This window comes from Typha angustifolia, chromosome 8, assembly GCF_048772165.1.
Source record: "Typha angustifolia cultivar Huaian chromosome 8, ASM4877216v1, whole genome shotgun sequence".
Lineage (NCBI taxonomy): Eukaryota > Viridiplantae > Streptophyta > Magnoliopsida > Poales > Typhaceae > Typha > Typha angustifolia.
Genome location: NC_133246.1, coordinates 5,491,803 through 5,635,981, shown reverse-complemented (window position 1 = coordinate 5,635,981; position 144,179 = coordinate 5,491,803). Strand labels below are relative to the sequence as shown.

The window sequence follows — 144,179 nt, the reverse complement described above, 5'->3', positions numbered from 1 at the left end:
CATTACATATGTTGAGAGAGAGCCAGAAAGAATACTAATGACAACAATGTGTCCCCCTTGCATTCAGAAAAAATTCCATACAAGTAAAGCTCATTCCATTGATTGATCAAAGTTATGTTTACCATTTCTATCAATAGATGCTCCTACTCCAATTTTAGGTAGATTGATATAATCTAAACATAAAAGAAAATTTGGTAGTCCGACTAATAGAGACATTAAATCTCTAATATAGAATTGCATATTCAACTCCCTTTAACGGCATGTAAAAAATTAACAAAAATAAGTTATCTTGGTAGAAAAGATCAGTATGGTACAATCATATTAAAGTAACCCATAAAAGGATTCAATTGAGATACTTAGGATGAAAATTACCCCACATATACCGATATGCCTTCCATTAGTACTGCCTTTATACTACTTCTAAGTACCCAAATTAGTTCCAAATACCAAGTGTTGATCCTACAGTTGTAGCTCAATCACAATCTGAATGTTCAACCTTAGAACTAAGTCTAAAAGCACAAACCTATTTTCTAATCATATTCAGCAAACAACTTCTACATTCTGATATATGGATTTAGCCTCATGATAAAACAACAAACCATATTCTTTTCTTTTTTCTTTTTTCTTTTGTATTTAATGAATCTTAAGATCCTAAAACAGTGGATTGGAGAAAGGAGGAGCACACCATACCCATACAATTGGGCCACACTAATCCATTCCATCACATAAACATATTTGTCCTCAATTATCTAAACATGCCTCTAGGAGGAATCAAGCCTACAACTCCTACAAGAAATCCAACATCTTTACTAGCCGAGCTACCAAAGTTAGAGGTTAATGTTGGCCTAACATTTACAAAGGAAAAATGCAAACCAATACATAAATTGCAAGGAATAAGGTATTATTGCTGTATTATTCCGTCAAGATACTACTAACTTAGGAAACAGGGATAATTTCATACTCTCACCATATCTATGTCGGTGTTACCATGACAGATACGATACTCGTCGAATACTTAAACTATCCAATTTTTCAGAATTAAAATTAATATTGGATAGTTCTCGGATATCATATGTGTATACATATGAGCCATGTATCATAAATGTGTTGTATCCTTATTTTTCAAATTTGTCATATCGGCATATCCGTATCATATCGTATTCGTATCCCGTATCTATATCCATGCTTCGTAGCCATTAACATTATAAACAGACTAAATGATTCATCATTAAAAATTAACTACTAGCATGTTTTATCATAGATGAATTATTTAGTTCGATGTTTCATTGAAACATTTTGCATTTCGGCCCTATCTGATCTGAAACTGGCCCCCTAAAAGTAGCATCCAACCGAAACAACCATAATAACAATAATAACAATTAGTTTAATATATGTTTTAAATTCAATGCTAGATTTGACTTGAATCTAATTTGTATCTAACCCAATATCAACTTCATTACTTAAATGCTATTAGATTTTGTGTGATGCCTTGAAAAATAAGATAAAGAAGACTATTTATTTAAAGAAATTCAAAACCGATACAATAAAATTAGAACCGAAACTGATCGAAATTTCCATTTCATTTTTAACCAAGTCAAAACCAAAACTGAAACTTCAAACTATCCACCATATTAAAAGCTTCAAACTACTTCAAACTTCAAGCTGATTATAATGCAAAAACAAAATATACTGCATGGAATTAAGCAACAAGCTCTCCTAACAATACAAACTAAGCTTCCACTAGATTCTCACCAAATGTTACCTCCTCTGGTATAAGATGTAAAGTTGAAACTAATTGCAAGTCTAATGTTCCCTATCACTTAGGATTGCAAGAAAGAAAACTAAGAAAAAGCAAAACCTTTCAACTTCTAATTTGCTCCAGCTAATTATCACATAAGCCCACATGTCTTCAAGCAAGCATATCAATCAACATTAACACTACAATCTTACTACACGTAATTAAACAACGAGCTCTCCTAAAACTAGGAACTAAGATGCCACTAAAATCTACAACCTCTGATATCAAATGTAGGGTTGAAAGTATTTGCAAACCCTAATGTTCCCAATCACTTGGAATAGCAAGAAAGAAAACTAAGAGAACACAAAACATTTCAACATATAATTCTCCAACTAATTATCATTTAAGCCCACGTTTCTCCCATCCTATCAACATGACACTAGAATCTTTCTACTCTAAGAGCTATAATTTTGGTGAAGAAAGAGGAAGACATGCCTAAAAGCATAATTAATGGGTGGCAATGGGAAATACCCAGATGCCAATTTCTTCCCAAGCAACACTTGGTAGAGGAGACAAGGAAAAGAAACTTCCTCAACAGGCCTATTAATTCTCTTGGAGTCATTTGCTTCCTCTTTCCGCTTCGACATCACTACCCAGCTAACAATCAACTATATAAAAGAAAGAAGAGATCCTTCTCTTATAAAAGCAGAGAGGGACAGATAGGAACAACTCAGAGCCATCGATCGCCATTGGAGATACTGAGAAGACCCACCAAACCCAATAAGCGAAGAAGCTTTAAGGGAGAGAGGAAGCAGTTTCCCAAGCCAGTCTCATTAAGATGGCTCCAAGAAATCCCTGTTTCTGGGCTCTCTCGCGTTTCTATTGTTGTTGGTCTCCTCTTCCCCTCTTCCACTGATGATGGAGAAAGCCGCCGAGAAAAGCAAGATGTAAAAACCATGAACATTTCATAGTGGAATTCTCTCAAACTAATGCTAGAATTTAAAGTATAATAGAGATGAGTTAATACGGTACGAGGGTCCAAAGTCATGAGTTTAAAATCTATCGTTCAACTGCTCTAATACTCCTCACCTCTGAAGCTGAAACAAGTTAAATGGGCCCAAACAAGTTCAGTTAATAAATTTAATTTATATAGATAAAATTTTATATTTCTAAGCAAAGATGAATAGATATAGCAATTTAAACTCATGACCTCTGACTCTAATATCGTGTTAATTCGTCGACGACTCTAAAAATTTAAGTTATCGGATAATAAAAAAAATTGTATTTTATATTCTAACAACTAGCATAATCTCTACTATAGAGAACTAATGCAGTTAAATTTAATTTATAATTATTATTGTGAAATCACAAGGAATGAGACAAAAATAAGAAAGTTAACAAGAGATTTTTAAGAAGGCCAAAAATTCACTTTCAAATCCATTTTTCTATTTAAACATTATAAGGTGGAAAACGTATCATTTTTCTTTTCCTATTTACTATCAACCAAACATACCAACTATAAATTATTGCTGAAGTGAAAGTAGAAATTCATTGTATCATAGTAAGTCATAAAAACTTAATAAACAGATAATTTTATAAATCACACCCTATCTTTTATCTATTGTGTGATTCACATCTCATATTTAAGAATTTTATAAACTGACTCATCATTTTTTTTATAATTTTTATTTAATATATTAACGTTATTTTGACTAACTGATATTGACCAATTACCAAAATACTCCCACTCTTCCCTCCTCTCTACCCTTCTTTTGAAGAAGATAAAGGTAATTTAGGTATCTATAAATTATTCCATACATTATAATAGAATAATTTTTTGCTCGTACCGTCTAATATTAAATGAGAATTATAAAGAAAACAAAGGGATTGGATTATAAAATCCTCGAAGTGTGAACCATAAAATAGGTAAAACATAGGACATGATTTTAAAAATTCTCTAATAAATATTATGCAAATTTTACTTTATAATTGGTTGTATTTTGCGCTTCAAATCTTGAATTAGAAAGTACATTTAGATATGTAAGTTTATCACTAACATAGTGTTGAAGAAATGAAGCTTGATTCAACTCCTTAAGAATTCAAAGATATTTATCTTGATTTGTATGTAGCTCGATTAGAGAAATCAAGCAGCTCATTAAGGGCTTACTCTGCTATAATGATTTGAAATCATATAGACATCAAGACAAGTATTATTTTAAAATATAGAAAAAAAAATTGAATAAGAATACATACCTTCTAAAGAATGAGAAAAACACAAACCTCCATTCGATATGGCTCGAATAAGAATCTTAAGCTCAAAATCTCTATTTATAAATAGAGATAATGGTTACTGAAATTTGTATCCATGTTTGGCTACAACATCAAATTAGTCTTCTATAATAAATGCATGCAATTTGTATTCATATTTACAAATTTCTTAGTATGTGTAATAAATAATGTACAGAAGTTAAATTTTAGCATGAAACATTGTTAATGAAAAGCTAAAGAAAAAAATAAAATTAGTAAACAATAACACTGATATTGACCATAGTTAATTGCCTGTGTGATCCTAAAATACCTAAATTTGCTAACTAAAAAAATAGTTGATGATAAAGGAGGATTAAAACAATGGGTGGCCATGAGGATATGTCAACCTACTATTTTAAACCATAAAATCCTCCTAAATGTAAGAAGCATCACTAGATAATTTACATGTGAATTCCATGCAAATAAAAGAGAAAATAATGTTAAAATTTTTAATTGTGATTCTAAAAGATAGATTCTCACCTGGTGCAAAGGTCTCTCATCAGATTCTAAGGGCATATATCAGTGGCCATGAAAGTATTAAATATTTTCTAAAACATAACATGAGTTATTCACTTCTTGGAGTGGAGAAGGAAAGGAAGGAGACAGTGGAAATCATTAGGATGGGTGGCATAGGAAAATGACCAACAAGAGATTAAAAAGAAAGTGGCAGCCTAATCTTAGAGAAGATTGTGGCTGGCTACTTTCCTCATGTACCCATCCTCATCACTTCCAATGGCTCTTCTTCCTTTCCCCTCCCTCTTCTCTTGATATCTCTCTATTTTACCATTGATTCCTCTATCTCTATTTTACCATTGATTCCTCTAATTAGAACTCAAGATAACTTGGTGCTATTGCTATGCAAGTGACCATATATATAATAGATCATTGAAGGTAATAATTAATAGTTTACTGTAACGGCTTGTCAAACACATGACTGGAGAGCTTATTGCCTGCACCAATCTCACTCGAGTGTCGATAAAGCTAAAACTTTTGTCATGAGTCACGTTTTCTCTATTCAAATTACGTTTTCTCTGAGAGTGAAGTAAGAAAGGAAGCAGACTGATAATTAATGGTTTAATGTAACTGTTGTAAAACTCACATGATTGGAGAGGTTATTACTTGTCCCAGTCTCATTAGGTGTTGATAATGCTAACATTTTGCCATACGTTATATTTTTCTCTTTCCAAATATTGCTTCATCTAAACTTAAATATTAGGGATCTTAAAATTACTCGGTGGGCATTTATGGGTCCAAAGATTTTTCAAATGCCTAGTCATGATAATACTTTGTGGGTCAGATTAATGTCTACTAAGTATAGAAATTTTTAATTGTGGGGCAAACAAAAAAGGAACATTGTTTAGTGTTTTATAAACATTTATGTAACTCTATTGTTTAGCTAAGGAATATGTTCACTTATTTTATTGGGGATGGTAGATCAACTAGTATCTATCAAGACCCATGGAATTTCAGTTTGCCAATTGCTTAGAAGCTAACTTATTTAAATATGGATATTAAGTTTGGAACTAAGAAGGTGGCTAGTTTAATTCGTCTTGGCGGTTGGAATGCGAATAGAGTCTATTTTTGGTTTGGGCCGGTGTTTGTGAGCTTGATCTTAGATATGGAGTTGCCAAGAATTCCTACACAGGACTCTTGGATCTGGTTGTATGATACTAAAGGTCTTCCTATTGTAAAATATGCTTACAATTTTCTTCTTGAAAAAAATTTGCAGAATTTTCTCAATACTAAGCAAAGGTGGGATCTCATTTGGAAAATAAATATTGCCCTATGAATTAAATATTTTTTTATGAAAACTTATGAGAGGAAGATTGCCGACTAAAGATAGACTCTTTAAAATTGTCATCCAATAGATCTGAAGTGTAACATGTGTGGTTTGGGTGAGAAACTATTGAGCAAATTTTATGGATTGTAAGATTGCTTGGCATTTTTGGGATCTCTCTATGATTGCCTTGGGATTTCGATTATCCTTTAATGAGGATTGGCTTATGAGAGATTGGATTAAGGAAAAAGATAGTCAGGATTACATGAGAAAGGATTTTATTCTTGCTATCATTGCAAATTCCCTATGGCAATGATGGAAAATCCATAATACTTATATGTTTAAGGAATTAAATCTTTCTGTTTACTAGTATTGGAGGAATATGTCATTGATGACCGTTGATTATTTTCAAAACCTGGATAAAGCAAAGTCCATCTCTGCTAATAGTTGTAATGAAAGTAGATGGCACCTCCCAAGCCCTATATTAGTTAAGATTAATACTAATGGTGCTTTTTATACTAGAACCAAGAAGAGTGGTGGGGGTTTGATTATTAGAGATTCTAATACCTATATTTTGGCTACAGAGAGAGAAACTTCCGCTAGCATTGAAGCAATACATTCTTAAACTTGGATGCCGAGGCAAACCATAATAAGAGCCAACGAGATTGGCTTTCAAGATGTTGTGTTTGAAACTGACTCTCGAATGCTGGTTAATCTGTTTAAACAGAAGACCTATTCATGGAGGCTTAAAAATGTTATGGAGGATTGTTACTAACTAACCTCTACTTTCACAAAATTTAAAATCCAGCAAATCTAGGTTATGTTCTGACCACATGGATTAAGTCGAGTCAAGCTAGTTAGTTAGATTTTTTCTTATTGTTTTGAATTTCAAATAAATTGGATAATCCGTATGTGGATCCGATCCGCTAGGCATTTTTACTCCTATAAATAGGACTGGACATATATTGATAATTATTATTAAATGAATATGAGTTTAGCCAAGTTAATATTTTCATCCTTATTTTTTACCGTAACAATCTATCAGGCTGCAAATTATGCAACTCATTGGTTAGCATGCTATAGTTAATATATAGATTTATTTTTTGTTAGGATGGCTCAGGGATGCCTGAGTTCTATACCATTTTGAATAAAGACGCAGTTAGGATGGGTATGCTAGGTGTTATTAGGGTGTATTTTGAGCCTCTAACTTTCTTGATAAAGTCCTTTAATTTTAAAAAAAAATAGCTTCCTCTCAAAATGGAGAAGGAAAGGAAACAAAAAATGATAATTAATGGGCTAATGTACATTTGCACGCCTCACATGATTGGATAGGTTACTGTCAGCTCCAGCGAAAATCTTGCCACATGTCACATTTTATCTTTTTAAATATAACTTTTTCTAAGTGGAGAAGGAAAGAATGAGAGCTGGGTCACTAGCGAGAGGTTGGCCGTTAATGATAATAAATAATTTAATGTAACTGCTTGTGAAACTCACAGGATTAGAGGGTTTATTACCTACATCAATCTCACTAAGTGTTAATAAAACAAAAAATTTGCCATTCAATTTCCTCTGAGAATTGACATAATGCAATGATAATTAATAATTTATTGTAACGGCTTTCAAACTCACATGATTGAGAATATTATCACCAGTACCAATCTCAATTGGGTGTCATAAACCTAGAATTTTATAATATGTTACATTGTCTCTTTCCAAATTCGGTTGTCTCTAAAGCCTAATTTACTTTAGCAATAAGGCCAATTTTAAAATAGGTATAACTCTTTCTCAAAATAAAGTCTTTATTTCAAGAATAGATATTCTTATGTTTACTTATATTCTAAAATAATAGTGTATTAATTATATTTGATGTCATATAAAGTGAAGGAAAAGATAAGAAAAGTGTATTTTATTTTTATAAAATTACCATGAATACTATTTGATTTAATATAAAGTATATTGATGGGATAGATTTTAAGGGTAAATTAGTAATTAGATTAGTGTGTTGTGTAAAATATAATTTTGATAAATAGTTTTTTAATCTAAAATAGGATTATGTGTTAAGTTATTATTCTGAAATAAGGAGTGATATTTCAAACTAAGAAAAAGTTATTCATAAAGTGAACGGGGGCTAAGAGTGAACTAAAGCAGATAATAATAATTAATGATTTAAAATTGCTTGTGAAACTGACATGATTGAATAGGCCATTGCCTACACTAGTTTTACTGGGTATAACACCTAAACTCTAAACACGTGCATGACACGAGCCCACACGGTACATGCAAGGCATCTGGCAACTTGGTTAGTTACTGACGATCAAATAAACATGTATCAACACCATAGTTTATATTCAACATCTAAACTAAAAATAACTCATATCTCGGTATCAACAACATATTGATAATTCTAATAGGGCCCACACAAGCCATAACACATCATCAAGAGCATCTCACTATTACATATATCCAACAGTGGTATATACATAATACATCAAGTACAAAGTCACATGCTTATAGTAACGATAAGGATAAAAATATCACTCTGAAAGTCAACTGATACATTATACAATATAATCAACTAGCGTACAATACTAACCACACTCTTCAATCACCAGCAAGGTCCCTATTGGATTATCATGTTCTACTTGTTCACCTCGATTTTTGGAAAGGAGAAACAAAGAGGTCATGAGCTAAAGGTTCAATGAATAAATCTTACCCTGAATCAATGATGTCAAACAGAGAGTAAATTATATACTGGATAACATAAATCAGAAAGAAGTGTCATACTATGAATGAGCATATAAGCATGTCCTCAATAATATTAGATGTATAGTAGATATCATTTCATGACTGATCCAAAATACAACTTTCAACAATATATAAATAAATGTCTATGTAATACTATTATCATAACACTCAAATATAACATATGATACATGCCGAACTTGACCATACTATAATGTCAAATGCAACCATATCTAAAGCATGATAACTACTCGATAATCATATTTATAAAATAATAATAGAATCATATAAAATTCTCAATATTACAATCATCACCATCTGGGTATAACATTATCATACTAGATCACTATACATAGTCAACAGCTGGTACCCGATCTCATCATCTTATCCGCAGGCTCAAAGCATACACTATCATACGCTAAAGGTATTTTAGTTATGATTATACTCAATCATAAACTAAGGGTATATCAATATATATCCATCCAAATTGGGTACCCCACCATTTAATAGAAATCACATAAAGGTAACTCGTCACACACATGCCCTGGCAAATGGTAGGTGTCTGATTATCTGTGCGCACCAAACTCTCGGACATGGGCTACAAAATATCACATATCAGCGACCATAATTATCACATCAAGCACCCCTAACCTTGGCGCCTAATACGGTACCCTCATGCTTCTTTATATCAACTTTCCTATCAATGAGATTTATGTATTTTTTTCTATATTATAAATCACATGGATATATCTAATAATATAACAAGTTAATGCATATTAGGAATTTAAGTGGTCGTACATTTATCATATATATATTCAGGCTAATTTATCACATGCATACTTCTACTAGTTTATTACATGCATACTCATGTTAGAAATCATCTCAACATAAAGTCATAACAGTATAGTCATCTCCAATCATCTCTATATATCAACAGGATATTCATATCTAAGATTAGTCTAATTAAATAAATAATAAATATGCTCGACTAAAATTACTTCTATATAAGATAATCATGATGGAAAGCAAAGCAGAATGTATATACATATAAGTACGATATATCCTAATATGGGAAAGCACTTTGAGAGGTAAGGCTACTCACCATAATTGTTATTACTAGACAACCACCTTTCACATTTGCTACCTCCTTGTTAGCAAGGCCCACGGGGTTTTGCAAGGGCGGTTGGGATCTAAAATTATTAATGACATATAATGTTAATCTTTACACTAATTATAATTAATTCGACTAAAAGATCGTTTCTCATTATAATTACTTATTATTAATTCATCCTAAATATCCTATTTAATTTATAAACGATATTTCAATATCATCTTATTAGTAATTACTATGTTTGTTTTATTGTTTATCAATTGTATGTATATAATGAAGTTTAGAATCTGTCTATTACTTGATTCACATTAATATTTATTAGACTGATACAACCACCTATATATGTGTACGTACAGACCTATTTGGATTAAAGCATACTATCTCAATTTACAATATATATATATATATATATATAATATCTACTATATTGTTCTTATAATCAACTTGATTAACCTCTATAGTAATTATATATAACTAAACAGAATATAAAAATTATATGATATGTATTTGCTAATCATGGCATCACTAAATTAATTTATGGAATAACTATAATTTGGATTAGCTATAATAATTAAATGACTAATTAATATGTTAAACAGTGCTGGGCTCGGCCAAGCACTATCTCTGCTATAATGCTAGGCTCAGCCCAGCACTATCATAATTATAGTGCTCGACCCCAGCACCATCATTGCTACAGAGAGTTAGGCTGAGCCCAGCACTATTGCAGCCCAGGAGCATTAGCACTGAGAAGAAGAAGAAGAAGAGGAAAAGGGGAGGAGGAATTGGGCCGCTGGGGAGGGGGACCACTACTGGTGGCCACTCAGCAGCCAGCCTCTCGATGGCGACTCAGCCCTTTGACAACTCTAAGAGAGAAAGAGAAGGTTAGAGAATTAGAGAGAGAGAGAGAGAGAGAGAGAGCTAGAGAGAGGGGAAAGCCCAGAGAATGAGAGAAAAGAAAGAAAGACAAATTAGAGAGAGGAGGGGAGCGGGATGGTCACATGGTGGCAGCAGAGTGGTCGGTGGGCTTAGTCTCACCTCCATGCTTCGCAATGATGCCAATCGATGGAAGGTTCAGTAGGGGTGCGTGGCACCTCCATTGAGCCTTTGCATGTAGTGGATGCTGGGCACGAGACCGGTTGCGTGGCCAGTTGCGTCATACTCAGCTATTCTCTTTTTTTTTTGTTCTTTTTTACTTTTTGTTTAGCTAGCTTGGGTTATTATACGGCATTGATAATAAGCTAAACGTCTCATTTTCTCCTTTCAAATTTGATTTTCTTTGAGAATAGAGAAGGAAATGTAGGAGAAAGTGATAATTAATGAATTATTGTAAAAAGAATGGAGAGGTCATTGCCAGCACCAGTCTCATCAAGTGTCTACAAAGCTAAAATCTCAACACATATCACATTTTTCTCTTTTCAAATTCAGTTGCCTCTGAGAATATAGAAGGAAAAAGATAGCGATAATTAATGGGTTGATATATTTACTTGTAAAACTTACGTGATTAGAGAGGTTATTACTCGCACCAGCCTTACCAAATGTCAATATAGCTAAAATTTAATCATATGTCAAAATTTTATCTTTTCAAATTCCGTTTCTCTCCGAGCGGAGAAGGAAAGAAATTAGGCATTGATATAATATCTTAATATAATTGCTCGTATAACTGATACGATTATAACTCATAAGTTTTCTTCTCTATGGTTTAGGCCCAACATGCGTTGACTTGGCACATCATTGTGCTGAGTTGTGAGATTTAATTAATTTTGTATGCTTATAAGAATATTATATCCATTATTTGAATTCGACGTCCTCCATTTTATTCAACATAGAGAGCTTATTAGTCGTTGCTATGATTTTAATGTTTAAAATTAGATAGCATCATTTTATATTTCAAATTTTTGTAATTAATATTTGATAAATATATTTTTGCTGATTTAATATATTTCTGTATTCTTCTTCCTATTATTATTATTATTAATATTATAGTTCATCAGAAGTTAAAAATTATTTAATATGAGATAAATTAAAAATAAATAAAATAATTTTTTGACCCTAAAATATTTCCTAGCTCCGCCACAGGATTTAAGTGAGGGCTAAGATTGATGTTAAGATTTGATAACATCTTTTATATTTCAAATTATTATTATTAGTAGTAGTAGTAGTATATAATTTTAATAATTTTTTAGTTATTAGAAGTCAAATATTATTAATATGATATAAATTAAAAACAAATATAATAAATATTTTGATCCCGTTAAATAAAAATTATAGTACGGCCGTTGGTTAAGTTAACATTGTTAGTCTATTACTTAACAGCTCAAGTTTTAGCTAAACTGCTACCGAATTTCCCATATAAAACCTATTACTCTCAAAATTAGTCTTTCTTTAGTAAATCATTAGGGCAAGGATACTTCTTACTCCATAAATTATAAGTATAATGTAATCCATCAATGAGTAACAACGCAATAATAACCTTCATTAGCCACAAATTTATCAAGAATGGCCTCAAATTCCAAAGTCTATTCAGGCCCAAGAAAATCTCCTCCAATTGCAGGCCCATGAATGTTAGAGATGGATACTTGCTTTCCCTTGTTGCTTAGAAACTCCATAGAAACTAGAAACAAATAGTAAACTGGAATCATTTCAATCCTGACTACATACATGGACATATATATATTGCTATAATTAATGTAAGTACTAATTTAACATCACTCAAAATATCCACATAATAATTTGCTACTCAAATCTCTTTCTCTAGTACCATAATATAATTTTAATGTCTCATTAGGAAAGTAAAAAAGGAATTAAATCAAAAAACTGGAACATTAGACTTCCAAGCATGTTTGTTTATTAGAGAAAGAGCGCAATAGATGTATCAAAATATGAAATGCTAAGAAGATCCTAAAACTTACAGTTGATTAACCAAAATTATTTTTATGTGTACATAAGTATATATATCCTTCAATAATCACTTATTTATATGTATACATTTGTAACGTAAATATTTACATGTAAACCTCTCAAAACACACTAACTTTCCATGCATATCCTATTATTTTTATGCCAATATTTTTTTACAGTTAACTAACCACTAAAATTTGAATATCTTATGTATAAAAGATAAATACATTCTTTAGCATTAAGATATTAAGAATTAACCTTATTTTTATTGAAAAATAACAATAATCTTTTAGATGGTGGTGGGGTCAATAATTAATTATTAGCAAACGTGTCATTTAATATTTGCAACCTTATTGAAACCAATTCAAGATGCTGTCCATATCGCTGACCTTCTTATAATTTGTAGCTCATGGAATGCATCATGTAGCATGATCTTGATGGATCATCTACCCTCATTACATTGTGTATGTGCATGTAGGTTTTACTGTGTGCTATTAATTGGTGGTTGCCTATCATTTGTTAGATTGATGTACTCCACCTAACATAGATGATGAGCATGATTAGTTGATCATGCATTGCCATATATGTATGAAAAATTTTGAGGAGCTTCTTCATATCACCACCTTCGTCATAAACAATTTTAATTGCCACGGAAAAACATTCAAAATATATATTGCAATGCCGATTATATTCGTCTAAATTTATGATAGTTATCGTCGAAATAACTGTTCTCTTTTAAAAATATCATTCGCATAAGTTGAATATAAGTAATCATGATTAAAACTGAATTTGGATTTAGGAAATGCCATATTGTTGTTATATAAATTAATTGTTTTAAATATTTCAAAATTTATATATTATCATCCAATATCATAGTGCTAAGAAAACAGATGTTTTACGGTCTAAACTTTAAGTAAAGAAGGGTAGTTTAGTTATTTATATGTGTCTGTTAGCTTTAACAACAATTGCTAGTAATATTATATGAATATTCTATTAAACATTTAACCCTAATTGCAACTATCAAATAATTAAAATATGATATTTCAAAAACTTATGATGTTTAAAAAATTCAGTGGCAATTATGACATTTTAAAATTTTGAAGTGAAATATAAGTAGAAAAAAAACCTTTTTTTCTCACTTTGAAGTTCCGAACTATCAAATATGTTCCCATGCCCTAGGAGCATCTCCAACGGTAGCTCCATATTTGGAGCCCCAAAAATGGAGCAAAAGCCCGATACACTCCAACGCACCGGGCTCCATATATATTAGAATAATAATATATTATATTAGCTATTTTAAATTACTTAATAGGTTATTTTAGTGTTATTATTTTTTAATAAAAAATATATGGTTAGAAAACTCTTATCGAGATCTTTAAAATAAGACTAATATTCAGTAGTTTCAGAAGTAATTTTAAATTATTAATTTTTTAATTAACTGCATCGAAATTACATTATACGAAATAAACATCGAAATAAGCATTACATATCATTAACTAAAAATATCAATATTACATTACATAAAATAAGCATAAATAGATGTTTAATATTCTGGTAAGTCATCTATGTAGCCACCGGTTCTGATTACATAGCTACCTTGTCTTTCTTGACCAAATTATCTAATGTATTTTAATTTTTAATATTTACATTGGGAATAATTTTGAATAATTATATTTTAGGACACATAATTTATTATACTAATTTTATAAATAATAAAAAATTTAAAATTTAAATTAACTCAAAAATAATTTAATATTAGACTCATTTTTATAAATAATAAAAAATTTAAAATTTATATTAACTCAAAAATAATTTAATATGAGACTCATTTTAAAGGTATTGATGAGAACTTTCCAATGGTATTATTTTTGTTAAAAACTGATTAGTAAAACTAATTATATACTCAAATTAACTAACTAAATTCTTTAATAAAGGATACAAATAGAATTAAAATTATTGAATATAATATTTATTGGGCAATTTTGGTATTTTTAAAATGTTGAAATGACAAATGGAGCCGGGCTTCATTTTCATGGTGGGGCTCCAAATTTGGAGCCCCACTATTCCTAGCTCCAAATTTGGAGTTAGTTTTAGTGCCTCGTTGGAGTTCAACCGGGCTCCAATTTTAAAATTTGGAGCCCGATTGGAGGTACTCTAAGAATGTAATTAAAAAATAATAAATTAATTAACAATAAAAAATAAATAATCTTATCAATGTCTAAATTTGATCATTTGCCAGTCAAATAATATCTTTCAAACAAACAAATAAATAAATAAAATACTAATAAAATAAACATTTCGAAGATTTTAGATAAGTCAATTTTGTATACCAATATGCGAAAAAAGGGGGCAATAGTAGATGGTCTATGTGTAATTAACCCGAATATAAATACGAACAGTAATATTATCTATATAAATTTGAATTTAAAATATTGTTGTCCATGCACTGTAACTATCATGCAATCAGATTCATTTGTACTATAACTTGATGGTAGGGCACCAATAAATAGATTTGGGGCCATTCCATTTAAGTTCTAATAATTCATTTGTTGAACAGTCCTTTGTCAAATGCAATGCTATCTATACCTCTACATCTCTCATATAACTCCTACCTAATATTAAGCATAACAAGTTGGAGTAGATCATCCATGTATAATGACACCATTTGCTTGTCTTTGCCTCTTTGTATGCCACAAAATAAAGGAATGGACAAAAGTAAAAGGTTGTGAGAAATTATCAAGATGTATGTAGTCATATATGCATGCATTTGGAACATGTGGAGCTTGTGAGAGGACTCTCCTTTGTTTGGATTAGGAAAGTACACCAACCATGGGTTTTGCTCAAGAAGAGAAGTACACCAACCATGTAAGCATGCATTTATAGAGTTGGTGACTAAAATAAATCTATTACTCTTTTTAATTTAAATACTAAAATTGATCTATTTTATTATAGCTCTAAGTAAAACGCTTGATCGTTGAGTATTTTACTTAAAACGATAATAAGATCAGTATTTTCTTATGTAAAATACTAATGTTTCTATTAAAATGCCTTACATAATGCTTAATATCCCTTAGCTTAGAAATGTGATTATTTAGAAAAAAATACTTAACGGTTAATTATTTTACTATTAGGGCTATAATATATCAGACCCAGTTTAGTATTTAAAGTTTGAGAGTAATCTATTTTGGTAAATAAATTTTTAACATAGATATAGCTCGGTCAAAAACTCTGCATTTAAACAAGAGATGCAAAATTTTATTTGCGAGCTAACTTAAACATCAGAAAGAGCTCCACAAAGGATTAATCATGAGCCTAATGAATCGAGTGAGATTATGCTTATTGTAATTTGATCTAGTATTAGTTGTGCTTTGTGGTGAAAAACAAAGAGACAAGGAAAAGTTTCTCTTCTTGTATATGTAGGAGTGAAAATGGATCGAATACGGATCGGATAGTGCTCAACCCATATCCGGATCGGATATTGGACGGATATCAAAATTTAAAACAATATCCTAACTAAACGGATACGGATAATTTTCAGATAAAGGATCGGATCTTAAACAGATATTGATTGAATTTAAAATAATTATAATATTTTATTTAAATATAATTAATAAAAAATTATTAAGAGTTTTACAATAAATAATTTTTTGTATGTCAAATATATAAATTTAGAGAAATTAATCTCTATAAATAATATATAACGTATTATTAGTAATAATATTAATATTTACTATTTAAATAAGCAAACTAAAAACTGTAAATCATTTAAAAAAATATCCGGGTAAACGGATATCCGATATCCGTATCTGAATCCGAAAAATATATCCGACCCGTATCCAAATTTTTTTCAAAAATTCTATCCGTATTCGAATCTGAATCCGAATCCGAATCGGATAGAAATTTTTTATCCGAATCCGATCCGAGTCGGGTCGGATAGCGGGTCGAGTCGGAGTTAATCCGACCCATTTTCACCCCTATGTATATGACGACTTACATTTTCTTTTTCTTAAGAAAGAAATTACCAAGAATGTTTCTTTACTAAAGTAATATACCAAGAATATTCTTTATAAAGTAATCAGTGATACTCCTTTTGCTACTATAAAAGTTGAGTCAAATTGTTAGACAGTTTGGAACCAACCATTTCAAATAAAAAGGGCTATCAGCTCTATTATGTATGTCACTGAATGATAGTACATTATGCATTCCATATTAGTGGCATAGTCACATATAACCAAGAGTGTACTAATGACTAAACTTTATAGTATATTCATTGTAATTGAAAATTTGTATTTTTCAAATATAATTTTATTTATTTAATGTATCTAAATTCTATTTATGAGGTCTAGATAGATATAAATAAACTCAAAGAATAAAATTAAATTTCAAGTTAGAGCTCTAATCAACAGAAAAAAATGGTTAGAAGATATATGACAAAAAAATTTCATGTATAAAATATTTAAAAATAGTTCTAACAGATTAAGATTGAATATAAATAATAATAAAAATTTCCAAGAAGTGTTAGAAGATCAATTTGCATTACTATCAAAGACAATGTTTATATATAAATTATATATATATATATATAAGTAAGCCAGAGTCTTTTATTGTTAATTAAAAAATAAAATACAATTAAGTTGATAAATACTAGCTATAAATAAATAAATTTATTTATGCAGACTTGTATCTGTCCCATTCCAGCTGCAAATTGTACATTGGAATCTAAGTACCACCTCAGCTATCAGGACATTGGCCGCTTGCTAATGGGCCCCACTACTCCAGATCCAAGAACTGTGCCGCACGTGTCTCATCCACAGCTGATGTCTAGCGTAAGCAACGTATTTTTATGTGATACGGCCGGGAGACGTAACACCCTCCTTTTTATCGCCTTTCTTTTTCTTTTTCTTTTATCTTCCTCCTCCTTTTCTTTTCTTGTACCTTTCGATTTTTAACATTAAAATTAATAATTAGCATGGGATATGATGGGCATGTGACCGGATAACTGTAAAGGGGATAAAGTAACGGACTCCTTTCGACGCCGTTTACTTGACCACCACGCGAGCTATTAATATTAATATATCCTACTCTTTTCTTTTTTATCTGACCGCCTGAGGAGCCGTCTGCAGCCTGGCTGACGTTACTTGTGCCGTTGACGGCAGGTAAAAGTTTACCGTTATATAAAACGTGGCACTTTGTGACAGAAGAATCTCACGCCCAAATTCACACCGTCCGTCAAACGGCCAATAAGATGTCAGGTTATATTTTATATATACATATATACCCGTTATTCAGTTCTGGAATTCGGGGATATTATAAATAAATCTACTATCCGTGTCTATATTGAATAATAATAATAATATCTGGTCCGCCTTCCAAGCTGAGGTGGCAGAATTTGATGGGCACCAAACAAAACGTGATTGTGTGGAATAGTCTCAGATATTTATTATATTTTTGTCATGCTTTGCATTGCATTGCTGGATAGCCATACGTACAAGAGATTGGGTCTTGGAATCTCTATCTAGGAGATAAAAAGATTAAAGTAATGTACTCTTCTTCCATTAATCGTTTTCTAACTTTATACAGGTCCTCACCTATTATTATTAGAAAAGAGTGATGTATCCAATGTGAAAGATCTCAATTATTCCAATAGGAAAGATGTTTCATTTGAAAGTGTTTAGGCTTTATGAAATTTCCGTGAGCCCTAACAAGCTTTGTCCTCTCTGCTCTCATCATAAGGAATCTCGGCAGCACCTACTGACAGAGTGCACTAGAGCCAAGTGTCTCCGGTGGGATTTAAACGTGATGTTGTCGATTGTTATTTTTAAATATGTTTCATAGTTGTGAGATACAAAAAGTGATATATAAATTCGGTAGAATATCTAATTTGATTATAAAATTAAAAAATTAAAAACTATCACCCTACTGTAGTCTGTAGACCACCTAGGAGAGATGGAAATAAAACTCATCATAAATAACGTCCTTTTCGCACAAAAATATCAAACTCCTATGTCAGCGTCCGATTAGATCGACTCATCAAACAGTAATCAAAGTGGGGGAAAATAAAATTATTTGAAATCCACAGCCGTTCACGTTTTAGATTCTTGTTGGGCGGTCACGTGGTCCACTCAACGACCCCTTAGCCACCGTGGACCACCGAGATGGATGATCTCACCAAATGACACGTGTCTGTGTAGAGAGTTATAGTGTGGGGTCATATGTCAACTGTCTCAAAGCAAAGAAATATTAGGACTCCGGACCACTGCGCGGATGTAGCAGCCGTCCGATGACGATCAGAATCTAAACCAACGGTGGGTATTTGATTTGTGGGGGAGATATCCCAGTCGAGAGCTAGCCGACACGAGCCGTTGGGCTACAAGACAAGCGGCGAGCCGAATACTGATAACTGACGGCGACGTCAGGAAATCGTCGGCGCCGTGAAGTCCTACCGTTATCTCGTATAAAAGAGGCCACCTAAGAGCTCTTCCCTCCCCTGGTTCCCCTCACCGCTCGAGATCGAGATCGAGAGAGAGAGAGAGAGAGAGAGAGAGAGAGAGAGAGAGAGAGAGAGAGGTAGAGGCGATGGAGTCGCCGGAGACGAAGGATTCCGGCGAAAGGGGGATAGTGGAGCGGATCAGGTCGGGGGAGGAGGAGATCAGGATCGAAGCGGCGAGGGAGATCCGGAGGTTGACGAAGACGTCGTCGAGGAATCGGAGGAAGCTGTCGGAAGCGGTGGAGCCACTCGTGCAGATGCTTCACTCCGGAAGCGTGGATGCCAGCGAGGCGGCGATCCTTGCCCTCCTTAATCTTGCCGTTAAGGATGAAAGGTTCGGCCTTTCTAGTTCTTTCTATAAAATTTGTTTTTTTGGGGTATAATTTTATTTAATTTCCATTTAACTTTAGAGTATGGGTTGTGTTCTTCGGCATGATTAATGTTTTAGTTTTTCCCCTTTTCTGATTGTTTGTGCGTGTGTTGGTGTGAAATGGTTGCTAATTGTGTCATCTCAAGGTTGAGAATTATGAAGGATTTTTAGATGATGGTGTTGTATTTCGCCTTCTATGATGGTGATAAATCGTTGCGTTGGAGGATCTATGGGATTAATTTCCTACGTGTGAGATCTTATTGATTTGACTCGTGCTCTTTTACTTCGAAGATCTGATGATCTTGAAGGATAGCACCTGCACCCTAGAATCAAAATTACTCCTACTCTGTGATAAATAACAGTAATTAATTATGGAAGTTTCTTAATTAAATCTAAGTAGATAGGAATAGGGACTACCTAGGCTTTGGAGGTGTGTGGAACATTGGTTGAAGATTAAACAGTCTCACTGCAGGGATGATCATTGATTGTTTTCAGGATCTAACTGCAGACCGGTGACACTTCTGTCGCTCCATTTTTTGCATGAATAGCCAGTGTATTCAAACCAGCGTGCCCATTGCAAGAGAAAGAGAAGAATTGAAAAGTCTAAACGGAAAGTTCCAAAACATAGATCTATTTTGTTGTTCTTACCCTTTAAGGAGAGTTGGTCCTAAAAAAGGGACATCTGTATGCTAGTATGTTCCTATATTTATGTGGGAGAGATGGCAAGTTAGGTTAGTTCACTTTGTAGCTGCTCTCCACTTTTGTAAATCTTCTTCCTTCCTAACCTATGGGAATGAAATTATTTATTCTCTTATAAAATTGCCCTTTTACTCCCTTTTCACTCTCCATTTGTTTATCTGGACAAATCATATGTTTAAGGATTTAAGAAGTATAAAAGTCTCATATTTTGTAACCAAGAGCTCCTGCAGAGATAGCAGAACTCAATCTTTTATGAGTCCACATTAGCGCTACATCTTGTCCTGAGCTATATATGGAGTTACTCCAAATCTGCAAATCCAGGAGTGAATTGCAGCTTTCAGCGACCCTTCCTTTTAGCTTTCAGGACTTGTTAGTTTCAACTTAACCTAGATGTCAATAGTTGTGCAGTACCTTGTTTCTCTCATATGTTTTTATTCTCTGCCGGAATCTATATTTCTGTTTAACATTTGACTGGCAGTCAATATTTGGTTGATGAACTCAAAGATTATGTTCTATCTTGGTTAGATTTCTTTCTCAAATTTTTACATTTTTTGGCAATTCTTTTCAACTCCATAAAATGAGAAGAGGAACAATTCTTTCTCTTGAGATGAGAAGATGCAGGGTTCTTTAATCTTGATTACATTTAGGTTGGTATATTGGCTGTTCAATGATTCTCTGAAGAGGATTTAACCTGTTTATATGGTAACAGTCACTTGGCTTAACTTTTTGGGATAACAAAGAGCAAGTTTATTGTCTTGCAGTTCAATATCCATACTTGGACAGTGGGAACCCAGCTTGTATGTATTAGGAACACAACCAAGTAGAATAGGCCCAATACTTGTAGCTAGGTCTTCACACATGTTGTCAGTTTTCTATGTTCACAGTTGTTATCGTTGTCTCAATATAAGACTTGGAGGGCAATTATTAGAGGATCAATGCCATATTAATATCAGGGCACAAAGTTTGAGCTTTGGCATACTGTTTCTTGATGTAAATAGCTATTTCAGTATGATGTGATCCAGCAAAGCACTGTTACAGACAGAAATCCAAGAGATGGTTTTCCATCCAGAGTTCCTTGCTGTTAAATATGTCTATTGTTTCTGTTGCATTGTATATAAGCCATGTGTAGATAGATGTCTGGGTGGAAGATGCTCATGAAAGATCACTTTTAGCATTGAACATATAGCTACTTCTAAGGAAAAGGGTACTTAGTCAATTGCCCAACTACATGGTGCCTTTCATGCTTCTTTATTTGGTATGTACTGTTGACTATCAAGTGTTTGATGATTGAACTTTCAATATTGTCTTAGCCCTCTTAGTTTTTCTCTGTAACCATTTAATGTTTTAACTGTTGTCTACTATGGCATCGCTACTGTTATTTTTCCTAAACCTGTCATAATTTTTATCTACAGGAACAAGATAAGGATTGTGGATGCTGGTGCACTTGAACCACTTTTTGGTTTCTTACAGTCCATAAATCTGAACATACAGGAGTACGCAACTGCCACTCTTCTAACTCTCTCTGCTTCATCGAGCAACAAAGCAACTATTGGTACCTCTGGTGCAATCCCTCTCCTCATGAAGATCCTTGCAGATGGAAATCCACAAGCTAAAATTGATGCAGTTATGGCTCTCTACAATCTATCCACCATCACAGATAACCTAAAGGTTATCCTCTCACTCCAACCTATTCCCCTTCTAGTTGACATACTGAAGGACTGCAACAAATCATCCAAAACAGCTGAAAAGTGCTGTGCACTTCTGGAATCATTGATGGGTTTTGAAGAAGCTAGGACAGCTCTGACTTCTGAGGACGGCGGAGTTCTCACTGTCGTGGAAGTTCTCGAAGAAGGCTCTCAACAGGGTAGAGAGCATGCTGTCGGTACACTCCTGAGCATGTGTGAGGTTGACAGATGCAGATATAGAGAGGTTATTCTCAATGAAGGAGTGATTCCCGGTCTTCTAGAGCTCACAGTTCATGGGACACCCAAATCCAGATTGAAGGCGCATGCGCTTCTTGAGCTGCTGAGGAATTCCCCATATCCAAGATCACAGTTTCATGCAGACACCCTTGAAAACATTGTGACCAGCATTGTGTCTCATATAGATGGCGAGGACTGTGCAGGAAAAGCAAAGAAGATGTTGGCTGAAATGGTTCAAGTCAGCATGGAGCAGAGCTGGAGGCATTTGCAGCAAAGGGCTTTTGTTTGCACCCCTACCAAGATGCCCGTCGGTAACTGCCCTTCTGAGGTATCCTCGAAGTAGATCCAGTTTGTCTTCCTACACAATGTTCCATCATATGGATGATCAAATTTATGATGGAGAAAATAATATGATAGCAAGATGATGCCAGTCCAGGCCTGTGATGGTTCGCAGTGACTGGTAAAAAATGTTAATAGTTATAGTTAGGTCTTTGTGTTGTCTTTACTTTGTGGATGTTTTATCAGGTTAAGTGCTTATAGAAAAATAAACATTCAGCTGTTTGTGCTGATAGCTTGATACTTTCATTAATTCTAGTGATCTTTGCTTCTGTTTTAGTTTGAGTTTGTACTTGGGAGCATGCCACTTATTCCTTTCATAGTACTGGTAGAAATATCAGATGAACTGAAGTACTTCTTCCATTGTTTGAAAGCAAACCATCAACCAATATTCCTCATATTAGACAGTGTTCTTCCAAATTATGATATTGCCTCATTATCTTCAGTTCTTAATATATCAATACTTGGACATTGCATAGGTACAAGTTTGCTAAATATTTTACCAAGAGATTAAACAGAGTGATATATACCAGGTAGAACATATCTATTGCTGGAGTACCCAGCACACTCTTATTCTGCCCAAAGATAATGGAGAATAGCATATCAACCACAAATAACAAAAGCAAAAGTCAAAGACTAAGTGCCAAAAATTGTTTAGGGTATACAAGCTCTCCCAAGAGAATCTCTCAAAACCTATCATAGTAATTTAAAAACATGAGATAATTATACCTAAATCTCATGAACTATTGCTCCACAATATTTTTTTGTGGCACTTTGATCCCTCAACCCCATATATATCTCTTACCCAATTGACTATGTTTAGACGAAAAGGAACAAATGTTATTTTACTCTCAGTTGCTCTCTCTCTCTCTCTCTCTCTCTCTCTCTCTCTCTCTCTCTCTCTCTCTTTCTTTTATAATAAAAATATCAAAGCAGACAGAGGCATTTAGAAAATTTTATATAGATGAGACAGTCAATATGTCGCAAAAAATAAATTAGGAGATTTATATAAAAGCAAACAATAATTCATGCAATTTTGGTATACTTATCTCTAAAAGAAATAACACATCTACTCTAGACAAAATATAAATTTTCACTGGTTTATGGGCCAACATACTAATTAGAGTTCCTCTCCCTTTCAGCATCTCACAGTAGTTAAAACCTAACTGAAACCAATATAATTAAAACCTTCCCAGTTTCTAGACAGAGTAGTTGGTTGAAGGTAAGAAGATCCAAGGGATTGATAAGTGATAGATAACCAAGCTGTTCACAGTAATTGCCCAGCAACTGCTATCTCTTGAGGTTTTTATTTCACTTGTTATAAAATATAAATAGAACCATACAACACATCTCAGGAACACACAAGATAGAGTCTTTCCATAGATATCTTCTTTAAATTATTTTATGTGTAATATAAATTCGGCAAAACTTTATATATATATATATATATCGAACCAACTAATAGCTAATCCTCTTGAAAATATCTCTCAAGATAGCTAGATTCTAATTGCTAGTTCTAAATATAAACCCCAACATTGGGGTATAATATGGCTTGATGAGATTAATAGATCCCTAACCCAACAAATCTGGGCCCACAACTAAAACAAATTAGCCACACAAATCAATTGACAAATAGAAAATATAAAGAAAAGATAAGATACTATCAATTTTTTCTTTTGAATTAATTTACTTAAAAGTATGTCCTTGTGGATAACAATGGGTAGCTTACGTTATAGATCCTACATTAGAAAAGATAAGATACTATTCTCGACTAAAAGAAAAAAAGAAAGTCAACAATAATAGCGTATAGAGAAATAATATTTTTCTATGATGTAGAATAATATCTAATGGATAACTTATATCAAAGTGGAACTTGTATACTTTTCTATTATTCCCTGCTTCTGGAGTTGTCAGACAAAAGATGAAGTTCTTCCTTGTTAAAATATGTTATATGAAAAATAAAAATGGAATTATATCCTCTCCACATAACTATAGTATTTTGAGTTTGGTGTTAAGCTTTTATATGACATTTTCTTTCAAAGCAAGAATCTTTAGTAATAAATTTTTGATAAATCCTACAAAATTGGGTACTTCTATCTCGGTCATTTTCATATTGTCCACTCTAAATTTATTTGATATTAAATCTGATTTTTAAACAAATTTTATATTAAAAATATTAACTGTATCTATTATGAGTATATAAATGGAGGGATGATCGATGCAAGATCGGTGAATAATTTCGATCTATTTGTGATACATTTTTGCTACAAATTCTTTTCTCTATTTATTTTTGTTTTCCATTTCTTAACTTTCCTGCTTTTGTTACTTCTACTATTATAGATAGAAGAGCATCTGACTAGCAAATACGCTAGGTTTTAGATCTTAATCTTGAATAATTGCAAGAGTGGTTCTATTTGTGATATCATCTAACTAGCAAAATACAACTGTTCTTAGAGAGATACTAAGATTCTGATAGGTGTTATTATTCAATAAGACAAGTAAAACAATAATTGGTGTTATTGTTCACTAAGATTATGAGTTGATCTTAGTGACTATACGTGGAAATTCGGACGTATATAAATGTGATAAGCTTCTTTTGTTTAATGTTTCCTATAACAAAATGTTTATCCTATTAATTTCTTGTGATAATTACACTTCATCTCCCGTAGTTTAGCCCCATTATATGAAACCTCTCGGTACTTTCAACTTAAGCATTTAACCCCGGATCAAAGTATAATCATTTGACCATATTTTTCCACTATAAGACTATATTTATATAACAAAAATATCTCACTATTACTTAACATGTGGGAATAACAATCGCAAGAACATAGCGGAGGCAAGGTGAAATTTCTCTAATTTCTTCTTTTCTTTGTCATATTCTACCATTTCTATCACTTGTGATGCCCAATCCTAAAAATCATATTTATTGGATTAGTGAACTAATAAAACTTGAAATGTAATTAACTCAGTAAAAACTAGTTGACCGGAACTGTGCAACTCGGATGTATTTTTGCAAGTAGACTGATTTGCTCAGATTTTAAAAATTATCTAGTTATATATCTTGCATATTCGCTGTTCTATTATTTATCCTAAGAGTATAATCTAGTCCTAAAATTAAAATAATTATATTTAAAGTTAAAAGTATAATTATTTAACGATAATTAAGATATAATTTTGTAATAATCATGTGATTTGATGTCTTTAAACCTAAATATTTGTTAAAATTGGCTAAATAACAAAAGAAATGCAATTGTATTGCTTTTATAGATTTTCTTTTAGTTTTTAAAATTCTTTTTAGAACTATAAATATATTATTTAAATATTTAAAATGATCCCAAGTGAGATCCACCAAGAATGGAAGATGACATCTAAAAGAAAGGATAACCTCTTAGAATGGATGGTGATGACTTATCAAATTCTTTAATACTTATAGCACTTTTATGATGCTTATGAATATTCTTATTCTTAGATTTTTTATTGGCTAATTTCTTGTGGTCTTCTTTGACGACACTTTGATATATAGAATTAATAATAAATAACATATGAAGTATCTCTTTAAAGTTTTTAAGGTGCTAAAGGAGAAAAAGTCATATGCTAAAAATGTGAATTCTTGCAAGTAGCTTTTATCTTCTTGGGTTACGTTATCTTTGCACAAAAGCATCAAGATAGACCCCTTCAAAGATCCAAGCTTTTATCTACATGGCATGTATATACTATAGTTCATGACATCGAGAGTTTTTATAGTGTCGGTTTAGCTATGATTGCACCTGTTATGGATTGTATGTAGGATGATAAAAAGCTCCACTTCTTCTACTTTTATTGCTATTTCCTCGAAAGCTTTGAGGTAGAATAGTTCTCCAAATATTGGCAAAAGTGCAATTTTTAACTAAGAAAGTAAATCTATTGCATTCTTTAGTCCAAAGTTGCACAATTCTCACAAATACTAACTACTTTGCCTATGACAAAGAAATTTATGCTCTTATTTGAGCTTTCAAACATAACATCGTTATCTCTTTTTGGATCGTAAAGCCTTGAAAGCATCTGCATAGCAAACTCATCAAGTTTTGCTAGTGTTAAAGATCAAAATCGTATCTAAGGAGACTTAACATATTTTAGAGTTCTTAAGAAAATAATTGAATTAAAATGCAACAACAAAGCTAATGAAATATTGTTTAAATGTGCATTCTAAAGATAAAGGAATTAAGAAAGATGAATTTGGTTAGACTTTTGTCAACTTTAATCATTTATTAAGTAGTAGTGCAAATTTACAAGAAGAACCTTTATAATGTCATCACAAGCTAAATAAGTCTTTAATTTTGAAGATAATAATTAACTAGATTGGCATATTATACAAAATCTAGAGATTTGTTGGATATTTCCAAGAATAATAATAATGACAATGATATTGAGATATATTTTTCTAATTTAGCTCATGATAACCTAAATTGATAGCATTGAAACTAAGTGGATATGAATAGATATATACTTGACATAATAATTAATGCACATTTATAATTGAACAATATCAAAGATCAAGATCTAATTAATGATTCAAGTTTTGATGATGTAGATGACAACGAAGTCACGTCTTCTCTAACTAACGTTAGCCGAGGTTCTTTATCCTCTTGTTATCTCTTATGACTTTGATTAAGTCACATATATTTTTAATTCACTTTCTTTATATGCTGTCTATTAATCCAAGTTTTTATGATTTAATTACAAATGGGGTTACATATATAATATATATAGTTTCTAGTGCATTGATCGCATATGTTAAATAAATACATGTTATATGCATGCTCTACAAAAGTAGTGGAGCTATTAGAGAGGAGTAAAATATGGCTCTTAGTTGGAGATAGCTAACTATGTGTTAACCTTTTGAAGTTCATGATAAGTAATGTTGAAATATTCTCACATAGTTGTTGGTCTTATTATAGTCGTGTTATTACCAACTTTTGAGATACTCATAGAACAAATTATTCATATAAGTAGGTTAACAAAAACATTTTCACAATTGTTTACCTCCATCACATAGTGACATGGACTTACTAAAGAGAAAACTCCTTGTTTCTTGAACCTTGGAAGAGGTAGACCTTGAGTACAAACTAATTGATCTAAAACAAACAGACTGATGAGTGCCCGCGATACTTAGGAGTCAAATTTGATCGACTTTCGGAGATATTGGGCTCGATGGATTAAATCTATTTAGTTTTTAATTAATTAATATGTTTCTTATGTAAGCCTTTAAGGCAAGTTTAGTTATATTATGTAAGTCTTTAAGATAAGTCCAATTAAGTCATATAAGCTTTTAAACAAATTATAGTTTGAGTCATGTACGTTTTTAGAGTTAATCCTAGTAGGATTTATTGTACCCGACCTTTATATATATGAGAGATTGGACTTGTTTATTTAATTATTCAAGCATTGAGAAATTATTGAGTTTAGCTAATTTATTATTATCGTATTTATTATTTTATTGTAGTCGTTAGATCGTCTTTATCTTCGTAATAGTAGATCTTACTCGTAGAACCTTTACAATCTTTCAAATCTTAGACACCACCTTCCTCCATAAGCCATCTTATCTTATGAACGTTCACCATCACCGTTGGTTGTCCGTCACCCTCCAATAACCGTCACAACGTTGGAGAATTACTAATCTGTCTAGTTCTAATTTTCCTCCACTATTGTAATTTTATCTTTTCATTTTAACCTTAGAATTAGGTGAAACCAAAATTATTAGATCCACGACTTCGGAAGCTTCTTCTCTTACATCTAGATCATTCTAGATTTGATTCTTAACACATCGATGATAATAGGAGAAACTCCATTCTTGACTTGCCCTTTAAAAAGTATTCAATCCTCAAGCCCTTCCTTACAAATTGGCCACACCAATTTCAATCTAATTAATATAATCCATTTCCCTCGTGCCTCTACAAATCATATTTTTGTTAGTGGATTTTGTCCGGACGATAATTGTTATTTTATACCTACCGGTTGTTGGCTCTGATACCATGTTTATGCTTTAGGTTGGTTAACATATTAAGTCTAATCTTAGTAAATCATATAAATTAATACAAGTGTTGTCTAATTGTTTACAGAAAATTTAAGAGAGTACCAGAGTTGGTAGATATATTTTCTCATAATCATGGAGGTTATGAGATTGACTCTTAGTGACGCACATAGCTTAAAGCCTAGACTAGACAGCTTACTATATTAACTAAAGTTTGATAGAGTCTAAATGCCTCTATATATCTAAGGAGGTTGACTTTTTGGCCGACTAATAATCTATAATAAATAATAATAAAAAACTCATCATTTTTCTGATACAATAACTTGTTATTTACTAAAATGTCCTCTTTTTTCCTTTTCTCTCTCATCAGTTAGATCTTCTCTACGACCCTTAGCAGTAGGCCATGAAGCCAAAGGACTCTTATGTCTTAATAGGGAGTGTAATTATAATTTAACTAAAAGTTAAAACAGTTGACGTCAGCTGTGGACTCTGATGACGAAAGACTTATCCAGATGCCGGACCTTGGGTCCCGAACTTGGTGCCACTTCACCAACAAAGGACCAAGGGTCCACTGAAATCTGGCCATCCAATCATCATCACACGGCTACCGATAAAGACAATACACCATTCCTTCCTACCCAACGAAGTCAAGATGCCGGTTCTCCAACTTTTTTAATACATTTCCCTTCATCGGATCACTACGAAACCCAAAAAGTACTACGTGGCAGTTTGATATTAGTGGAGGCATGTGCTCCTGTTTGTAGCAAATCATGGGCAAGGTCCGGGGGTGACTTTCACGTGCTTCTCCCACCGATTAATCCGTGAGCGACCGTTCCATCACTCACGTCCAAAAGGTGTCTTTATTTAATGGACGATCCGGATTCAGGAATCATACGTAACGAAGTCTTGGTAACCGTCGATAAAAAGAGGCAACGGACCGTGCGGTGTAACGCCAACGGAGGCCACGAAACGGCGTTATTAAAGAGAAGACAAAAAGGACTGCAGAGGACAGAAGCAGCGAACACTCCCTCTCTCTCTATCTCGGACGATCGCGATCCCGTTCTTTGTTGTCGTGCATCGATCAAGTTTGGGATCTAAAGCGGTAGATTCGAAAGTGGTTTCGCAGTGTTGGGAAAGTGGTTTCGCAGTAAAAGATCGGGCGGAGAGCTTTCGATCGACCTCCGTGGCGGCGGACTTGGCTTAGAGGTGAGATTTGGACTCCCCGAGATGCTTCTGCTTCGAAATCGTCGTTCTCTTTGGATATTCAAGTGATTCTTGGGCTTCTATTGTTCGGTGGACTCGTGACTAGATTTGTTCTACGTTTTAGTTTCTTCCATCTCATTTATCCAATGGCTATTTGATGATGCTGAAATCGTATGTTTTGAACTGGTTTTGGTCGGAGAGACGCAGTTATTTGTGCATTTTTTTTGTAACGGGAAACGTTGATCTACTATATTATGTGACTTTTGCTTCACTTTTTGGATAAGATTTGGTTCAGAGTATCTGTATTCCGATGCAGGAGGAAAGAGGATTTCTTCTTTTTTTTTGAATCTACAGGAAGTTGGTGGAATTGATAACAAAGTTGGTTGTCGCGTAACTTTTGCAGGTGCTTCGGTACATGTGAAACTCTTATTGGCTAATCGATGGCAGGGGAAGTCGAAGATTGCCTCACCTATCAGGTTTGTTCCTCTATTTTGCAATTTCTTTCTTATTTAGGTGTGAGATAAAGTAGATCGAGAGATTTGTGCAAATCTATTTCTTTGGTTTACTTGTAAGACCTGCACTGCATTATAGTTACTTGCCGAGGTTTATGATGACATGAAGAGGCTAAATTTACACCCATAAAGATCTAGACGACAAAGATCTTAGAATGCCTGAGCAGGATAATTCAAATGTTGTGTGGACCCAAGAACTAGTGGCATGTGTGATTTATGCAATTTATGTTGAGGCCACCTTGTCATTACTGTAGTATTTTTTATGATGCAACCTATTCATCTAAAACTCCTAGTACCCAAAATTGTTACTACAGTTAGGAGGCAAGGCATTAGGCTAGTTTCTTCCAACTTACTATAGACACAGTTTCTGTGAATCAAAGCTTTTACTTATTTCCACTGACTTATAATTCTTTGGGTCTAAAAGACCTGATTATCTGATTAATATTTTGAACATACTCTAACTTGCTCTTGCTTGAGTTGCTCCTAAATTTCTCTCTTTTAGTTTATAATATGCTGAAATTCACAGGCTGATAATTTGCCCACTGGATCTATATCATTTGGACGCTTTGAAGCTGAATCATTATCTTGGGAAAGGAGATCATCATTTTCTCACAACAAATATCTTGAGGAGGTCGAGAAGTGCTCTACACCTGGTTCCGTTACACAAAAGAAAGCATATTTTGAAGCTCACTTCAAGAAGAAAGCTTTGCTGAATCAGGCTTCATTAGGGAGTCAAAGTGACACTGAATGTCAAACAGCTGAAAATGATAGTCAAGAACATCCATACCACATTGAAGACTTTGTAAATGAATGTAACAGAGAGCAGTGTCATTTTGTTTACTCTGATGAAATGCCAACTATCTCATATGAGCAGGAAAGTGTGGAATATGAACAAGAAGAGGTGATCTCACAATCTGAATTACTGTCAAAACAAAAACAATGTAGCGATGAGGGTGTCACAGACCCTGGTACCGAAGTTCTAAATAATGCTGGTACAATTGAAGGTCAGTCTGAATGTCATATGCTTCCATCAGATAAGGATGACATACATGTAATTACAGATCAGAAGCCTGAAAATGAGGGTGGGGCTGCAGAAGAATCAACAGAAAAGAGAGGCATCTCAGCTAAGAATATTGCAATTACAAAAAAGGAGGCCCCTAGATATAAGAAAATTGAGAGATCATCTAGGGTAAGATCGCAAATGCTATTCCTTACTACTATTTGGATTAGCAGGCCATGTGCACACTGTTTCTTTTTCCGTTTGCTTCGTAGAAATTACTTTCAAAAATTTATCATCATACTTGCTATAGTTGACAAAAGTTGTATTCTTAGTTGAAATGCAAAGCTTTTAACTCGGAAGCCTCTTGGAGTGATGCCTATGTGGATTCAATCTGAAGCATTGGCTACAGGAATAGTTTCAAATTTCTGTAAAGCCCAGTCTTGTCATAGTTATTGTGAGAAAGATTGAAGATAGGAACTGGAGTTCTGGAGGATTGTAATCTCCTGGCTATTTTTTTTAGTTTAACATTCAGCCAAAGCCATGGGGTAAAAATTTGGTGTAAAATATTGTGGACCACGATTCAAGGATCCACGGTCAGTTTTGATGATCCAGGGCAAGTCTGACCCTTCGGTAGGTTTGTTATTGGAATCAGTGTGCTCATTATGATTTTCCTGATATTTCTGCAGTGACAATATCACTGAATGTTTTCCTCACTTGTTCCTTTCCTGTTACATTGTCAACTGTCCTTGCCTGTGATGATTGTCTGCCGATGTGATATTACATTGCCTTTCAAACATTGTTTTCACCTCTGATATTAGCAATACTTGTGTAAACATTTAAAGTTTCACTGCTCTACTTGTTAACCTCTTTTACCGCAATCATTGATACTCAGTCACCTTTGCAGCAGCCTCGTATTATTACACATCTTGATACCCACCCTAGGTATACATTGTTTTTTCTCTGGCATCACCAGCAATGTTAGTTTGTCTTAGACACTTATGACGAATAACCTAAATGAGTAAAAGGGCTGCTCTCAGGCCTTGTTGCATGCCATAAATGCTGTGAGTATTTTGTTATTGGGAGCTAGTGCCAGCAAGGAGGCCAACTGATATAAAATTTACATCATGTGATATGTATTTTGATGCATTTTCAATATGGGATGACATTTATATTTTTATTATTTCTACTGTCTTTTCTGTAAGAACTTATTGTTGTGTATGGAACTTTTAATTTAGGCGAGGGAAGCAGTTGACAAATCTTCGAAGGCAAATTTAAGGAGCCCGCTTCCTGTTAGAAATAGTTCAAGAAGACATTTGATGGATGGGTGTTCTTTCTCTTCTGCCAAGATTACCAAAGCATTGGATAAGGTGGAAAGGGAGAAGAAAGTGAAAATTGAATCAGGAACACAGTCGTCTTCAAGGATAGTGCAATCTTCTGTCTCCAAAAATCCGAAGCCAGTGGTATTGACTTGTGCTGCCAATATTTGATATTATTTCGTTATTGTGGCAGATTATTTTACTGGCTCACCAGTGTCTTTTACAAGAACCATATTTTGGAGCTTTGAATAGGTTATATACTTAAATTATTCAAACCTTGATAGAAATTACATAATGATAAAGAGTCTGGATATCACTGGACATAATAATGCATTCAAATTATGGGGAGACAATATAAATTATTTGGTCTTTAAATATCCAGTGAACATATTCAATCCTTCATTTTGTTTCTAACAGGCAATTTTCACGTATTTGTACACAACTTATCATTTGCTAAGTGAGCTTCATTTTGTTTCATTGTTCTTGGTGCTTCACGAATTCTTTCTAAGTAGTTGATCAATCACAGGATTCTGCAAGCACAAAAATTACAGCGAGACATGGGACTAGAAGGTAATGCTCTGTTACCATTACATACTAACACAAAGTTTTTTTACCATTCTTTTGGACCTCTAGGTTTTTTCTTATCCAGGAATATAAAATGATAGTGACTTGGTAAGTTGATATATATTTACAGGGAGAAGGTCGTTAAAGAAAAGAAAGATGTTACTATCCGTAATCCAATTTCTGGGAAATGTGATGTTGAGAACCCTGCACGCAGGTCATTGAACATCTCAGAGAAGTTATTTTCTTTGTTCCTTCTAATTTCCTGAACAAATGTTTATCAACATAGGTCCACAAAGTATTCTAGTTCAGCTATGTCAGAACTGAAGGAAAGTACGGTAGTCTTCAATTTCAAAAGTGATGAAAGGGCTGAGAAAAGAAAAGAGGTAAAATATAACAGTTTCAAGAGTAGTGCAAAGTTGTTTTGTTTTATATTATATTTGACTCATGTTTTGTTCATCTTATCTAGTTCTACACAAAGTTGGAAGAGAAACTTCATGCTAAAGAGGCTGAGATGAATGAGATACAAGCCAGAACGCAGGTCTGCTTTACAATCAATGTGGATGAATTAGAAACTTCTGTTTTTTGGTTTCTCATCATTGAGATTTCTTATTTGTGGTTTTGTTAGGCTCTATCGTTGTCTCTTTTTTCTATCCCTGCTTCTTGCTTTCTCACCAATCTAGTGTTGATTTTGGGAGTTTCCGGTGCCCTCTTGTTGTTTTTTGTTGGTTATCTCTCCAAACTCATGTTTTTTGACTTTTGAGTTTACTGTTCTTTGGTTTGATTTGCACCATTGTCCTTTAGGAGCACTGTTTGTTAGGTTATCAACTTCTTGCTGTACCAGTTACTTTAGACAGATGTGCAAATATCTGACGTTAATCATGATTGAAGCATGGAAAATGTTTGTTGTTTGAATATTTAAAGAGATGAATATCCTATTCATTCTTATCATTTTTTATATTCAACTGCCTATAACTGATGATTTCCAAGTGTTTTGAGCATTCTACATGAAATGTTTTGACCAATGAAGCTCATCATTCTGTTTTGCAGGAAGAAATAGATGCGGAGATAAAACAGCTTCGGAGGAACCTAAACTTCAAAGCAACTCCTATGCCTTCATTCTATCATGAATCCTTACCAAGATTATCTGATGGAAGAAAGGTCTTAACTATTATCACAAATACGTAATATGCTAATTGCTAATATAATCAGGCAAATCAGTAGCACATGGAACTTTGCTTACTTTTTAGTTTTTACGTGTTCTATTGTGCAACATCCTTAAGAATTAATTGCCTACATTCACACACTGAAACAAACCTCTTTTGCATTTTCTTTTTAGAGGTTTAAATATTTAAACAAAATCTTAGATGATGCATGTTACTACTACTTATTACTTGTTACTGTTGATTGTTTTCTTTTCTGTCAGGGTTCTTGTTGCATTGGAGGCAGATGTAAGTCTGTAAAACATGATTTATGTACTACCACAGAAAATCTTGCTGGTTCTCTGGCTTATATTTACATCCTCTTTCAATGTTCAGCACTAGGTTAACATTATTAGGTTTGTTGTGGACTCTCTAAGTAGATATCCATAGTTGATCTAGGATATTTGAGCAGCAACTGGAAAATGAAAACTTACTGCTTTTCTGAACTTGACATGAAAAGCATGTAATAAAATTAAATAGTCAAACTTTTAATTGTTAAGTTCTGCAGTATCTTATGATAGGTAGAGATAAGCTTGGATAGGTGGATATGTACCTTCTGCCAATAGGTAGTCACCAAAGTCACAATCCATTGTGCAGCCGCAGAAGTGTCAGATGTTTTGAGCCAACTAACTCTAGGCAGTTTCTATTTTGTGCTGACAGCTGATCAAAGATTTCTTTAATATTTTCTTGTTCTTAATTTCTGTATCTACTGACTGCTGTATAATTTTGTTTCACTGGTTATCAAGGAGGAAAAAAAATTTACCCAAATAACTTTATGCCCGCAAGACTCCATACCATAGTAACTATTAACAGCTATTAATGATGACCTACAGACAATGCCCAAGAAATCTTCAAGGCTGCAAGCTAGGTGTACAAGTTCTGGATTTAAGATCTCACCACGAGAGATATCACCTGCATCAGCCAGTCTAGCAAATGAAGGTGGACCACCCAATGTTGAATTCAAGAGCCCCATTCATCTGGATCATTCTATTGCACCCAAAAATGGTAGGGGCCTTTCAGTACCAGAAAATGGAACTGATGAAAGCCATGCATCAGAATCTACGAAGAAGAATGAACCTGGGAAGATTGAGGAGAGGGGGAAGATCAACATACGGCAACAGCAAGGAGTTGGAAATGGGAAGAAAGGGGAGGTTAGTAGGGTGAGGAGAAATATAGTGGGGAAGGCTATGAAGGGCATTGTTGGTGGTAATGTAGCAGTCCATGTTGCTTCGTGAGATGCAGGTTTATGCCATTGTTTCATTCATCAACTACATCCAATAAAATGAAAGCTGCAGAAAAGTTGAATATTCTTCCAGTATGGTCATCAAGGTTTTCTGCTGTAGTTGTGTCATTTCAGGTAAATCTTTCTTTCACGTCTGTTGGAGATTCTAGTCATGTTATCTTTTAGCCAGAATGGATAGTTTCTAGTCATTTAAAATCGTGAGTATCATTGTTAATTCTATCTGTAACATATTCTCCACATCGTATGCATGACTTTACCATTCTGATGCAGTAATTTGCACAATTTATCTTCAATGTAAGAACATGTTCTGGTATGTTCCAAAATGAAATGGCTCTTTTGCATATCATCACCCATATTATAGTTGTATCTTGGATAACCTTCTTACGACATACTTGTACGGTTGACTCTGTTTTTGTGTGGAAGAAAAAGCATCTTCTCATCACTTATTACATATGTTCTATCTATATACTTTCTTTTACTTAATGCCCTTTAGATGGTTTTTTTTTCTGCATAGGTGGGAAAAGGGAGGGTAAAAGAAATGAAGAAATGAAGAATATACTTCACGAACAAGAGTATGTGTTCTTTTTTGTCATTTGAATATAAATAAATAAATGTATATACATTCATGCAAGAGAGGAGTCAAATTGCAAATATGTGAGAAAGAGTAGGTCCTTTGTGGTTCCTAAAACGTAGGTGATGATATGCAACATAACTGAAAGTAAGCTTGATGGTGATCAGTAACACGATGGAGAAATTGCAACAAGTATCATATGCTTTGGTATTGGGACCCTAGTTCTGTGCCATGTACCTCTTCCTACTCTTAAACCCCAGTTTGTAGAGATGGCAATAAGATTAGCTTTTATTATAAAGGTGTTTATTGCTGCTTTCACTTTTGTGGAAGTTTTAAGGAGCCTTCCGGCTGTTTGGCTCATTTATCTTGCAGTAAGTCACTTTTCAGTGTTTATTAAAAAAGACTGGCAAAGTTGAGTATGGAGAGTAATTGTCTCCCCTAAGTATTGGAAATGCTATAATTTGGCTGCTATCTTATCAAGTAAATGAAAATGAAAGTTATGATCTTGTCTTTCTTTCTAAGTTTCAGCAGTGAAGCATTATGGTGTTGTATGATTGTAAGAACGTCGTTTATCAGAATGTATATTTTCCGATATGAACAAAGTTATCTTGGTTGGCGATTCTCTGAAACAAATGTGAGATTTAGCAAGCCCATGGAATATGAATAAAGCTTCTTTTTCCTCAGGACTCATACCATTGCGATTCTATACCTACAGAGGAATGACCTGAACGGATGCAGTCCTCCCATGTGCCCATGTAAGAAATAGTCGAAATGTGCCTAAAAGGATGCAAAGCAATTAAATTATACCACCCAAAAGTATACTTTATTGAAAGATATATGCTTTATTTTCTAATACTGTGCTAAATAAATCACCGACGAGTTTAGAGTGTAAAAAAGAAATCTCTTTTCCTTTCTTTCTTTCTTTTTTTATCATGTTTCCACAAACTCTTCCCAGGTGAGAGGCATGGCAGATCTACTAGTGTGATGGAGGATTCTTGGATACTTAAAACTCCTGTTGCCCTGTCACCTATTTTCGTTTAACATTTCTAATCTGGTCTGGGTTGAAATTTGTTTTGGGGAGGATGTCCTCTCTCGAGTCCTTATCCTGTTGGTTGGCCCAGTGCCTCTGGTTTATAGGTTTGCAGCAGGGGCTGGGACCAGTGATGAGTCTAAATGGATGTTTGGCGAATACTTTGGAGAGAGTGGATTGCTTCTCAAATTGAAATGCTCATGTGGAAAGTCAGCAGCTACTTGCTGACTCCTAATGGCTTGTGCCCTATTTGCTCAGGTGAAGAGGAAACAGTCGATTTACCTCCTTGTCAAGTGGGACTTAGTGGAATGATATTTGGGTCTTACTTTCGGGTCTTGCGGTACCTGGTGCAAAGGAACTTGGGTCATTGAAGGGGCAGGCCTACTATGCCTCACCCTGATGAGATTTGTTTTTCAGGGGAAGACTTTGATGTGCGCATAAGCCTTTGATAGAATTATGAACATGGAGAATGACACTCTCTACGCCGACGCCCTTTGCTTTGCCCTACTCTTGATCAGTATAGTCTACCTAATATCCTAATTTATCGGATTCCTAGTCTCTCATCCATATTCGCTAAAGAGAAGAAAATAAATTATAAATCTAATCAATCTCTTAGATCGGTTGATTTCACTAGCAATCGTATATATAAGATTCACTTATAATCATACATACTATACTCTGGATAGCCGTTGATTGAAGTCATTTTCTTGCTCGACCTTGATGAACTACTTTGAACATATACGCTTGATTAAACTTTCAAAAACTTAGTGTTGGTGTAGATGTTGATGATAGACAACTCAGGCTCAGCTTCTTCGGTGGTCGATGATTAATCTCTAATAAAGCCTAGGAGGTGTACATATGTAGGTGACTGTCATACTTTGTTAGAAAGTATGCTTTCTGAAAGACTAAACTCATAGATGATAACGTGAACTTCATTGAGTTCTCTTCAGTTGGGTGAAGTCTCTACTTTTGCCTCCAATTTAGCTTTCGCCGATGTGTCACAAATTGTAGTCAGTGATGACTAATACTCGGACTTAAAATTTTCTTATAATTGATAGAAAGTTGAAAGCTTTAAGAGATTCTTAGAAGGGATGAATACATTCATTCTACCTTCAAATACCTCTTATAGAATGTGAGAAGCCTCTCTAATTCATACTAGGTCTAAAAAATATTCCAAGCTTAGATTTATTTTTGAACTTTTCTTTGTTGTTCTGTACGATCAATCCGAACCGATTTGAGCTTGGTTCACACTTATTTTCGTTAAGTGTTTCGCACTCAAAACTGTGCCACGATTTGAACCATTAAAAATTGGTTCGAATTTGATACTATAACGAATGTTGATTTTATTGTAGCAAAGGCTAAAATTAACTTTTTTGACTGGAATTGATTCCGTTTTATGTTATTTACACACTCTTTTTCTTAAGCATTATGACTTGTATTTATGGTTTTTTTGGTTTGGGTCAACTTTGTGCCTTCTCCTTTGCTAGATTTATTGTAAGGACGCCTCTAGCATTTGTAGCGATACTAAAGGCATTTTGTGCCTTTTTTGAGATAATAATTATATTTGTTAACAAAATTATATATATATGGCATTCCATTGTTCTCTCTTAGTGAGATCAGGTGAAGAACTTTTGTTGGGTTATTGGGTGCATATTAATGCATCAATTACACGTATTTGATGGATAACTAGAACATAGATATACACGCATTCAGTGTATTGATGTGCATCTAATATTATGCTTAGATTGACCTACACGAATCATTGTGTGATGCTCTAGGAGCGCATAAGATGTTATTAGAATAAATGATCGTGGGTGTTTGAAGAAAAAACTATAAAAATTAGACCCATATATTCTTAGAATAAAATTGTTTCCTAATAAGTTAGAGTCCCAACCTAGGATTACACTCGATTTATACTAAAGAATCTTCTTAAATAACAACACATTCAGTAGTTGATTCCTACTTCCTGTAGTTATTTGTTTTTTTCTTGTCCTACTTGGAGTCAAAAAAAAGTTCTTACCCAAGCCACCAGGATCACACAGAACTAATTTAGTCTTCATCTTTTGGATAAAGATTGAGTTGTAAACCAATGAACTAACCGCATTGGTGATCATTAGTTCATTTAAAATTAATCACGAACTGATACGAATCTACTCTGGCTTGCTTTTCATTCACATTCATATCCTATATATGCAAGAGAATGGATCGAATATAATTAATTTTGGAGGGAGGGAGGAGTGCAATGTGTGAGGAGAAAAGAAAGGGCTACCAAAGGGAGCTTTAGACAAACCTCCATAAGAATATATTCGAAGTTTTAATCTCTATCCATGAAACGTTAGGACCACTCTTTCCCTTATCATTGAGCTCTCTTTTCCTTTTATTCCCATATAGGTTGGTGTTCCTTTTCCTTATTCCTTTTTAACTTACAAACTAGCCTATTCTTCTTCTTCTTCTTCTTCTTCTTTAAAAGGCCTTCTCCATGCCTCTCATGGAAAAATGAGGATGCAAGTGAAGGAGATTTATTGAGAGAGAGGAGAGAGAGAGAGAGAGAGAGAGAGAGAGAGAGAGAGAGAGAGAGAGAGAGAGAGAGAGAGAGAGAGAGAGAGAGAGAGAGAGAGAGAGAGAGAGAGAGAGAGAGATGGGTTGCTACCCTCTTGGCAAGATAATATCCAAGGCACTTGGGAGGTGCAACGGTAAGGCTCTTCTCTTTTGCAGTATATATTTTTGTTCACCATGACACTTACTAAGGATTAAGAACTAGGAAGAACTCTTTTTTTAAATCAAAAGATGATAAATATATCAAAAGAATAGCGTATGCCTTAACCTGATATATTCAATTCAAATACCTTGTAATTCTTTACAAAAAGTTGCATAGGAAAAATAATAAGCAGCATATACATAATTGGTTTAATTCTAATGTCAAGTTATGTTAGGCTTCCAATGATCATTTCAGAAAAGAAAATGTTATTTGTTCATTTTTTCTAACCCTAATTTTGAGTTTGTTATATGTAATTTAGAAATCCTAGTAATATACTGTAGAATCATGTATTCCAAAAGAATGAGAAGAAAAAGAGTATGAAGTAGGGAAATTTCATCAACAATATCCCAATGATGCCAATTAATAATTACCTTTGAAAACATCTAACAATAGAATCAATATTTTCTTTTTCAGGGAGAGAGAATAGGAGAAAAAGAAAAACAGGCCATATGAGGGCCTATTCACCGCCACCTACATATTTCCACACAAATGCAATGGCAAGGTCGGTTACTTTCAGCAATAATAACCCTGTATATATAATTCCACCCGTGGAGACAGCCCAAGACTCAACTACACCGGAACACCAGCCGATCCAAGCCCAACCTGAACCCGTAGTGCCCGGGCCATCCCAAACCGAAACCCTAGAACCCAAGGAGCCGGCTCGTGTCCGGTTCGTCCCTGGATCTTGTCCACACGGGCCGAATCGGACAGAGCCAGTTGGTGCTCCGGTCCACCCTGGGTATAATTATCGTTACGTGCCATCACCGCTACCGAGGTGGGAGGAGCCGCCACGTAGGCGAGAGTACTTTAGTGGGGAGTACAACTACTATCCTACCCCTGTTCGCGAGGGCATTTACAATATCGCCACTGATGCAAACCGGCTCACAGCTATCTTTAGTGAGGAGAATCCGAATGCTTGCACAATCGTCTGAGTTTGGTGAAGAGAGAAAACGACGGTGGATTTGGGTGGGAATATAATAATGTGTATTATTATTTTTTTTTATCCTTTTCTTTTGATATCCTTTTCACCTTTCTTTTGTGTTCGTTTAGTGGAAAGAGAATCTGATACCCATGATCACGGAAAGGGAGATCTTTGTTCGTGTAATGAGTTTGGTCTGGAATTTTGTTTCTAGGAGTACTCTAAAGTGGTGGACGATTACCCAGTGTAAATTAGGTGTCATAGATAGATGCTCTATCTAGTGTTTATACTGTTTTTGCTCTTCTTTTTGTGTTTTCATGTTACAATATCTGTTCAAATTTTTTGGAGTGATTAATTAATCACTAACCTTTTTAGTAGATTTTATTCCAACTTAACTTGTAGCAATTCCATCTAGTAAAATGAGAGAATTATAAATTATCATTTTCTCGGTTAAAACAAGTTTTTAAGTCATTAGCTAATGTGATATTAGAGTCAATTTTTCAAAATACTATGGGTTCAAATCTCGCCAATCTGCTCTGTTGTCTAACGGCTTAAGTTTTTACATTTATTGATAATCTAGTATTCTCTAATAACTAAAAATGTTAGAGTAATTAGAAAATATTTATGATAAATTCAACTTTTTATTAGTAGAAAAAGAAATAGAGAAGTTGGGTCAACATAAGAACAATTCGAATGCATGCTGGCTATGACAGTTCCTAAATTATAGATTTATGGTTGTAGAAATGCAGTTTTTTTCCTCTTTGATAGATTATAATTATGTAGGTAAATTTATATGCTAGACAAAAGACTTAACTCTTTCGAAAAAAACTCTTCTATGCTTCCTGGGATTCAAATAAATGCATCCTGTAAGAGGGTAATACTATTGACAGTAACAATTTGATTCAAACAATAATAAAATCTGATCTAATAATAGTGATAAAATTAATTAAATAAATTTATAGATAGATTATAGAATGTATTATTTAGTATAAGTCGAATATATTATTTAACATAATTTTCTTAAAACTAATTTGTTCTCCATTAGTTGTTTTTAGAACAATGGATGTCAATCTCTCAAGATACAACGATTATCTTACATACGAAAAGAAGTTGTTATTCAGATGTTTTATTTATGGAACAGTATAGTACTCTCTCTCGATGCAGTAGCAGTACTCTTTCTTAATGCAGCAGCAGAAGACTTGAGAATATATGAATGGATTGAATGAATTGAACAACCGTGACAAAGGAATGCAAAATTTTGATTGTTACTAATGAGAGAAAGTATATGTTCACTATTAAGTTTGAATCCCAGCAGATGCATCTATTTACGTGAATAGAAGCGTCAAGTTAACTAAATCGAAATCAAATCAAAGAAAAAATAATTCAGGACTTAAACTCGTACATGAATCGAGCCGAGCGAAGCATATATGAGTTGATTTACATAGATTCCTCTATTCATAACGGTAGGTATCATTTGAGGCCCAAAGCCCAAGTGGAACTTGTTATATACTCTAATAACATTTCACAAATTGCCATGGGTATTGAAGTTACTTCCCTTTATTTTCATTTCATGATAGTCACTTTAAAGCTAGTTTTCATTCTATCTTCTCTTGTTGATTTAAATAAGTGAATATGTGATGTTTAATTGAGATCTTTATATTTCATCATTAATCCATCATTAATAATATATAAATCTCACTTAAATTTGGGCTAAAAGGTTGAACGAAATTCATGTCCAAAATCATAAAATTGCCAACAAATACTTCTGCCACAATCAGGCAATTACGAACATCTAGGATTTTTGAATCAGAAAAATTAGTTTAATGGCACAGTTACTTAGCATAATAGAGTTTAACAGATAACCAAGCCCAAGGCAAAAGCTAAAACAAGCCCATCTATTGAGGGTTTTGAAGTAATGAACTCATTCCATACATTTAAAAGCCATTAAAACGAGCTAATTGTTATCAGTTTGTTCCAAAGTTGTTCCAAATTATTGCATGATTACTAAGACATCATCATCTTCTATCCAAATTAAAAAAATGTTGTAGTTCACTGAACATGTGTGATAACTAAGGAGTTTACATCAACCATAACCATTAACAAATCCAAAATTCCATCCACCAAACTTATCTAAGAGTTTTAAAAATCCTTCCATCCGTTCCTTAATTGAAGGATTTTGGCACAACATATCTATGTCTAATAAGTACCTAACTTTCCTAGACTTAGTGGAGAGGAACCAATCACTGGAAGTCAACTAAGAGTTCATATAGCATAGTGCTAAATGATCAACTCACTTTCAAGGATGGATTTTTATTAACTTCTTCTTCAAATATCAAACTCTAAATCAATCTTTTCTAATTTATTTAAAATTCACTTTTAATCTTGCCCTACAAAAGAGAGGAAAACAGTGAGTGAATTTTTTTATCCATCCAATTAGTTAGTTAGTTAGTTTCAAGGTTTCTTTTTTATGACAGAATTTATGCATTAATTTGAACTGAACACTCTGAACAATATATATATATATATGTATGAACTCATGTAATTCCATTGATCAAATAAGCCTCTCTCTCTGTGTGTTAGTTGGAGAGGACCTTCCTCTAATTAATAATGGCTTAGATGATGAATGATGATAAGAACATTACACTGGTAGTTTGTATCTCTTATGGATTTAGACATTTAAATTTCCAGCAAGATAGCTTAATGCTGTGTTAAACAATGTGATTAGTTTGGCAAACAGCATCCAGAATATTAATCAAACTCTTCCTGTAAATTGAATAACTTGTTACTTAACTACCAACATATATAGCTTTTTAGTGGTGGTAGGCCTCCATTCTTTGATTTATAGTGGATGGTTTGCAAGTGGCATTTTGCCAACCTAATCTTTCTGGACTTCTAATCACCTTCATTATCATGGGTCAACTAGGTTATCATATTCTGATGGCTATCTTCTGGTGGGCAGTTAAAGACTCATACTATATTATCCTTAATAGTTTGCAAGCAAGTGCAATTGGACCAACTTCTAATGGAGGTTTCAAACTAAATATATATATATATATATATATTTTGGGTAACAAGTGGTACTCAAGATATCTTTGTTTGTTGGAGATGAAAACTATGTGCTATTAAATCAAGCAGTAATCTAAACTCTTGTTGGCTTAGTTAACTCATTTTAAAGGTAGAAAATTTTGTGGAGGTATTATAGAAACCTTTGTATTAATATTTTATTCTGAATCTTATTTCATAATCTTTGATCCATGAAATTTGGAACGACCTATGAGGACTGAGCAGTAGAGCCTACTTGGATTTCTTCTAATTTCTATTTGACTAGGAAAATATTGAATGTAAAGTGATGTGTTAATAGAAATCTACCATTTTGATTCTAATCCATTTGCTCTAATCAAGGGGCATAACATTTAACATACCACATGGAATATATACATATAATAAGAATATATATATATAGTTAGGCTAAAATTCAGAGCAGCTCACTCAATTTTTTTTATATCATTTAACCCCCTTGTTATTCTGATATATAATTGCCTAACATACGATTAATTTTTATGTAAACCGACCAAAATTCCCCTTTTGATTTACAACGATTAGTTGGGAAAATAGTTTTTTTTTTTTACCAAATTCTTAAGCCTTATATCTTTTCTCATCTCAAATCTCCTCACTTTATTTTGGACATTGTAAATCTTAAGGTAAAACTTTAAAAACTCCAACAATTTTGATGGAAAATTATCTTCGCCATTATCTTTGGTCTAGAAAACTAACGACTAAATATAGATCAGAACTACAAGACGGTTAAATAACTCAAACCAAAGTTTAGAAAAGATACTCTTAATTGCGACAAAACCATGGATGAGTAAATTGTATGTTACCCTAAAATACAAACCTAATGCCTCAAACTCAAGTGGTCAAACTGGATATATTAAAATGTGTCATGGTTTATTTCAGTGGTTTTTCATGATGACAGAAACAAAAATGATATATAAGATTTGATACTTTTGTGAATCAATTAATTGCACTATATATATATTTTTAACTTAAACATTGAGCAATAGTTTTTCTAACTAACAATGCTTTATTTATAATTAGAAGGCAGGTCACATACAATTCCACCAAGCATTTGACAAGTTTGGAGAAGGTTTAGCTAGCTTAATTACTATGTTGCTAGTATCTAATAAGACATAATGAGAAATTGGTAGGCACATCTTTGTCCTTTCAACCAACTTAGATTTCAAGAACTTTTGACTTTGGTTTTAAAGATTCCATATTAGATAGAGATGAAACATTGATTGATCCTCTACATATATCACTTTAAATGACCAAGCTATGAGTCTTTATTAAATATTATGCTCATCAATGAGGAGATTTCAACAAAAATATGCCAGCAAATTGTGTGAGGGGAAGTTGAGTGTTATTATCACTAATTAGCAATTAGTGAGAAAGCATGAAGCAATTAAGAGGAGGAAATGCTAACTAAACAACTGGCAACACCTCAAAGAATTCCCAATTGTAACACATGTACAGTAGCAAGAGGCAAAAATGTGCCAATAATATGAAGAGGATTATTTAATGAACCATTTTTTTAAAAATAAAAAAATGTAGCATAAACCTAACAAGTAACTCAAGAGATTTATATTTTCTTCTTGAATGCTAATCGTTGAGAAAAATAATGTTAAAAGTAGTATTTAGTTTAGCGGGATTTCTGATTTGATATATAGATAAAAAAAAGGAGAAATTAAATTTTTTACTCTGTGGTTATTCACTTAACTTTTATATATTTACATTCGTGCAAAATTTACCTCTCTTATGATTATATCTAAACTAAAATAGTTATTTTTTCTATTATAAGTTATCAAACATATGTTGAATTTATAAATACTCTTCACAAACAAAGTTATAAATGATTGTATAAGCTTATCAATTCAAGATAATATCTAATCGGATTTTAGATGACAAAAATATGTTACATATATATATATATATCCTATCTTTATTATTTAAAATTTAGTTACAATTATTTTATTATCCATGCCTTTACAATTTTATTTTTAATAAGTATCTTCAAATTCAACCTTTCGTTAAACATGATGAGAAAAGCAACCGTTACATTTTAGTCTAGACCATAAGAGAGTAACGTTATACAAATAAAACTATCGAGAAGGATAAAATAAATTTATGCTAACAACATGAGGTAAAAAAAAATATCTACTTTTTAAATGGAAAAAAAGAACAGAACCCCTGGATATGCATGCTAAAAGTCTGAAGAATTTATACCAAGTTTGAGGCCTCCTACCAGCAACCACTAAAGCTAATAATGGTTGGCAGAAATTTCATTTTTCAACCCAAGAAAAGAAAGGGTAGTTTGATATGTGGGTGTACTGCACTACAATGTGAATTAGACGCCAAGCTTTAAACTACCCTTGAAACTTAGCTCACAATCTTGACAAGAAGAACTATCAAATACACACAAAAACCCCCCCAAAAGATGACCTCCTTTGACCTCCCCCACTATTTATTTTCTCTTTTTCTTTTACCCCCCCCTCTCTCTCTCTACAACTCTATAAATAGAGAGCTGAACAAGGTTCCGAACACCACTCCATAATCTTAAAAACTCCAAGAATACCAACGAAGTTGTCTGTGTGTATATATATATATATATATATATGGCATTTGGGCTACTTAGGAGCGTGGGCTCCCTGGTGAGCGCGTGCTCGAAGCGGGTCTCACGTGCGGCCCGGAGGCTCCGGCGCGGCCCCTCCCTCTCCCGCCGGTCCGTCGTCCATTTCCTCGGCGGGTCGAGCAAGAAGATCGCCGAGGGGGGGAAGGAGCAGAGGGTCGCGGAGGAGCGCGGCGTGGAGTCGGACGGCGGGGATGGGGTGTGGCGGAGGACGATACTGATGGGGGAGAAGTGCCAGCCGTTGGATTTCTCCGGGGTCATTTATTACGATGCCGACGGGAAGAGGCTCCGGGAGGTGCCCCCACCGCGGTCGCCGCTGCGGAGCCCGTTGCCTTCTTTCGCTCTCGTCACCGCCGGTGATAAATAGCAAGGGCGGTAACTGACTACAAAACCTTTCACCAACTCAACTCTTTACGTGTTAATAAGAAGCAATCAGTCAACACACCTTTTCTTCTTAAAATTCCTCTCGAATTTCTTCTTGGTGTTTTAGTTAGTAAATCCACCCTTGATTAAATGTATTTATACCGAGAAAAATAAATAAGATATAACTAGACTATATTAGTCTTATTTACAATAATATGGAAATTGTCTTACAGCAAATTAGGATTGACTGCATTGTTTTGTTTTGTTTTTCTACAATTTTGTGTATGATTGTACAAATTTATAGAGATATTTCCAAAACAATTCAAACATCATAGAGAAGTCTAATTGCTTTTTATCACTGCCTTTTTGGATAAAAATACAGAGCTGCTAGTATCATCAAGAAGTTGGAAATACTCAAAAATATATTTAGATTCCTATTCCCCTAGTGAATATTTTTTCATAGATGAGAGAATATGAGAAAGGAGAGGGTGCTTCTTTCCACCAAATGGATCCAACAACACCTTATTGCCATGACACCTAGAGGAGAATTTTGTTATAAAAGCTGAATGTCTATAAGTCCTACCTTATTGCATTCAGAAAATTTTCATGCCAACACTGAGGTCGAGTCATGTAAATACATGGTTCTAAGTATCGGATGCTTAAAAAAGACAATATATATAGGTCGTATCGGCTGCACCTGTCTTTCATTTCGGATGATTTGAATCGAGGATTGGCCGATCTGTTTCAGCGATACGGATCAGGATTTACCGATACTTCATTCCATGTGTAAATCAATAATACTGATATGTGGAGTGATGAAGGAAAAAGAACACAGATTAAATTCTTACCAACATCATAATGCTTATTCTCTATTATGCATTTCCATGAAAAGGAATACATACAAGAATTGCAGCCAGATATCTTTTCTCCATGCTGACATGCAAATCTTACCGGAGTTTAACCACAAGGTTCCTGTCTGTAAATTTGGCGCCTATAACCTTCCCATGCATATTGGGAGGCAACTTTATGATGCGTCTTTGGTCCCCCGCTTCTACAAGCAACTCTGATCCACCTCGATACTGCATGTATTAGATCATCAAGGGTTGATTAGTGTAATAAAGATGTACAAGTAATTAGATTTTGCCAAGATAGAAAAAAGAGAAGAAAAAAAAACAATCATGACACCTGTTAAACATGGAAATAATAGAGTTCTGATCAAGGCAACAATTTGAGCTTGGTACTACCTCACTCTGTGTACTCTACATTAGCAAAAAATTGCGACACAGAACTCACAACAAGACCAGGCACCTATTATTGCATGTAGTATATATACTTTCTGACGTACTGATGAAAAGGATATGGTGGAAAGAAATAACACTAACTGCCTATAACTACTACAGCAGTGAGCCATTTAACTTTATTAAGGTAAAATTATCTGTTATCTATGGACCATCATTTCCTTCTCTATTTCTTGTACATATTTCCATTCTTTCCTAAACAAGCAATCAATGGTAAAAAATAGTTTTCCCACTTTCTTGCTTAACTAATTTATCACTATGCAAGCATGCTTGCAGGAAGAACAAGCATTTTTGCATTATGAGAAAAAAAAAATTATTGTGCTTGAGAAAACAAATAGAAGGATAAAAGAATTCTGCAAAAAGTTGTCAGGTACTTCACTGACAGAGTAACCAAATCTACAGAGGAAGCATCTAGACTTTCTCCATGATAAATATGAAATGTCAACTAACAAAATTACCTAGAGGATACAATTTCACACTCACTAGCTTCATCAACTCTTCTTTCTGGGAACAACATAAGAGTAGGAAGGCATCACAGGAAAATGGTACTTCTTCATACTCCACTAAATTAACTAATTCAAACTCAAAAGCAGAAACCAACTAAATACAGTGTGATTATATCATCTATGATTTCATGAAGGCTCACAATTTTTAAAATTTAACCAAGATATGCAAGGAGTAGAATAAAGGAAGAAAAATTGAGATGGTTGTGTATTGAGGTATAGAACAAAATAAGTTTAAGCCAAAAGGAAGATATCTGATTCATAGCAAAAGTCAGCAAGGATGATTTCTAGAGGAATTAAGAAAAGATAGTGCAGAAAGCAGAGGGAAGAAGGCACAAAACTCCCATCCACTGTAATGCATCCAATTCAGCTCTATTGAGAAAATGACAACAAATTTGATGTATAAGTTCTCAGAAATGTGATGCCTATGTGCAAATTTGCAGGTGAATTTAGCTAGATGAACCATCAAACATAGATTTGAAATTTTGAATACGGCCTATGGTAATTAGAATCACAGCCCATAATTTTCTACCGAGCAAGTATGCCAAGTAATGCATATGTAGGGCATCTCTGGCAGTATTTGATGGCATGAAGAAGATGTATGGTGTCTATAATTATGTTCAGTATGTTTGGTAGACCTACATGAGTTCTTTATTTGAGCCTCTATTCATATAAAAGAATTCTGATAATAGAAATGAAATATTAGGGATGATGAAGCAATCTTGATCTCTTATTGAGTGGGTCAAGACAATTGTGATGAATAATATAAGACATATAAAGCAACATGGATTAGTGACATACTTGGTATAACTTGACTTCAGATTTATCAAAGCCAGGCATGAAAAGGGTCACTGTTTTCTGCAGAGAATCAAAAGTAACTGAAGGGCGGAAATATATGTTTGCCCCAAGGAGATCTTTTGTACTTTGGTCTAAAGAATCTAGTTTTGTTTCCCACTCAACAAAGGGATCTGTCCCAATATATGGCAGAAGTGCAAAGGATAGTGGGGAAAACTTCTCAGCAACTTCTTGTGTCACTGCATAAGATTGAGGATTAAAACCAAGTGCTCCACATATATGTGTTCCAGCTTGAATTGCACAACCCCAATAACGCAATGCAGAACTTATAGATACTGATCTCATTGGATCCATCACAAGGTAGCATCTGAACTTTGACAAGTCGGTGAATGATGCAGATGCTCTCTGCAGAAGACAGCAGGAGATCCATGACATCATTTAAGATAGGAGAGTTACTATCAACAGGAAATGAAAACAAGATAGAGTTCTTCTAGTCAGAAAGTACCTCCAAAATTTGTTCAACCTCATTCCAAATATCTGTACTGGTTTTCCCTTCACTGCTTCCACTGTTTAGATTTATAGAATCATATGCTAATTTTAAGAGTGAAGGAGAAGTTAATCTTCCAATGTCTGTCTTCTCAGACATGCTCCTCATGTACTTTAAGTACCACCTGGCTTTCACAAAATAAGATTATCATACTTACAAAATATGAGCTAAGGCCAAACTAAGAGGACCTTTACCTTGCTCTCTCAGTGACACCGATCAGGCGTAGTGTCTCCTCAGTGCTGATGCCATCATAAATTACCATATCAAACTCTTTTGGTGCAGCATTCCTTTCATCAGAACGAAAATTTACTAGCTTCTGAAGGGCTAATGCTGAAAAAATTGAATCCATTCCAGGTAAAACTCCAAGCTCTTCTCCAACAACCTATTCTATTGATAACAATAACCCAGTTGAGCATCTTTGTTAGATCTTCAAATGGACGAGGACAAAAGACATATTTCTCCACCTATAACACTTTTAACAATCACATACCCACCCCTTGAAGGACTCCCTGAGTCAGATTCAGACGTGCATCAACTTTCTTCATTCGGTTAAGAGGCTCAAGTAGCATCTGTCAGTTTTACCAAAACAAATACAAAATCAAGACCTACATCTATCTATTTATCTATTTCAATTTTCAAAAGATGAAGAGGGTATACAAAATTACTTTGCTAGTTTCCAGCTTGACAGCTGAAAGGTTATCACTGCACTCAGTTGGAGCGCTTCCAATCTTACAACCCATCAGCTGTTCTGCAGTCGGATCTTGAGAATGTATTACCAGGCATGTGCGCAGTCCTTCACTTGCATAATACTGACAAATGACATAAGGAAGTGTTTAAAATTCAAAGCTGCTACACTAACAATTCTAATCTTTATTACATTCTATACTTATACTTCGTAAATTGAACACCTAAGAAGAAATCCACTTCACAGCAGCGTGCATCGAGTATATTGCATTAGGGAATACAGCAACATTGGGATATTAGCAAGACGAGATATTTTTGTACTTAAGCAAAGAAAAGTGAAAATAATGCGTTGAGACGAATAATGCTACCACAGCTAAATTACACAGAAACAAAATCCAGGTTGCGGATTGCAGCATTAGCAGGAATTTCCGAATTGCACAGCCCAACGAAGATAAGATATTGATATAGGTATAAATCCACGAAATTAATCGAAAATCAACGAAATATAGAAAGGAATGGACAGGAGGACGCGAATGAACCCAAAAAAATCCCACCTTGGCGGCGAGAACCGCTGCGGTGGTCTTCCCGGAACCGCCTTTGCCCAAGAAAGTGACCAGCTTCGTGGGACTTTGGGAAGACTCGCGTGAATTGGCCATAAACCTTGCTCCATTTCGCCCGCGAGGTACTCTGAGGTTTCGGAATAAGGGGGTTAGGTTTTCAGAGAAGAGGGAAGGATAGAGAACGCAGAAAGCCATGGAGGAGGATGGAGGTGGGCGGTGAGAGGTGGACGGTGCTCGGGTTGGGTGGTGGATTGAGGTATAGTCACCTGAGGTGGCGTTACCGAGAATGAGAGCTCTTTAAAATAAATAAAAAACATCTTATATTTTATCTATTTTATTATTATACTCTATCTTTAAGAATTTTATAATCCCATCTTTTATTTTCTCTTATAATTTTTATTTAATATTCTACGTCTAAATTATTTAGACGATACTAGAAAATAAATATTCCGTTATAATACATAAATAATTTATAAATATCTAAATTTTTGATGTTTTTTTTATTATTATTATTTTTCTTTAAAAAAAGAAAAGAAAAAAGAAGAGGGGAAAAAAACTAAGAAAAGGTGATCGAGCCGGATGCAAAATCTTAAAAACAGGTTATTTAATATTTTTTAATTAAAACTATTTTAGATTTTTCTCCCTCTATGTTAGGCATGCAGACTAGGCTGAGGTGGATGGTGCCTTTAGAGGCGAACTTTCAAGTCCTTGGTAAAAATAAAAATAAATAAAAAAATAATAAAAAGGTTTTCTGGTCTGGCTTTTAGAAACATTCCATTAGAAATTATGAAATTTTGGGTGTCTTTGGATGCTTTTCCCTTTCTTTCCTTTTTCCATCTCTCTTATTATCTTCATCAAGATTGAAATTTCTTCTTCTTTTTTTTGTTGACAGTTATGACATTTAATAATAATAATTATTTTATTTATATTTTATGCTTCACTTTGTAATTTAAACTTCCAAATAACTTCATAAATTGAAATATCTGAAATTCTCTTTATTCAGTAGACACCAAAATTATCCTTGTTGTTATGATAAAGAAAAGAAAGAAAGTAGGATTAGCCTATAAATTGTATTCTGTCTGTACAAGTATATCAAAAGAATAAGAATAATGAAAATTCTCCTATTTCGGTTTAGTTAGTCGAATTGGTGAGTTATATACTTCTATTATAGTTATAAATAAAGAGATAATTATTTCTAATTCTCTTGACTTAATACTTGCCCACTTTTTTTTCTATTAATATTATTAAAATATTAAAAAAATTTGGATAGTTGAGAGGGTCAGAGTGTCACACAAATTAAATAAGTCCTATATGAAAATAGGCAATAATTCAGGATCTGTAGTATAATTAACCCTTAAGATATAATCATCTCGGATAGGAGCAAAATGCAAGATGCTATATACAAATCTAACAAATTAATACCAGAACTGCAAAAATAATTGTTCTGTTCCATGAGAAACTATTTAGTGCCCCTAAAAGTGTATCAAAGTTCAAGCAGAAATATAATGGGATAAAAGATAACTGTGAAAGGTAAGTGCGCAATGGAAATGGGGCTATAATTAAGACAGTGACTTATGCTGGACAAGAATTGGAAGGAAATAAAAATTTAGCTAAAAAGCATTAAAATGTAGAGCTTTTCTCTTTTACTGATAATCCTCAGTCATGAATCACCGATCAGAAAATTTAAAGGAAAACATGAACACAGAAGTCATCTCGGTCGCAGCATTGACATACTGGCAGACTGCCAACTTAATTTGCCTAGAAAAATGATCTAACCGCTATCAGATATCTAAAGAACTGAAGGTTATGTTCTCAACTCTCCAGGGAGATGATAAAACATTAAGATGACAAAAGAATTGTCGATAATAAAAATGCTGTACTGCCTTCCATTGATTCTTGCATATCATTGCTGTCAGATCGGGTTTCCGTATATTTATTCGTTGTGGCACTGCCATCTCCTCACAGCCTGTTCTAGGACCTTAGCCCGAGCACGGGCTCGCATTGCTTCCTCCTCTACCCAGGACCTGTCGAGCATCAACCTCAAATAATGAGCATCATATAAAGAGCAACTGGTTAATTTGTAGAAGTGCACAAAAGAAAAATTAGAAGAAACAATGATGCTACTGGCACAAAGCCAAGAAGTGATATCACCACATGGAGTTACTAAAAGGATGTGAAATATAAAATTGTGTCACAAGTAAATAATTGTCAAGCTAAGGTGATTAAATTGAACAATCTCTCATTCAATGCTGCTCATTTTAGAAAAGATATTTTCGTATAAGCTCCAAGTTTCCAACAATCCAACTATAAAACAAGAAAAATGATATTGGATGGTGACAGACGAAATTCTCACTGTTTTATGTTATGCGCAAATAGATCAACTAATTCAAATACATTGGGAAGATTCATAATCTGTCATAAGCTTCATTTTACTGCATGAGAATATCCTCAAACAATGACCATTAGCAGAACTCCCTCTGCTTTCATTTACAGAATATAAGTTTACTCCCTAGATGTCGTGAATCTCTTAAAAACTACCATGTCAAAGGGTCGAAACATAAACATGAAATGATGAAATGGGGATGAAGTAAGGTGACTTCTAGGTGTAAAGAAGAAATAAGTGCACCAAGTATTAAATCGCACAAAAGCATGCGCTTACAAACATGAGCAAATATACATAAACTCCAAAAAAGGATGGATATGAAAACAAGATTGATTCTCTTGACAAGAGCCAAATTGCTAGCTGAAACTCTGGGGCAAAACAATAATTTGCAAGACATGCGATTATCTATTTTTGCAGTCTTCATTCCGGATCAAACTCTTTGGCTTCTAGTCAAAATGAATCCTATTTGAATGTAAAACGCCAGACAGTTTCATTGTAGCAAAGCCTTATTCTTTGTAATAGGTTGAATTCTTTAAAGGTCTGATATTCAGGTTGATTGGACAAAAAAAACTCCACTTGATGACTTTGACTCTAATATTTCAAAAAGTTGATCCTACCAGATCAGACTCAGAGTCCTCTTTCCCCTCTATTATTAGACACAGAATTCTTTTACAGCAAAAGAACAAGGGTTTGAACTTTAAAGATGACCATCATTACCTTTTATTGAAAACTCCACTACTAATACAGCTTCCCATAGCATGTACCGATTTGCAAATATGGTGTGTCCTCATAATTTACATAGTATGTAACTAAAGAAACTTATCTCAAGTTTAATTGATGCAGGTATCAGGTTCAGACGTAAGTTTTTAGATGTGATGTATAACGGATAAAAGAACTACATAACCCTACCTATGGATGCGTTAAGTGGTCTCAAATCACCATGCTGTGATGGTACAACAAAAATATGTGAAACATCAAAGCATAAAAAATCTATCTGTAAACTAGCTGTTGTTCCTACAATACCATTATAGACCTTGTATACTAGCTGTTGTTCCAACAATACCATACTTGACTTTCAACATATGCGTAAATTCTCTTGTGTATGTAACATGTTTATTCATAACTAGCTCCTTGTCTACATGAACGAAATATGTATCATTATTCATTAGACATGCATTTGTGTGACCTCATGATCATCATGTTTAGCCCATGGTAGGTGTGTAAATAGATATATCGGACATAGAAGAGCTGTTATAAATTTATAATGGCATAACGGCTGTTGTAACAGTATAAGGATCACTAGACATAAAATGCATCATGCAATAAGAGCAAAAGCACATGACCGGCAAAATAAGAACTGAAATTGGTTATTTAAACAAAACACAATAATGAAACTCTCTCAAAATATGCTACATAATCTTATCATTAGAAGTAATCTAGAAATAATGGCCAGATTAGGCTCACCTAAGTATATGGAGAGCTTCTTTCTCAGCTTCCAATATCGACTTTGCTTCAATCACAACATCATGCTTGATGCACATGTCAGAAGACATTTTCTCCAAACCCTGTTGCTCAGCCATAAGACTAGCTCTTTCAATGTCAAGTTTATCATACAAGTCATCAACTTCTTCCTTTAAACTCAACAGCAACTGCTGCTGGCAATCAAGAACTGATTTTTCCTTCATATACTCGGCGAGGCTCTCTTCTCGATTTGTTCTCTCTTTCTCCAAATCAAGCAACGCAACCTGAAGGCCTTTCCTGACCTCAATCTCATGGTCCTTTTCTTTCTTTAACTTCTCCTCCCAGTATTTCTGTATTTCTCCTCTGCGAATAAATTCTGCCCTGATTTCATCCATCTCAACAAACCTTGACAAATTTTCAGACTCAACTCTTGATATTTCAGCATGGATTGCTTCTTCCATTCTGCCAGCAATCAATGCAACTGCAGCTTGAGCTTTTGTTACTGGTTTATATGGCTGAAGACGTCTGGTATTTCCTGTTACAGATAGACGTAGAAAAAGAAGAAGAAAAAAATGAATATATAAGAGAGGCAAAATAAAGAATCATACGAATTTATATAGAATATTTAATAAATAAAGGTATGCAGTAATCACTAACCAACAAATGATCCAAAATCCAGCATAAATAATACATGATAACATGCAGCTCAAGTAGCAATATCCATGCCATATCTCACAATCTGTTCCTACTCCCAAGTTCCAATAACAGAACAGAAATCCAGGTCTTCTAATAATCTTGTGACAAGAGAAAGGTAAGTCATCTAACTATTATAAGATATTACAGGCATAGGAATCAGGTGTTTACCTGAAAACCAATTCTTTCTATCTAGTTAAACTAATTAATCTCCAAACTGACAAAATCCAGAGCTGTCAACAATCAATTCATCATTAAGAGTGTACAACCCTCATCGATGAATTATTATATGTTGAATGCCATTAGCAGGAAATCTAAGTCACTGGGAGACTACAAGCTTGAAAGATGGACTACCTCCAATAAAATATGGCCTTAGGATTTGTAATGCAACAGTAGACACTTGCTAGATGATGCTCAAGTATCTTGTCATGCTAAGGAAATGATATGTTTGTCAAGTTTCTAAAAGTAGTGCAGGCACCCACATAGATCATCGCATATGCAGAACCAGTTTTTTCTGCTTTGCATAAACAGGATAAGGCCTAAGCATCGCCAAGCAGGATAAAGCATACATAAGAGACAATATATTTTCATACATTTAATGCATATATAAACAAGTTAAAAATGAAATATATCTGACATTCTGATAAGTTCATCATTTGGAATTTAAATAAAAGCTACTCATATTTGACAAGTCTTCTCTCTTTACTTATAGTTTGGATATTTATTTAAATTATACTTTAATGACTTATAAGTAGACCACCTTACACCCTCATGTAGTACCTACAGCGCATATGTGCTACGCGGTGGACATTATAGTGCCTTTTTAGTTTTCATAACATTGATGCTTATTTCAAGAAGAAATTCTCATGGATAAATGGGGTAATAACTTCATATTAGACTCAACTAAGAAGATTATACAAAAAACCCTGTTTGAAAACCTAATAAAGTAACAATATGGTTTATTCATGGTTCACTGATGACAATAGGAAATTGAATGCTTATATCAGTTCATGATAAATGAAAAGGACTCTAGGATTGTGCATTTTGTTCTATCTTTTCTTCTTTTTCCTTCTGGGTGATTCAACAGATTTTCAGGTTCATGAACATAATGTAAGTCCAAAGAAAATCCTGTGGGAAAATTTGTTCCACCCTTCGTTAATTGTAGATAGTCTTACACGAAACATTGCTGAGCATGGATTCCAGGGTAATCTATTTTGTCCTTCTTTATGGTGTTTCAACAGAATTTCCAAGCTCAAGAGAAAAATGCAATGGCAGAAGTTCTAAGTGGCATATACACTATAAGATCACTTCCAACATGTTCAGCTTATAGGAGTTTTTCTTGCAGAATATAAAGAACTGGGCAATGTCTAGAAGTTGGTACCCTCCAAGAGTGACTCCACATGAAGTTGGAGTTACGAGAAGCATGAATTTCCAAGTTTATGGACCAAAATGCGTATGCAGAACTAAAACTGCTTCTAACTTTCCTAGTTTTGGATGCCAAAAGGGAAAGGGCTATAAAAAAGAAAAGAAACATCAGTTTATTTAATGATTTGAATAGCACAGAACCAGCACATATGTTATAAAAGCAGAAAAGAGGAGGTAAGGAACAAATATATAAATATTAATTCAACATTAATTAAATAAACCAGAGGATTTTGTTAAGAATAAAAATAAGCCAATAGATTTGCCAACATGAGAGGAATAAGCCTTTTAATGAGGTGGGTTTGAGCCACTACTCTAAGTAAAAGTGGACTCAGAGGACAGAGCACCAGTCATACCAAAAGTTTTCCTAGTTATGCTCCTGTCACCAGCCATCAGATCCATCAACAATGATACTGATAAATCCGGACAAGTACTCAGATCTAACAAGCCCACCCTTTTCCTTATCACCTGGACTGTAAACAAGTCAGACTTTATAAAACCATGATCAAAAGACCATCAAGAAAGCAGAAAAAGTGTTGTTGATATTAGAGATAACCAATCCTTAGGCTATCAATACCTTTTCATCTATTTCAGAAGGTAAAGCATATTCTAGCAGGGTTTTCCAGTTCACCAGATCAAATCGAGATAGATAACTGCAACATAAATATGTAACTAGTTAACAATTTAACCAGGAAAAGAGAGAAAAAGTAACAAATATATCAAAGGAAGATTAAAACCTTTCAGGGAAAAAATAAGAACTTCCATTGCAATTAGAACTAGAAATATCTGAAGATGAGAGCTTGCTGAGGACAATACCAGCTTCTCCTAGTGCTTTTCAACGAAGCATAGGATGTCAGAGTTCACATCTCTCAAGATTGATAATGTAATACCTTTAATACATCTGTAAAAGATCTTACACTGAATGCACCAGAAATCTGGATCATCAAGATTCACATCATCAAATGCTGTAACAATTGATCCGGCAATCAAACTACTTGGAACAATCTTGTGTTTCCTTTTTCTGCATGTGCACCTAATGTCATAATACTGGCTTCCTACTACCATTATCATTTAAAACATCCAAGGACAAAATAGAAACTACTGAAATCTAGATTACCTCTCCAATTTTGAGTTTATTTTGACAAACCATCTTGCAAATTCCCTCCTGGTACATAATTCATCGGCACTGACATCATTTTCAATGATCTGAGTACCATGAAATTAAATCAAAAATCCATTTTCAGAAGTGCAAACAGAGATAACTCAAAATACAATGTCTTTAAAATGTCTAACTGGAGATCAAATATTGAACTTAATAGAAACTTTAAGTCCTAGTTAGAAGTTAGTTATTCAAATATTTTATTATTTAACTGAGAAATATGCTACTTAAATTGTACTGAGTCAGAGATAAGGAGACAATTTCCCAATAAGGATATTGAAAGGATATGTAATAAGAAAGAAGTAGAAAAAAGCATGTATAGAAGATAAAAATAGGACTAAATGATAATTGAGCTTGTTTCTTAGCTTGCTCTTTAAGTCACACTGGCACATAGTAATTTAACATATTAAACCAATTTCGAATACAATTTAGTATTTGCACAACTCATAAGCTCTACTTCAATTAGAAAAAGATGCAATGCTAGAACCATTTAATCTGTTTCTGGTGACTATGTTGACAATGTTGATTTAATTACTGCTGTGTTAGCTTCTATATAACTTGTGAGGTTTGTCCCTTGTTCTTGATGATAGCTTTTGGATTGGTCTCCTCTCCTTTCCTTGGGGAGGACTGAGGTAAATACCCTTGTGCTGCCTGTATTTATTGCTGATATCAAGTCTGTTGTGAGGAGCATGCCCTCTGGCAAAGCCCTGGGCATGGATTCCAGGCTGAGGTTTTCAAGGCCCACTAGGCTATTTTAGTGCCTCACCTTTTGCAGGCTATGATTTGATTTTTTGACACCAGCCGACTGTCATTACAGTGAGCTCGGACTTTATTTCTCTGATTCATAAGAAGGATAATTCGAATAAAGATTCTGCTATTGTCCTATAGCTCTTTGTAATGCCTGCTATAAAGCCATTTCTAAAATTTTGGTTAATCAGTTTAAGTCTTTGCTTGGGGTTGATAGGACCTGAGCAGGCAACTTTTGTGGTAGATAGGAATATTGGAGACAATATTCTGGCTGCCCAAGGGCTCAACCACTCTATCGGGATAACTAGGTTTGTTCTCCAATGATGATTAGAAGGCCTATGGTCAGATTAAGCTAGGAGGCAGTTATTCAAATTTGATGTGTATGAGGTTCCTTTCCAAACTGGGTTTGAGTTTCTCCGTGTATCTCCTCTCCAAAGTTGCCTTTTTTTATTAGCAGCAAACCCTCTTCTTGGATATTAATCCCAAATGTGACCTTCGTCAAGGAGCTCCATTGTCTCCTTATTGTTCATCTTGTGTTCTCAGGTGCTCTCTTCTCTATTAAATCAAGCAGCTAGGGTAGGTGATATATCGATCGAACCTTACCCATTTCTTATATGAAGATGATATCCTTGTCTGTGTGAAAGCCTCTAGTAGATCTTCTCATAAGGTTTCTGCCATTTTGCATACCTACTGACATCTCATTGATCAACAACTTACCATGATTCCTAACTCCGTTCTAGACCAGATTGCCAAGATCTCTAGAGCCTTCTTATGGGAGAGGGGTGTCACCAAGACTGGCCTTCACCTAATAAATTGGGATACTGCTCTTGATCTTAAATCTGAGGGGGGCCTTGGCGTAAGCAACTTGCATTGGGCTAAGTCTACCCAAATGGATAAAAATGTTTTCAAATTCCTAAACTCCTCTTATTCTACTTGGGTTATCATGTATAAGAAGTATTGGGCAAGATATTGAAACTCAAGATCAAGATCAAAATCGGGATCAACCATCCAAAAAATACTACGTATCAACTGTCTACATTGAATCAGACTACTTTTTAATTATATAGAAAATACAGAAAATCTTCTAAAAATTCAAAAAAATGATAGAAAAATAAGAAGAAAATAAATTACTCACACCATCTTAAAAACTAAAAAAAATATTCATTCAAAATAATGATGAATTTTGTGTTGGATATGATAAATTTTAATGCTTATAAATTACTAGTATAGAAGTGAGATGATAATAGATATCTCTTTCTTTTCAATGTTGTTTTAAGGTAGTAAGAAAATGAGAGTTAAAGTAAGAGAGAGAAGGAGAGAGAAAAGAGAAATAAGAAAAAATAATAAAAGAAAGAACAAAAAACTCACCTAAGTTTACCAGAGCGTAGAATAGCTAGAGGACCTTGCCAGATTGGTCGCTAAATGAGTTAGGTTATGTATCAAAGACGGGAGGAGAGAGTGTGTGAGAGAAAAAGTATAATCTGCAGACTTAAAAGAAGGAGTTGGAGACATCAATTTCTGATATCCCCCAGGTCGGATCCATTTTAGATTTGACATGAATCTTTAAAAAAATAGTTTCGATTGATACGACAGAGACAGATAGGCCAATATGGCTGAAAGTAGCTGATACCAAAATGAATTCGTGTTGAGATCGATCGAACCTGGGATCCATCGTATCATTCATGGATCCTTGAGCTACTAAGGCCAAGCCCAACACCTTATGGGCCTAGAGGTCTCTCGGTTAGGCAGTTTGCAACTTTTAGTTGGGCTATAAACGACTCATGGGCTCTAGCCACTTGGCCAGGGTTCTTGAGGACCCTTGGTTGGACTCAAGCCCCTTAGTGGGTTAATCCTTTTTTTGTTGACTCCCTTCTATGCTTTCGCACATGGCATCAATTAGACAGAATTCTTGTCGACTTACAAATTCGTCGGTGGTAAGATCTAGTAAACATAGACATCTATGCTTCAAGAAGATTAAAATTGCAAGTCAAACAGCCATCAAAGTTCCAAAGAAAAATCCTGAAGATAATCTACAGTAAGCTTAAAATACACTACAATGTCCAGCTCATGATCCAACAGATTATGCAGCTTCAATCTAACTCAGCATGATACAGAAACTGACAAGTGCAAAGTGAATAAGATTACTATAGCAAACCTGCAACTTCTTTAAAACAGACAGAGCTTCTTGTTGAGTAGAATCAGCAGGAACAGAAACAACAATACGCTTGCTTCCTCCTAATTCTGATATATAGACAAAGAATACAGGAAATCAGAAAAATTATACTAGACAGAATACCAATTGCTATAAAAGAATGGAAGAGCTAAGAAAGACCAATTTAATTACATTGTAAATATTTTGTATAGTTATATAAACATTACATGCATAAGAGATGCCAAATATTTAATTGCAAAGATACAGAATGCAAGACGTGATGGCTAGGCTAAGCAAGCAAAGATTTGTTAGAAAAATCAATCATATAGAAGGAATATATAATAAATGACTATTCAGCTAAAACCCTACTATTAGTCTATTACCACCATTCTTCACTTGTCCAACAATAAATAATGCAGCTTTCCAATATATTGTACTGCTGTAACCAGCTGTGTTTGCATGAACATCTTGCGATCAAGTTGCACACCATGACACTCACCATTGTTGAGGCCCAATTGGCAAACATTCATGCCCTCAATATATATGTCAAGCACTTCTTGGAACATTGAGCTCTCACATAGTGGCATCCTATGTACTTTATGATAAAAATACTTGCTATATAGTCCACTGCATGGCGGGGCGGCACAATGCCTAGGTGAATTTGGCGGGCCGCCTAGTCGCGTGGCGAGTTGCCAAGTCGCGTAGCGGGCCGAGGATTGCCGATTGCCTCATCTCCTCCTCCTTCTTTTTCTCCTCCTCTTCTTTTTCTTTTTCTTTTCTTTCTCTTTGGCATTAAAACCACCCACTTTTTTCTGTCTTTCTTTATCTGTGCTTTAGTGGGAAAAAGAGTGTTGGAAAAAATAGAGAGGCCACGTGAGAAAGAGAGAGTGGTGGGAAAGAAAGAGGCCATGTGGGAAAAAGAGCCTGCCTCATGTTAACATTGGAAAACACCAAAGGCACCAATTATTTATGCACACCAACTAATGCATTTAATTTTAGATCATGATAATTTATTATTAAGATATTAATAAAATATGCATACATATTATTTTTAATCTATTATTTTTATTTTTGTGAATTGCACTATTAAAATTTTATAAATATTATATTAATATATATATATATTATATCATATAGAATTGTTTTTTTTATTTTTATATATTAAATTGTTAGACCACCTTGGCACCCGCCTTTCGCCTAGGCACTAGGCGGTGGGGCCCGCAATCTGCAACCACCTTTTAATATACTGATAAAGTTCATTACAACAAAACAATTGGGTGACCAAATTTTGAACTTTCAACAAATAAAGAATAAAAGAAGATTACATTACAACTTAGAATCATATCCGTCATGTTTCTTTCAAAACTTCAAAAACTAGAGTTAAGAGTGACAACATCACTAAAACTGACCTCCTTATATCTATCTAACTACAAATAGAAACTGAGTAACAAACAAAATTAATCGTTGCATTAGATAGACCAACTATATTAGCTTATCAAAAACATAAGCTTGAGAACATGTATTGAGTGCATTATATATTATGTCTTTTTTCTTTAACAAACATCGAAGTGAAATAAAAATAAAGGTGAAACTCAAATGATGAGAAAGTCAAGTTCTAATCCATATTTTGATCATCTGTAAACAGAAGCAAAATACAAGAATATGTCATTTGCTGTTTCCATCTCTTATTTTCCTGCAGGTGGTGATTATCTATGATGGGCTTTTGTCCATTTTTACTCCGAGCAATAAAAACACAAGAAAAATAACATCTCACACTACCTATATATATTGACAACAATCAAACTTAATCCATAATCCTGATCAAATTATCTGAAAGAAAAATTAAATAAATAAAAAACCAATTCAGCCACCCAGTTCTGTTACAAAAGATTCTTTTAGTTGAAGAACTAAAACCTGATAAAATATTCTCTTTCAGCTCATTATCTTCTGCAGCAACCTCATCGTCTTGATTTGATTTGGAAACTTGATCAACTTCTAGGTCTCCAGGCCTCGTATCTTGATCTAGATCCCTTATGGAATCCACTGATGTCAGCTTCTCACGAAAAGTATGAAATGGTGCATTAAAGGAAAACTTGAAACCTGCAAGTTATAATTGATTCCTATCTATTAGCTGTCAACTTCTTCATAATATAACAATATATTAAGATGTTCAGGTACACTTAATGACAAATACTACAATTTGCAGAAAGTAGATATTTCAGAAATCATCAAATGGAAATATTCTCCCACCTAGAAGTACTAGAATTGGTTCTTCCAATTCAAAATCATCAAATGAAAATATTGTACCAAATATTAATAAAATTTAGAATAAACACTAAGTGAGAAGAATAGAGAGAAAACATAGAATCTAAAGGTTTTAGATGAAGTGCAAATAAGACTGAGTAGATGAGATGTAATTTCAGAAAAATGAGGCAGAGAGATGATGGTTAAAGAATTTATTTTGGTGAACAAGAACCACCTATAGCTGAAACTTGAAAGCAGTGGAAATAAGACAGAGTAAATGAGATGTAATTTCAGAAAAATGAGGCAAAGAGATGGTTAAAGAATTTATTTTGGTGAACAAGAACCACCTAGCTGAAACTTGAAAGCACTTCCATTACCTTGGATATATAATTAAGGACGTTGAACATAGAAGTGGAATATAATGGTTAGAAAGAATAAGTGCTTTTAGTCATATGTGTGACTGTCAATTCATCATTTACACCTTAAAATCAAATATTAAAAAATGATAAAAATAGGATAGCTATAAGATCAGCCATGCTCTATGGATCAAAATGTTAGGCAACGAAGAGACAACGGATGCAGGAGTTTAGCATAGCCTTAATAAGGATGTTCAGATGGATGGGGCAATTAAAAGAATATATAATATAGAAGGTGAGTAGTAGGCACACATTATCAATAGAAATGAGCAATTTTATATAAGTAGAAAGTGCCTCCACAAAAACAGGACTTAAATTACATGGCTGGAAGTAGCAAACAAATAAACTATAGGTCACAATTTAACATAGAACCTTCAATTAAAAAGAGCTAAATAATAAGAAGAATTACTGTAACCTCTCCTACATAGTTGGGACTTGTAAAAATTCATGGATTCAGCAACTAGTAAATGTACTTTGAGACAAACCCTAGTAGGTAGCAAATCAATTCCAAATATATGTTCATTCAGGTGCCCGTTTTATGATGGAGCCATATAAACACAAGCACTAGAACAATAGTATCATATTAGAATTCAATTAAGAAAAAAGGAGACATTGACAATGTTGAGGAAGTGCTAAGCAGCTCTCATATACATTTATGAATTCCTTGAAAGTGTGCTTCATCAAATATTTATGAATTCCTCAAAAGCGTGCTTCACCAAATATTCATTCAATTGTGTAAATTGCATAGTTGTGTGACAAATAAAAGTAGAACGAAAAGGAGAAGTGGTAATAAGGACAACGATTTTCTTAAGATTGCTGACCATAATAAGATTATATTCAATAGCTTTGTTGAAGTGAGAAAAGAAGTTTGGAATCATTGCCTTCTGATCTTCACAATTTCTTTTTATAGTTCCTATTTTCCACTAACCTAACAATAATATGAGTTCTCTTAGTTTTGTCCTTGCAATCCCTAATAATGGCACAAGTATAGTAAGGCATCAGCCTTCTCTGTGTTTGTTGTTCATGCTTCACAGTTCACATTTCCCGGACACATTCATCAGCTTGCATCGACATCAGTCAGCCGGTGCACTGTGGTTCTTTATCAGTATTTGGGGTGATATGCTCAACATGTAGAGGTATACAAGCATATATTTCCTGATTGAAATAATTAAAGTGGAGAAAAGACTCTGACATACTGTAAGAAATGCAAATTCCTTTATTTTGTATAATTTTATTTTTATTTTTCGAGAGCTAGTGGGAACTTATGGTGTCGAACTCTCACTTCTCAGTGAGGAACTGGGTGTCACAAACACTATGATATCAAACAAAAGGGGGAATGCACATTATATGAAAAGATCAGACTTCAGTGAGGGAAAATCCAAATCTTAGAATTTGCGGCATTAGCCATTAGGAAAGGCATCTTCAAAAAACATGAAAACAGTTTGGACAATAAAGCTGATATTGCAGCTCAATGTGTAGCCTTATGGAAACAAGATTGAGGAGAAGTATTTAAAATAACCAGAATACTGCAATTGAGTTAAACTAGAGATAATTAGGGGAAAAAATTTCAGTGCAGGTCAAATGTACTCTGACCCACACATACTAGATAGAAAGAGCAAAAGACATTAGAAGCCCCAGTACTTATGGAGTTACTGGCCCCGATAGAGTTGGAGAACCTTTTATTGAGCTCAATTTCCAGTGACAGCTTACGCTAAGCCTTTGATTACCAAAGCTTAATACTAAAATGATGATCATCAGTAAAATGATTTTCAGAACTTCTCGCTTGACATATTTCTTGCCAACACTTAAACTACAACATTAAGGATGGTAACTCCATGTAATTGGAGTGTCCAAAACACGCGAACCAGTCAAACGGCCTCAGTATTATGGAAGTGGTCCCTTTTAAGAGATTCACTAAAGCAATTGAGGAAATAATAGTAAGACACTGTTGTTTCTCCCTAATACAGTATAAAAAAGCTGTAGCTACTCTTAACTGAAACTATATTGTATTACTGGTTACAGAATTCACTAATTTCCACCAGTTCACATTAGACTTGAAACAAATGAGCAAGCAAGAAAGAACAACAGCCCACCCTCAAAAAGTAAATAACCATTCGGTAGTGGATAGAAAGAAGCAGAACCTTTTCTCGAGAACGAGCAGAAAGTGAGAGCCGCTAACAAGATCGCCACTGAAGCCCCAACGCCAACAGAAAGCTTTCTCAAACCTATACCCCGAAATAATTGTTAAAAAATTAAATCCAATTTTCCCAATACAATTGGCATAATGTATCAAATAAAAGATCAATTCCGACAAGCATTAACCATCTCTATCCGCAGTTTCCTGTTTCCGGATGAACCAACCACCAAAACCATCCTGGGATCCCGCGTCCCCAGGAAGCCAACAAGGTTCGACCTTCTCCTCTGCAAAAGAAACCCTATAACGGAATCGCCTCCTCGAGGTCCTTGACGCCGAGAAGGAGGTCAACTGGAGGGTACCGAAGGAGAAATCGCAGCAAAGATTCCTCGACTGAAACCATGGCGGGGAGAAGGGCAAAGGAGAGGTCATCTCTCAATCAACTCGCGGGGATTAGGGCTCCATCCCTGTGAACTGAATTGATCTCTAGGGTTTAATGGCGACGAGGAGACAAGAGTTTTGTTTGGTTTCTTTCCAGTTGGGTCCAAGAAGCCTGATCCAACGGTCCACAAGCTAGTACGTGGGAAGAGAGTATAAGAAGATGTAAAAATTCCATCTGTTTGTAGGTTAACGGCTAGGGCTTCCCTTTGGTTTTGGCAACACAGCGGCTAACGGCTTCGAATCGAGCAACATAGCTCGATTTGATTACCTCAAATATCTTTATATTGAGCTCCCGGTGGCGACCATACTATACTGTGTTATCTTTCATACTGACAGCAAGGCTAATAAAACTATTCAAATTATAAGTTTTAGATGTTATATGGAACCGTGCTTTTCTCATTACCCTAGTATAATTTTTGTTCGCCGACGTTTATAATTCATTTTGTAACCGTGGTGGTTAGGTAATTTATTCTAATTTTTTTAAAAATATTTATATTAAGAGAGGACTCAGCTTTGTCCAACCTACCTCTAGCTTACGGACTTTTGAATGATAAAAAATAAATAAATAAACACGTTTAATAGGAAAGAGAGAGGTTTTTTACTTAAACTAGACATATTTTATATTATTTATTATTGAAATAGATTATCACTTAAATTTATTACCAAATGGGATCTAATTCAAACTTATTAGTGTTTTTATTGTCAGACTTTTTTTTTCTTTAAGTGCTGAAAGACTAAGTTAAGAGAAATTTATATACATAAGACACTGGTTAATTCATTATTTTTATTAGGGCTATAGTGAATTATACTCCGTTTGATAATAAGTTTGAGAAATAATTTATTTTCAATTAAAAACAAAATAGATTGGAATCAAGTTAGGTCACAAGCCCGGAAAGAGGAGAATACATACGATCTGCATGCATGTGGGTGTGTCATGCGCATATTGAAGTTAGTTAGACTAACACTATATTTTAATTTTAGTATTATTTATAATTTATTATATAGATATTTATCATTCAACTCGTATTTTTATTAATGTCAGAAGAACCTTAAGTTAGGTCCAACCTAACGGCAGCTAATGAAATAAAAAAATAATAATCTATTACTTTCCAATAAAATATTAAAATACCTCTCATTTTACTTTAAACTTTGGTTACCTTTCTATTTTCAACTTAACGTTAAAAAACTAGAATCTGGTTACCCTTTTATTTTCATTTAACATTAAAAGACTTGAGGAGTCTGGTTACCCTTTTATTTTCAATTTAACTTTAAACAACTTGAGTCTGGTTACACTTTTGTTTTCATTTTAACTTTAAAAAACTTAGTCAAGTCAACTTAACTCATATATTTCAACAACTTAACGGTAGTGAGGTCATCTTGCAGCTGTAATTAACTTTAGGCTGTTAAAAAACTAAAGTTAAAATATCTTTGAGACATCTAAAGTAAAATACAAGTATGAAATGATACATATTTGCATGATTGTGTTAATGATAACTAAAGCAAAACGATAGTGTTTTTGATATATCTTCCTAACATCTTTAATTCCAAAGTAATTCAAGATCCCCTTTAATTATTATTATTTTCAAAAGAAAAATGTTGCATATATATAAGTAACATCTCTAATTCTAAAGACAGTTACTTCAATGTCTTGCACAGATTCCTCATTTCATGAACATTTGAGCATCAATACAGTTCTATTTTCGAGCATTACAAAAGAAATACTTATAGATGAATATGCTCACATGCCAATGGGATAATGCTCAGATATTAAAAGAGTTCATATTGTACAACTATTTCTGGCACCGATTTAATTAGGCCATCATGAAGTTTACCAATTTGCTCAAAAACTTCTCAAGACAAGATGAATAAGGTCAGATATTTTCCTGTAATGCTCCTCTAGTCCCTTCAAAAAGATCTGTGAGACAACTAATTGAGTCATTCTACTATGGGAAGTAAGATGCCTACAGTTTCCGACAAACCAAAGGTTGTGTAGTAGCTAACGCAATAGCTTATAATGCCTTATAAACTAGAAAAACCAAATGGTTGATCCATGCACCACTTACGTAAAAGCATTGCACCTCTTCACAAAAACTTGCTTACTAAAACTGAGTTTTTCTTATACATAAGTGGAGATCATATCAGAGAAACAATATTGAGAAGAACAAATCCATTGAAAGAGCAATACAAGATACATAGAGCAAAGAGTTTCGTATTGCCACAAGAAAGAGGGTATCAACTCTTGTACAGAACAAAATTGAACGCATTAAACCGTATCCTTACCGCTACACAGCTGTAGGAGAATCATGTCATAATATGTGAGAAATAAGTACACAGAATGATCTTCTCGTCATTTTTCACCAAAACTTCTTTCCTATTCATCAAGAAAGGCTGTGTTTAGACACCATCATTGTGCAGTTAGCTAGATACTGTAAATCTATTACATATTAGAGAAGCAGCACGACTCTAAATGAAAATTCAAGCAAATCAACGTCTGAATGATACCTCATGATGTTAAAGCGAAGAACAAAAGCAATCATTGCGACAACAGACTCCTATAATTAAAGAAGAACAAAAGCGATATTTACAACAACGGAGTCCTACAATAACTTGAGTAAATTTTACCTGTGTGAGTAATCAGCATATCTTGCATATTTGGTGTCAGATGTAGATTGATATCCACCCAAAGCATAAAAAATCTCCCAAACACCTTGACTATGCCTCCATTTATGTTCAAATCTGGCCCACCCTTCCTTTTTTGCCTTTCTTTACCCAGTTACCTTAGTTTATGGGCTTTCTTCCCAAACCCCATTTGTTCCAAATTTATTTCTACACCCTGAAACACCCACCATATGATAACATTAGCCATAAAGGCCTTAAAAAACTCATTTTCCTCCTTATCATGATGGCTTACTGTAATTCCCTTCCTTTTCCTAATTTTATTACCAAAGCTCTATTTCTTCTCATGGTTCCTTCCCCCAAGATGCCCTTTCATTTCAACCATTTTTCCCATTCCCTGGATGAATTTAAAAAATCTTTACATTCTTGACAAAGTCTAAGGCTCTAAGCATTGATTTTCACTATTATTCTATCAAGATCATCAGATTCAAATCATATGATTTATATCATGATGGCTATCATACAAACTGGATGAGCACTGAGAAAAAAAAAGCAGACGTTACATAACAGAAAGAAGTGAGGGTATAAGTGTATACCATGGAGAGTAAAGGCAAACTAGGTTCCCTACTCCAAGATCCACATTGTCGCATATCTTCGAACTGAATATAATAGTCCTCTCCCAGGTCCCATCAGCAACAGCACATTCTCTAGGACATTTTGCACTTAGGGAAAACTGAAGAAAAGTTAAAGATTACAAAAGCTATATAAGATATGTGCAAATTACTGAATCCAAAACATAATAAGTTGAGCTTCTTTTCAGTTACTACTCTTTAGTGGAAAGCAAGCATCAGTATAATATTCCTAAAATGCCACAATCAACTGATCATGTAGGGGCTAAAGGTGTTTGTGTGTATAACACTTGCTATTGTGATGATTTAACCTACCAGTTTGATCAGGCCACTGCAAAAAAGGGCAGAAAAACACAACTATTGTCAGCCTTTCATGTATAAGTATCCTTAGATGATCCAAATTATACATTAGCTTGATAGTCAATCCAAGCACTTGGAATATTCCTGCAACCATTAGTCGTTTCTACGAGTCCTCGATTAAGAATTCATGCTATTTTAAAAAGTTTCAATTGCATGTAAGAGGTCGATTTTAAGAATGGATTAGGCATCTATATTTTTGTCTTCATTCTTCAATAAGAGAAACTTACTACTGTGATAAGGAGACTTGCTTACGCATGAAATCATCAGGAGCTACTGGTTTAGTATTTGGGAACACCATGATATGCATTAATCAAGGTTCTGAATATCGTTATTAATATTGGTATCAATTGTTGGAAAAAATGATATTTATTAATTGTTTCGGCAACTATATCGGCCATTTCGGTTTCAGACTATTTAATGACTTAAATTCTAAAAAAGATATATCATAATTGTAGGAAAATTCCAAAAGTACATATCAATGGAAAAGATAAGAAAATTTAGATTATTCACATGATATAGTAACAGCATAACGTTAAGGGTGAAAACACTAAGAACAATGTGAATAGAGAATGAATTCAGTAATACACATGCCCATTGTTGTCATTTTCTCCCAATAGAAGTGGATGGCAGATGAGGCTAACAACCAACTTTACAACAAAGGTGATCTTATGAGGTGTTAAATGAGAGGGTAAAAAAGGGTGGAGTGAAGGAAAAAAATAGAAACAAAAAGGAAAAAAAGAGAAAGAAGGAAAGAAAATGGGAAGAAAACATAAGACATGGTGGTGCCCAAGAGTCTAAAGACATTAGGACATCAATAATTGATGTCCCACATTACATTCAGGTCAGATTAAACTTATGATATAATTTACATAAAATCTAGATAAAATCAAAATCAAAATTTTATATTTACCATTGATACAACTGATGTGACCGATATATATCAGCCAATACAACCAATACTAGGCTGATACAACCTATACTAAACTGATACGGCTCATATTAGGCTGAAACCAAGGGAAAACTAGTTTCGGCCCTAGTTTCAAATCAGTAATGGTCGATACCGATACATATCGGTGTCAGCCGATACTTTGAACCATGGCATTCATCATCTGAGCTAACTACAACACACATCTTCTAGGTGACCACAAACCATAATAAAAGAATTCATGTCACATTCTAGAAACATAAATGCAAAAAAAAAAAAAAAAAAAAGGTGGTAAGATATCTATGACTAAAGACGACGATTCAAGATAACAGTAATATTTCTAGATTGTAGCTCCAACTTCTAGGTCTCCATGTTCAAAAAATTACAAGTTTATTCTTTATCATGATAGGAAGATATAAATGGTTGTCTCCACTACAGAGAAATTAACACCTTTTTCTTAAAGGAAAGCATTATACTAATTAATCACCACGATTACAAAAAGGTCCAATATTGAAGATCAAAATATGCAACAATTGGTTGGCGAAGGACCATTCGCAGGTATATCCCAAGTCCAAAATATGACCAAAATCACAAGCAAATCTGATGCAGGAGTATAAAGACTAATGATATATTTTAGATTAGAGAGTTGATTGCAAATCTTTTAAGTGTCTTTATTGAGTCAAGTCTAGTTAAGATTGTGTTTAAATGGGCTAATTTTCTATTTTCATCATTTATTTGACCTAGTTTTATGTATTTGGGTCTCGTTTCGGCACAATTTAAGGCATTTGGGTTAATAACTTTTGCTTAGATTTTATTGGTACTCATACGGACAACGAAGGTCTATTTTGACCTAATCCAACTAGGAAATTGAGCATATCTGTAGTTCCTTATCCAACTCATATAAAATAGAAGGACAGGAGATAGAAGTCTTTTGTGACAACTATGGTTTTATTTCAAAGAAATGAAGAAAAGATATGTTCTCTTTCTTCTTCCCATGCATGAAGCATAGATGGTATGATGCCAAATTCTTTGGTGGGATTCTAATGAGCCATAGTGAGTGATGCAAGACAATGTCTCAATTACAGATTTGAGAAGAAGTATGGAAAATAATCAAACTCAGAAAATCCACCAATCAGGGTGTCGGAATCCACCGATGTTGGAATCCACCGACAAATACTTAATATATGAAAACTCTCAAAATGCTCATTAATCAATAAAAGATTATTACAAGCCTTTATATATGTAAAAGAAAGTAAAAAACAAGGATAAAAATAGCTCTAGAAGATGGCTAGCTACAACTCTCGTTAAGCCAAACGGCCACGGGTGTAACCCTTTTGTGCCTATGAGAGAAAACGTGACGAAAAGTGGTATCCCCACCAACTCTTCTAGGCTGGAAGAAACTCAACTCAGTCAAGTAGCTCTGATAGTACTCCAAAAAGTTAAAGTTAAGCTGCTATAACTCATCACGAGTGATTCACGTACAATCAGACTCTGGTCGCCCGTGCCATCAAATGAGAAAACGGTGAACCCCTCCTTCTGTAGTAGATATTATTTGATCATTCAAAATAACGTCTATCTTTTCTTGTGATGTGTATAGAAAAAGAGAAGTGGTATGTGGCATGATAGGGATATTTGAAAGAGTAGTAGATGTAGCATAGGGTTCAACGCAGATGTGCATAGATAGTTGGTAGACTACTAGATCCTCAATATTAAAAGTACAATTAATGCCGTAATTAGGGAGAATATCAATGACATAATCATTAGCACCTACACGTTTCAGAACTTGGAAAGGTCCTGCACTACGGGCATGCAACTTCTGAACAGTTCTTGAAGGGAATCGTTCGGGTCCGAGACGAATCATAACATGATCTCCAACATCGAACTCCTTGGCACGTTTGTGCAAGTCAGCATGTATTTTATACTGACGATTATTCGTCTCAATTCGCTTACTGATCTCTTGATGCAAAGAATGAACATTTACAAGAGTCCATTGAACCATTATGATTAGATTAGACGACTTCAATACTCGTCTTAAAGCTATTGAGATGGGTTGTGACCAACATGAGAATAGGAGTGACATTGGTGCATCCAACACGAGTGCCATGCATGCTGCTCCTAGTGTCGATACCCAAAGACAGGCCCTTAATGGCGACCAGAGTCTAACTGTACGTGGACCACTTGTGAGGAGTTGCAGTAGCTTGACCCTAACCTTTTGGAGTACTATCAGAGCCACTCGACTGAGTCAAGTTTTTTCCAACTCGAGAGAGTTGACGCGGACACCACTTTTTGTCATATTTAATCTCATAGGCACAAAAGGCAGCACCCGTGGGGCCTTTTGGCTTAACAAGGTTTATGACTAGCTATTTTCTAGAGTTATTTTCATCCTTTTGTCTTTTACTTTATTTTGCGTATATAAAGACTTGTAATCATCTTTTATTGATTAATGAACATTTTGAGAGTTTTCACATATTGAGTATTTGTTGGTGGATTCCAACACTCCGATTGGTGGATTTTTCGGGTTTGATTATTTTTCCTACTTCTTCTCAAATTTGTAGTCGAAACGTTGTCTAGCATCAGCTGGTGAGGACACTAGTTTTCGTCACATTTATTCTCATAGGCACAAAAGAGCTGCACACCCGTGGTCTTTTGGCTTAAGAAGGGCTATGACTAGCCATCTTCTAGGGCTATTTCCTCGTTTTTTGTCTTTTACTTGATTTTGTATATATAAAGGCTTGTAATCATCTTTTATTGATTAATGAATATTTTAAGAATTTTCACATATTGAGTGTTTGTTGGTGGATTCCAACGTCGATGGATTCTGACACCCTGGTTAGTGGATTCCCTGAGTTTGATTATTTTCCCTACTTATCAAATCTATAATTAAGACGTTATACATCAGCTTTGGTATCAGAGTAGATTGTTTTCTAGTTTATAAACACTCCACCGCCTAGATTCTATGCTGCGCCACATCTTTTCTTCGTCAGATCAATCGCACCACGAACATCAGATTGCTACGAGATCCGTCACCCGACAACATCAGGATCCGAATCTGAGTTACTAGAGATCACCTTTAACACGGAAAACAAGAAATCATTACCATCACCAAATCTCCACACAAAATTAGATCATCACAAGAAAGCTTCATTCAATATATTTTCTTTCCCTGTTCTAGATAAAAAAAAGAGCGTCTCTGTTATTTAAAAAAAATCAAATTTCAAAATTCATTTTATTTGTTTCCTCTTTTATCTTTAATTTTGAATTTGAAAATTTGAAAATTTGGAAATTTAGATTTAGATTTTTCCTTATTTATCTCAGTTAGTTTTCATAATTTTAGAAAATTAGTTTCCATAATTTTAAGAATTAGTTCCCATAATTTTAAATTTAATACCTATCTTATCTACCTTCCTTACTTAACCCCAACCAAACCCAAAACCTCAACCAACTAAGCCCACCAACTTAAACTAGCCTATCTTTTAGCATTAGTGGATCGATAAAACCTATCAAAACCCGACCCGTTTACTTATAATCCACACCCATTTAATTAGACCTAATCCTCACTCCACCTAATCAACTCAAGCCTCATTTAACCCAAATTCCACTAAAACCAAACTCAACCTTTCCTTCTTCCAATTTCCTCATCCCATCGTCTTCTTCCGCTCTAACCTAACTATCATCCCATCTTCATTCCGTTCGCCGACGCCACCACCGACCTCTACGGACGACGCCGTCGCCGTTCTCCATGGCCCTTCTGCTCCGACACGCCATCATCTTCACCACCGCCGCCGCCTACCACTACCGCTGCAACCACCTGCTGTAGCCGCATCAGTTATTGCACCCCGCTACAAAGCCGCCCCCTACCGCTGGAGTCCTTGCCGCCAGGGTCGCCTGCCCCTGCCGCTACAACCTATCACAGCTGTCTCTGCCGCTGCACCCAGCCGCAAACGCCCATGCCGTAGCTGTCCATCTGCAGTCGCTTCCACCGCCACCGCCTGTTGCTGCTGTCACTGCAGCCCTTGCAAACACTGTCACCATTGTAGGCGTTGCTGTCACTCCTGTAGCCCTTGCCGCCACCACTATTGCCGCAGCCAAAGCAATCGCCGCTGCTGCTACCACTGCCGCTGCCATCACAGCCACCACTGTCGTTGCCACCACAGTCGTCGCCACTGTCGTTATTGTCGGGCTACGACTACCACCATCTTCAATGGACTTGCGATATTCGGTAACATCTATCCTTTCTTTAGTATTATTTGTTAATCTTTAAATAGCAACTGTCTTTCTGTAGGTGTGGACCATATCCATATTGAGCTTGTTAGTGCCTGCTATTGCCTACCCATTTACATTACTTAGTTAATCTGTTTATTAAGACATTCGCTTAAGCATGCTATTGCCTAGTTACTTATATTGCTTGTTAAAATCAAAACAATTAATATTAATAGTAATACTAGCTAGGTTAGAGGGAAAGTCTTGACGGGATGAAAAAATTAGAAGAAGGAAATGTTGGATTTGGTTTTAGTGGAATTTGGGTTAAATAAGGCTTGGGTTGATTAGGTGGAGTGAGGATTAGGCCTAGTTAAATGGGTGTGGATTATAAGTAAACAGGTCAGGTTTTGGGTAGGTTTTATCGATCCACTAAGGCTAATAGATAGGCTAGTTTAGACCGGTGAGCTTAGTTGGTTAAGGTGTTGGGTTTGGTTGGAATTAAGATAGGAAGGAAAATAAGATAAGTATTAATCCTAAAATTATCAGAATTAATTCCTAAAATTATGGAAACTAATTTCCCAAAAATATGGAAACTAATTGAGATAAATAAGGAAAAATTTATCTTCTAAATCTGAATTTCCAAATTCAAGATTAAAGATAAAAGAGAAAACAAATAAACTGAATTTCGGAATTTGATTTTTTTTTTTTAACAGAGTTGTTTTTTTTTCTTTTTTGATCTAAAACGGAGAAAGAAAATCTATTGAATGAAGCTTACTTGTGATGATCTTCTAACTCCTAATTTTGTGTGGAAATTTGATAATAGTTTCTTGTTTTCCTCGTTGAGGGTTATCTCCTCGTGTAACTCGGATTTGGATCCTGATATTATTGGGCAACGAATCTCGTAGCGATTCGGTGTTCGTAGGGCGATTGATCTAATGAAAAAAAGATGTGACGCAGTATAGAATCCAAACAGTGGAGCGTCCATAAACTGGGAAACGATCTGCTTTGATACCAAAGCTAATGCAAGACAACGTCTCGATTGCAGACTTGAGAAGAAGTAGGAAAAATAATCAAACCTAGGTAATCCACCAACCAGTGTGTTGAAATCTACCGACATTGGAATCCACCGACAAACACTTAATATGTGAAAACTCTCAAAATATTCATTAATCAATAAAAGATGATTATAAGCATTTATATATGCAAAATAAAGTAAAAGATAAAAAGACGAAAAGACAAAAATAGACCTAGAAATTGGTTAGTCACAACCCTCGTTAAACCAAAGAGCCACGAGTGTAGCTCTTTTGTGCTTACGAGAATAAACGTAACGAAAAGTTATGTCCCCACCAATGAGTCTAAAATTTTTAATTTAATATATCATTTTCTTCTTCTTTCCAATCTTTCTTCTTTTCTTTGTAATTTTTCTTTCTTGTCTATACTCTCAAAATAATATATTTTTAGAGAACCAACCATAACATGGGCTAATTCTTTGGGCTAATTCTTTTAGAGAAAAACCAGAGTTATTTGGTGGCATGGATGTAGTCATCAATGGGACAAATTGCAAATAGTTCATAAAACCTACAAGACATTCATCTGAATGACTAATCCATAATAGCAAGGATACTCTAAACAAAACTGCAGAGTTAAGAAGTTGCACAGTCCATTGTCCATTCAGTGAAGAAAGTCAAGCTATTAGAATAAAAGCCAGACGACTTGTAATAGTTCAGTCACTAGATGATGTAAACCAGATGACCAGTGAGCACAATTATAAACTCTAGATGATTTAATGAATCTTACTGCATTAGCTTTCAAATTAGAATAATCATCTTACATGTGCTGATCATTTTTCCTACAAGAAATTAACCTTTCCAAAAGTAAAATACTAAGGAGTAGAGTTCAAAGAGAGATCAAGTGAATAATGCTTCCATGATACTCGATTATTTGATGATGTAAATGCAGTTCAGTTACCAATACAGTGGATACTGGATCAATACAGTCAATATTGAGCCAGGACTAAGAGAAAACTGGTTTCAGCCCCAGTTTCAAATAGGTAATGGCTAATGCCAATATGTATTGGTATTGGCCGATAATTCAAACCATGCCTAAATGTGTTCTCTCCATAATTTACAGCAACGAGTTGATGCGAAATATTAATGAAGAGATGCTGTTGAGATGGCATTCAAAAAACTTTTCCTAACTAGGAGTTGAGCAAGAATGAGGAAGCTAGACCAAATGAAAGTTTGTTAACTTTTGCACTAGTGTGATGGTTATTCTTGATATTATGATGACATTAAAGCTTTAAAGAAGGAATTACCAACCTCAGTGTCTTCAACCAAGCAACGGCAAACCGTCAGTTTTCCTTCCAAACTTCTTGATAAGATTTGCACAATGATGCCCCTTGAATTATCTTGAAATAGAGAAAAATAGTCAAAAGTTCGGTGGATTCCAACGTGCTGGCATATGATTATGTGTGTTTAAGAACATCAATATGAATTATTACAGCACAGCTAGTTTGTGTAGACAGATGTATCAACAATGACCACTATCAAGAGGATAAAGGACTACAAACTGAAAGAGTTTTTCCCTCCATGAAATTGCCTTGAGAACTCCAGATGCTTGTCCTTTTCAATCTGCAAAACTTGTTGCAGCCTCCCCCAATATCCAGTTCTGTCAAACAGGTAATCGATATATATATCTACATCTATGTTTTCCATAATTTGCAGAACAGAGTTCATATATAAAAAAAAAAAGAGGAAAAGATAGAGCTAGAATAATATGGATACTCTGCTAGTTTAATTGTGGGGACTGCAAGGCCTTCCAAATTAGATGCACTAAAAGCTTCTTGAAATAGATCTGTCATGGTTTGTCCTTTCAATTTCTGAGTTCCCAAACTTAAATGGTTTGGATCAATGTCCTGTAAGAGGAAAAAGAAATCATGTGAAACTAGTAACTGGTTCAGTGAAAAGCTAGGATGAAGTTAGTATGCCAAGAAGTACCTCATCCTCACTGGATGATCCACAAGCCATATACTCAAGGGGATCTTCATCATCAAGAACCCTTTGCCCCAACTGAGGCAATGATCTCTGACTAGAAGAGTTTGCTTTCTTTCCTTTGCTTTTACATTTTGTATAAGCTGCCTAACCAGAATCCATATATTATTACTCAAGTAACTCAACAATTTTACCAAGGTAAAAGTAAGTGAAGAATGCACACCAAGTTTGAAGTCCCAATAGAAGTGTCATTTTTCTCGTTTAGATCTTCTAGCAGTTCAGCCATTGAAGGCAGTGCTTTCTTTTCATGGGGTACAAACTCAATAGGCAGCTCTCTCTCTCCATCATAACAGTTCTCATTCCTATCCTTCAATGCACATGGCCAGGATTCTTCATGTGAATGTCCATCATAACATTTCTCATTCCTATCCTTCAATGCACATGGCCAGGATTCTTCATGTGAATGTGAACGGAAAGAAAATTTGAGACTAGTCCTACCTTTATGCCCTGGATGCCCTGGAACCAAAAAAATATATATGTTGACAAAACATGACAAAGAATGGTAAGAACGGAACTATATTTCCAGGAGTAGCAAGATAATATATATTAGACCTAGTTCTTAGGAGATGTGAAACATTAAAGAGATCTCCTCGGTTGGCACTTATCATGTATAATCCTATTGACGAGCCATGGATTATCAGAATCCTCGTAAAATGTAAACATTCATTGATTCAAACGTAACATATCTGCCATACTATAAATGTTTCTGTTTGTACGTGTTTTAGGAGAGCTAGATAAGGATGTGTCTGAGATTGTCCAATTACATAATTTAATGTTTTCCCATAAGCAAAATTTACCACATTGATTCCATTCATGCAGTTCATTTTCCTCTACCTAATTTGATGACATTGTAACTCATTTATGCTTTTTAGTTAATAGATTTTAGCATGTTACTTTGAGGAATTTCATTTATATGTTCCATATTGTATTTTTATCCCAATCCTACCCTAAACAGTATTATCATCTATAATATGGAATGCAACAACATAGATGCAACTGAAAACACAAGTGTCCATAATTCAGATATGGACAGAAAACAAGTGTCATAATGAACTGCATAACTCAGAGGAATGAAAAAAAAAAAAAAAACAGAAGAAGTTCCTCGTGTTATCAGGATTTCAGTTGCAACGTTCTATAATTATATAGGCAGCGCACCGGTCGACAAGTGTCATATAATGCCTAGTTGCTTGGCTGGTTCCTAAGTGGACGCCTATAAATCAAACTGGTCCAAAAGAAAGAAAGAACAGCAAAAATAGAATTCAACAGATATATCAACAAAGAACTAGCAGAAACCATAGAAAAATACTTCTTCTGGATACACCAGAGTTGGACGGCACTTTGGGGGGCAATTTAGGTAAACAAGCTAACTCATTGACTTCCTCTAAAACTTCACTCCATGTTGATGCTTCATCATTTTTATCCGTTTGAACAGTATTATAGTTCGCTTGAAGCCTGGAAGCTCCATAGGCAAATGAAAGCTCTGTTGGTGCAAGAGTATCCTATCCAGATATAATCAACAAAAAAAGAAAACAATCAAACATCACTGTCTGAAAGAGCAGGTAGTAGATTATGAAGTAAAAAGCAATAAGCAATGCCCATTAGAGCTTTAGTCAGCGAAAAAACTGTTCTCACAAATGAGAATAGTCATTTATATTAATCATTAATCAGAACATTAGCCCTGATGATTCTCTGGAGTCTAGAAATGTATTGTATACACCAAGGAACTACTTTATCTGGGAATACATGGCTATGAAATGCACCAAAGTGGTGAGTTTGCATAGCTCAAATCATATGACGAGCATGGATTGAAGTATCAGCCAATCCCAATCAGTATCGCTGAAACAAATCAGCTGGTTGATCCCCGATGCAAATCATCTGAAATGGAAGGCTGATACAACCGATAGTCCAATACGACCGATATTTATCATTTTTTCAAACATCCAATTCCTATCCTGAAACTGATACTTAGATACTTGATGATGAGCATCCATAGTTGCAAGTGGACATGACTTGACTTTTTTTTCTCTACATGTTGACATGTAGGGTGCATATGTATGTGCAAACTTGAAAGATTAATTGCATCACTATACACATCAAATAATTAGAGGGATTACTCATTATAACATTAATTATCAAACAAATGCAGAATCACACAAAAGGCCAAAAAGACTATGAACCTTGTTACCAATCCAAATGATAGCCAATCCCAACTAGTTGCTATTATTGCTAGTTGTTATTCTATTACCATCCAAAACGATCTTGATACAGATATTACAACTTAATTTAGAATCCAGAACTTTGCAATTCATATCAGATAAAAGCAATGAATTAAAAGGATATCCAGGTGATACTCCTTTGATCAAGATAATCCAATATGTAGGCCTCTGTTGGCAGGTATTATGTCAGTGACCGATACAACATAGTCATGCTAAGAGCTAACCAGTAAGGCCCATGCTTGGACTCTCACATTTTGCACTCTTCAAAGTAAGTGTATCTAGAAAGTTTCTACTTGTTGAGATAAGGCTTCGTAGAGTACAATCCTGAATATTATTCTTGGTACAAGTGACATATTTCATCAAAGTAGAAGTTCAGAAATGAAGCTCTTTCAAAAGCTGCCTAATGTTGTTCTTTCAATCTAATTCAATTGTTTCCTACATGTACAAAATGTATAAATCTTCTCTTCCATGATCCAAATGCAAGATTGCTCCTCTAGTACTTCACAAAGATTAAGTCACAAAATTGTTAGTAGGTAGTAAACAAGCAACAAGAAGCCTGAGATCAAGGTTCTAACTTCTAAGTATCAGTTTCAAGATTGGCAGCCCCAAAACACAATACTTATCGGCCAATGTATTGATCATTTTGGTATAAGATTATTTTTTTAATTACATAAAATTGAATAACTAACAACATCACCATGTGCTAGAAAATGGTTTCTGACTACCATCTGTACCATTAAAGTAGAAAATTTCACAAATCAAATATCTGAAAAAGAAAACATAAGCCGCAAGGGATAACCATTACTTTCATACCACAAAGGCCAAAACATAAAAGGAAAACAACCAAGGGACACAGGTTAAGGTTTAAGAACAATTGATGTTGCAAGAAATACTTATTTATGGCCTGAAAGAAATTTTATACCAACTCAGAAAAGAAAGTTATTAATGGAAATCCTTCATTGAAGTAAGTCAAGTCAATAGATTTTGAAAGATCTAGTTCAATCTGATTTTATAACAGAAGAATCTAAATGAACAGAATAATGTAAAAACAATAGCAAGATCTAAGTACCTCATCAGAAATTGATTCGTTAACAGAAACACTACGATGATCTTCTTGTGTTCGAGGCTGAATAGATCTGCTTGGACCACTGCATAATCCTTGCACTTCAATGTCACACTCAGACAAGAAATCATCCATAGTCTGGGCATGTTGAGTTTCTCATTTATTACCACAAAAACAAAAGATGATTGGTAAAAACAAAATGGAAGAGAGAGGGAGAATTGAAAGTCTTAAGAGTTAAGAAACTTTGAAGGTCCTTTATCTCCTTCGAAACAAACAATGAAGAAGATGTATATGATTGCTTAAATCACCTGAAAAGGTCTCAGAAGTAATAAGAAGAAATCATAATTTTCCATCAGACATTGAGGATGCAGTAGAACAATTGGTTGTGAATTTAAGCAATCATCATACTTTCTTACGTAATGCAGTAATTATAATTTTTTTACTAATCCTCCTAGCAATTATTGATAGTAGGAGCAGTGATGTCTGTGACAATTCCATTAAGTCACAAAACAACACTAATATGTTTTCCTTTTCATCTTGTTAGAAGATGCATACATTTTCCCTCTCTATCACTTGCATTGACATTTATTCGATATGGGCATCCTACATACAATTTCCTCACAATTTATACTTCACATCCAAAAGGCCAATTTTTGGAGAGTGAAATGTTCATCATATTCAAGAAAAAAATCTCACATTCATCCATGATTCTCTGAGAATCAAGTGAGTAGCTAATTTCTCCAGAGAATTACTCCTATATGTATTTTGAAGTTCCTCCTCACATCTATGTTCGCAAGAAAGTGACCTGGTTGATTAGGCTTGGCTTGTTAATAGGGTCAAGCTGTGCTTTGGGCCAGTTTGGACGATATTATTTGTTTGATCTCTTTGCCCTATAATCATGATGTTTAGTGTTTTTGCATCATTTAATTTAGGCTAATACAATTGCCTTTATTACCATTAAAAAAAGGACCCACTTCGGTGTGGTTTCGTTCCACACCACCTGATATCTCTGACCTTTTATATAAGGATACTTTGAATATATCCCTAAATATCTAAAGTGCTTTTTCGTCATATTTTTAGGCTAATACAATTGCCTTTATTGACCATTAAGAAAAGGCCATGTGGAGTTCAACACAACCAAGAAAGGAAGAGATTATAGGTAAAATATATAAGCATACCTCGCAGAAGGATCAGCAAATTCAAGAACCTATTTCTAACTATATCAATACATTCAGTTACCTCTAAATCACATGTGTCAACATGTTATTTTCTCCCATGTGATCAAATATTTGTCAACTCTTATGTGCTTTAAATTTTAAATTTCTCTTTGACAAAGTTATGCATCTGTAAACATTGAAATATACTCATCCACTATGAGAATTAATGTTCTAAGTTCTAACATATTGACAGTTATTGAAGAGATAGATTGCCAAAAGTACATGAAGGAAGCTGTTGCACTTAGCAAATTGGTTGCACTGCAAAGTTCTCCTCAACTAATGGAAAAGGAAGCAGAACTCATAGAGGTTCATGATAACAATCCATTCAAGAAGAGGAAGTTGGAAAACAGGAAGTCAGAGATCCAGAACATAAGTCAGTCAGTTTCAGTTCTGGGAAATGAGGAACTATCCATCACATCATTTCCATTAACATCACAAGAAAGTGTCTGATTCCAAACCGCGGAACAATGTTTTAGTTGGAAAAGAGAAGATTCTGAAGAAGTCCACAACCAAAATTGATCGGAGAAATCTAAATGAAAGAACTGGCATACTAAAGTTCTTCAAAGAAATTTGTAATTCTGGATCTTTTGGCTAAATTATTGTTTTAAAATTCTACTTTCTTTTCAGTAGCAAACATCATTGGTATTAAGAAAGCATCATAAATATATATAGTGGTAGCGAAGGTTTCATTAGGATTTAATGAGTTAAATTATTGACTGTATTGGGACATCTATATATATGTCAATTGTGCTTAGAAATTTGTCTTGAATCCTGCTTCAAGGAGGAAGTATACTATGAGAGAAGTAGTATCCGCAACCTACAGATGATGTGAGTCACAAAATGGAGAAGTATCCGACTTCTGGCATAGTGAGGTTGGCTTTAGATTGGTCAATTTAGGAACTAAAGATTTTAATGAAACATGCAAAAAGATTAGAAAAGAATAGGTTAGAGTTAATTAGGTCTCGACAATAGATAATTTTGATGTAAGGAGCTTTGAAAGAAGTGATGTATAGGTCTAGCAAGATAAAAGCTTAACACACCACCTACTATACTACCATGTAAAGTTGTAAACAGCCTATTTCTCTTGATGAGAAAAAAGAAAATAAAGGGAAGAAAGAAAAAGATAATTATATCCCTCTCCTGCAAATTAAAAGTGTACTTTTTTGTAAAAAAGAAAATTGTGCTTGCTTGATCTATAGTTGCAACAAGATACGAGGAAAAATGCTAAGAAGATCTTAGCTGTTCTGAATAATGACCCGATACCTTGGGTCGATCTAGTTTTGACTAAATATAAGCCCATCCATCCTTGGAAGGTTAACAACCCTTGCAAATGTGATTGGAGCTGGCAACTCATCTGGAGTCAGCCAGCCACTTCCAGCATGGGTTGCGGAAGCTTATAAAAAATAGTAAGTCTACTAATTTGTGGTGTGATCCCTGGTTGGCTTCTGTTCCCTTGAGACATTGGCCAATGTACCTCAACATAGGGCTTAGACACTCAGTTTACAAGGTCTCGAACCTTATGGTGGATCAGGCCTCGCATGAGGGCTTGATTCTTAATTTACTCAGGCCGGTTGCTAGTGAGAATATTTTTCTCTATTGCTATCTCGTTTAGGAAGGCTAGGGATATATGGGTTTGGTTGCCCAATCCTTGTGGCTCTTAGCCTTGGACAAGTCTGTCTACACTTTCTTGCAGACTAAAACCATCAATCCCCCCACCATCTGAGATGGGTGGAAGGGATATTCACATTCCGCTTAAAATCAAGGTTTCCTTGAGGAAACTGATCTAGGTAAATTGCCCACATCTGATAACCTATCTCGAATATGCTAGCCTATGTCCGAACTGCAACTTTCTTTCTCCCTGAATCCATATTGCACCTTTTCTACCACTGTAATTTTGCCACCTTTGCATGGACTTTTGCAACGGAATGACTTGACATTCCCTTTACTATGCATGGTTGGGAAAGGAGGGGGATGGATCTGGGAGGATGGTGGCTTTTTGAGTAAGCAAAAAGCTTTTTCGAGGGCCCTGCTGGCTGTGATCCTTTGGCAACTCTAGAAAATAAGGAATGAGACATGTTTTAAAAACACTCTGAAAGACTCCCATAAGGTATGGGACGTTGCTCTTAACCTTACTTTAGAATACCTAGGACAACTTTATGTTGGTGCTACAAATCCTAATCCTGCTAGCCAGCTTATCCGCTAGGATCCTCCTCCGAGTTGGGTCAAACTCAACTTGGATGGCTCCTTTACGGGACAAGTGAACACGGCAGGATTAGTATTCATAGCTCGCCTGCCTAATGGGGAGCCTCTGTTTGCAGGGTCAAGGTGTGCTCCTTACCATTCTACACTTGTGGTGGAGGTGGCTGCTGTTAGGGAATGTCTGCTGGGCTTACAAACCTATCATTTGGAGAATATTTGGGTCGAGACAGATTCTTTGTTGCTGGCAAACATTTTGAACAAGGTTCATAAGCCACCTTGTACGCTGGACTCAGTGGTGGATGACATTAGTTTACTCTTAGAAAAATTTCAAAATTGTAAAATCTCCCATCTGTATAGAGAAGTCAATAAACCAGCTGATTAGCTTGCTAACACAGGAAGGACTCTGGGATACGGGTGTTTGTGGGTTGGGTCGTTGCCCTCCGTGCTGCTGCGGTTTATGTAAGAGTGGTGATTAATCTATAGCATTTAGTTTCTAAAAAAAATTTACTTAATTTTCACCATTCATTCATCAAGCAGGAAAATTTGATTCTTTGATCTACCTTAGCTCTCTTTTCTTTATATCTCCTTTCTCTCCGCTAACCTCTACCTAATAGCAGTTAGGAAATGCAACTATGCATATTAGGGTTCTCGAAGCGAAAAACGAATCCCACTACCTTCTTCCCATGCGAGTAGAGAGATCGGAGGCTTTCGGAGCAGTCGCAATCATAGCCCGGCCGATCCAACCCATCATCATCTATAGCAAGAACCCTAATTTAAGGCCGATAGATAGAAAAAAACTCCTCATAGCGATAGAGAGAGAAAGACACCTGAAATGCTACGATCGGAGTCTTGATCTCCCTGAGAAGGAAAGCCACAAATGTTAGTGTAGAGAGAGAGAGAGAGAGGAGGTTGGATTGGGGTTTCGAGGCTACTTGTTCTCACCGCAGAAGCATTTTGCCGCCACATTTTGGCAACCGGGAAGCAGCGAAGGCACTGGTTTCGGCCTTCCGGGAAGTGGACAGTGAAATTTGCATATAACTCCCTCCTTTAATAAAGTTATCGTTAGAACCCCATCTTTTACACTAAAACTTTTACAAAGACTTCATAATTGCTACCGTAATTACTACTTTATTTTTTAAAATATTATAATTACCATCGAAATCAAATATGATTCCTTAAGTAAATTCAAATAATTATAATTAAAATTAAACTTATATTTAAAAACACAATTTTACCTATGTATAAATTATTTAAATTAGTTCAAAAGCTGTTCAATAATTTACCCAAATATCGCAATACGATAAAAAAAACAATTTTTTTATGTGTAAGACATAAATCGTTTCTTTAATATTTTTACATTCTAAATTAAAAAAAATATTAGTCTCTTATATATTTATTAACTTTAACAAATATTTTTGTTGAAAATATTCAAATTAATATTTTATAAAAATGTAATAATAACAATAATGATATTTTTGAAAGCATACGGGGCAATTATGTAAAAACCCCTTTTATAAAATGCCTTATAGAATATTTGTTACATATGAGTATATGACCGTTAAAATTATCAAATATACGAGTGACCAAATTTAAAATGTCTAAATATATCACTTATATTATGATATTGGTAGCATTAGCTATTTTTCGTTCATTTACACAATTTATATTAAGTTAAAATGATATGTTTAATTTTAAGAGAAATTTTCATATATCACCCTACTTTTTAATGAAATTGCGAAATATGTGCAAAAAAAATATAATACATGTTAAGTAGAGAAATTTTATTACTTAAATAACTAAATTTTTTTATTTATAAAATTACTAAAATACTCCTAATATAACTTAGTACAATATTAAGGTATTTTCTGTATATATTTATCAAATTATAGAGCTTAATTTATAAATAGTAAAAAAATATAGGTATAAATTATAATTTCGTTAAAGAAAGGGTTTTATATATAAATTTCTTTAATTTTAATAACAATTATAATATTTTTTAAAAAATATTTAGAGGGCCTTTCCAATCAGTCTAGTCTTATAATTTAATATTCTAAAACAATTTTCTCCCGCCAAAGCTGCAGACCGTAGTGGAATCAAATTTAATTTAAAATTCTTTATTACTTGCTTTTGTCCAAACCACGCCCCTCCGAATATATAAGCGGCAAGAAAAAGACCCACAGCTCGAGACGATGAAGCCCAAGGCCGCAAAACCCAAAGGTAGGGGGAGAGCAAAAGCCTCGCCTTCTCCGGCGGCGGCGCGGCGGAGCTCTCCTGCCGGCGATCTCTCCCTCCAGCTCGGGAGCGTCTCCTTGTTCTCCTTCTCCTCCGATCCCCCGTCCCGCTTCCAGAAGCTTCTAGAAGCCGATGAGGGGCGGCCCGAACCGCCTCCCTCGTCGGAGATGGAGGAAGCAGGGGAGGATAAGGACTGCATCCTGAGTCAAGATTTCTTCTGGTAGGTCGTTTATCGGTAGTTTCTTTTTTTTTCTCTTGGTTGTCTAAAGTTTGGATTTTTAGGTCGTCCGATTGTGTTTTGCAGCACTCCGGACTATATTACCCCAGATGCGCAGCAGATTTGGAACGATTTTGAGTTCAATAAGGTACAATATGTGATATTTGGCATTGACTCGGTGTCGTTTGGAAGATCCAGTTGTTAATTTCTGGTGTTGTACTGTTAGGAGAATATTCCTTGCCCCAAATCGCCGGAGAAGTCTGTGAATGGACGGAACAAGCGGCATCGACCAGGTATAAATTCAGCTTCTTGTGGTTTTTGTCTTATTTTTCACTTTACGTCTTTTATCTTTGTTGTTTATAGTATTGCAGCAGAAGCTGCTCGATTCATCTCAGAAAATGTAGATTTTGATTTGATGATTGAGTTTTACGTTTCAAATTGATTGATTGATCTCTTTTAGTTATTTACAATGACAAAATACAATGGGTGAAGAGTTTGGGATACTGACGTCTTTTAATGGAAATGAGTTTCTGTATGGACGAATCAATCCTTAACTTTGGATGTTCACTGTTCATCAAGATGGTCTTTATGATTTGTGCACTTTTGTGTGTCTTTCTTTTAATTTCTTTTATTCATTTGGCTGTTATTCATATAAACAGTTCATCTTAAACTTGTTTTATTGTTGAGCAACAATCGGTAATATAATAATTTATTGAGAGTTGGGGAATATGATAGTCAAATGGAGATATTAGTTACTTGGTTGATAACAAGAAGCGGGCAAGCATTAGGCTTCCAAGTAGTGGGAGAAAAGCCCTGGAAAGCATTCGTATCACATTATGAGTATTTATATATGTTTTCTAATCCTTCATTCCCGACCATCATAGGTATTTTAGATGTAACTGGAAAGTCCCAGCAACTTAGATGTTAAGACTAGGGTAAGCATATATGATTCTTTCTTAGCAATAATTCTGTACTATTTTTCTTGTTCTTACTGCTGTTGATTGTTCTTGCTCATAGATGGTATCCCAGGCAATTCTTGCCCGACCAACCTTCCATGCTTTCAACAGATTGCAGATGTCCACTTGGATAATTTTGGGTCAGATGAACTTGAGGAAGAGAAGATGTTGCTAAATGGTTCACAAAAGAAACAAAATTATGTATCTCAATCTGCAGTAGCTTTGCGTTGCCGGGTTATGCCCCCACCATGCATCAAAAATCCATATATGAATGCATCTACATCAGTTGATCTAGAAATCTTTTGTGACAGGAGGTTGAAATCAACAGGTAAAATCCTCTTCATTTCTTCTACGTGATTGTGCCTGTATAGTTTTGACCATAACAGTATTTTTTCTACCTTAGTAGCACAAATTTGACATCCGAGATTTGGATATCATGATCTCTCATGTCATTGCATTATATTTACTCTGCCCCAGTGTCCCAGAATTTATATGGTAATTTCTGGCGCAACAATGACACTGCATCTCAATGTTTATAATAAAGATTTAAGTATTGATGGTTACTTTTTAATCTGCAATGATGCAATCATTTATATGCCAAAGCCTATGCCTTTTTCTTCCCAAGAGGCTAATCTAGATCTCCTGAACCTTATGATTTATCAGTCAAATACATAGAACTTACAGAAAGAAATTCTCACTCCGTCTCTGAGACTTCATTATGGATAACATAACTATGATATATGCAGGTTTCTCTCCATCAGTTGGTAGTGATGGCCTCTCACGTTACCGCACTGATTTCCATGAAATTGAGGTCTGTCTTAAATTCCTATTTTATAGGCCCTTCTCACTGTCTAGTCATAATAGTGGTTTAGTTATTTGTTGTTCGAACATTTGATTTACATATTAACTTGCTCCTTTTTCAGCAAATTGGGTGTGGTAATTTCAGTCGTGTATTCAAGGTTCTGAAGAGAATAGATGGCTGCTTGTATGCAGTGAAACAGAGCATAAAGCAGCTGCATCATGATGTGGAAAGGTAGCTTCATTTATGCAGCCTCTCAATAACTTAGGAATTATTAGATAACATGACATCTCATAATCTTATCTTCCAGGAGGCAGGCATTGATGGAAGTTCAAGCTTTAGCAGCCTTAGGTGTCTTTTGTCATTCTTTTTCCTTTATTCATTCCCACTATAAAACTTAATCAGTACAAGTAATTTGAATTTGCTCTCCATTTTAGGTTCTCATGAGAATATAATTGGATACTACACTTCGTGGTTTGAAAATGAGCAACTTTACATTCAGATGGAACTTTGTGACTGGTGTCTATCCATCAACAGAAGCCATAAATCTAAGGGTGGAGACATCCTTGCAATTCTGTATCAGGTTCTGAATTTCTGTTGCAACATCTTTTTAATGCTTTTGCCTTTTGTTCTTCGTGACTGCCATTTTGCTCAATTGCATCCATGGAAATTACTAGGATGAGTTCTTGATATGCATATATGCACTTTTAAATTTTTATGACAAACGCTATCTAATATAGATTAATGTCAACTTATTCACCGCCACAGGCTAATTTAGTAGTTGTAAAAGTCTGGAAGTAGTGCAGTTAAGATTACAGAAGCATCAGACCAGGAACTTCATTAGAAATTACTGTGGTGCCTGCAAGGCATAGTTAAGATGTCAGAGTACAGGATTCCATTATAGTATCATTCATTTTCAGGAACTTGAATATATACTGCACAAGATATTAAGATGTCAGAAGCTTGAGCTTAAAATCTTTTTGGTGGGAAATATGGACAACCTAATATGTTTTGTTTTGTTATAATCTGTCTTTGCAAATGTCATCAAAACAGTTAAGGGCATCAATTGCTCAAAAAAGTTCTTATGAGTCAAAACACATTTAAAGAAGCAGTTCTATGCTTTCCAAGATTAAAGTTCAGAAAGATATTTCATAATTACACTTAGATCAAGGAAAACAGAAAAAGAAGTTGAAACTAGATAAATCGGAATTACTTAATTCAGCTAAATTGATTGCAGATGTACCTCTATGTTAAAATACGTTGACCTTTTCTTTGCAGAAAATGATGCAACATTGTTTTATAGGAAAATAAATCTCCTCTTTGAGGTCTGAGGAGCTATCTTTAGGAAGCTGTAGTATTGGTGGTTGTGAAGGATATTTCAAGTTTATACAATTTTGTCTCTGAGTCATCTATGGGTTAATGAGCTCTGCAGGACTTCCTTGTTTTTAGCTGTTCTGTTCATTGAGGGAACCAGTTGATCAGATAGACAACACAGAAGCATGTCACAAACTCACAATTCAATAGAGCAATATAAGGACATTATCTTTGCTTTGTTTTAAAGATAATGTTTGGAACTTTGGATTAGGATGTTCATACCTTGCTGCCATTTCCATTTTGTTATGTAATCTCAACTTTGCAAATGCTTTAGTTTAATTGCAGCAATATCTAAAGCTTTCATCTGAGGGTAGTATAATAAATTCACTTTCGGTGCTTTGCAGAATAGATGCTTCATTTTAATTGACAAGACTAAATTTTAAGAAAGTTTAATTTGTTACAGATAGCTAAAGCATTGCGGTTTATGCATGAGCGTGGCATAGCCCACCTGGATGTGAAACCAGAGAATATATATGTCAAAAATGGTATCTACAAACTTGGAGACTTTGGGTGTGCAACACTTGTTGATCGGAGTTTGTGTATTGAAGAAGGTGATGCACGATACATGCCTCAAGAAATGCTGAATGATAAGTATGAGCATCTCGACAAGGTTGACATCTTTTCTCTTGGAGCAACTACCTTTGAGCTTGTGAAAGGAACCCCCCTTCCTGAATCCGGCCCTCAGTTCTTAAGCCTCAGAGAGGGCAAAATCCCACTGCTACCTGGCTATCCTATCCAGTTTCAGTCCTTACTGAAGGTAGAAATAATATTTGAATACCTCTTTTCATTTACTCCATTATATTATTCATGAGCTTAGCTTTAGGAAGCAGGCTTGTTTGTGATCTGAATGAGATATTCCACTGTGTGAGTGGAACTTAGTAATACCTAGTGGTTTTAACTTTTTTTCAAGAAGAAAAGCTGATCATCCATTCCTCTGCAACTGTTTGACATAAAAGACTTCATCACCTTTTGTTGTTGTTTTTTCTCCAATCTCTTTCAGGCCATGATGGACCCTGATCCTTTAAGGCGGCCTTCTGCAAGAGAAATCATGGAGCATCCAATTTTTGAAAAGTTTGCTTTGCATCAATCCAGCAATCTAATATTGCGTTAATCTGCCCGGCTGATTATGGGATATTCTGACCTGTGAGTGGCATGTTCTTCATCCCTTTTTGTAACATATCACGCGATATAATGCCCAAATTTTGTAAAGATACTTGGCCTTTGGGCTTTTGGGACTATATGAAAAGTCATTCCTCAGTTGAGTTCAGAGTAAAACTTTTTCTTATTTAGTTTTAGAATAAGAAAAAAAAACATAATTTAGTATGTCTTTTTATATTAGTCTAATAAATTAGATAGTAGTTTATTAATATCTACTTCTCTTTTTTCTATTTCCATCTAAAATTTTTATATTTGCCGATTACTATTTCACATTAATAATTACACAATTATATTTAGTTTCTAATTAAACATTATAATAGGTTAGACGAGAGTGTAAACTCTTCTATGAAAATATAAAAAAATTAACATGGTTATATTAGCATTGAACCATTTAAGGGTTGAAGGAAGGTATATTCTTTGTTAATATATGGTTAATGTGAACTCTGCCTAAAGTTTGGTTTGCGAAAATGTATTACTTATTAATGATGGGATTGGGGTTTTGCAGTATTTGCGACTGAGAGGCCCTAGCAATAGCATCAATAATAATTTAAATAAATTGATCTTTGGACATCTATATTCCTATACTATTAGATCCATTAGAATTTAGGACCCTGAGATTCAAGATGAGCTGTACAACTGTTATAATGATCTTCAAAGGCTGATGAACAAAAATAATGTCATGATGAGTATGCTTATTGGCGTATTATTCGTAGGGTATACGATATTTTGATGTACTCGTATGTTATTACTTTTAGACAGTACAAATATATATTTTTTCGAATGAGAACAATAAAGTATAATCAAATATAGTGAAAAATCAAAATGATAATGATATGATTCGATTTATATTAGCATGATATTGGAATGAGTCTATTTATCTAGTTGAGTTTGTTAGAAGCAATAAAATTATTTTTGCCGGAGCACGTTCGAATACCTACACATTATTTACAAAAACAAAACGCAAATTGCGCATTCAAACGGAAACAGGCCGTTCGAATGCTTGCACAACGTTCGCAACGACAGAGAACAAAAATTTCGCATTCGAACACGATTAGGCGCGTGGCGAAAGTGTGGATTTTGTTAGGGTTGTTTGGAGTTATTTAACTTAGTTGAGGAGTTCTTAGGGTAAGCCTCTATATATATGTGAAGAAAATCTTAATTGAAGTTTTGTGATAATAATTGGATTAGCTTGGCTTCTATCTTATTCTCTACTTATCTCTAGTCATTGGCGTCTTCTCCCTTCTCTTTTTTTTTACCGCCCAAGTCTTTAATCGGTCTCTTCCAGCTTTTAACCTTCTCTTTTACAACAACTTCTCCCCCTTCACACCAAGAACTAAACCTAGCATCTATTTAGCCATTGGTGGGCTATCAAGCTAGGATCTAATTGATCTTTGACCACTGTTTGGTCTATATTTTGAGATCTAATCCTCTGAATCTTGTGATGTTGGATTCTTTGGAAAACTCTCTCCAAGAGCTACAGCATATCAAAAATTCAGAAGGATCCGTGGTCAGATTGTTTGCAGATCCTTTCGTAAGTTACAAGCTTTATCAAATTCAAAATCATTGCAGATTGAATTAGGCTGATTCGTAATAAAAAATGTAAGGTGCAACATCGACCAAAGTTTCAGAACTACTCACATAGATCATCTACCTTAGCTAAGAAAATTTTCCACATTTGAAAGCTTTCCGTCTGTCTCCTTCTCTTCCAAGCAAAGCAAATTAGGGTCTTCCGAGGACCTTCTTTTTGTGATTTATTCTCTTTTATTAGTTAATAGAAAGTTATTTGATTACTGACCATTATAGCCAAATTTAAATTAGCATCCCCTTTCTCCTACAATCAAGCTTGCCCTGTAATGGTTTTCAACACAGATCAAGCTTAAGCTCATTTTAATTCAGGTTAAGCTTATGATCCCAACTCGACCCGATTCGAGTCTTTATACTATCTCCGGGTGTAATTGAGGTGAGCTTGATCGAGTCATAATTTTAATTATATAATAGTAATTAAATTTGGCTCAAAATTAATTTTAAATTGATACTGTAACTCAAGCTCTAATCAGCTCACTTTTGAACGTTAATCAAGTCTTATCGAGCCGGCGAGATTATTTTAACAGCCATAATCCTATCTCAGAATCTCATCAGATTTTTTAGTGCTAATCAAGCATTAATTTTGTCTAGTGGTCTGTGTCACTAATCAAATCTCTCATCACATCTCCTCGCTTTAACTACACTAATCACCGCCACACCTTCTTAATTGGATAACAGAGGGAGAGAGTTATCTCTCCTCTCCCTCACAATTTGCGTGCCAGAGTAGCAATCTTAGGTATCAATTAAACTATGGGATCCATGCATCATCACCCTAGATTCGAGTAGATTAAGAATCTTTTCAATTAGAGTTCCTTTTTCCAGGTCAATTTTCTTGCTACCTGGAAGGCCTTAGTTGGCTGTGAACTATTCTGAGTTTGTTCAATCTGAGACCTTTTCACTTCCAGCCTAATTTATGGAGCTGCATGCCTAATAATAGCCAACTCTCTTTAGATTCTAGGGAATTCTTAAATCACTCTATATCTTAGTAGTTTTGTGATTAATACCTGGCATTTTGAGCTATGTATAATAGACTCTCTTTTTTTCCATGTCACATCTCACTATTACTTTGACTCACTACTGTTGAATTACAAAAATACACTTGAGACAGTTTCTAATATAATCTCACTAGCCAAATTTACTAAAATATTTGTGAGAAATAAAACTTTGAGATTTATAATGATACTTCAAACTCTAGAGGATATTCCCAAAGAGCCATTTGGTGATGTATGTATCCAGAAAAACTACATCTATACTTGTAAAGTGTAATATAAAAATCAGTTTTTAATTTATATAACTCATAGAAATATTCTTTTTAGTGGCTACCATGGGCTCACATGTATCATCTTGACATCCAATAATATAATTAAGTGGATGTCAGAATACTTTCTCTTAATCTTTCAATTGAAAAAAAAATAAAGAAGATATGAGACTTTTGTTTACATTAATTTCTCATTTAACACTATTAGATAATGTATCTTGAAACACATAAAACCAAATGGCAACTTTCAATTTGGAAAGCGAGACTGACCAAGAAGGGAATGGAGAAAGAAGGCAATCCTCTTTCCTCCAATATTTTAAATATTTTAAAAAATAAACCTAGTATCTGAAGAAAATATTCTTGTATATATTTTAGATATAGTTAGTTTAGGCAAAAAGGAGTTACCCGGTGTGATTGTGAGAAAGAGGATCAGATTAGTTCCTTGGCAAATGGGAAGGTTAAGGAGTTCCTCTTTGTGGAGAGAAGAATTGAAGAGATCACATTCAGAGTAGCAAAAGGAGCCAAAGTTCTATTTCGAGCCATAGCATGTAGAAAGAATTGAAGTCCCTATGAATGCACCAAAGTGTGGCATCATCCAACGAAAAGGATTCAAACCCTACTTGAAGATCCTGACACCAATCGACTATAAACATTAGTGATTAATTACTTATTCATAGAGAAGTGGCCAAGGGAGGAGGACCCAAAGAGATAAACATGCACCTTCTTCTCCTTCCTAACCTAACTATTCTCCCTCCTCCCCTTTATTCTCTCTTCTTCACCTAGACCTCAGTCACGCCTCAACATCGATGTTCAATGTGATAAGGTATACTGGGGTAGGAACTCCCTCTCCTTTGTAAGGTGCCTAGGTGGAGGATAAGAGTTTTGGGTATTTAGGAACATTTTGATGTCTTCCCCATCAAAATCTAATTAGTATAGCTTTTTATGCCAATCCGGACTTATCGTTATTCTCCTTTCCCAGCTAATCTTCGTGCTTGTTCCTCTCTTAGTTTACTCCATTATCTCTTTGCAAGTTGTTTGTCCATGGTGACTATTGGTATCTCTTGATGCTCTACAGCGTTGTGCATATTTGAGCCCACAGTGGTCTGCAACGAAGCCACTGGACGTTGAGCCCTTTAGACCTGCAACGCCATTAGAGTTGTATGTCTTGTAGTATCCTCTTCGTTCTCTTTGAACTTGTTATAATATATTTACTCTTTAAACTCCCCCTCTCTATTGTGTTTCAAGCTTGCATCAGTTTCAGTGTAATTAATTAAATTCTTCATCAAAAGATTTTTTCCTCAAACTACTGCTACTAATAATAAAAAATTCCCTCGATTCTATTGATTTGATTGATCAGACCGTCCTTCATTAATTTCTATAATGACAATTTGATCTCAATTAGTATAAATTATGGCATACTTAGTATAACAAAACCCTGAAAACTAGTTTTAACCATCTGATCAAATTAAAGTGGCTAATCATAAAACTAGCTTACATCTGAAAGAAACTGGTTAGATATGTTTAAGAACATAACATAAATTCATCTGTTAGGTAACAGCTTAAAACTATTGAGTCTTTAACTTATGAGATCAACTATGGTAAGCTCGTTATGATTATGTAACAAAACTAACGTTGGAACCTTCACTCAGGTCCTTCCATATATAATTGAAATCATCGTACAGAAACATACATAGCTTTCAATCACCAGAAACTAATTAATCATAACAACAACAGTATTTATGCAGCTCCAAACTTTCAACTAACCAACTCACCAAGAGAGAGAGAGAGAGAGAGAGAGAGAGAGTCACATTACACAAATTATGAAATTAAAGCACTAAGATAAAGAGTAGCATATAATATGGTGGTAATTGAAAAGGTACGTAAGACAACAAGGCTCAACGGCGGCGATTTCCGGGCTCCTTCTGTGAGTTGAAGTAGACGGCGGCGACCGGGAGCCCGAGCTCGTGCTCCGCCGCGAACCCCCGTGTGCTGAAGTTCGCCCTCGACTCCGGCGGCGGCGCGCCGGTGGGGGCGAGACGAGACCTCTGCTGGAATAGCACCAGCACGTACCTGTGGATGCCCACCGGCGGCTTGGGTCCCATGTAGGGGACCACCTCCTCCCCTGCCAATTAAAAAGAAGGGACACGTGAAATGCGTCAGAGAAGTGACACGTGCCTATTAGATAGACTGCGACACTTGCTAGCCATGCAGGCGAGCTGACACGTGTGATTTGGCGCTCTAGTGGGATTGTGGGGCAGATGCATGCATTCTTAGATATTCTATAATGAGAAACATAAATGACATTTTTGCCCTTATATAGTTACATTCAAACTGTTATAATTATATTCAAACTAAAACTATTTTCATATTTTAATTTTAAAGAAAATTGTTCAACACATAAAAAATAATATCTATTCAATGTTAATTAATGTATTAAACATCTAAAATCTAATCTATTTTAAATATGTTAAAAAAAACTTATATATTTATAACTTCATCTCTAATAAATATTTTTTAAATTTAAATTTAATATAAATAGAAAAAAAATAATATTTTCAGTTTAAATATAACTATAGGAGATAAATAGTATAAACAAACTATATTCTTAGCATGGGGTATAACTTGGTATTAAAAAAAAAAAGAAAAAGAACTGCTTACCTTGCGAAGGGTCTGTTCCACCTGGCATGTTGATCACCAACCTAGTTAAGTCAAAAAAAAATTAATAATAATAATAATAATAATAATAATAATAATAATAATAACAAAAGGAAGGAACAACACATGAATTTTAAACATCATTTACCAGTGAAGCCACTCTCTCATAGTGGGATCACTAGGGCTGGGAGCATCTGGGTCAGTCATCACCTACATAATTAAGACACATACATAGATTATAATAAGCATGCATGCAAGTATAACAAGGAGAAGAAATGAATTAAACGATGATACTGACGAGAGTATAAAGATCGGTTGTTCGGCCGGCGATCTGGAGCGTCGGAGGGGCGCCGGCGATGGAGGGCTTGATATCGCAGCCGTTGTTGACGTGCTTGACTCCGTACTTCACAGAGATGCTTATGGTGGGGACGAAGAGGTCGACGACGTCGCCTATCACTCTTCCGACCACTAAGGGATCCACGTAGCTACAAGCCATGGCTCGCTCTATCACAGAGAGAGAGAGAGAGAGAGAGAGAGAGAGAGAGAGAGAGAGAGAGAGAGAGAGAGAGAGAGAGAAGGTGGTGCTTAAAAAAGAAGTAGAAGTGGTGAAATGGCCAGAGAGAGAGAGAGGGGTTTTTAATTCTATATAAGTTTTCTTTTCGAGCAAAAAGGTGTATAATGACTATAAATTAAAATGAGCTCAAGATGGGGCTGTTTTTGGGCGTGCGGAAAGGAGGAGACACGTGGAGGCTGCCAGAAGAATCGATGTGGATTCTTCCACATGGACGGCGGGATTTCTGAGGGAGGTGGTTGGAGAAGGATTATTATGCAGTACAAATGCTGCAGTGCAGCAGCTACTTTGCCGACTGCTATATATATATACTAAAATGCCCTTAATATAGGTTGGGTTTATTTGGGTTGGGTTAGTTAGTATAGATTGGATAAGCATAATTTGACTAAGAATATTTTTATAATCTTTCTAATACAGTTGACTTAACCTAGAGATTTAGTAAATTTAACTAACAGATTATAAGGGTTGATTTATAAATAGTGAAAATATAAGGTGTAAATCGCACTTTTATTAATCAGTAAGTGTTATTTGTAAATTTCGTTATACGCTTTTTGAAGAGGATATATTCTTTTGAGAGAAGTGAAAAATTAATGTTCTAATTAAATCGCACTTATTGAGTCTATTTATACATGGATATTTTATTAAATACATCCCATATTTTACCTATTTTGTGATTCACACTCTATCTTTGATAATTTTGTTATCCGACCTTTTTTTATAATATTTATTTAACACTCTGACGTTATTTTAACTAACTAACATTAACCAAATTATAAAAATACCCTCACCATCTCCTCTCGTCCTCTCTATTTCTCCACCATCTTCCTTCATCTTCCCCAACCACCTTCTCCGGTCATTACCACCTTCCCCATCCTCCTTCTCTTTCTTCTTCAGAAAGAGAAAACGAAGAAAATGACAATAATTTATTAGGTATTTATAAATTATTTTATATATATTAATAAAATATTTTTTTACTGGTACTATCTAAATTAATCCAGAGTGTTAAATAAGAATTATAAGAAAAAAAACAGTGTATGAATATATATATAATTTAATCAAAAAATAGGTAAACTATACTTGTAATTTGTAAAATTCCAGACATATATATATATGTTTGACAAGTGGAAGAGTGTTTTTTACTCATGCTAAATTTCCGTAATTGTATTACTGTTCTACTATAGTTTTCAAACTTGTTAGAATGGCAGTACTTTGGTGAATAGTTTGAAACTATAACAAAAGGTAATATTATTTTACCAGAGTAGATTGGTTAAAACTTCTTAGAAATTGAAACTTAATAATATTCTAATTATATTGATACTTATTCAAATTTGATAATACTCGTACAACAGGAGCTCTTTTACCTATCTAAGCATAATTCTATTAGTTTTTAATTATTTAATTGATATTAAAATTTCTTAAAATATTATAATTGCCCAATATATTTTAAGATTAATTAAGTATATTTAATTTGTCTTGCAGAGGATGAAAATAGTAGATTAGTTGGATTTTGATTTAGATCCTTTCAACCAATTTTAAAAGAGTAAAATAGTCTCTCTCTTTTTCTTATCTTGGTTAAACTTTAACTGTAGTTAATTGGTTAGATTAAGAAAAATTAATATTTTTTCTAAAGAATGTAGTTATTTTCTTAGTAGCTTTGATATTTTAAAGAATTATATGAATATGCCCAACAACTTTTTTTTCGATTTATTGATGAAGAGTCACTCTATCTGAAGTTTCTTATTTTATGAAAGCCTGTGGACACAGTGAAACACCCACAACCAAACGCATACCTTTTATGTGGGTGGAACCCACCCCGACCTGTTAGTCAATGCTTTCACAAAATATCCAAAGAAAAAGTCTAAATATAATAAGTAATCTATGGATACAATCTAAAATAAATAAATAAAATATCATAATTCACAATAAGTTGGAGATACATGTGAATAAATAGTAACTAAAAGGAAAGCCAATGATTAGGTTACAACCCAAACTAGTCTAAGAACAAAAACTAGAAAATAAATAAAAATAGCTACTCCATGACATCAATGTTGTCCTCTCTCAAATTTGTGAATATTTACCAAAAAGTATAAAAGCACATAGCTCAATAATTATAGTCCAACATAGTCTAAAAATACTGTAAATACATGATTAACTTTATAATGTATGCTCATAAGTATCATAATAATAAAAATAAATAATAATTTCACTCAGACCCCCTAAACTATCACTGCTTTACGCATACACTCTCCGAACCTTTTTATTACCTACATACACTTCCTAAACTAAGAATATATATATATATTGAGAACTATAAAATATATTTTGGATTAGAAAGTGCATGTGGTAAAAAATAAAAAAGTTCAAGGAGTGTATGCAAAACTAACTTTTATTTATTCTAGAATAATAGCTGAACATCATAATAACCTCATTCTAAAATACAACTACTATTCATTAAAATTACATCTCATATCACATACTAATTCGATTACTAATTTATCTTTGATATACATCCCATCAACTTACTTTTTATCAAATCAAAAGATATTCATGGTAATTTTATAAAAATCAAAACTCTTCTTTTATCTTTTCCTTTACTTTATATCACAACAAAAGTAATTATTACACCCTTTTTCCAAAATACAAGTGAACACAAAAACAATTATTTTTAAAATAAAAACCTTAATTTAGGAATAATATAGAGAAATATTTATTCTATAATTGACCTTATTCCTGAAGTATACGGGACCTAAATGAAATTATCCCTAAAATAATTCATCATTGATATAATTTTTGATTAATTCTTACATAGTCACAACTCGTATCTTAAGTTTAGTAAGAAATTCAATCCACATAATATGCATTCACAGATCGAGCGACAAGATCATATATCACATGCTCATGTAGAGTCATAGATCATTGAATATCAAAACATCAATGAGTGATGAACATCTATTAGTACTATCACCTATACATACATAGCAATATTGCATATTATCAGTTGTCTGTAGTCATTAGAGTAAAGGCTCTGGCCAGAATCTCTCCATCATCACCACTTATAGCAAAATCATTGTACACAATATAATTATTGCTTAAAGAAAAATCATCACGCATAGCGAGATCATAAGCACATAGCTCAAATGAACGCTCTAATTCTATGTCATCTAGTATCGCTAATGCTATTACATCTAACACCTACCTCATAATCAACTTTCTATTATCATTGTCTCTAGTCATCGTATCAATCTTTAGTCATCGTATAAGACAATATGATCTCCTAAATGCCACATAGATTGACCTTTAATATGGGTCGCTAATAATATATAATATGCTCTACTCTTAACTCCAAGGCTAAGTGAGTAAAAGGCATGACCCCGATACAAATCGACTATTAAACCATATGTGTCAATAACTTTTATCACACACGAAGTCTGTCATGAAAAAATATATATGCATTTTATATTAAATAATCATTATCAAGCATTTTATGTTATTTATAAACTAATATAGGATTTGAACTCATATGAAATGTATCTGGACTAGACCAACTCTCAAATATCAGGTTTCGGATATGGATCTTCCTCACGAATCTAACAATTTATGAAAATAATTGGTATATAACTAAAATGTCCCACTTAGATCTAATTAATTACATAAGCCACTTGTTACCGTTTTGAGCCCTAGTAGGCTCAATTTAGACTTTTTATTTATTGTCCAAGATTAATATTGATTTAACGAGTTATCAATAGTAATAATAAGACTATAATCTTGTTACCAATTTGTAATACCAATTCTAAATAGCATGATTTATAATTTATAACAATTGTGTTCTTAATTTCCTTAAATTTAACAATTGAAATACTATAGTGACAAATGACAATAACCCAAAATTTTAAAAATAATAGTCACTTTGGGCCCTTGGGCCCAACACTACTAGAGTCAAGCTAAGGCCAGACCGCAGCACAAACCCAACTAATTGCCTCCCTCTTTGAAGGAAAGAGGAGGCCACTGAGAGGGAGGAGAAAATAATGGTCAAATTGGTTGCCGGTAGGTGGTAGTCTCTGCCATCGGAGAAGAGGTTGGGTGTTTTCCTGGAAAAATCGGAGAAGAGGTTTAGGCGGTGCAATCAAGCTCATCGGTGAGGCGAAGATGCAATCGGTTGATTCTAGGTGAAACCGACTAGTGAATTATGCAAAAACGAATGGGAGGTCAAGAGGAGTGTATAGCAGTGAGGGAATTGTCTGCCTAGGTGGCCAACTACAATTGAACGGATCCTCCATGGCTGATGGCCATCAGAGGGAGGCGAAGATGCAAGTTGGAAAACCGACGATGGAATGCAACATGGCGTAGTCTCTCAGGCACTCTTTGAGTACCCAACCATGGTACCCACAATAAGAGAGTGAACACAAAATCATCAACTGACGAATTTCTCTGGCAAAACCCTGAGTATTAAAAGCAGTAAAAATTTGCTATATACATGATCGAATTTAAATTAAATACATAGAGGAAAAGAACACTCGGTGGCGGGTGGCATGGTCTGTGTGCACTAGCAATGGTAGGATGAACACTCCCCATCGAGCACCTACAGTCAAGAAATAGAGGGTGAGAGGAGGCTGAGGATTGTTTCTTTATGACATGATTGAAAAGGTGTATATCAAGCTGAATAATTGGAAACCAATGCTGCATAATGAAGCAGGGACTCTTCTCTCTATCCCGGTTTACACAATGCTTGCTACCCATGTTATGTCTGTAAAGCAATTTTTATGGAACATTTGAGCAACCTCAGATTGCACTTATCCATGATGTAAACTTGAGCCAGACAGAGGCTAAAGAGCACGTCATTTTAGTTTGAGGCTTTGCTAAGACAATATGGAGGCTAGTTGGTATGCAATGTTACCAAAGAAGGCTTTACTCCAACCTGGAAGATGTTTTTGTTGTCTCTCTCCTCCTCTGACAAGGTAGCACAGAGGATGAAGACTAAGATCTGCTGTGATGTTTGGAGGAGAGATATTCTCTTCTATTGTACAATGGTATCTGGTTATGAGCTTGCCAGGTTAATTAAATGGTAAGCTAGGAAATTTAATATTAAAATAGGAACATAAGATTTATGGGGTTGATAATGAGATCAGCAGCCAAAGAACTGATAATGACCAGATTGATATCCAAACTAATGTTGATTTTGCTCAGCAGTATAGCATAGCAATATGTGTCTTCTCTGACTGCAAAATCTGAGCAGATCTACAATTTTGTTAACCGAAATACTTTCACCACTAGTAAATACTTGCTTACTTCTCTCGTTCTAATTTCCTATACCTTTTCCTCTTTATATATTTATGAAGCATTAAGAATAGCCCACCCAAAAGCACCCTCAATTTAAGACTTCCCAACTATAAAGCAAATCTATGTAACTTGAACTTATAACACAGTAGTGTATAACGGGATGAGGGCGAAAAAGACACATCTCTCGTCGATTTGCACTACAGATTCTTGCATCCAAGCACTCCATGCTATTCTTAAAAAGGTTAAAGTCAGTCTCCCAATATGCACAATGGTTGCCGCATGCTAAGCTCCACTTTTATTTTCGGATAACATTCTAGGTCATTGCTTGTCCCCAAAACTTTCTGCATTCCAAAGAAAAGAAGTTAATGGTGTCTGGCAGTGAGAATATACAGCAGAAGAGCACATTCTGTTTGAAAAGCATAATAAGAAAACACTTCACACTAGCATCAACTTAATTCCTGAAGAATATGCATGTTGCTTGTCATGCAAGGTAATAATGAAGAAAGACAATAACAACTAATTCTAAACATACTATATGGAAGTAGATTACAGTAGATGATTTACCAGTGCAGCAAGATGAGCTTCCTGAAGAATATTTCCATCAATCTCCAATCTTGCTATTGGAAACTCTGGAAGGTGACCTGACTGTTTCTTACCAAGCAAGTTGCCAGGTCCACGGAGAAGAAGGTCTGCGTTGGCAAGGTAAAATCCATCAGATGACTTTTCGAGCACCTTCAGCCTGTCCAGCGCCCCAGAAGTGGAAGATAAGAAAACACATTTGGATTTTCTTGTTCCTCGCCCTACTCGTCCTCTCAGTTGGTGCAGCTGAGCAATTCCAAATCTTTCAGCATTCATCACAACCATCATAGATGCATCAGGAACATCAACACCAATTTCAATAACTTGGGTTGCAAGGAGAATATGTGTTTCTCCACATCTAAATTTCTTCAATGCGTCATCCTTTTCATCACTCTTCATGCGCCCATGTAACAACCCACACTGGTAACCTTCAAATTTTTCTGATATGGAAGCAAGCTCAGCAGTAGCGGCATGAAGCTGGGGTAATTGCTCTGACTCCTCAATGATTGGATATACAAGATAAATCTTTCCCCCAGCAATCAACTCATTTCCCATCATCTGCATCCCAAGGCCAATTATTAGCAAGCATGAAAACAAGATGAACTTGTGAGTTGGACGTAAGCAATTACTTCTATTAAAGGTAATGACTAGTAACAATCTATACAGTCTCCTGGTCATGAAAACAGCACAGATTGGCTGTTGAAGGCAACATAATATTTAGAGTTATTGACCAAAATAGACCAAAATTTTAATTTATTTACCAAAATAGATAACACCCAAACTTAAATAGTAAAATGAGTCTCTTTTACTATAGTCTTAAGTAAAACGCTTAATTGTTAAGTTTTTTACTTAAAATAAGATCAACATTTTTTAAAGTAAAACGGTAATCTTATCAACATTTTTTTGAAACACTTAGCCTATTTTGGTAAATAAACTTTAAAATAGAGTTAATTTAGTCAAAAACTCTAATTTTAACACAAAATTCAAAAAGAAGTATTAAAATTACTCAAGGAAATAGATACACACAAACTTTAACAACCATGTGTTTTAAAATTAATCCCTTAATTACTACTAAATTACATGTTACTGAATCAAGGACATTCCTAATAATCTTTCCAGTACAAAGCAAAAACAGCCAAAGCATCAAGAGTGATACCGCTCTTTCATTGCACCAGCTCAAGGAAGTGACATTATATGACATTACCTATTCCTCTCTACCCAGGAGAGGAACATTCATATACAGATAATTTGCATCACTAACTAGGTAAATGAAGAATAGTGGTTGACGATTGTTTGAACCACAGTGTTTATTGGACTTATTCGATTGAATTTCAATAGAAAGCCTAGGCACTAGCTAAGCAAAAAGAAAGGGCAAAAGGAAGGTTGTCATTGTTGCCATATTTCAATTTTTGGGAAATGTGTGCTGTTGCACTTCACGAGCAGTAATCTTTTGATCCATGCGCTATCAGGTATAGATTTCTTTATGGAGAGAAAATAGATGTACATTGGCCCTCTAGTTTCCTACATTTCCCTAGTAAACAGAGCTCTAGGTTTATAGACTAATTTGTTTCAACCATGGTTCTAAGTTTTAGCTGATCCCATGTGGGATTAGACGAAACGTTCTGATCTAGGGCCGAAACCAATCCAATGACTGGTACGGCTGATACCTGATCAACCGTATTGGCCGACACCGACCGAAATTAGGAGAGAGAAAGGGAGAAAGAGATGGAAGAGAGTAAGAAAAAAAGGAGAGAAAGAGAGAAGAAAGAGAAATGTTATGAACCAGATTTGGACTGATCTGAATATAAGAAAATTTAGGAGGCAATAACCACACGAGATAGGGTTCTAATAGCCCTCATTTCACATCAATCGGATATCTAGATAAAAAGATATAATTAAAATAGTGCAGAAAGGTTAGAACAAAGCAGAACGGTAAATATCTGATGTTGTGGCTATCGTTGTAAGGTGATGGTTGATCGTAAGATAAGGTGACTGCTGAAGAAAGATGATGGCTAGTATTTGAAAGTGGAGATAGGATTTCTAACTTAGACCTACTCCTAAGAAAAAATAGATAACTACAATTAAAAATACTGCAAGGTAAATAAATTTAACTTAGCTTAACTCAATGTTTATTCCAGGCATAAACAATTAGGACTGCACTCTACATATTTTTAGAGGCTAACCGTAGACCGACTTTCATTAGAATTAGCTTTCCTAATTCAACTAGAACTCTTGCTTTAAGACAACTAAGTTTTTCTTAACTTAATTGGACTTGCCTAGTGGCTTACTTAAGCATAAATCATTTTAAAAGAATAGACTTGACTCAAACAACTCAACTAACTTAACTCACATGGTCGAATTGTAACAAACAAAGAGAACTCATCGGAGGGAGTGAGAGAAAAAAGGAGAAAATACATCGCCGAAGCTCGGTGGAGAAGAATTGAAGAGGGCGGGAGAGAGAGAGAGAGAGAAGGGAATCATAGAGGGAGCTATCGAGAGATGAGGGAGAGGGAGAGTTTAGTGAGAGAGAAAGGAGAAAGAATCGAAGAGAGAGATCGAGAGAAAGGAGTTGGTGCGTGAGGAGAGAGAAAATTAATAAGGGAGAAAGAGGAGTCGTTGAGGGAGAGGAAGAGGTAGTGGGAGAGTTAATAAAAGAGAGGGTGGGAGAGAATTAATAAGAGAGTTTAATAAGAGAGAGAGAGGAAGAGAGTAAATTTTTTTTTTATTTATATGAAAGGGCGAGAGAGTGTGAGTGGTAGAAAGAAAGAGAGATTGAGAAAATAGCATTTAATTTTTAGGTTTTAGATGTTATATATGACTAATTATATTTATATCTTATTATTATTTTTTAAAATTTTAGAATTGTTCTATATTTAAAAAATTATTTTAAAAATACAAACCGATACGGACGGCCAATACTATTGATACCACTGATATAGTCGATACGTATCGTTTTCTTGGATGGCCGATCCCGATTCTAATACTTGGAACCTTGGTTCCAACATAAATGGAGTTTGTCCATCTTTTTGACCTTATTGCATTTTTCAATAGCATTATTGTTAACAATAGCTTATTATAATTCTAAGGTTCTTTGCAGCTACATAAAACCACTGATATTGTCAGCAATATTATAGAAAAAGATGTCCTAATGTTATCAGAGATTTTCACTAGCAAACAACCACTGACAACAATAAGGCTATAAAGGGTGTCAGCATGCCAACTACCAATGCTAATGCAGCGTATGAGACAAATATATCAGGGTCTCACCTATTCTGAGAGTTGGTTCAAGATACTTAAAAAAAACTACCATATTCATGTCATCTGTGCAATTCACATAGCTCAAAAGATCCAAGCTAATTTGCATTTTAGACTACCATATTATTCATTTAAGAGCCTTGTCCATGTGATGTCTCTACAGATCCAAGGAAATAGAGGGAACACAGGAGGAAAAGCCTATGATCAGAGGAGATTGTGTCTCCATACAAGATATCAATATTCTAGATGAGGTTCATCATGAAACTATAGGTTCAATAGGACCAGGAGCATCCTACCATCTCCAACAGATCTTATCCTAGCCCTCTTTCTCTAGAAGGCTAAAACCACTAGGATATGCAAACTGTGAGGTAGTGAGGATTATCAGTGTATCTGAGGACATGGAGTTAACAAAAGGAATAGTATGTACTTTATAACATATTAGATTTTCCGAAGCGATCTCAGGTGTCTCTATACATATGAACTTTACAACATAAAACATCATGGATCTATCAGGTGTTGCTTGAGGAAAAAGTTCTGAATCACATAAAATTTAGTAATACTTTACAATTCAGCTGCTTCTAAGTGCACATGTTGCTTCTCTGCTTCTAAAGAAGAAAATCCAACAATTTAAACTATTAGTTCATAATCAAATTCATGAGCTAAGAACAATTCATATAATTATGCTCCAATACTAGATTCTCTTCCCACAGATAATGGCTTCTCATTCTGTACTTGACTTTATTCCAAACTGAAATATTAAGAATTGAGAGGGGCAAAATAGAGTAATTGACTTTACCCCAAAAATAATATACTAAACCATGATTTTAGAATGATTATATTGCTCTATTAGAAAGCATAAAGAAACTAGATATGTCATGTCACCTGGAAGACTGTCTCGAAACCAATCTCATTTCCTTCAAGAACAATAGTTTCTATAGGTTTTCTTCCAGGAGGCAAGTCCATGATCTATTAAAGAATTAGATAAAGAAGTTAAATGTATTTCCGGGCATATAAATGTGAACGATACAAAGTTAACAGATCAAAACAACTAAGAGCTACAAAAAATAAGAACTTAAGATAGCCAGAAGCTTTTAACTCACTAAAAGTTAATGGATGCATGCATGATTAAGTATATTAATGCAGATCTAACTACAGAAACAGAAATGAGTAAGTTCTAATGTTCTTGCATGCAGCTTGTTTCAGTCAGGAAAACATTGGTGTCATTTCTCGGGTATTGAAAACAGAAGGTATCTTAATTTTAGTTACATTTTTAAGTAGGAGATAATGGACTAAGTATAGGACATCATCTTGAAGCTGAAAACAATAAGAATATAAAATTCAAGGACAATCTCGTGGAGCTAGACTCCAATAAATATCTTATCTTGCATGAGTTTTCTTGTTTTTGTTAGTGATTCTTTACCAATTCCTCACTTTTTTCACCATTCTTGATCCTCTTTTCTTATCAACCCCCACACCCCATATTACTCTTCGAATTAATGTTACGAGAGCCAAAGGATCTGCACAAGGAAACTTGAAATAAGAATGGCATTATCACTGTCACTGTTGCAGCATCTATTTATGAATCCGATGCCAAGTTCCTCAATAACTGAAATTCCCAGGTGAAAAGATGGACAGAGCACAACTATGAGATATAAATGGATATGCAAATTTTTTTAGGGCACCTTTAGGAAGCAGAGAACTGGGAAGTCACTTTGAACTTCAAAGTTCTAGGAAAACCTGAGTGGAATACCAATTTCAGTCATTTGGCTGGCAGAGAAAATGGATGCAAACTTTCTATCTAGCTCTTCCAATTAAGTGTCTGTGGCTTTAGCTTGAGAAATAATACCTTGATCTTTTCCTTATGCCATTATTATTTGCTAATATGCAACCATCCTCACCTTTTATATCCAACCTGGGGCAGCTCATCTAACTTGATAGACCGAAGCCTGTCCAAGGCCTATCCAAATTTTTGGACCACAAGCCGGCCTAAGCCCTTGGGATTGAGCTTAGCCTCTCCTAGCCAGAAATTTTAAGCTCGACGCTGGGCCCGTAACCCGAACTAGTAGACTGGCCCGAAAGCTTCTACTGTTTTTTCTTTTCTTGCTATGATTAACTTAGCCCGAAGCCCGTCCAAGGCCTATCCAAATTTTTTGGACCACAAGCTGGCCTAAGCCCTTGGGATTGAGCTTAGCCTCTCCTAGCCAGAAATTTTAAGCTCGACGATGGGCCTGTAACCCGAACTAGTAGCCTGGCCTGAAAGCTTCTACTGTTTTTTCTTATTTTGCCATGATTCATTTCCAAGACAAATTGGCATTTCCTATATTTTAATTTACCTTGTTTTACCTTCATCCTCAATAAATTGTTGTCTTTCAATGACTTTTTCAAGATTGACAGCTCTCATGAATCATGATAGCCATTTTTTTTATTTAACCCTTAGAAGCACATCAAGCATTAGACCAACTTTGAGTTTGATATTGGCCCAGCCCATAGATCTAAAATCTCTCAATCTGATGGTTGAGTCTAAGCCTAGGCCTAAAGTTGAGCATGGTCCATACCTAGGCCGAAAGTTGGCCCTAACCAGCCCAGCGGGCCCAAGGCCACCCCTAATTCAACCTAGCCTAAGTCACTATTTCCTTCCACAACTTTTGTTGTTTCTTACATATAGCAGTTCACAAAAAGGAATTTCCTGTGAAATAAATTCTAATGTGATCTCTTTTATTCTGTGAAGTCCCTTCAATGATGCTCCAGATCTTAGTCATGACAGACCAGAAGATGCCTCCAACAAATAATACATAACATGGGTAAGAAAGATGACTGTAATAGTTGGTAAGGAAACTAATGGAAGAACAAGATAAGAGTAATTCAGTATACATGTAAAACTACCCTTCAGTTGCTGACATAGAAGACTATTCCTAACCCATTTTATGGCGGGATAATAAACTAACGAGATACCAGAAAAACAACTGATTAGCAAGGTAAGTTACCGGCCACAAGTTTTCTCATTACACATACTGGAAACACCAAAATCATTCAACTTGCATGTCCCTTATAACACAGTGTTAAAATATTATTAAATAGAATAACGAAGTGAAGATGACTATACACAACTCCAAGAAAATATTTAGTGAGGCTTCTCATACCTGAGTTAGAGACATATCACCATACAAAGCAAGAGCAAGTGTTCTCGGAATAGGCGTAGCCGACATAGCAAGAATGTGAGGGGCCATATAAATTTTATCCTCAAAAGTTTCATCAAGATTTCCACACGCATTTTTCGAGCTTGGTGAAGAAGAGTATAACTGTAAATAGAATGCTTCAATCATTCCATGGGTATAAGCACATCTAAAATCTTGTTAAAATTCACCAAGACATTGAGCAACCATTATATGAACAATTCTCTCATCTTGAATATCAGGCAAATATGTATAGCTAATAAGATGTACTCTTCTAAAGCAACTATTCCAAGTAAATGAGTCTATATTTACCACCAAGAAATGTCATTAAAACAGTCAAAAAACTGTAGGTTAAGGGAAAAATATATTTGCATACAAACTGAGAGATAACCTGAATGGCATGCATTTTTTGTTACAGTGTAACAGATAGATCACTGCCGATAAATTCCAAACCTGAATGGCATGTACATTTTGTTACAGTGTAGCAGACAGATTACTGTGGATAAATTCCTAGTTTGGAAAATTTATTTCTTCTCAAAATGTTAAATCTAATCAAATCTGTCAAGAAAATCCAAGCAAACATAACTGCTGGTGGAAGTTCATAAGAAAAGTTCAAGGTATGACCTAACCACCTTATTGTTAAATCTTCCTCTTTGAATCACACCAAAGCGGTGCTGCTCATCTACGACAGCAATGCGTAAAGCTGAAAAATCAATTTTCTCAGATATCAAACTGTGTGTTCCAATGACCATTGCTATATCTCCATTCTGGAGACCCTGTCAAACAGCAAGAGATGACCAAAGAAATACTCCACAAAAAAAAAAAAATCTAAAAAAAAAAAAGCACAGTTTTGAAAACAGAACATGCCTGAAGAATTATCCTTGACTCCCTAGTTGAGGTGGAGCCAGTAAGTAATGCAATTTTAGGTTTACATATGTCCCCTTTAATATTCTCCAGCAAAGAATCTAAATGTTGGTAATGCTGACTCGCAAGTAGCTCTGTTGGAACCATGAAAGCAGCCTGGATCAAGACTTGATAGTTAGCATCACGTGGAAGTTTAACATGCTTAAGTACGATACTCTGTTTGCATAACTAAACTTTTGATACAACCAAGAGAAATATGCAAAGTGATCCAATGCTAAATTTGAGAGGTTAATAATCAATTGCATTAATTTAAGGTTAACAACCTGAAATCCTGAGCCAATAACCTCCATACATGCAAGGAAAGCAACCACAGTTTTTCCACAGCCAACATCACCCTGTAAAAGAAATTATCCAAGTGGTAAATATTCACAAGCCATCAGAAGATGCATATCCATGTTTAACATCCCATGAAGAGGTGAAACTAAAATAACAAAAATGCAGGTTGATTCAAACAACACAGAAAGTAAGGAATTTACGTGAAGTTAAATTCATAAAGTACAATAACTAATAAGATATAACATGAGACTAGCTCAGAATGTTCAAACTAAATCAATGAATATTGATGTTCTAAAGGAGTTTTGGTGCAAAGACTTACAGGAGTATGCAGAAGCAGGCATATAAATTCTATTTGTGCCACTTGCACTAGAAATAACTAATTTCCATGCATGTAAAACTAAAAAGCATGCCATATCTGCTGGCATGGGAAAACCAACAACTGTATGAAGCTGATGTTTGAAAGATAATCACAATCACACCCTGAAGGATCAACAGTAAGTCAGCTTGACCTTAAATCTGTAACACTTTTAGGACAACTGATCTTTCTGCATATGTACAAATGGCAATGTGGCATCCATTTATTTAGCAGCTAATCCAATTTTGGAAAGCATCAACTTCTGTCTGATGAAACTAGATGTCAAAACCAAAAAATAAAAAATAAAAAAAAAAAGAGAAGAGGGTGCACATGCTCTGCACGTGCAGCCCCTCCCCTCTCCCTCTCCAGCACGCAGCTGATTTGGGGGGATTTCATCTAATCCGAATTGGATTAGATTTAATCCTCTCCTAATCTATAATTAGTCCTAATCTTCTCTCTCTGGAACCCTAAGCCCTCTTTTCTCTCTCTCTCTCTCTCTCTCTCTCTCTTTTCTTCCTCCTTCACCGACGGAGTCGTCACCGTGGAATCAGCCAGCCGGAGCATCGCCGGAGCCAGCAGAGACCACCACACGACTCCCCCGTAAGCCCTCTTCCACCCCTCTAATTTAATTAAAGATTAGATTAGGTAAACCGAAATACCTAATTTGCGGAATTCGGCCTCGTCGGCAAATCTGGCCGGCCGGCGACTTCGAGTCGCAACCGCATCGTCACCGGAGGCTTCGTGCTTCAAGCCTGGTGTCGGAGATGTCTTCTCCGAGGCCCTCGTGGCTCAGATCGGCGTTGGTTTTCGCATCGGCCATCGGTGCTGAGTCTTCCTCCACCTCGTGAGAACGACAGAGGAAGGGTGAGAGGGAGAGGAGAGGTTGAAGGTGATCGTGAGGGGGTCGCCGACGAGAGGTCGCCGGCGGTCACCCTCTCCCTCAGCCATCTTCTCGCGTCGGTCGCGAGGGAGGGGAGAAAAGGGTTGGCTGGGCTCGGGTTTCACCCGAGCCAACCACCTTTTCCTTTTAAGTCGGGTTCGGTTCGGGTTTGGATTTCGGATCCGCAAACCCGAACCGAACCACTTAAGTTGGTGGGCTGCGGGTTAGCCCGAGCCCAATTCAACTATTTCGGCTGGGCCTCGGCCCAATCCAATTTAGTTGATTTCTTTTGGATTGGGTCGGACCAGCAGCCCAGCCCAATTGATTTGGGTTTATTTTTTTTAGCCCAAATTAATTATTCTTAGGTTAAATTGTATAAACATTTTTAATAATTGTTTTGATTGAAAAAAAAAATGATATTGTTATTTATTATTTAAGGTGGTGATTTTTAGTACGTGGGCTAGAGATTTGAGATTTTGGTTGTCTTGCCTAGACTCAGGTGAGTGGGTTCACTCACGTATTTATTTTATTGTATTTCGTATTTTTGTCAGACAATGTAAATTTTCTGTGTGCAAATTATTTATTTCACCCCCATGTGTAAAAATTAAATTGTTGCAATTTCTGTGTGCAAGTCTATTTATTTCATCCGTACATGCGAAAATTTAATTGTTTTAATTTTTGTGTGCATTTAATTATTATATTCAGTGCATCACCATACTTCGTGCTAATATTGAAATTTGTGAAAAGAAAAATGAGACTAATATTGATATGACTTGGAGAACAGTCCCGGTATAAATCGTTGCGATTTTCCGTGATGACTCAAGTCTATCTGGAAGTCCAGGGGAAAGTCCTAAATTAGATCACTGCGGTAACTTCCTTAGGTGACTCTGGCAGGGTTAGGGAACAGTCCTAGAAAAAATTCCTAGGTGACTCTAACTTCTCTCAACGGTTAGAGGAAAAGACAGAGTGTGTTGATCACAGGGTGATACCCTCTAATGACCCTAACCGGATCAGCTATGAAGAAAAGTCCCGAGCGTCATCTCGAGATGACTTCTAGTTGATGTGAATCCACAGGGTTTAGACCCATTGAGACATATGACAGTATAAATATCAAAAAGATGTAATATATTGGGAAACGTGCAAGGTTACAAGTTGTGACATTTCTCTATTGTTACTATTGTTATTATGTAGAGAGCATGCCTATTGCATATTATGATGGATATTGTTGCTTTTAGTTAATTTATTCAGCATTTAATATGTTTTAAAATTTATTTGGTTCGAGTGGATTCCACTCACTGAGCTATATTTGTTGGCTCACGAGTTCTATTGTTTTGTATTTGTTTATTTATTTCAGGTAATAGTCAGCGGGACGACTGAGCGTGATGTACCCGGATTCCACCTCCACTTAGGATTCACCTATTTACCTTTCCGCTCTTTTAGATTTTGTGCTTTAGATTAGAAGATTTTATTTTATTTTATTTAGTTTTAGAGATTCAAAAACATTAACATTGTTTATTTTATTCCAATTGCCTTTAGTAATAAAATTTTAATAAAGCATATTCTCATTTTATTTATTTATCTCGTCATCATATAGATAGAGAGTATTATTAAGGCTTCGTGCATCTCAAGCATATTGAGATGCATGGCCGGTCATGATTCCTATTTTGGGTCGTGACACTAGATTATCAAATTTTAACAGCTTTACATTCTGATCTGTAACACAGTGTGTCCTACTATCTGCAGTGATAGGCCATGTAAAACAGTGATGCTTAACCACTCAAGAGTTGAACTGTTCAATATTTTCCAAAACGTAAGATGCTAAACAGTTTAATGTTTTATAAAACGAACTTTTGACATTTTTATCTAAAAGTAAAACGTTGAACTTATCAATGTTTTACTTAGGGCTATAGTAAAACCGACCCATTTTAGTATTAAGTTTGAGGGATAGTCTATTTGTGTAAATAAAATTTAAAAGATAGCTAGTTTGGTAAAAAAAACTCATCTATTTTAACATATAATACTTCTATCCATAGTTATCAAATTTGGATCGGACTGAAAAGTCGAACCAATGAACTGACCACCAAACTGGTTTGGTTTTGTTATTAGACCGAATAAGCAATTGACCCTATAAAAATAGACTAACCCGGCGGTTGAAATATTGACCCGTGCAACCCACTTGGTTTTTAGTGAACCGATCGGGTCAACTATGTTTACAAAGTTACATAATTATCCTTAATATTTAATTATTCTATTCTATATCTTAATAGTATTTTAGTCCTAAAATTTTGGAGATGTTTAGTTTATAATGTATTTGGTGTTTTGAAATGAGTTCTTTTATAGATATACCCTTAAAAAATCCCTTATTTGCTTGTATGTCTATCTAAAGTTTATATTTACATATATGTATCTGAAAATATAAAAAATTTGCACGTATATCTTTTAAAATCCTTATTTTGTGCATGAAAACCACTTCGAATAAATTACTATTAAACTTTGAATAATTTACATGTAAAAAAATAAAAAAAATACTTATTTTTGTTTTCAAGTATTTCTCTTACTTAATAGTATTTTTATCATTTTATATTAAATACTTAATATGGTGATTTTTCAAAGTCCCTGCGTAGTGAAGCCATTTCAGAATCATCACTATGAAAGGTGAGGAAAAGAGGAAGTGAGAGGGAGTACAACTCCAAGGAGTAGCAGATGAAGCAAGAAAGGCCCCAGAGAACACAAGGCTGTGGATGAGGAATTGAGGACTTGTACAACATTCCACCAGAAGCAAAAGGATGACATTGTCGAGGAATTTGTGGGTGAGATGCCCTGGAATCAACTGCGCTGCTTGAGAAATGGACTAGTGGAATGCAATATTGGAATTCTTGTTACATAGTATAGAGTTCTTGTAGTCAGTAGTAACTACTAATTTTATTCTGCTTCATTCTTTTTAAGTTTATATTGATCATGCAATAGGAAAACAGAGAAGGTTAAAAAAAAAAACAGGACCAGTTGATATCGTCAAGTATCTAAACAATGCAAAGGACATTTACTCAGGACCACAGTCTGACCAAAGGTATACTTACATTCTACCCAAGCCCGGCTTGAGCCCAATATTTGACAGTCTAGTGGGCGGTAATAGGTTGGAATGTTCCAGCCAACTTGAGTGACTCATAGGTGGGACAACAAACAAACGCCAGCTAGTTGGCCTGATGATCACCTCTAACTGCTATACACATACATAGATAATGATCTTAACAGATATCTCACTCATCTAAATAAGATTTTTGTACTAAAGATTGTCATGCCAAAGGCACCATGCACGCTAGTCTTGGCTTGGCACAATAAGAATCATAAAATGCGTTGTCCTAAGAAAGTGTGTTGTTGGCTAGATCGCCTCAAGATGCCTAGAAAATTTTTAAACACTTTTAGTGTCAGAACCAGAAAAAAAAAAAATTAATTGGGGGTTGAGAGTGGAGGGTGCACGTGCTCTGCACGTGCAGCCCCTCCCCTCTCCCTCTCCGGCACACGACGAGACACAGAGATCTCATCTAATCCGAATCGGATTAGATTTGATCTTCTTTTAATCTATAAATTAAAACCCTAATCCCTTCTCTCTCTCTGCTTTACCATCGGAGACCACCACGTGACTCTTTGGTAAACCTTCTCCCACCCCTCAAATTAAATTTCAATTTAATAAAGTAAATTAAAAATACCTAATTTGGGGGTTCTTCGGCTTCATCGGCAAATCTGGCCAGCCGGCGGCTTCGGGTCGCAGCCGCTCCATCTAGAAGCATCTTGTTGTTGGCCTCATGCCGTGGGCGTTCACCGTTGGAGCCCTTGTGGTTCCGGTCGCCGTCGGCCATGAGATCGATCGCCATTCGCGGGTTCTCCTCCACCTCGCGAGAATGGCGACACCGTGTGGGTATTGGGGAGCTAGAGGCGCGGCCGGCGAACCGTCGCCACGATGGCCGCCAGTGTCTCCCTTTCTCTTTCTTTTCCTCTCTCTTTTCCTTTCTCTCTTTTTCTCTCTCTCTCTCTCTCTTTGGCTTGGAGAAGACTGACTGGGGCAACCGAGTCTGGTCTTCTCCCTTTTTTATTTTTGGATTCGGGTCGGGTTGGATCCGAATCCAAGGAACCCGACCCAATTCCATTTGTTAATTGGATTGGGCCTTGGGCCTAATCCATTTAGGTGTTAGTTGGGTGGGCTGCGGGCTAACTGCAGCCCAACCCAACTGATTTGGGCTTATTTTGGCCCAAATTAATAATTATTGAGTTAAATTGTAGAAAATTTTTAATATTTTTTTATTAAAAATGTTATTGTTATTTATTATTAAAGGTGGTGATTTTTAGCACGTGAGCTAAGGATTTAAGATTCAGTTATCTTGCCTAGACTCAAATAAGTGGATTCACTCACATATTTATTTTATTATATTTCGTACCTTTGTCAGACTATGTAAATTTTCTGTGTGCAAATTATTTATTTTACCCTTACGTGCAAAAATTTAATTGTTACAATTTCTGTGTGCAAATCTATTTATTTCATCTATACGTGCGAAAATTTAATTGTTATATTTTCTGTATGCATTTAATCATTATACTCAGTGCATCACCATACTTCGTGCAAATATTAAAAATTATGAAAAAAAATGAGACTAGTATTGGTACGACTTAGAGAACAGTCCCGGTATAAATCGCTTGCAATTTTTCATGGTGACTCAAGTCTATCTGGAAGTCCAGGGGAAAGTCCTAAATCAGATCACTACGGTGACTTTTTTAGGTAACTGGCGGAGTTAGGAAACAATCCTAGGATGAATGAGAAATTTCCTAGGTGACTCTAACTTCTCTCAATGGTTAGTAGAAAAGACAGAGTTTGTTGATCACATAGTGATACCATCTGATAACCCTAACCGGATCAACTATGAAGAAAAGTCCTGAGCGTCATCTCGAGGTGACTTCTAGTTGATGCGGATCCACAGGATTTAGACCCATTGAGACATATGACAGTATAAATATTGAAAAGATGTTAATATGTTGAAACCGTGCAAGGTTATAAGTTGTGACTCTCTATTGTTATCATTGTTATTATTTAAAGAGCATGCCTATTGCATATTGTTACGGATATTATTGCTTTTAGTTTAATTTTATTTAGCATTATTCTGATTAAAAATTTATTTGGTTTTCGAGTGGATTCCACTCACTGAGCTATAGTTGTTGGCTCATAGATTCTTTTTTTTTGTATTTATTTATCTATCTCAGGTAATAGTCAGCGGGGCTACTGAACGAGATGTACCCGGACTCCACCTCCACTTAGGATTCACCTATTTATTTTTCCGCTCTTTTGGATTTTATGCTTTAGATTAAAAGTTTTATTTATTTTGTTTAGAGACTATAAAATATTAACATTGTTTTATGTTTATTGCAATTAGTTCAAATTTAATAAAGCAAATCTTTATTTTATTTATTTATTTTGCCATCGTACACGTAGAAAGTACTAATAAAGCTTCGTATATCTCAAGCATATTAAGATGCATGGCCGATCATGATTTCTATTTCGGGTCGTGACATTTAGGGCTTGAAAATAGATTTCAAAGGCTAAATTGAAGTCCTTAGATCTAGAAATTGGTGTATTGCATGCAATACCTCATAGGAGATAGTAGATCTACTTGAACAATACACCAATCAAATTCTACTTTGAAGATTTTCCCCATTGTTTTCAGATATTTCTAATTTAGGGCGCATAATTTAAGGACAACCAAAATTTACATTTGACTTCTGACATTTGAAATGTAATTTTTATAGATCAAGCACCAAAAGGTCAAGGAATATCAAAAGTGAACCCAAATCAAGTTGCATTGAAATTTGAAGTTGATATACCCCATGTCTTATAGCATGGAATAATATGGGTAGGGACGAAGGAGTATTGAGATACTCCCAAGTCCCATCATATCTCTGTCGTTAATCAACTGACACGATACATTTGAAACCCGCTCCATTGGCATGGCAATCCATTCTCTGAACATGTTTCAACAAAGGCAATCAACAGGTTAAATATCTTGCAAGAGCAAAGGTCAAGTGTCTTTACTTGCTCCCTCAATTCTTCATTATCTTATCTGTTTGATTCTTTCCTCTTTTGCTTTTCTTCTAATTCTAAATTTCACATTTTAACAAAGCTAATTTGTTATATATCAATCTTTGAGGTAAGGAGTTGATCAAAGTGAACCAAGAGTTCAAGACATTTTCTTTGAACTAGGCTGAGATATTCAGATATCACTATTTTCAATCTTTAAAAAAATAACCAAGGTTCTAAGTATTGGTACCAGAACCAGCCACCCAAAAAAAAATGATATTATTTGTTGTATTGGTGGGATCAGTTGAAAGTTTCGATGTCGGACGCATTTAATTATAAAAATTAAATTTTAGAACAAATGGCACACATGTATTTGAACATCAAGAGCAACAAAAAACAATTATCTTTTACTCTCTCTTGGGAATTAGTTCACTCACCTCTTTCTCTCTCTACTAACATCTCTTTTTACAATGGGTCTTTTGTTCTTTTTCTACCTCTCTATCTCTCCTCTTCTCTCCCTCTCTCTACTCTCTCTCTCTCTTGGATCTGACTTGCATCCAACCAATGCCGAGCCAACTCCCATCCCATCTGTCACGATCCGAAATATGAATCATGACCGGCCATGTATCCTAATAGGTTTGAGATATATGAAGCTTTAACTAATTATCCGTATAATATAATGAAACTCAAAATTATTTAATAACTCCAATTCAAAAACCTTCAAAAATAAAAAAATATCTAATTATATAATCATTGCCTTCTAAACATTACTAAGGCAATATTTAGCTTTTCAATTTGAAACTAAGACCCACTATTATATTTAAAAATGTGAGTCAATACCCTAAGTGCAGATATAGTCCTAATATCCATGTTCATTCGCCATGCTGAGAGGCATCAAAAATATTAAAAGAGTTTAATGAGCTAACAACTTTAGCTTAGTGAATGAATCCATCCAAAAGTTAGAAAATCATTCTTTATATAATATGAGATATTAACCAAAGCTCAAGAATTAATAGCAATAGCCAACAAGCTCATAACATGAATAATAAGTATAAGCCATATAAACGCAATTAGCAAGCTAATATCATGTTCTATTTTATCATGCAAACCTCCTCAATTTCAATAGTGCCAATTGCCTCAACTTGGGACTGTCTTAGTGGATCTATATCAACTAAAAATCACCTCAAGATACGCTCGTGTCTATTACTCATAGCTGATCTAGTTAAAATCAACAAGAGGTGTCATTATGAGATAAATGCAACCTATCTTTTTCACTAACCATAAAGAGAAATTAAAGTCATCTCAGAAAAAATTCTAGTCTAGCCTAAAATTGTTCTCTAACTTTATTAGAGTTACTAAAATAGATCATGTACTGATTAGGAATAAGTCTCTCTCATCAACTTCAAGATATACTTGAGTTACCACAGAAAGATACACAAAAAATATCTAACATGTGTTTGTTCTTGAAGTTTTACCAACCCATAGCCAATATTTTACCAACGATGACAGTCTGTAAGAACTGGAAAAAAGAATATTCACGTGCAAGGCACTTGCCTCACTAGTTTCCTCCTTTCCTTCTCTTCTTTTCTTCTCTGATTCACTAGTTTCCTCCTTTCCTTCTCTTCTTTTCTTCTCTGATTGGGATTAGGGATCACTGAAATCTCGTGATGCCCTAATTATTATAGCCTATAAAATCTCGTTGTCGCTCTTGAGTCCTCGTGGCTCAGGAAGTTCTAAAGGCAAGCTCCATGGCCGATGACCATGGAGCTATGCTTATCGGTGTCGACTGCGTACCGCGGACATCCTGTAGGAGTTGCCAAGATCGCGAGGGTCGCATGGATGCCTTCAGCTTGGCCTTCTGGCAGCATTGTCACTAGCTCTCTCTCTCTCTCTCAAAAATGAAAAAGGCAGACTCGGGTTGCCCGAGTCTCATCTTCATCTCTTATGTTAAGGGATATGGGTCGGATTTGGATTTCGAATCCAAGGAACCTGACCCAACTCATTTAACTTCTTGAGATTGGGCATTAAGCCCAATCCATTTAATTAGATTTATGGATGGGTTGTGGGCCAACGGCAACCTAACCCAACCTTTGGGTTTGAATGGCTGCGGACCAACCGCAACCCAACTAAATAATTGGGCTTAATCTAGCCCATTTGAATAATCTAATTAGTTTCAAATTTCAGAAATCATAATGTTGGTTAAATTAAAGTTATGTTATTTATTTATTATAAAAGGTGGTGATTTTTAACATGTGGACTAGAGATTTCAGTTATTTCACCTAAACTCAAGTGTGTGAGTTCACTCATGTTTTTATTCGTTGTGTATTTTATACTTTTTACATGACTACATATTTTTCTGTGTGCAAATTAAATATCATATATCTATGTTCAAATTAATTATTATATTCTATGTGCAAAATATATAACTTAGTATATTGTTATACTTCATGCAAAATAGCAATTTTAATAATTATGAATATAAGTGAAAATATAACTGATATTTGGTATGACTTTGAGAACAAACTCAAGCTAGATATTCTTCGTGAATCTCTTTGTGGTAACTCAAGTCTACCCTAAAGTCCAGAAAGTAGAACTATACCTGATCAACATATAATCTGTTTAAGTGACTCTAGTGTGAGTAAGTCTACCTTGACGTCTAGGGAACAGACATATGCCTGATCAATACATGATTCGTTTAGGTGACTCTAACGCAGTTAGAGAACAGTCTCAAGTTGGACTAGAAATCTCTTTGAGGTAACTTTAATATCTCTTTATAGTTAGTGAAAAAGACAGGTTGCGTTCATTACATAGTGACATCTACTGGTGACCCTTAAAAGAAGACACAGTGTGTGTTTATCACATAGTAATACCTCCTGGTGATCATAACCGAATTAGCTATAAGAAAAGACTCATGCTTATCTAAAGATGATTTTTAGTTGATGTGGATCTCCGGACAAAAGCCCAAGTTGAGACAGCTAACATTATTGAAATTGAGAATGGTTGCATAATGAAGTAGAGTATGTTAATTGCATCCTTGTGGCTTATGCTTATTATTCATATTATGAGTCGCTGAGTATTGTTTTCATTATTGAGCTTCAGTTAATTACTCATATTAGATAAAGAATGATTTTCTAGCTTTTAAATGGATTCACTCACTGACTATATTGGCCCATGGGATCTATCTTCTGAGATTTTAAGTTCTAATCAACAGAGCAACTGAGCGAGATGCACCGGGACCTCACCTCCACTTGGGATACACCAATTTTAGCTTTCAGTTCTATTAGTCTTTACATTTTAAATTTTAGTTAATTCAGTTTGATTAAAGACACATTAGTGATGGCATTGATCAGTTTCATTGTTGTTAGATTACATTTATTAAAGTTAGCTATTTATATTAAATTTTTATCATGATGGACTTAGAAAATTATTTATTAAGGCTTTGTGTATCTTAAGCCTATTAAGATACATAACCAGTCATGATTCCAATTTCGAATCGTGACACCATCTCCTCATCTCGATATTGTAGAACTGCTACAGTACCGTTGCCAAAAACTTTCTTTTAAGATTTTCTTTTCTTTTTCTAAGCCTCCATTTTATAGATCAAAGATATAAGAATCCTAATAGGATAGGGATTATAATCTCCTTTCTCAATTATATACCTTATTATAAATATTAATTTGATTTATCCAAATCCTAAAGTATCAAGGATTAAACTAAATCTCTCATTATCTAAATAATTATCTCTAATTTCTTATTTATATATTTATTTTTGAAATTCTGAGTTGTTACAGCATCTCTTTCTTCTCTCTCTCTCACGAATCTGACTTGCGTCCTACCTAGGCCAAGCCCCATTCCCATCACATCTCTTTCTTCTCTCTGTCTCTTTCTCTCCCAAGAAAATTGGTGGTTCTTCAACATAGATGAAATAGAATATGATAACCAAAGAAAGGAATATAGTTATAGCAAAAGAAACTTTCTTCTAAAATGAATGCTTACAACCTAGGAGGCATGATTTACTGGAAATCTATAGGAGCTAGTGCAATAGAAAGAACAAATACACAACTGCTGGAGAGAAACACCACAAAAAGCTATCTGAAAATAGTTGAAAAGGCAAAAACCTCATGCCAGTACCTGCAGAAGCCTATTCATTGGGACTGGTCTCTTGAGATCCCAAATAATCTCTGATGCCGCGTTCAACTGACCAGGAGTCAGTGAATATGGAAGAGCTTCTAACAATGCCCTAGTAAGAGAAGACCATTCCTTCACACAAGCAGCATTTAGCTCTTGGTTTTTGTATCTATACAACAAATTTTCCTTTTCAACCCGTGTACCAAGTGCTTGAAGCATTTGAAATAGTCTCCCCAACTGGAATAATAACAAATCACAACATAGTATAAGAATCTCTGATTCAAGAATAATTGTGACATGTGCAGCATCCTAGATATATATATATATATATATATATATATATATATGGAACTTCACAACATCACCTTTGACAAAGTATATGATAAGTTTCCCAAAAAGGCAGTAACACAATTGCAAGTATACTGAGGAACGGAAACTCCACTACAGGATGCCAAAAATTTTCTTACACCAAAGTTACCGGAGTATTTAAGTAACGAAGATATTAAAGACAAAAATTCCAATGTAAAATGAAACTCCAGCTAAGAATTCCAAAGTTTTATATATGCATTCCCTTTGTAGCACAACAAACAGGAAAAGAAATAAAGAACAACCTTCTAGAGTTTCATATATATGTTCCCTTTGTAGCACAACAAACAGGAAAAGAAAAATGAATGGCCTTGGGAAAATATTAGGCCAAAAAAAAAACAAAAGAAAACAAAACAAAACAAAAACAAAAACAAACATTGGAAATTGGCAGTAGAAATGTGTACATTTTTCATGTTCGATTAAACAATCATTATACTAGACAAATCAATTTCAGAAATTTCATAACGCAGCTCTAGAAACAGTTGGCACCTGGTACCTTTTCACTGGGTAGCCTGTTCACCGAGGTGTTCCAACCAAAAAAACAACCATACCTCAACTTGCATGGATTACTTGATTTTTCTACTTTATAATATCAGTAGAAGTATGATGCCACAAGCAAGAATCAGATACACAGACACATAAATATTTGCACTTTCCCACCATGCAATGGGAGCCAGATATAACCATTTAAGAGATCAAAATCGCAAGTTTTTAGTTTAAGTATGCATGAGTTAACCCCCATATGAAGCGGCTGCAACTAATTTGATATACATGATATTTACCTGAAGGTAAAAGAAATCATCGAATATAATTCTTCTACGAGCCAAATCAGCTTCATTTAAATGTTTAGGTTGATGAATTCCCATGTAGGCCTGCAATTAGTCAGAAAAGTGGAAACTATTTGATGATAAAATCAACAGACCAGTATAACTGTATAAACAACAACAAAAAAACAAATATACAAATAATAACTCTACCAGACAGGCCTTAGAAGAGGAACTAATCATATCATTATTAGACAGCATTTCCAAATTATAAGAAGGGAACAGATGGGCAAAATACTAGTAAGTCTACATAACAAGTATAATCAGAAAGCAACTTCAGCTCACCACTTGAGCACATTACTAAAAAGGCTGAGTCCTCAACAAAATAATCAAATTTCATCAAATTTAAATCTACAAAGTGATGGCAACTCAACATATTGTAACAGACAACTACAATTTAAAACTGATAATGGTTAATCTTAGCAGTGCTTTCAGAGTTGATCATCTTAGACAAGAATTGTGTCAAGCACATTTCAGAATCAGCCTGCTACTCATGAAAATGAACGTCAATAAACACTAGCTCATTGGGTTACTTCAGCAGATTAGCAAATTAACACTATTAATCTCATTCAGTCAAACATTTTCTCCTCCATATTTATTGTGTAAAACATTAGTTCATTAGTTGTCACCACAAACTTTACTGCCCACAATTGACATCATTAAGCAGCTCTTTTGCTCACTTATACTCATCAGATATGTAACGGAGAAGTACTTTGATTGCAATAAACACTTGATGCGATAAAAATTTTCCGAGGTTTGAGAAAATGAAAAGCTCTGTTGTGCTAATGTAGATGAGCCTGATACGGTTAAATAGTTAAAATTCCAATGTTCTAATGCAAATGAGCCAAGTCGGGCAAGTTGAAATGCATGTGTACCATAAGCCAACCTCAAGCAACTCCAGCTTAATAACTGTAAGTGTTGCCTCAAGATTGACTCGCATTAATACCAAACTCGTCCAAGCTTGGGCCAGTTCCTAAAAGAAACACAAGTTCTAGTGCAGCTATAAAGAAAAAATCTGCTCAGAACATGAGATTTAGTCTGCTCATACCACAGGAAGTAATCTGTTCATGCCACAAAATGTTAGGGAGATCCAGAAGTAGGAAATTTGTACATGCTTCTCAAACAAGGTCATAATTTGAGCTCAAACTCGGCTCATTTAATAAGCACAAACATAGCCGAAAACTAGACTAGTTTGAGCGGTTTTCAAGCTAACAACCATATTTGACACCCCAATGCTGATGTAACAGGTCATATTTGAAAGGGGGTAATCATCATCCAACTGGAGTTTCAAATGGAGTTCGATAGATGTGATGTTCTTGAGAAAGCAAACCATTAAACAATTGCACCAAATGTCACTGACCAAACAGGCAAATGCAGTCCTGAAGACAGACATATTTTAGTCCTTCAAAGTTTTCCTTATTTTTGTAGAGGCCAGCAAAACAGACTAAATCACACAGAACAAAAGACTTTGCATAGAAGAAACTAAATTCTTCCATCAGGTCAACTTGGTGATTGAAGCTAAGAAATTGAATTGAATTACAGACTTACATCAACAAGATTTAATAAGTTGAACTCTGTAAGAATCTCAGGGGGCATAGGATCCATATCAGAAGTCAAAATCTTCAAAGCTCTGCATATACATGTAAGTTAGAACACAACCTTGCAAAGACGATAGAAAAAGACCTTAGTATTCACAAATAAAAACTCCTACTTCATTTTTAAGTACAAATTGAAATTCCAAGAAAGCAGTGAGAAATACAAATTCAATAATTGCATGGGAGCTAAAAGGTTTCATTTCCCATCTCATGGAAAACTCCGTTTGCCCTCTCAGCCCTATCTATATCTAGGGGTATTTTAGATTATACTATTTGGTGACATAACTAATAAAAGTATTTCATTATGGTATTTCTCAAAAAGTTTGGATGACAAGCCTGCAAAGTAGAGCACTTCTAGGAAAGGGGAAAAGGAAGTGTGGTGCATGTTTATCTTTAAGAGTTTCAAATATTTATACTTCTAGTTGCATTCATATTATCATCAAAACAATAGCTGTTAGTTTAGTATGTTTACTTGTTATTACTTGAAAAGCTCAGTAAACATATGGCGAGCAATTCCTTAATCACTTCTTCAAGAACAGTATTACACAAGTAAGAAGGCCACTTGCTGCACTCCTAGTTCATGGCAATAAGTTGCTCTTTGGAGTTAATGTGAAAAGCTTCCATGCTAAGCAAAATATGATAACCTTCCATATATTAAGTTATGTTCATAAATAAGGCAAATATTTACCACAAGAAGAACGAAAAAAAACATCAATCAAGTATCATATCATACTTTAAGAGTACAAAAAGGGAATCTCAGAAAAGGTATTACATTCTTGCAAAATAATGGGAAAATAAAAGAAGTAAAAATCAAGCTGGTAGGTGACAATGGTAACCATAACAAAGGGGGAAAAGTCAAGAGTCTCCATCCAATAGCTTATGAACCTCCAATCAAGGATGGTCGTGCCACACAATGGCCGGCACAATATGGCACTTGTCAGCCATGCCGAAAGAGAGGGAGAGAAAAAGAGGAGATAGGAAGACTATTCGCCTTCACCCTTCGTTGCCCACCATCAAGCAATCCGCAACATAAGTTAAGTGTTTATTTGACCCGACCACCCATCTCCTTCCTCATTGAGCTACGGCACCCTAACGTGAGCGGCGTCTTCTTCTTTGAGCTAGGGCACACAAGCAATGGGCAACGATGAGCGACGAAGAGTTGATCGCTGCAGAGGGCAAAGACGAGCACCAACAACGACAGAGAGTTGATCACTGCTAGAAAGAGTGATGTGTGGCACCCCTCGTGCCACGTGCCGGTATGCTGTGCGACAAGTATTTATCAGCACGGCCATCATTGCTTCCAATTATAAGTGATTATATTAATTTCTAAGACATATAAAAGCCATTATGCTGAATGCAGCATGTTAATAGATAAAATGGAAAATCCTTACCTTGCCCTACTCTACAATTTGCTTCTGCCAAATAACTGGGAACATGAATAAGATGCCAAATCTAGCTTGCAGCTCAAACTTTGCAGTATTAGTCTCGAGAAAGGTAAATCAAGAGGCACATAAAATAAAAGGCTACATTTATCATAGACTAGAATAGTAAGACTGGAAGCAGCTACATAAGGTAGTAGGTAGTTGGTAGTTGATAGTTGGTAGTTGGTAGTTGGTAGTTACTCTAATGCTAAAAGACCATCTTTAGAGATAGTATGTTCTTTGATTAATTTACAAGGTTTTGTTCTGAGAAAAGGTTGAAGGCACAGAAAATGAGAGAAGCTGGTGTGTATTTATACAATTGAGTTAAGCCCTCTTCTGAAAATGAGTCAGTGGACAGTTTGACACCTTCTCAAGTAGTTAGCAGAACGCTGAGACAGAATGAATCTGATGGCCATCAAACACTTCAAGAGCATGAAATATTCATAAGAGCATATGTGTTCAGAATAAATGATGGAGAATCTGAAAATATCTTAAAAAATGCATTGTCTTCAAGTAAAACCCTCCCAGAACATCTTAAAACTTATTTTGATATAACCAGCTATGAGAAACCAACAACTAATACACAACTGCAATTGTGCAAAAGCATAAGAGGAAATAAAAAAGATAAGAAAAAACACAGATTTAGGAAGACTCTAACATGTTGAAACTGACCACTGACCTAGATATGATGTCCCCAAGAAAGTTTGGTTTCAAACCCGCTTTTGATGGGTACAAAGGATATGGCCTCCTCTCAAGTTGTGCATACCGTTCTTCCTCCTCTCCAAGCATGTCAATGTTGTACTCTCTCATCTCATAATGGTCTTCTATACGCATTTTCTTAACCTGCAAAAAACACCATAAACATTTAATCAAAGATAATGAAAGGTCAACGTCAATAAATCATATACACGACAATATGGTCGAACCAGAACAATTAAGCCACGGAAATAGTAGTCAATTGTCACAAGCATGTACAAAAGGCCATGAAATCCTAGGATACAATGTAATTAGATCTTGATTAAGAAATTAGTTGGATCCAAAAGGAAATTTTATGTCCTCACAATCGTGGGACTTTCAGTTGAATCCAAATCAAAATTAGAGTTGGATTTTGTCTATAAATAAAACCCTAAATCCCCTTCTCTTTTACCCTAGCCATTTCTTCCCTCTTATTCTTCCTTTCTTTACCATTAGGGTCATCGTCATGGAATCGGACCGCTGGAACAATCAGAGATCACCATACGACTCATCAGTAAGTCCTCTCCCACCTCTTAAATTTAATTTAAGTTTAATATGGTACATTATAAATACCTAATTTCCTTGGTGTTGTGGCTTCATTGGCTTCAGACCAATGGACGACTTCAGGTCAGTGTCTAGTCTTCACCAGAATCTTGCGTTGCCAGGTTTGTGCCCTGGATACTCCCTTTGGAGCTCTCGTGGCTAAGATTGCCACCGGCCAAGTTTTAAGGTCGTTGGTTGTCGCCAGTGGCTTCTCCTCCATCTCATGTGGTCTACAGACTGCGAGACTAGAGGAGAAGCGCGCAAGCATCGACCTCCTTGAGGAAGAAAGGTTGGTTGGGCTCGGGTTAAACATGAGCCAACCCTTTTTCTTTTAGTTGCAAGTTCAGGTTGGATTTAGAATCCAAGACCCGACCAGAACTAAATTAATAAATGCTGGGCTACAAGTTAACTTGCAGCCCACTCCATTGCCAATTTATTGGTTGGGCCTTGGCCCAACCTGATTAATTGAATTCTGTCGGCTCCAATCCAATTCAATGGGTTTAAATCAACATATATTACCCATTTATTTAGTTTTAAAATTCAGAATATTTTATTAGAGCTTAAATTAAATTTATATTATTTCTTTATTATTTAAAGGTGGTGTTTATTAGTATGTGGACTAGAGATTAGAGATTTTAATTATTTTATCTAAGACTCAAGTGAGTAGGTTCACTCATATCTTTATTCGTACCGTCTTTCATACTTTTTATCAAACTATTTATTTCTCTATGCACGAATTTAATTATTATATTTCTTTGTGCAAAATATATAACTCAATGTATTATTATACTTCGTGCAAATAGCAATTTGTTAATAAACAAGAATATTAGTGAAAAAATATAACTAATATTTAGTATGACTTAGAGAACAGTTTTGGTATAGATGACTCGTGACTTTTCATAGTGACTTAAGTGTACTTGGAAGTCTAGGAGAAAATCCTATTTTAGATCATTGAGGTGACTTTATTATATAACTCTACAGGGTTTAAAAATAATCACAAATTATATCGAAAGACTTTCTAAGGTAACATCTCCTAGTTAGTAGAAGAGACAGGGTGCATTTATCGCATAGTGACACCTCCTAGTAACTCTAATTGGATTAGCTATGAAAAAAAACTCGAGCGCCATCTTGAGATGACTTCTAGTTGATGTAAATTCATAGGGTATAGACTCAATTGAGGCAAATAGCATTATTATTATTAAGAAAAATTTAGTACGTTAGAACTGAGCATGTTATAAAATAGGACTCTCTGTTATTATTATTATCGTTTATTATTGTTACTTAAGAACATGTTAGTGGAATTGTCCTTTTATATTGTTGGATTTCGATTTTATTTGAAGTTATAAATTTTGGATTATTTGGCTTTTGGATGAATTTCACTCACTAAGCTATAGTTATTGGCTCATACAATTTCTCCTTTTAATATTTTAGATACTGGTCAGCGTGGCGACTGAGTGAGATGCACTGGGACCCACCTCTACTTAGGATCTACAATTTTTACCTTTTAGTTCTTTTGGTATTTATGTTTTAGACTCTCTGTTAATTCAATTTGCTTAGAGACATATCGGTCTTTTCTTTATTGTTGAATTATATTTATTAGAGTTAGTTGTTCATAATTAAATTTTTGTCATATTGAGACTTTAGAAAAATATTAATTAAGGTTTCGTGTATCCCAAGTGTATTGAGGTATATGGACGGTCATGATTCTAATTTTGGATCGTGACAATACTTAAAACATTTAAGGTTTCTTTGTTCTATATGAGTAACCTATAATACGAAGGTCGAATTTTAGCTAGCTAAGTGGTCTGGAAAGTTGTACAGCCTTCAAGATTTGTTGGCCTAACCAAATGGTGGCACTACAGCTGAAAAGAGCTTCTCTTACCGAGGAGAATGAATGAGTATTGGCCACAAGAAGAGTTTTTTAAAGAAGTAAAGCAAAGGCCAAACATTTGAGCAAGAGTTGGAAAGTCAATGTCATCAAGATTTGATTTGTGAACGCCTTAAACGTTTTTATCATCCTCATCAAATTCCATATTACATTTTAAGGAAGCTTGAGATTAAAATCAAGATTCTTATGGGCAAGGATAGCCGTGCTACAAGCACGGCCCATGCCAACCATCGGCCGGCACGTACCACCAAAGAGGGAGAGAAAAAAAGGAGAGAGACTATTCACCTTCACTATTCGGCCTCATCGTTCCGGTCGTTGTTGCTTGTCATTCGCATGTCAGAGCCTCGTCGATGAAGTTGGCACTCTCATCCAATGAGAATCCAACATGCAAACGACGAGGGATGACGAGGTTAGTAGCAACGAAAAACTCGATGGCGAGCAGATTGCTCCTATAAGGGGTGTTGTGCAACACCCTCATGCCACATGTTAGTAGTACACTGGCTTGGCCATTGTTGCTTATGGGTCCTTAGGTTAAGTTCGAGTCTCAAAGGGGATGCAAGTGATTAAAATTTGGTTGTGATTTGGATTAAATAAACATAGCAATAGATTAATCTTCTCTTCTTCTAGTTTGTGATCTTTCTTCATCATTCATCCTCATCTTTTAAAACATGTTTATTCATTTAACAGCAGTTATTCATGTTTTACCATAGCAAAATAGTCAAATCTCCCACATATATTTGATGTCTTGAATCTATCTGGACTTGATCTTTCATCTCCCTATAGTTAATCTCACAAAAATGAAATGAAAATCTGCCAATAGGCGTAGGTAATGTTGTCCACATCAAATAATTCAAATTTTATACAATGATGAAAAGATGAAGTTCTATGCTCATCCAAAAAATCAAAAATCATACCAACAATAATCAAAATGTATTATGATGATTCAGCACATATGACTGCATCGTTGTAATATAAGTGAAGCTGCATCCAAGTATCAACTAATAGAGACAAAATTTTCTTCAAATACTATGCCACATCAACCCAATGAATAGAGATAGTACATTTGTACAATGCTGCTAGCAAGAACATACTCAACAAAGGAAAGTTTACAGCACTCGTCTTGAGAAAATTGCCAAATTTAAGTTCACTAAGAGCTATTCTCTTCATTTTATTTATCACTTGTAAGATGATGAATAAATGAGAAAAGGCTTAACCCCTCCAATTTTTTAAGGAATAAAACAGACCGTGTTTCCAGATATTAGTTTTGTATGTAGGACAAATAGAACCTCTTAGGTTGAAGAGATTGAAGTGACTAGGAAAAGAAGAAGATGTAGACAACCAGAGCAAATAGATAGAGCATAAGTAGGCCACACTTCACCAAGGAAAGCTTCTTCTTCTTAATCACTCAATCAATCACACAATTGTTTCACCCTTTTGATATCCTTGTCACAAAGTTTTTTAATCAAAGAAAACCAAGTTGACCCATAATATAACTTTATGCATACTACTAGAGAAAAGCCCAACAGAAAATTGTAGATAGAAGACATCTTGATTACAAAAAAAAGCCTAAGACCTATAAACTTGAAATTAGACTTCAATTCTTCATCAAGTTCCTATAAACAACAAATAGTATGGTACTTGTTCACACTTTCATCATACCTCCCAACCAAGCTCAATCAGGATTCATGGCTGCTGTATAAATATTCTAACTGAAATTAAACTACAGCCTGACTGTGATATAATAGCCGAAATTCCAAATAACATTGCATTAATATCTGAATCATATTACAGTGCAAATACTTGAAGGGCATTATAATAGCAGCATATAACAAGTGAAAGGGAGTCCTAGTGCACAGCACTCCCATCGATGCAAGGTTTTGGAGGGACTATATACAGCATTATCCTCATTTCTGTAAGGTTGTTTTGTGACTTGAACCTATGAATTCTTAGATGCAAAAGACAACCCCTACTATCACATGAACTAATGCCCTTTACAGACAATCAATGTTCTAAAACGCATGTGGCAAGTACATAGTGGCCAAGAGATCACATGGTGCAGGGCAGATGGCAGGCACCATGGCAGGTGATATAGGCCCAAGGGGGGTTTCAGATAAAAATATTACAAAAATATATTACCTCGGCTATCTATTTAATATATAATCAAATAAAAAAGACAAATTTGACAAATTATCAACATTCAACACATGATAAATATGATCGGCATATTATGTAAAACTTTAGAAACATATGCAAATAAATTAAAGTGAAACTATACTAGTTTTCTTCTTTTGTATCTCAGTCAAGAAGAATTAAAAAAACTGCTGAATGTAGTAGACTTTAGCATTTTATCTAGTAAACACAACTAAATTTCTTTAAGTAGGTTTTAGAAAGTTGAAACTGAGAAGATGGAGAAAAAAAGTTAGTTGTTAACTTATAATTAGTTGGTCTTGAAGCGGTACCACTATTTAGCCCACTATAGCAGGCTGGTATCCGCTGAAGCAGCCACCACAGTCCAAAATGCCTTTCTGGGCCACAACAGCTTTAGCATAATGGTTAGATGGTGAATCCACCATGGCAGCCAACAAAAACCTTCTTATGGAACACTTTGAATAACAATTTTATCATCATATTATGAAATATATTGCTGCTGAAGTACATATTACATACAATAGAAATGGGTTGATAATCTTATTTCTGTAAAATATTACTAAAATAAAGACTTTTCAAACCTATTAATTAATCTAGGTTTCCTTAGTGCCAACTCATTCCAAATTGCCACATCACCTACCCTCTTCCTCTTCCTCTATTCCCTCTCTCTTTCGTCATCTGCTCCTTCCTCCTTGTCATGCCACACTGCAAACCCCATCATCGAAGTGAGAGGCAAAGAAAAGGGATGAGAACTGCCTCTTCTCTTTGGCTCCTTAGGGCCCTCACTTGGGAAGGCACAGCCATAGAAGACTGAATATCGCCCCTATCTTCATATAAAAATATACAATAGAAGACATCTTTTTAAATATCATTACTCGTTTCCGTACATAATTTTGAGATTCACAAAGTTGAAATAATTAGATATTCATTAATCTTTATAGTTGTTTAATTATTTAAAAAGGAAGAATGTATTCCCATGAGATGGATTCATCATCATAAAGCAATAAAATATTAATTAGAAAAAAATGCAGAATATGAATATCACCTACCTTACCACTAACATATACATGATCTCCCTCATTGTACTTCGACTGGATACTTCTAAGAAAAGGTTGGCATGTAAAACGTCTGCCACGAAAGAACTTCTTCAAATGCAAATAAATGATCTTCTTTTCCTCAATGCTGAAGTTCTCATTCTTCAATTCAGAAGGTACTTCAATACGTAGAAGCTCACAGCTAACAACCACCTCAAGGAATGAAAAAGAAGAGCTAGCCCTGATTCCCCTGAGGAAAGTAGAGGCATTAGACATATTTGAATAAAAAAGCTGATCATATTCACCTATTAAGATGTGACTTTGACTGTTATGCAGCAAAATTTTGGAAAATATCAAAGAATGTGCAAGTGGGAATGTAAAAAAGAAGAACTAGACTGATTATATGAGGATAATTCTTCCCTACTTCTGAAAATAAAATGAGTAGCATCATTCTCAGAAGACAAATGACGGAACATTCAATGCAGAAACAAGTTGGTAACCAAAAGCTTTAAATATAGATAAGCCTACCCGAAATATGTAACTTAAATGTGTCATTTGGTTGTCACATAAGGTTAAAACATGGTTAAGGGAGTTATGCATGGTATGGAACGACAGGGGCTACAGTAAGGAATGGGCATTTGTTACCTTCCACCACAAATAGGATAACATTGATAAAGTGCTGATCAAGCCACATCTCTATTTTAGAGAGAGAAATGCATATAAGATGTGTTTGGCTATAATTCATGAACAAGGGAGGGTTAATTCATGAATATCATCCCTTATTCAGCAACAAGATCCGAAAGTTTATTTTTTGCTATCCTTTCACCAATAAAATCTCAACTGCCTGAAACAAAAGGAATATGGTCCTAACTCCAGAGGACACAATCTTGATATAAATATAAGAGAAGTACCAACTCCATTCAAACACCTACTTTGATCGAGCACTGGTACAACAATTGAAAAAAAAAAAAATTAGCGCTCACGTGTAGCCCTTCTCTCCTCTCCCATTACACAACGAGGAAGAGGTGGGTGCGAGAGTTCTAGCCAAAACATTGGATTCCCAACTCAAAATCAAAAAACCTATCTTATAAATCATAAACCCTAATTTCACTTTTTCCTCTAATTACAGCCAGGGGTCAAAAAATTAGGATCGGGATTGGCCTTCCGAAAAAACGATACATATCGGTCAAATTAGCCATATCGGCCGTATTGGTCGCCTGAATCGGATCAAACTTTTTTAACTACATAAAATTCTAAATATTATTTAAAAATGCAGGAAAACTTCTAAAAATTTAAAAACAAGTTTACCAAAAATAAAAACTATGGTGTAATAAAAATTGAAAAGAAGAAGAGATTAGAAAGAGCGTGAGTGGAAGAAAATCAAACAAAAAAAACCATGATGCAGTGAAGAAGAAGAAAAAAGGAAAGAGTAGAAGAAATAAAAATACTGAGAGAAAAATAAAAAATTTAATTAAAAAATTATATACCGAAGTTTGTCGGAGTTTATCGGAGTTCGTCAGAGCTAGATCTCTCCGTAAGAGAAACAATGATTATTTATAAAGAGAGAATAAAAGAAAGAAAAAAAGTAAGAGAGAGTGAAAGAGAGAAAGAGTTCGGATTGAGCTTACATCGAGATCGGATTTGACCAATCCCAATCCAAATCAGCCAATACGGCGAACCATGATTACAGCCATTTTCCCCTCTTCCCTCCTCCCATTTTCTTTTTTTTCATTCTTCTTGTCAGAGTTGCACCATCGAATCGGAGCATCAGAGCATTGAAGCACCGTCGAAGCAATCGGAGACCACCACTTTAAAATTAAGAAAAAGAATTTTTTTAAAAAATTGCAACTCCTTCGTATTCTATTAACCAAATCAGCATCACCAGGATGGATAAGGCAAGCCTTAACTATCATCTCAAGTGGCATCCAAGATTGTCCTAGCACACGACGCCTGCAAATGCATGCAAGATGTTTACTCCAAAATGTAGGTTCCTACTTGGCCATATACCATAACTAAAAAAGAATCCCAACTTTACATTCCTATAGAAATTCATTCTTAAGTATCTGTCTCGCCTTAAAACCCAGGATCTTGTGATCTTGTGATCTTATTTCCACTTATATGTCCATAGGTACTACCTAGGTAATCAGCAGAGGAAGGATTTTCTTCCTCTCAAGTAAAAGGAACTTAAGCCTTTAATTATTTAAAAAATGAGAAACCATTTGATCTTTTTTTCTTTTGAAGTTAATCATCCTATACTTATCCTTGGCAAGAATGCAAGTACCAGTAGCAACCTAAGAAAAGTCAAAAATTCAACCAATCAGCCATCAATCTAAGAAAAATCTCTGGCTCAAACATAATAGTGGGTTAATATATTTCTTTGAGATATCCAAGAACAATACTATAGTTCGAGACATCAAGTTGACATGATTATTTAAATTTTGGATTCACCTACCTTGAGGATAAAATAGTTCCAACAAACATCAAGTAGTGCCCATCATCTATAGAACCCTGAGCATTTTGCAGATCAGCATAAGTTCGAGGAAAATGATGCAGCAATTTTCGCACCTGTAGAAAATCTAAGTATGAGCACAGTGGAAGACTTCTAGATTAAGTGATTAACAAATTCAAATATGTAGATAACACCGTGTGGAAACCACTATCTTCAAGCTGGCGGCACTGCCTACTGGTTGTGCCAGGTATACATCTGACAGGTTTGTCCAAAACAGGTTCATCAGGCGTAACCGGTGACTTATAGTTAGTCTCTTTACTGCTTGCTACTTCTTCATAGTAAAAATCTGTCGTAGAGGAACTTTCTTCCGTGGAAACAAGAGGTTTTAGATTTGTGAATGAATGGCCCAGAAACTGCCAAGCTGCAACAAGTCTGTCAGAGTTGTAATTTGTGCAGCTTTCAGGTGATAAATTATTTTCATTGCTCTTTGTGCATGAAATCTCATCATACAATTCAACAACTGATGAATCACCCAGTTTGATACATGGAAATCTTGCACGAGTCACTGAAAAATCTACGTCATCAAGCATGCCTATAGAATCAATTTCAGATCCTCTTTGAGTTCTTTCTTGCTCAATTAAATCTCGTATGTTACTATAACCCATTAAGATTGACACCTGTAGGATTCAATGAAACAAATTTTAGGATGTGGATGCTACCAAAATAACAAAACAAATTAAACAATTGTGGCACAAGAGTATCTAGAAAGAGAAACTTCTACTGCAACTATAATAAAGAGGAATATCTCCAATAGGTAAGGTGGTCAAAATTATATACCTCATGCATCTATTCAATACTGGATTGAATTTAATACAACACAATTTTTCTCATTCCTTAAAAGCCATTTTCTCAATTACTAAATATATTGACAGTATACATGTTTAGCGACTTGATATGAGATTCCACATACTTGACTAAAATAAGAGGTATGAGAATGAGTTCTCAAACAATCAGGGCACAATTTAGTTGTTAACATAAAAAAAATAACAATATAAGCATTTTTTAAACGACTGTTTATGTCCAGATCTGTGTTCCAGGTCATGATTTGATGGAATTGCTAGTTTCCCAGAGAGTAATATGGCTTGACTAGCTTTACTCCTCATTGATTTGATTTACAGATACTTTATCTATTGACGGTCCATCTTGAGAAATGATAACAATAACACATCTAATAAATCAGTTCTGCCAAAAACATTTCGACTGTTAATTACCTTATTTAGAATTCTTGACCTCTCTGACATGCTTGCTGTGGTATAACCACTGACTTCTTCCAGCAGCTTTTGCGCAGAAGTGTGACCGGATCGAGAATACCATCTCGCAAGCTTAGAATGAAGAAACTTGCTAAACCTGGGGAGTGGAATTGGTATGTGACAAAAAAAAAAAAAGATTAAAACTTTACGCCAAATCATGAACTTTGATAGCAAAAGCCGCATTATCTGCACCCCACCTCATTGTTCTACTACAAAATTTGTTGCGGTATCCACTCACGACTTGAAAAGAAATAGCACCGGCTAGATTACTCTCATTGAATCCCTGAAAAATATCAACTTCGCCGGATGAAAATCTACATGGTAATTTAATTACAGGAACTTATCACTCACGGAAAATACCACCAAAAAACAACAAAGATTTGAGAAGCCTTACCCTCAGTGCCGGTACAATGTTTCCATGACTCAAACCCATGATACCAGATCAGTAGAAGGGTCGTAAAAGAACCGACCTCGAGCGAGCTGACGCAGGAGCGGCTCGGCTCGAGCTCGATAGGTCGACCAAGACGGTCGTTCGAGAGAAGTTCGACTGTAGCATATAGGAAAGCGGGAGAAGAGAGGTAAAGAGGGAGGGAGCTTGGATGAAGCAAAACGAGTCAAGAGGAATAGAGAGGGGTGGGGAAATGCGAGCTCGTGGTATTTGATACACAAAACGGCTTTGTTGATTGCTAAAAGCCACCAAGGACGCTCGTCAAAAATAAAAAGAAAATTGCTAAAAAGGCACCGTTCCTCAGACCCAACCCACACACTCTATATTTTTCTATAAGAATAAAATAAATAAAAAAATAAACAAATCTTTTACCAATGAAAAATTGAGTTAGGCTATACTAGGGGGAATTTGTTTAACAAATTAATTTAAATGTCTTAGAAATAGTAAGATTATGCTCTTAAAAAATGTATAATTAAATTTTAAAGTGAATGCCCGTTGAGGGCTTTTGTGTACAAATACACTGTGCCGTGGTAACAGAAATATCGATAACTAATTTATCATTATTTTTTTTCTTTTCTCTAAAGGAGGGGTAAATTTATTCGTAGTTTGATAGTATAATACTTATTACGTTATTTCTTAATGGTACTGGCATTTTGGATTATGAGTTAATGAATCATAAAAATAAATAAGTATGAGAGGGGGTCTAGATGTAATTATTTCTAAGATAAACGAGTTGAGATATATGGCTTGCTCAAGCTCGCCTTATTTATGAAACGAGTTAGCTCAAGATGAGCAGCTCATCAACTATAAGAGCAACGATAAGCTTGTCGGAAAAGTAGTGAAGTCTTAATCCAAGTGAAACATTATTCAATACAAGCTTTATAATCTAACTCAACCCACGAGCTTAAGTTATTAGATAAAAGATCCAAATTTCTATATAAATTCTTTCTTTTTTTCCCTTTTTTCTTAATACGTGATAATACTAAAATAATCTCTACTTTCAAATTTGAGAGCAACATCAATTGCACTTCCTCAAGTATAATGTAATATTCTTCCCCATTCCTTGTGTTTAAACAACATCATGATCCTTTTTCAAAAGGAAAGTCATGGAGAGCAAATAAAACATTAGACTTGGTGCACTCCAACCTTTGAGGACCAATTAATCCATCTTATCCGAGAAGATAAAAGAAAACTAGCTTAATTAAATTTGTTAAATAACTAATAAATAGTTATAATCATAAAAAGGTGTCTAATCTAAATATCTACTCATAAAATTATTTGTTTTAAAATAATACTATAGAAATATTAATATTTCTAACACATAATAGGGGAGAATTTTATTTTTCTTTGTGTTAGTAATCAATTATATTACAATCCTAGCGCCAAGAAATTTATTATTACCTGCAATGTAATTTTTTATGAATATCAAACTTGACCAGAGAATGAGAATGGTGTTGGACAATATATTCTAGTGGATTTTGATAGTGATGAGAAAAGAAAAATATCATATAGAAAATGTAAAGTAATCAGCAGCCACTCAAAATGTTCTAAACGATTCTCAAATCTCAACAATAGTTGCATAAAATGATACATTTGGAGAACAATCAAATACACTAGCCAGCATTTGTCCTCAAGTCGATCCACTCACTCATTTTGTTCTATTTTCGTATTGTGATCATGTAGCTTTTGAAGAGCTATAAGAAGAAAATAGGTAGAGCCCAATGAACTATGAAGTTGCATCAATTAAAAAAGCAAACAAATTTGAGAGTTAGCTAGCTATTGGTATATTAAAATGAATGATATGATCAGTCTACGAACTTTCTTTAAAAAAAAATTAGGGAGTTAGCTAATCTTCCAAAGGGCGAGACAAAATTGAAGGAGAATAGTAAGATTGATAACTAAAAGACTCACTTAGTGCAACAAGAGTTTAGTGTGGATTTAAAAAAGTTTTCAACATTGTTGCAAGACATGATACAATTAGATTGATAATTGCATTGGCTGCTTGAAGCTTATGGCACATCAATCAACTAGATATATTTATTAATCAATCTCCCCGCTATTGAAAATTGGTAGAGAATATAAAGTTTATAAATTAAAAAATCATATAAAAACTAAAACAAGCACTTATAGATTGCTATAGCCATATAAATGTTTATCTTCTTTCCAGAGGAAGGCTATCAAAAATGTTATGAGTATACTTTTTAGTCTTTAGACAAAACATGAAGATGGAGAAAATATTTATTGTATACTTGTATGTACATGATTTATTTTATACGCAGAAATAGTAGATCATGTTTGAAAAGAATAATAGTGTTTTTAAGGAAAAGGTATTTATTACCACAAAAAAAGGCAAAAAGTGCTTTGAGGTATCTAGATAAATACCCAAAGCATCATGATACAATAAACTAGTGATAGCATTTGGCTTGATATTAAACCAAATCATAGAAAAAGACTGAATTCTCCCTTGGTTAGCCAACCTGTCAGCTACTAGGTTGGCTTCCTGATAATAGTGGGAGAAAATCTCGAGTTTTAAATCAAACAAAAGTTAAAAAAATATTCAAAAAGGTGTGTCATCATTGCCATGGATAGTTCTTTTTGGATTTAAGAATGTTGATTAGTCTTTGAGAGTCAAATTCTATGAAGAACTCAGATATATTATGTTTCCTTATTTGAATAAGAGCAGCCTTATAACCCAAATTGTAAAAGTTCTTTGACCATCTTCTCTATTCCAGTATTTTAATAATAAGGTTATACATATGGCCTCACACTCACATGTGTCATGTTTGGTTGCAATGGAATTTGATGGTCATGTGACCTCTTTGGAGATAAGCTGGTGGGTGGTTCAAATACATAAGAAAATTCAGCTAGAAGGTGGGTCATCTCTGGTGGATATGAGTTCAGTTGGTTGCCGCTATTGGAAGGAATTATTTGGAAAAAAAAATAGTGCCCTATAACCCATTGAGCGTCTTATCAGTTAAGGCTTCAATACCTGCACGACCCAATCCTTGGAAGGTATAGAAAGCTCTCCAACTTTGAAGGTCATGGTGAGCTTCTCGTAATCTGTCTTGATAGGTTCGAGAGTTTCAAGCCATTGCACTCCTAATACTAACTGGCATGTCGTAACGAGAAAAATGTAGTAGTTTGCTGTGATGAAAAGACCTTAAATGGTAAGGGTGAGAGTTTGGCACTGCCTAACACATTCTATTTGCTCTCGGTTTGAAGCCATAACTTGAAATTTCTTGTCTCGGACCATCGACAACCCAAACTTAGAGATGATGGTCTGATCGATGAAGTTGTGAGTGCTACCGCCGTCTATTAGCACGATTACATTCTTGTTTTTCAGCTTGCTGAGGACGTGTATTGTCTGAGGATATTCGGTACCTGAAATTGCATGAAAAGAAATTCTAGTTATAGCTTCTTAGTTTTCTAGTTCTTGTTGAATGTCATCAACCTCGTCAATGCTTGAATGGGGCGAATCTTCTATCATAAATAATTGCAGTCGTTCACAATGATGGCTTAGAGCAAACTTCTCATCACAATAATAGCATAACCCCTTCTATCAACGTTCGCATGCCGCTTGATTGGTGATTCGATGAAATGTTGCTAGTTAAGTATTTGGACTTTAGTTCATACGCTGGTTTGGTAGAGGCCCTAGCACACTAGCTATTGGGTTAGGGGATGCCCTCTGTGTTACTAAAGCTAACTGGGAGCGAATTTGCAGATTTGACTTTCTTTGTAATTGGTTTCGTTCCTTGATTAGCTGAGCCACTCCTATTGTATCAGCCAAGGTACGAGGTTGTTTAATTTTTACGTCTAAGCGAATATCATCTCGAAGACCTGCAACAAAGCAACCAATTAGAAAATTTTTGAGCAAGCCATCAACTCGGTGGGAGAGTCTTTCGAACGCTTCTTGATGAGCTGCCACAATTGAGGTTTGTTTAAGACGAGTCAAAGCTTCCGACAGGCCCTCATAACCGGCTAGACCAAAATGGAGGAGCACAGCTTTGGTAAACTCATCCCATGTGAGTGGTCCGCAAAACTTCGTCAACCACCTGTGCCATTGTAAGACAAAGCCTTCTAAATGGAAGGAGGCCAGCTGAACTTATTGTTCAGATACAATATTTTTGAAATCAAAATATTGTTCTGCTTTATAGATCCAGCCGGTAGGGTCTTCGCCGTTAAACTTGGGGGGAAGGATAATTTTAGGTGTTGATGTGGGCAATTTGATAGTGGTAAAATGAGACATATCCGGCGAGTGTTAGGATTTTCCAAGTGCAAATGGGTTGATTTTAGGATGACCAATGTTTGGGCTACGTGAGTGTCGAAGAGTTTGAAGCTCGGTTAACACTGTTTGTAGGGCGGCATTCACCTGATTGAAGCTTGACTCATGTCGTACTAATATCTCGTTGACGTCATTATGGAATTCCGCATTCGTTTTATCATGGGTGTCCATGATAACTTGGCTCTGATACCACTGATAAGAATGAATTTTGGATAAGAAGGAGAGGAGTTAGGGAGAAGGAGAGAGAGAGAGAGATAATTTGTTTTACGATAATAATTGCCTTTCATTCAAGTCATTTAGACTACATATATAACCCTACAAACATAACAATAAAGCTAGAAAATAGAAAATGCTGAAGAATAGGATAGAACAACTACCGCTACTACTTATGCCAAAGACCAGCACAATTTTGAGCTTATTCAATTAACAAACTTGACTAATTCTTGTTTGACCTGTTCTCCTCTACCTTGCCAGTCAATTCATGCATGCATAGTGGCATGTATCATTTCATGCGAGAACAGTGACACGTATCACAGCCTTTAACACTTCTGCTTCTACCTCCAATGGGTCTTCAGCTTTCTCACCCAGGGCCCCGGGTAGAACAGCTAACCCATTAGAGTTTCTAAAAACGTAACCCAATCCTGAAGATCCATTTTGCTTGAAGTAGGATTCATCCGAATTGAGTTTAAGCCTTCCTCTCAGTGGTGGGATCCATCTTCTTGGTTTGAGAGGGACTTTGTTTTGTTGCATAGTCTCCAAGACAAGGACCAATTTTCTGAACATAAGCTACATGCTTGTACTTTTTTTCTGCTGGAATAGTTTTTCATTGCGAGCTTTCTAAATAATCCACATGCCACAAGCAATCATACATTTCACAAACGTTGCAGCATCTTTTGTCATACTTTTTCCTTTCTATATCTAGCTGCCTTCTATCCGGTCATTGATTAACCTGAAAGTCAAACAAATTTGAATGATGAAATCGCATCAATTAAAAAAGCAAACAAATTTGAGAGTTAGCTAGCTAATCGGTATATTAAAATGAATGATATGATTAGTCTACGAACTTTCTTTCAAAAAAAAAAAGATTGGGGAGTTAGCTAATCTTCCAAAGCAAGAGACAAAATTGAAAGATAATAGTAAGGTTGACAAGTAAAATACTCTCTTAGTGCAACAAGAGTTTAGTATGGATTTAAAAAAGTTCCCAACATTATTGCAAGACATGATAGAATTAGATTGATAATTGCATTGGCTGCTCGAAGCTTATGGCACATCAACTTATTTTTACATGGAAATTTGCGAGAGCATAAATTTATTAATCAACCTCTCGCTATTGAAAATTGGTAGAGAATATAAAGTCTATAAACTTAAAAAAAAATCATATAAAAACTAAAACAAGCATTTAGAGATTAGTATTGCTTATCTTTTTTTTTCCTTAGGAAGGCTTTCAAAAATGTTTATATGAGTATACTCTTTAGTCTTTAGACAAAATATAAAGATGGAGAAAATGTTTATTATATACTTGTATATAGATGATTTAGTTTATACGCAGAAATAGTAGACCATGTTTGAAAAAAATATATTTTTTAAGGAAAGATATTCATTACCATAAAAAGGGCGAAAATAGATAAATACCCAAGTCATCATGATACAATAAACTAGTGATATCATTTGTTTGGGTATTAAACCCAATCGTAGAAAAAGACTGAATTCTCCCTTGGTTAGCCAACCTATTAGCTACTAGGTTGGCTTCCTGATAACAGTGGGAGAAGATCTCGAGTTTTAAATCAAACAAAAGTTGAAAAATATTCAAAAATGTGTGTCGCTATTGCCACGGATAGTTCTTCTTGGATTTAAGAATGTTAATCAGCCTTTGAGAAGCAGATTCTATGAGGAACTCAAATAGATTATGTTTCCTTGTTTGAATAAGAGCAGCCTTTAACACTTCTATTTCTGCCTCCAATGGGTCTTCACCTTTCCCACCTAGAGCCCTGGATAGAACAGCTAATCCATCCGAGTCTCTGAAAACATAACCCAATCCTAAAGATCCATTTTGCTTGAGGTAGGATTCATCCGAATTGAGCTTAAGCCTTTCTCTCAGTGGTGGGATCAATCTCCTTGGTTCATTAATATCATTAGCGGGTTTGAGAGTGACTTTGTTTTATTGCATAGTCTCCAAGACAAAGACCACTGTTCTGAACATAAGTTGCCTGCTTGTACTCTTTTTCTGCTGGAATAGTTTTTCATTGCGAGCCTTCCAAATAATCCACATGCCACAAGTAATCATACATTTCGCAAACGTTGTAGCATCTTTTGTCATACCTTCTCCTTTCTTTATCTAGCTGCCCTTCTATCCAGTCATTGATTAACCTGAAAGTCAAACCCAAATATCGTCCCAAAGCCTGCCATATGTTTTTAGCTCTAGCACACTCCACCAGCAAGTGTTCCCATTATCGGTTTATCTTATGTGCCCAAGTATTGTCTAGTCTTCTTAATACTATTATGGATGAAGACTCACCATATGGTTTTCAAATTGCGGATGGCTTGAA

The 144,179-nt window shown here is 34.9% G+C and overlaps 10 protein-coding genes across 26 annotated transcripts in view; 4 read left to right on the top strand and 6 right to left on the bottom strand.

Moving 5' to 3' along the window:
• Positions 1-2,755, bottom strand: part of LOC140764341 (LEAF RUST 10 DISEASE-RESISTANCE LOCUS RECEPTOR-LIKE PROTEIN KINASE-like 2.4) — an 8,928-nt gene extending 6,173 nt beyond the window's left edge. Inside the window, exon 1 of one of the 4 annotated variants that reach the window (XM_073102862.1) lies at positions 1-2,755. This exon is cut by the window's left edge and continues 301 nt beyond it. The gene's annotated coding sequence lies outside the window, so the exon portion shown is untranslated. The other 3 variants (XM_073102864.1, XM_073102863.1, XM_073102865.1) reach the window with 3 other exon arrangements.
• A 16,262-nt stretch (positions 2,756-19,017) lies between these two features.
• On the top strand, positions 19,018-22,666 carry LOC140765207 (U-box domain-containing protein 45-like). Of its 2 annotated transcripts, XM_073104167.1 has the most exons (3): positions 19,018-19,094; positions 19,141-19,394; positions 21,542-22,666. In XM_073104167.1, the coding sequence occupies exons 2-3, from the start codon at positions 19,150-19,152 to the stop codon at positions 22,392-22,394; spliced, it is 1,098 nt and encodes a 365-aa protein (XP_072960268.1). In that variant the 5' UTR covers positions 19,018-19,094; positions 19,141-19,149; the 3' UTR covers positions 22,395-22,666. The 2 variants fall into 2 exon arrangements, with proteins under 2 accessions (XP_072960268.1, XP_072960267.1); XM_073104166.1 differs by having other exon boundaries at positions 19,060-19,394.
• A 6,739-nt stretch (positions 22,667-29,405) lies between these two features.
• Positions 29,406-36,900, top strand: LOC140764754 (protein WVD2-like 7). 5 transcript variants are annotated; one of them, XR_012105090.1, is made up of 12 exons: positions 29,406-29,606; positions 30,007-30,079; positions 30,642-31,304; positions 32,351-32,575; positions 32,958-33,001; positions 33,126-33,209; positions 33,282-33,378; positions 33,462-33,533; positions 34,043-34,153; positions 35,028-35,551; positions 35,952-36,009; positions 36,693-36,900. XR_012105090.1 is itself a non-coding variant. In XM_073103488.1 (10 exons), the coding sequence occupies exons 2-10, from the start codon at positions 30,044-30,046 to the stop codon at positions 35,427-35,429; spliced, it is 1,734 nt and encodes a 577-aa protein (XP_072959589.1). In that variant the 5' UTR covers positions 29,406-29,606; positions 30,007-30,043; the 3' UTR covers positions 35,430-35,778. The 5 variants fall into 5 exon arrangements, 1 of the variants encoding a protein (XP_072959589.1); XR_012105091.1 differs by lacking the exon at positions 35,952-36,009 and having other exon boundaries at positions 36,693-36,899; XR_012105089.1 differs by lacking the exon at positions 36,693-36,900 and having other exon boundaries at positions 35,952-36,521.
• Positions 36,901-39,600: 2,700 nt separating this feature from the next.
• On the top strand, positions 39,601-41,122 carry LOC140765516 (uncharacterized). Its single transcript, XM_073104646.1, has 2 exons — positions 39,601-39,731; positions 40,211-41,122. Exons 1-2 carry the CDS (start codon positions 39,677-39,679, stop codon positions 40,726-40,728), a joined length of 573 nt encoding a protein of 190 aa, XP_072960747.1. The 5' UTR covers positions 39,601-39,676; the 3' UTR covers positions 40,729-41,122.
• A 5,642-nt stretch (positions 41,123-46,764) lies between these two features.
• LOC140764242 (ATPase GET3D, chloroplastic) lies at positions 46,765-51,412 on the bottom strand. The gene is made up of 7 exons (XM_073102704.1): positions 51,146-51,412; positions 50,573-50,716; positions 50,402-50,476; positions 50,102-50,289; positions 49,866-50,031; positions 49,367-49,765; positions 46,765-47,843 (listed from the first exon to the last, which is right to left on the bottom strand). The coding sequence occupies exons 1-7, from the start codon at positions 51,344-51,346 to the stop codon at positions 47,712-47,714; spliced, it is 1,305 nt and encodes a 434-aa protein (XP_072958805.1). The 5' UTR covers positions 51,347-51,412; the 3' UTR covers positions 46,765-47,711.
• Positions 51,413-52,746: 1,334 nt separating this feature from the next.
• Positions 52,747-66,602, bottom strand: LOC140765390 (uncharacterized). 2 transcript variants are annotated; one of them, XM_073104449.1, is made up of 11 exons: positions 66,151-66,602; positions 65,970-66,053; positions 63,083-63,268; positions 61,172-61,257; positions 58,228-58,316; positions 58,028-58,143; positions 57,848-57,941; positions 57,688-57,763; positions 57,467-57,578; positions 54,999-55,530; positions 52,747-53,175 (listed from the first exon to the last, which is right to left on the bottom strand). In XM_073104449.1, exons 1-11 carry the CDS (start codon positions 66,392-66,394, stop codon positions 53,085-53,087), a joined length of 1,710 nt encoding a protein of 569 aa, XP_072960550.1. In that variant the 5' UTR covers positions 66,395-66,602; the 3' UTR covers positions 52,747-53,084. The 2 variants fall into 2 exon arrangements, with proteins under 2 accessions (XP_072960550.1, XP_072960551.1); XM_073104450.1 differs by having other exon boundaries at positions 58,028-58,131; positions 66,151-66,599.
• A 1,669-nt stretch (positions 66,603-68,271) lies between these two features.
• Positions 68,272-85,911, bottom strand: LOC140766007 (uncharacterized). 7 transcript variants are annotated; one of them, XR_012105260.1, is made up of 14 exons: positions 85,821-85,911; positions 85,706-85,736; positions 85,553-85,632; positions 81,469-81,600; positions 79,490-79,682; positions 78,347-78,639; positions 78,130-78,270; positions 77,917-78,047; positions 77,703-77,800; positions 77,452-77,540; positions 69,616-69,752; positions 69,347-69,416; positions 69,026-69,236; positions 68,491-68,774 (listed from the first exon to the last, which is right to left on the bottom strand). XR_012105260.1 is itself a non-coding variant. In XM_073105378.1 (13 exons), the coding sequence occupies exons 1-12, from the start codon at positions 85,842-85,844 to the stop codon at positions 68,705-68,707; spliced, it is 1,419 nt and encodes a 472-aa protein (XP_072961479.1). In that variant the 5' UTR covers positions 85,845-85,911; the 3' UTR covers positions 68,272-68,318; positions 68,684-68,704. The 7 variants fall into 7 exon arrangements, 5 of the variants coding, with proteins under 5 accessions (XP_072961479.1, XP_072961478.1, XP_072961480.1 ...); XM_073105378.1 differs by lacking the exons at positions 69,026-69,236; positions 69,347-69,416 and adding an exon at positions 68,272-68,318 and having other exon boundaries at positions 68,684-68,774; XR_012105261.1 differs by lacking the exon at positions 69,347-69,416.
• Positions 85,912-87,062: 1,151 nt separating this feature from the next.
• On the top strand, positions 87,063-91,719 carry LOC140765499 (wee1-like protein kinase). The gene is made up of 10 exons (XM_073104621.1): positions 87,063-87,330; positions 87,415-87,475; positions 87,554-87,620; positions 88,345-88,611; positions 89,030-89,094; positions 89,207-89,316; positions 89,393-89,433; positions 89,520-89,665; positions 90,860-91,213; positions 91,457-91,719. The coding sequence occupies exons 1-10, from the start codon at positions 87,068-87,070 to the stop codon at positions 91,565-91,567; spliced, it is 1,485 nt and encodes a 494-aa protein (XP_072960722.1). The 5' UTR covers positions 87,063-87,067; the 3' UTR covers positions 91,568-91,719.
• Positions 91,720-96,075: 4,356 nt separating this feature from the next.
• LOC140765582 (protein MOTHER of FT and TFL1 homolog 1-like) lies at positions 96,076-97,680 on the bottom strand. Its single transcript, XM_073104736.1, has 4 exons — positions 97,410-97,680; positions 97,260-97,321; positions 97,115-97,155; positions 96,076-96,578 (listed from the first exon to the last, which is right to left on the bottom strand). The coding sequence occupies exons 1-4, from the start codon at positions 97,605-97,607 to the stop codon at positions 96,352-96,354; spliced, it is 528 nt and encodes a 175-aa protein (XP_072960837.1). The 5' UTR covers positions 97,608-97,680; the 3' UTR covers positions 96,076-96,351.
• A 5,160-nt stretch (positions 97,681-102,840) lies between these two features.
• Positions 102,841-137,567, bottom strand: LOC140764894 (ATP-dependent DNA helicase homolog RECG1, chloroplastic/mitochondrial). Of its 2 annotated transcripts, none has more exons than XM_073103722.1 (17): positions 137,298-137,567; positions 137,101-137,217; positions 136,865-137,000; positions 135,788-136,270; positions 135,597-135,709; positions 133,160-133,394; positions 127,476-127,639; positions 125,329-125,410; positions 123,739-123,828; positions 122,594-122,827; positions 111,154-111,225; positions 110,834-110,986; positions 110,599-110,742; positions 109,934-110,092; positions 107,676-107,759; positions 103,524-104,096; positions 102,841-103,300 (listed from the first exon to the last, which is right to left on the bottom strand). In XM_073103722.1, exons 2-17 carry the CDS (start codon positions 137,103-137,105, stop codon positions 103,208-103,210), a joined length of 2,820 nt encoding a protein of 939 aa, XP_072959823.1. In that variant the 5' UTR covers positions 137,106-137,217; positions 137,298-137,567; the 3' UTR covers positions 102,841-103,207. The 2 variants fall into 2 exon arrangements, with proteins under 2 accessions (XP_072959823.1, XP_072959822.1); XM_073103721.1 differs by having other exon boundaries at positions 137,101-137,186.
• Between the last annotated feature and the right edge of the window lie 6,612 nt (positions 137,568-144,179).

Excerpts from the sequence above, each read along its gene's own strand:
- LOC140765499 (XM_073104621.1), top strand. The coding sequence starts at position 87,068 with ATGAAGCCCAAGGCCGCAAAACCCAAAGGTAGGGGGAGAGCAAAAGCC. Across the intron at positions 88,612-89,029 it reads CAGGAGGTTGAAATCAACAG|GTTTCTCTCCATCAGTTGGT; the intron begins GTAAAATCCTCT and ends TGATATATGCAG. Across the intron at positions 89,317-89,392 it reads CTGCATCATGATGTGGAAAG|GAGGCAGGCATTGATGGAAG; the intron begins GTAGCTTCATTT and ends CTTATCTTCCAG.
- LOC140764894 (XM_073103721.1), bottom strand. The coding sequence starts at position 137,336 with ATGGGTTTGAGTCATGGAAACATTGTACCGGCACTGAGG. Across the intron at positions 127,640-133,159 it reads ATGTATATGTTAGTGGTAAG|GTTAAGAAAATGCGTATAGA; the intron begins GTAGGTGATATT and ends TGTTTTTTGCAG. Across the intron at positions 110,743-110,833 it reads AGTCAAGGATAATTCTTCAG|GGTCTCCAGAATGGAGATAT; the intron begins GCATGTTCTGTT and ends GCTGTTTGACAG.
- LOC140765207 (XM_073104167.1), top strand. The coding sequence starts at position 19,150 with ATGGAGTCGCCGGAGACGAAGGATTCCGGCGAAAGGGGGATAGTGGAG. Across the intron at positions 19,395-21,541 it reads CTTGCCGTTAAGGATGAAAG|GAACAAGATAAGGATTGTGG; the intron begins GTTCGGCCTTTC and ends TTTTATCTACAG.
- LOC140764754 (XM_073103488.1), top strand. The coding sequence starts at position 30,044 with ATGGCAGGGGAAGTCGAAGATTGCCTCACCTATCAG. Across the intron at positions 31,305-32,350 it reads AAATTGAGAGATCATCTAGG|GCGAGGGAAGCAGTTGACAA; the intron begins GTAAGATCGCAA and ends CTTTTAATTTAG. Across the intron at positions 33,210-33,281 it reads GTTGAGAACCCTGCACGCAG|GTCCACAAAGTATTCTAGTT; the intron begins GTCATTGAACAT and ends TTATCAACATAG.
- LOC140766007 (XM_073105378.1), bottom strand. The coding sequence starts at position 85,844 with ATGTGGCGGCAAAATGCTTCTGCG. Across the intron at positions 78,271-78,346 it reads CTATTGGGACTTCAAACTTG|GCAGCTTATACAAAATGTAA; the intron begins GTGTGCATTCTT and ends GATTCTGGTTAG. Across the intron at positions 78,048-78,129 it reads GATCATCCAGTGAGGATGAG|GACATTGATCCAAACCATTT; the intron begins GTACTTCTTGGC and ends TTCCTCTTACAG.
- LOC140765516 (XM_073104646.1), top strand. The coding sequence starts at position 39,677 with ATGGGTTGCTACCCTCTTGGCAAGATAATATCCAAGGCACTTGGGAGG. Across the intron at positions 39,732-40,210 it reads GGCACTTGGGAGGTGCAACG|GGAGAGAGAATAGGAGAAAA; the intron begins GTAAGGCTCTTC and ends TTTCTTTTTCAG.
- LOC140765582 (XM_073104736.1), bottom strand. The coding sequence starts at position 97,607 with ATGGCTTGTAGCTACGTGGATCCCTTAGTGGTCGGAAGAGTGATAGGC. Across the intron at positions 97,322-97,409 it reads CAACCGATCTTTATACTCTC|GTGATGACTGACCCAGATGC; the intron begins GTCAGTATCATC and ends TTAATTATGTAG. Across the intron at positions 97,156-97,259 it reads ATGAGAGAGTGGCTTCACTG|GTTGGTGATCAACATGCCAG; the intron begins GTAAATGATGTT and ends TGACTTAACTAG.
- LOC140764242 (XM_073102704.1), bottom strand. The coding sequence starts at position 51,346 with ATGGCTTTCTGCGTTCTCTATCCTTCCCTCTTCTCTGAAAACCTAACC. Across the intron at positions 50,717-51,145 it reads CAGCGGTTCTCGCCGCCAAG|TATTATGCAAGTGAAGGACT; the intron begins GTGGGATTTTTT and ends GTCATTTGTCAG. Across the intron at positions 50,032-50,101 it reads GGTGTCACTGAGAGAGCAAG|GTGGTACTTAAAGTACATGA; the intron begins GTAAAGGTCCTC and ends TGTGAAAGCCAG.
- LOC140765390 (XM_073104449.1), bottom strand. The coding sequence starts at position 66,394 with ATGACCTCTCCTTTGCCCTTCTCCCCGCCATGGTTTCAGTCGAGGAAT. Across the intron at positions 63,269-65,969 it reads CTGCTCGTTCTCGAGAAAAG|GTTTCAAGTTTTCCTTTAAT; the intron begins GTTCTGCTTCTT and ends TATAACTTGCAG. Across the intron at positions 57,764-57,847 it reads TCTTATTTTTTCCCTGAAAG|TTATCTATCTCGATTTGATC; the intron begins GTTTTAATCTTC and ends TTTATGTTGCAG.